Here is a 144,179-nt window from a genome sequence, read left to right as displayed (position 1 = left end):
AATGTGAGGTGATACATTTTGGAAGGTAAAGTACAGGTGGAAATTATACAGTGAATGGCAGAACCCTGAGGAGTATTGATATGCAGAGGGATCTGGGTGTGTAGGTCCACAGATCACTGAAGGTGGCAGCACAGGTAGATAGGTAGTTAAAAAAACCGCGTATGGTATGCTTGCCTTTATTGGAAGGGGCATTGAGAATGAAGATAGGCAAGTTATGCTGCAGCTTTATAGAACTTTAGTTCAGCCACATTTGGAATATTGCATACAGTTCTGGTCACCACACTACCAGAAGGATTGGGATGATTTGGAGACTGTACAACAAAGGTTTACCAGGATGTTGCCTGATATGGGGGATTATAGCTATGAAGAAAGGTTGGATAGACTGGGTTTGTTTCCACTAGAACACAGGAGGAGAGAAGTTTATACGTTTATGAATAGCATGGATAGAGTGGAAAGTATGAGGCTTTTTCCCAGGGTGGAGGGGTCAGTTACTAGGGGACACAGGTTCAAATTGTGAGGAGGGAGAGGTGTGGGGGTGGGGGGGGGGGGGGGGGGGGGGGTGGGGGGGGGGAGTGGAATTAAAGGCATGTTTTTCATAGAAAGGGTGGTTACTGCCTGGAAAGCACTGCCAGTGGAGGTGGTGGAAGCAGACACAATAGCAAATTCAAGAAGCACCTGGACAAATACATGATTAGGAAGGGAGTAGAGGGGTACAGATTGTGCAAGTGAAGACAGTTTTAAAATGGAAGGGCAAATGTGTCAGTGCATGCTCGGAGGGCCGAATGTCTAGACTAGAGTGATGCTGGAAAAGCACAGCAGATCAGGCAGCATCTGGGGAGCAGGAAAACCGACGTTTCGGGCAAAAGCCCTTCATTGGGCCTCTGCAGGCATCCTGCCTGTATTCCTGATGAAGGGCTTTTGCCCAAAACGTCAATTTTCCTGCTCCTCGGATGCTGCCTGACCTGTACTTTTCCAGCACCACTCTAATCTAGACTCTGGCTTCCAGCATCTGCAGTCCTTGTTTTTACCTGGAGGGCCAAATGGCCTGTTCCTGTGCTGGGTTGTTCTAATTTCTATGTCTCTAGGACTCTGTCTCTGTTTATGTCTCTGTGCGAAGAGATTAAATCACTTCATGCTTGCACAGTATTTTCTTTGGCTTTACTTATTTCAATGAATGTCTCTTCACTCTGCTCTCAAATTGCTAACAAAATGTTGTTCTGTTCTCTAAATTAAAACACTTAACAGATCTCATGACTGAAATGATGGACCTGTCCAGTGATCTGGTTGGAACTGGAATTCCTTTTCTGGATTACAAGACCTACGCCGAGCGGATTTTTTTCCCAGGGCACAGGGAGTCACCTCTGCAACGGGATCTGGATGTCCCTGAATCTCGACGCCAGACAGTGGAACAGGGCCTTGTGCAGCTTTCTAATTTATTGAACAGCAAGCTTTTCCTCACCAAGGTAGAGTGAAGGATGTTGCTTCTGTTGTGTTGGTTACAATGGTATCCACGCAGTGACTCTATATATTCTTATAGCAAGGAGGCAGCAACACACTGATCTCACTTGACAAAACCAGTTCTAAATTATTTTAGCCTGACCTAAAGAGACAGCAAGTGACATTTCTAACAAATTTTAATGTGTTCAACTCATTGGCTTTTTGTGGCTCTTGTATACAGAGGAGGGGAAAGGGAGCTTTTGATTCCTGTTGCTGTTAGGGATTTGTTTTGACCAGTCTTCTAGAAAGGGTTTCAAAAGCTGACAAAACCTCCCATCCATCAAATTAGAAAGCTTTTACTGCATTTTTATCGTCCTGTCTGTGAAGATTCGGAGATGTAATTGTGAGAGGTTTATTGAAATGGATTACTGTGCAGGTGTTCGTGCTTTTAAAGAGAAAATATCAAAGGATTTCATCAGAAATGCGACAGGAACAATTAGATATGAGCACCTTCTTAATTTATGTAAAAACGTGAACATATCCTGGACAACTGGGATGGCACAATGGCTCAGTGGTTAGCACTGCTGCCTCACAGCGCCAAGGACCTGGGTTCAATTCCAGCTTCAGGTGACTGTCTGTGTGGAGTTTGCACGTTCTCCCCATGTCTATGTGGGTTTCCTCTGGGTGCTCCGATTTCCTCCCGGATATGCAGGTTAGGTGGATTGGCCATGGAAAATGCAGGGTCACAGGGATAGCATTGGGGGTGGGTCTGGTTGGGATGCTCCTCAGAGTGTCGATGTGGATGTGACAGGCTGAATAACCTGCTTCCGCACTGTAGGGATTCTATGATATATGCTGGAGTTCAACAATCAATAATTGCAGTTCTGCCAGTTCACCCGACTGTGCACTAATTTATATTGGGCCTGTTCTCGGAGCCTTTGCTTGGACTAGCTTCCGAGAGATTGAAGAGGCAACCTCATGAAGGCTAGGAGTATTGACTGCATATCAATATTGTTACCTTGCTGTACTGTTAGTTACCCATTTGCTGAAGCATGAGTCAGTCAGTCTGCCACAACTCCTCTTACTGGGGAAAAAACGGCTGTCTTTAAAATATATTTTCTAATCATTCTGTTCAGAGATGTCATTACACACTTCACGAGCAGGTGGGACTTCAGTGTTAATACTCCTATTTATTCTTTCTCTTGTTCTGTACCCATGGGTTACACCTGTTCCTACACCTGTTGTATCTCAGTATTATACAAGTGACAGGCTTGTCCCTAGTGTTATTACCAGTCTCCATCACAAAATGGTCTTCATGCACAATGGAAGTTTCAATCCATAATCCATAACTTCAACTGTGGTTGGAGCATTCTATTGAGCATTTGACCCCATCAAGAACACTTTGGCGTCTAGTTGCTGTCCCCTTTGATTTTTGTGCTTATTTACTTTAGCAGAACAAAATAGGCCATGATTAGTTACACTAATCTTTTGAAATTGCAGTATCAGTTTGGAGTATTCCTGGCTGTGGAGTGCACCTCAGTCAAGGCAGTTTATATTGGTCTTTCAAAAAAGAGTCTCAACTGAGACCCCAGTTCAGTTCAGCACCTTGAGCATGCAGAGGGTTGGAAGAACCAAGTTTTGGCAATGTGTCTGCAGACTCCTATTGCCTTTCCTCTCACTGCCAAGAGAATTTGGGACAAACCGATGGTGTATTCTATATCATTATACCAAAGATTTTGAAAACATTTACTACTGATGTTGGAGGTTGTCTGTAAGTCCCCAACAGTAGTGGACAACTAGGGGAAGGCATTAAGCTAGAAATCAGTGAAGAAAGTTGCACTGTAATTATGGGTGCCCTTAATTCACATATAGACTGGATAAACCAAACTAGCAATGATAGTGTGAAGGAGGATTCCTTGTGATGGTGTTTTAGGAGTCAATCAGAGTACAGGTTACTCTAGACTGGGTACTGTGGTATAAAAAAGGCATAGTAATCTTGTGCAGGGTCCCTTGGGGGAAGAATAACCTTAATTGGATAGGATTCCTCACTAAGGTGGAGAGTGAAGTAGCTGAATCTCTTCAGCCTCTGATGCTCCAGGGAAAACAGTCCCAGCCTATTCAGCCTCTCCCATTAGTTCAAATCCTCCAACCCTGGCAACATCCCTGTAGATCTTTTCTGAACCCTTTCAAATTTCAAAACATCCTTCTGATCGGAGGAAGACCAGAATTGCACACATTATTCTAAAAGTGGCCTAACCAATGTCCTGTAAAGCCGCAACATGATCAATATGATCATGGCTGATCGTCTCAATGCCATATTCCCACTTTCTCCTGTGAAGGCCTTTAAAATTTAAAAATGCATCTAACTTTCTCGAACATGGTCTAGCCTCCACAGCCTTCTGCAGTAGTGAATTCCACAGTGAAAAGTCCTAAATGGTCTATCCCAAGACAGTGTCCCCTGTTCTCGACTCCCCAAACAAGGGAAACGTCTCCCATGCATTTAGTTTGGCCAGCCCTGTTAAAATTGTATATGTTTCAATTGAATACCCTCTGATGCTCTTAAGCCGGAGTGAATGTAGGTCCAGTCGAATTAATAGAGTCACAGAGATGTACAGCATGGAAACAGACCCTTCGATCCAACCCGTCCATGCTGACCAGATATCCCAACCCAATATAATTCCACCTGCCAGCACCTGACCCATATTCCTCCAAACCCTTCATATTCATATACCCATCCAAATGCTGCTTAAATGTTGCAATTGTATCAGCCTCCACCACTTCCTCTGGCAGTTCATTCCATACACATACCACACTCTGTGTGAAAAAGTTGCTCCTTAGGTCTATCTTTCCTCTCTCACCCTAAACCTATGCCCTCTAGTTCTGGACTCCCCGACCCCAGGGAAAAGACCTTGTCTATTTGACCTATACATGCCCCTCATGATTTTGTAAACCTCTATACGGTCACCCTTCAGCCTCCAACGCTCCAGGGAAAACAGCCCCAGCCTGTTCAGCCTCTCCCTGTAGCTCAAATCCTCCAACCCTGGCAACATCCTTGTAAATCCTTTCTGAACCCTTTCAAGTTTCACAACATCTTTCCGATAGGAAGGAGACCAGAATTGCACACAATATTCCAACAGTGGCCTAACCAATGTCCTGTACAGCCGCAACATGATCTCCCAACTCCTGTACTCACTACTCTGACCAATAAAGGAAAGCATACCAAATGCCACCTTCACTACCCTTAAGTACCTACTTACCATTAAGTAGGTAAAAACAATGACTGCAGGTGTTGTAAAGAGAGGAGGAAAACTTCAAGGCTTACCATTAAGTGTATAAGTCCTACTAAGACTTGTTTTCCCAAAATGCAGTACCTCGCATTTATCTGAATTAAACTCCATCTGCCACATCTCAACCCATTGGCCCATCTGGTCAAGATCCTGTTGTAATCTGAGGTAACCTTCTTCGCTGTCCACTACACCTCCAATTTTGGTGTCATCTACAAACTTACTAACTGTACCTCTTATGCTTGCATCCAAATCATTTATGTAAATGACAAAAAGTAGAGGACCCAGCACCAATTTTTGTGGCACTCTACTGGTCACAGGCCTCCAGACTGAAAAACAACCCTCCACCACTACCCTCTGTCTTCTACCTTTGAGCCAGTTCTGTATTCAAATGGCTAGCTCTCTCTGTATTCTGTGAGTTCTAACCTTGCTAATCAGTCTCCCATGGGGAACTTTTGTCCCCTTGTAGAGCAATCCTACCATCTCCTTACCTCCAACCGCAACCCCTCCCCGCCACCGCAACCTCTGGTAGGTGTGTCTTTAGTCTCTTCTGCACTCCTTCTGTAGCAAGTATACTTTATTAAGTAGGGAGACAACATCTGCACACAGTGGTCCAGGTATGATATCACCTCGGGCCTGGTTAACTACAGTAAAGCATCCCTACTTCTGAACACAAATCCTGTTCCAATGAGGGTCAATATACCATTTGTGTCCTAATTGCTTGCTGCACCTGCCTAATTTTGTTCACTGATGCACAAGGACACCTTATTCATCCACAATTGTAGTGCCTGACAGGAATGACCAATTGTTGTAATTCATGTACATGTCCTTTAAATATGAGTCATCCATCATTAACCCTTTTAGTGAGGTTCCTAATCCATCCTTGCGAATTCATCCTTATAGCCTAATGGTTCTCTTTAGTTAGAATGAGCTGCCAGGAAGTGGTGGTGGCTGGTACAAATAGAACATTTAAAAGGCATCTGGATGGATATATGAATAGGAAGGATTTAGAGGGATATGGGTCAAGTGCTGTCAAATGGGACTAGATTAATTGAGGATATCTGGTCGGTGTGGACAAGTTACACTGAAGGGTCTGTTTCTGTGCTGTATGACTCTGACTCTATGACTTAAACCTGGGTCTCGGCTCAGAGGTAGGGACTCCACTACAATGCAACAAGAGCCTAAAAACTACTCCTTTTCATTTCCATGCACAAATGAATGATTTTTTCTTCCATCATCTGTGGTATTTTCCACCTTTGTCCACCGCCTATTAAGGAGAGTTCAGTGACACCAAAGGTGAGGGAAAGGTTGGGAGAGAAGGCGGGATTCCATCAAAATGGAGTTGGAGGGGACAAAACACCAGTCCTCCTTGTTCCTAAGGTTTGGGCCATAGACTTCCATTGGATCTTTCCACACTAATAATGCCATTGTCTCCTGCAGTAATGGCTGATCAGGAGAATCTCCCATTCTTATCACCTGCTGTCAGGCATATTAGAAGGATTTACAGGCCAACCATGAACCTTCCTTACAAACACACCTTTTGTGGCCAACAAGTCCTAGTGGGGCTTGGACCCAGAGTTTCTGGTGCAGAGGTAGGAACACTATCATTAAGCCACAAGGGCCTCATTGAAAACCAACTCATTTCTTTGTTTTCTCATCTGCACATCTCTGGAGTAGGTGGGACTTGAACCTGGGCCGCCTGGTACAGAAGTAGGGACATGACCATTGCGTCACAAGAACCCTCTGAAACCAGTTCATTTGGTTTTCCCCTGTCACCATATCCCCTATTAGTTTGTTATCCATCCATTAACCACCACCAGTAAATTAACTGTGTTTCCAAACTGAATAATTAATGTGCAAAGCCTGTTAAAGGCCAAGCAATACATTGAAGGTGAGGGAGAGAGGGAGGGGACTAAATCAAAATAGAGTTAGAAAGGGGGAACCCCCAACATTTAGATATGTGTTCCAATAGGAAGGGCTTGGAGGGCAGGGTCCTGGCAGGTGGGACTAGAATGGGTTGGGATATCTGGTCGGCATGGACGAGTTGGACCGAAGGGTCTGTTTCCGTGCTGTACATCTCTATGACTGTATGAGCATCAGCTGTTCTTGCTTGTCTCTGATGTGTGTCCTGGTTCATTCTCCTCATTTGCAACATTGTCAACATTACTGGATTGTTACTGTGCAGGCCAATACAGAGTGTTGAGGGTCAATTTCCATTAAAGGAACTTGCTCCAGCTACTTGTAAGTGAGCTGACTCTATGGAATACAAGGTATTGGCAGCCAACCTAATTTGTAATAGCTGTGTTTGAATTAGTATGTCGTCTTAAGTTCAAAACAGAGTTTGAGTGGGGAGTGTGCTTTTACAAAAAATGCAAATGTGATAGAACACTTATCACAATTACCTCCAGCCTTTTTCAAAAATATTTATCGACCAGTTTCCATTTCCCAAGATTATTGAGTCGCCACTTTTATGTTGGAAGGCTGTCCAACATATCTTGGGTAGATATGTCCAATATATATCTTCTTTCAGGAGAGTTTCCATTTGTTTGTCTGTAGTCTGGAGACCGAGTTTGACGGAACTGCTGTTCCGGTTAAAAGAGAGCACCGGAAGCAAATGGAAGGTGACAAACCATTGGGGAAAACAATCCCAGCCTAACCAGTCTCTCCTCAACTGAGACTTTTCATTCCAGGTAACATCCCGTCATAAAACATTTTTATAAAATCACGACAGTGTAGAAACAGGCCATTCGGCCCAACAAGTCCACACCAACCCTCTGAAGAATATCCCATCCAGACCCATTTGATGTTATCTTTTTAAAAACTTGTTCAAGGTTTTTTTGTCTCTCTGTATCAGTTTATACACACGCTGGAGAGCCAACGGACGTTTTCCCCACGGGATCGTGCGTATGTGGCGTCGCTGTTGACTGTCTCATTGCATGGGAAGCTGGAGTATTATACAGACATCTTGAAAACGCTGCTGAATGATCTGGTGGAGCAGAACGTTGCCAAGAACCCGAAATTGATGCTGCGCAGGTAGAGAATGAGTGAGCCTGGGTTCTGGTGTTTAACAGGGCATTTCACCAAGGGTTAAATGCCGGTATTACTTCTACAATAGCTTAATCATCTTCCTTTGTAAATCCAGGGGCACTGGTGACCCAGTGTACAAACTGACTGTCTCTCACTTGGAATGGTGTAGTGTATCCACATTAGGGAAATAGGACTCTTGGCTTCAGTCGCTTGAGTAAGGGAATTGTGAGTGGGTGTGTCTTCCAGAAAGTACATCCTATTTGAGGGGAAGGATCAGATTCACCTTGTAGTAGTTCTTTCCATTGAGTAATTTTATAAAGTTGAAAGTGAAGAGTCTCAGTTTTTAGGAGAAGAGCCAAGAAATCAGATGGACAATGGAATTGGCGTAAACCTTTCAGCAAGGATCAGTCCTTTTCTTAAAGGAAACCTTCCACAACCTGCAAACAGTGAAATGTATGAAATTGATAAATAATGTTGGAATGTGAGATTATTGAATATATTCAATAATTGCTATAACCATCCAATGTACACAGGAAAAATTGGTTTATGTGTAGAATCTTTTAGTAGTTCATCTACATGTAGGAAATAATCTACTGGTGTACATGGTCATAAATGTGCTGTTTATGAATGAGGAAGGATTTTGGTGTTTGCAATAAAATGGAAACACAGTGGAATTAGGTGAGATAACAGAGTGAGAATAAGGGCTGAATGTGGGGGTAAAAAGCTTATCTCTGTCCTGCTGGATGCATGGGTTCCTTACCTCTGATTCAGCTTCTGAGGGCAGGAGATGAATGCAATTAGAAGTTAGGGAGCAGAGTTTGTGGCAGGGGCCAAAATCTATTGCGTCTGTCATCTCAGTAGTTAGTTTGAAGAAATTGCTACTTATCTGATACTTGATGTCAGACATGTGACAATCTGAGGCAGAACTGGGTTGAGAGAACTGATGGTGAGAAAGAGCTGGCTGTTGTCATCACACCTACAAATATAATTAATAGCGTAAGTCATGACTCCGTAACACTTGAAATGCATTAGGTGTTTGTATTGGACCAATGTAATCTTTTCTTTTTCAATTTATTCCTGCTGTAATTGTTCCCACATTATTGCGAGGCAGAGCAAGTAGGCGGTCAAACAGCAGTAAAGGTATATGACATAAGGGAAAGTTATACAGAGTGACCAAACTAACAAATTAGTCATAGTGCTCAAAAGACCACAGGAATCTTTCTGCATCAGAGAGTTACAATTTATTATGTATAGTGTAAGTGATGGCACTCTGTAAACATGTGGCTCAAGGTGAGGTGGAAGTCCTCCATGGAGACATTACAATATTACACCACTCAATGGTGTAATTTCACATCATACTATGACTGTCTAACCACCTGAGCTTTACTCTCTGAATTTTCTGGGAAAATGTGGGAATTCCATGCTCTAAATATAAAATCATGGCTGTCAAATTGGGTGCCAACTTATTAAGCTGAAGCCATGTTTCTCCTTTCAGTGCAAGCCTAGTGAAGTAACTGCCCAGAGGCCAGTATCCTGCCACCCTTTCTTTACATGTACACAGTACACTGGCTGTGGCCAGCCAGCTCTGAGGCAGTCCCTAAAGTGAGGAGATTCCAGAATCCTCTGTTTATATCAGTCAGCCAGTGCTCCCTGATTGGCCCCGGTTCACGATCTCAGTAACTAAGATCCACGTGGTTCCAATCACTGCACCAAGCAAAATGCTATCTAACAGTCATCCTCTCCCAGTATTCACTACTAAACACATGATATGATATGTTTTGATTTTGTTTTTTTTTGAAAAAGAAGTCAGGATTGAAAATAAATCTGAAATAATTTTACTGTGTTCCAGAACAGAAACAGTGGTGGAGAAGTTGCTGACTAATTGGATGTCGATCTGTCTATACACATTCCTCAGGGTAGGTATACTTTTCAGTGAAGAAGGTAATTCGTATATCTTGTTTGGCATGCAGTACACTATCTATTATACTGGCATTGAATTGTACTCGACTGCTACGTGGTAAACCTCTTGTTTGTTTTCTTCCCTATAGTGTTGCAGTTTAAAAAAAAAATCTGCTAATGACATGTTATTCCAATAACTACGGCCATAACATTTTTTTTGATTGTTTGGCTGGAGAAATTGCGAATGAAAACTTCTGTCCCATTGTATGATGGTGCATTATGTGTACGCAATCCACAAGTTCCAGTATATTATTTAATGCTACAAACAGGTGTAGTTTTAGACTTGTAATGTTAAAATTTGCCAATAAACCAACTTTTAAAGTATTATTAGAATAAAAAGTGTTATTAGTTAGACGGTGTGTTCCGGGTCCAGGTTCCAAACTACTGCTAGCATTTTGAAATAGTGGCCACATGAGAATCTGAACAAGCAGAACAATCGCACTGAATTGTATTAGAGGAGAGAGACCAGCTTTAAATTGGGGTTATCTGGGAAATTGTCAGAACTAGATGGAGAGGAAGAGACAGAATCTGGTTGATGAGGCTCAGCACTGCAGAATCCACACCCAAATCACCAAAAACAATTGACAACCGGGCAAGAGAATGAGGACTGTACTGTCTAATATATCTGCATCTTTGTTGGTCAGGTATTCCAGTTGTGTTGATTTGTGCAGGTTTGTTTAGAATCAGCTTTTTAGATGTAGGTTTGCTCACTGAGCTGGAAGGTTCATTTCCAGACGTTTCATCACCCTACTAGGTAACATCTTCAGTGGGCCCCCAGGTGAAGCACTGTTCATGATTCCTGCTTTCTATTTATATGTTTGGGTTTCTTTGGGTCGGTGAAGTCATTTCCTGTGGTGATGTCATTTCCTGTTCTTTTTCTCAGGGGTGGTAGATGGGGTCTAACTCCATATATTTGTTGATAGAGTTCCTGTTGGAATGCCATGCTTCTAGGAATTCTCGTGCGTGTCTTGTTTGGCTCGTCCTAGGATGGATGTGTTGTCCCAGTCAAAGTGGTGTCCTTCCTCATCTGTATGTAAGGGTACTAGTGAGAGAGGGTTATGTCGTTTTGTGGTTAGTTGATGTTAATGTATCCTGGTGGCTAGTTTTCTCCCTGTTTGTTCAATGTAGTGTTTGTTATAGTTCTTGCACAGTATTTTGTAAATTACATTAGTTTTGCTTCTTGTCTGTATACAGTCTTTGAAGTTCATTAGCTGCTGTTTTAGTGTGTTGGTTGGTTTGTGTGCTAACATGATGCCCAAATGAAGCTGCGTCAGAACATTATTTCAACGAGCTGACACAACACGAGTTGCAGCACAGAGGAACTATGCAGAGCAGAGGAAAGTCACCTATACAGTCTATTCTCAGGAACAAACCCAAACAAGCAGGCAAAACGTGTCAAGAAACCCTAGCCACCCTCCCCTATATCAAAGACATCTCGGAAATGACTGCCAGACTACTCAGACCCCTTGGCATCATGGTAGCCCACAAACCCACCAACACATTAAAACAGCAGGTAATGAACTTCAAAGACCCTATACAGACAAGAAGCAAAACTAATGTCATTTACAAAATACCATGCAAGAACTGTAACAAACACTACATTGGACAAACAGGCAGAAAACTAGCCACCAGGATACATGAACATTAACTAGCCACAAAACGACATGACCTTCTCTTACTATTATCCTTACATACAGATGAAGAAGGACACCACTTCGACTGGGACAACACATCCATCCTAGGACAAGCCAAACAGACATGCATGAGAATTCCTAGAAGCATAGCTTTCCAACAGGAACTCTATCAATAAACATATGGAGTTAGACCCCATCTACCATCCCTGAGAAAAAGAACAGGAAATGAAATCACCACAGGAAATGACATCACCGACCTAAAGAAACCCAAACATATAAATAGAAAGCAGGAATCATGAACAGTGCTTCGCCTGGAGATCCACTGAAGATGTTACCTAGTAGGGTGTCGAAACGTCTGGAAATGAACCTTCCAGCTCAGTGATCAAACCGACATCCAGAACCTCAAACTGAGCTACAAATCTTCTCAAAACTCGCTGTGAGCTTTTTAATTTCCCAAGTCAACATTCAGGATTTACTTGCTATCCTAGTTGGAGGAGCTCTCCTCATGGTTCAAAAACACATACTTGAATGTTCTTTAAGATCCAGTCAGAGCAGTGCTACCAGAAATAACTTTACTACTGGGATGAAACTGCCAAGCTTATAGCTGTTATGTCCTAATTCTTTTCCAAAAGTAGTCAATGTTAGCCCAGAAGGGTCAATGACCCATGACGTTAACCAAAGTTTAAGCAAAATTTATGGATGTGAATACTTTGTATATCTGATAAATGTCAATTAACCTGTCTCTAGGATTCAGCAGGGGAATCGCTCTACATGCTATTCCGAGCAATCAAACACCAAGTGGATAAAGGACCTGTTGATGCTGTGTCAGGAAAGGCCAAGTATACTCTTAATGACAACAGACTACTCCGAGAGGACGTGGAATACCGCACATTGGTAAATCTCCCAAAGCACAATGGTCTTAGCTTCAAGTAAATGAAACCATCAGCAGTTCCAGTCACAGCCCTGAATCCAACTCCCTACTGAGATTCCAGAGTTTGATCATCGTTTTGTCTTGGGAATTCTGACAATTGTCAGCATCAGCCAAGGGAAAGAAGCAAAACATTGGCCAGAAAATTGCATCTCAAATGTGCCCTCTGCTGGATAAGTGAAAATGCCAAACCAGAGTCCAGATTGGAGTGGTGCTGGAAAAATCACAGCAGGTCAAGCAGCATCCGAGGAGCAGGAAAATCGACGTTTCAGGCAGGAGGCAAACATCCATTTTTCCTGCTCCTCGGATGCTGCCTGACGTGCTGTGATTTTCCAGCACCACTCCGATCTTGACTCTAATTTCCAGCATCTGCAGTCCTCAATTTTGCCAAAATGCCAAACCAGCCTATTTCATTTTGTCGGAGCAAATTACAGCAGATACTGAAATCTGTGCTGAAAACATCAAATGCTGGAGATTACAGCGGGTCAGGCAGCATCCATGACAAGAGAGTGAGCTAACATTTCAAGTCTTGGTGACTCTTCATCAGGGCTGAAGTGAAGTGTAGAGAGGGCAGCATTTATGCTATGGATGGTGTGGGGGTAGTAGGTGTAGGGTGTTGATAGACTAAAGATATTGATAGTTCAAATTAAGTGATTAGAATGTGAGACTAGCAGAACAATGGTGTGTCTAACTGCCAGATTAGAAAGAACAGACGGTCCCAATGGAGTGTGGGGAAGGGAGAGAGGATGTGGTAACAGAGAATGTATAAGCTAAAAGGGAAGAAATGGGACAATGTTCCAAAACAGCGCTGCTGACATGGCTTGCTTCTTCCATGACTGTGGTTTCCCACCCACTATGATTGACAGAGCCCTCAACCACATCCAACCTATCACTTGTGATTCTGCCCTTGCCCCTTCCCAACGCTCTCAGCAGCGGGATTGGGTTCCCCTTGTCCTCACTTTTCATCTCACCTGCCTCTGTGTTCAAAGGATCATTCTCTGCCGTTTCAGATAACTCCAGCAGAATGCCACCACCAAACACATCTTCCCCTCACTCCCTCTGTCTGCATTTTGTAGGGAACATTTCCTCCTGGACACCCTAGTCCATTCCACAACCACCAACACCACCCTCACTTTCTCATATAACTGCAGAAGGTGCAATACCTGTCCTTCACCTCCTCCCAGCTCACAATCCAAGGGCCTAAACAGTCCTTCCAGGTGAAGCAACATTTCACCTGTACCACCTCCAATCCTGTGCATTGTATTTCTTGCACCCAATGTGGCCTACTCTACGTTGGCGAAAACAAACATAGACTGGTTTGTGGAACACCTCCAGTTTGTGTGCAAACAAGACCCAGACCTTCCTGTAGCTTGTCATTTTAACCCAGCGTCCTGCTCACATGCCCACATGTGTCTCCTTGTCATGCTGCCGTGTTCCAGTCAATCACAGCGCAAGCTAGAACAGTATCTTATCTTCAAACTAGACGCTTTCCAGCCTTCTGGAATATTGAGTTCAACAGCTTCAAATTGTGAACCAACTCCCATTTTTTTCCCTTTCCTTTAGCTTTACTTGTTACATTCTCTGTCACCATGTCCTCCCTCCCCCACCCCAGTGGGACTGTCTGCTCTTCCCAGTCTGGCAGGTGGCGACACCATTGTTCTGCCATTCTCACATTCCGATCACTTAATCTGAACTGGCAACATCTTTTCTCCATCAGCGCCCTACACCCACAACCCCCACCCCATCTGTAGCATAAATGCTGTCCCCTCCAAGCTTCACTTCAACTCCGATGAAGAATCATCTAGACTTGAAACGCTACTTGCTCTCTCTACAAATGCTGTCTGACCTACCGTGATCTCCAGCATTTGTTCTTTCATTTTGTCCCGTTTTAGAGATTTTATGTAAATGCAACACTGATTGCACACTGTCAAGATTGGGGATGTGTTATTATTGTGCAAGGTTTACTAATTTTATTTGTTTGTCTCGTGAAGCAGTGCTTCGGAGAAAGTGAGGACTGCAGATGCTGGAGAGACAGAGTCAAAAATGTGGCACTGGAAAAACCAGCAGGTCGGGTAGCATCCGAGGAGCAGTAGAATCGATGTTTCAGGCATATGCTCTTCATCAGAAATGACTCTGCTGCTACTTGGATGCTGCCTGAACTGCTGTGTTTTTCCAGCGCCTACTTTCCAAGTCTTGAAGCAGTGCATAGGCTGTGTTGAGTGGAAAGGAGATTCAAACCAGACATCTTAAATCGTCCTCACCGGAATTTTACAGAATGAGCCATTGTCTTATTCCTTATTCTTTACTTGATTTGATGATGTTAATGACAGGCATCAGCTAAACTTGTAACACTATATGAGCGGCTATGTCAAAACTCCTGATGGAGGTGTTTGGATCTGGCATGTATCATCCTGTTTTCTCAAAATAATTTTTGTGATCCCCTCCATCCTCTGCACAGACCCTCAATGTCCTGGTGCAAGGTGAGGATGTACAACCCTCACCTGTGAAAGTTTTGGATTGTGACACTATCACCCAAGTCAAGGAGAAAATCATCGATCAGATCTACAAAGGAGTGACCTACTCACTTCGACCCCATGTGGAAACACTCGACCTGGGTACGTCTTGTGGAATTTCTAAAGAGGTAACACCTGTATATAAGGAGAAAGTGAGGACTGCAGATGCTGGAGATCAGATTCGAGAGGGTAGTGCTGGAAAAGCACAGCAGGCCAGGCAGCATCTGAGGACCAGGAGAATCGACGTTTCGGGCATAAGCCCTTCACCAGGAACGACTGATGAAGGGCTTATGCCCGAAACGTTGAATCTCCTGAGCCTCGGATGCTGCCTGGCCTGCTGTGCTTTTCCAGCACCACACTCTCGCATCTATATATAAGTTTTACAACAATGAGAGGGCAGTTGTGGTGTCCCTACCTCTAAGCCAAGAAGCCTGGGTTCAAGTCCCACCTGTTCCAGAGGTGAGTAATGACATACCTAAACAGGTTGCTTTGAAAATATCTACCAGTAACGGTAATGAGAAGAGCCTTTGTAGAGCTTTTGTGATGTGGGGTGTGTGTGCTCCCTCTGGGATTGAGGGTTCCATTTTCTTTGGTTTCAAGTCTCACCTGCAAGACGGGTTGATATTTTAAATAAGTCTGATGTGGTGTCTGGGACCCCACTTGTGGTTGGGGTCATGTGCTGCCATGAACCCTCCTTGTTATTACAAGTCTTGGGCTGCTCCGTAGTCTACGGTGGGGGAAGAGCCCCATGAATAAATACAGGTCATTCTGCTATAATGCACATTTTGTTAACATGAATTCATGATAAAACGATTGACAATTGGGGACACTGTTTCTAAAGCACCAAGTTTTAAAATGTGTATTGGCTATAACGTGATTCCGGCCCCATTAGTTTAAATGGTGCCGCTATTACACGATTTTCTTATAACACGGGGTTACATGAGAACAGAACTACTGCGTTATAGCAGAACCGACCTTTTAAGTGATAAGCAGATGAGGCTCTTGTTCCAGGTGCAGTTTAGTACATCTTAGTAACTCTATACAATTTGCATAACTCTCGGGCATATTAGCTATTACTAACAAGATGGTAGTAGGTAAGATGTGTATGACCCCATGAGGCAACAATTCCAACAAACTCACAGTCTGATGCTGCACTAGTGGCTGTAATATACTTAAGGCATTGGCAGCATATTAAATTAATAATACATTGCACTTTTGATTGGGTTTCAGATTCTGAAAGTGCACCACTTTTTGCTTTGGAATGTAACCCAGATTGTAAAGGGTCCAAGCTCTTAGGGATGAACCTTCATTCTTGAATAGCGTGCAAATGTCTGAATTAGGAGCAAGAATAAGCAATGTTCTCTCTAAGTCCAGCATGTGTGCAGCTGCTGAGGGGCTCCAGGATCAGTGTGCTGACACCATTCATGGCATTGACTTCTTGTTCCGGAAAACACTGCTGCGGATGGACCCTGGGGTCCACGCAGATGAAAACAAAGTGAACTGGACACTCGGAATTGGCCACTCAGTCCCTCAAATCTGCTCCACCATTCAAAAAGATCGGGAGCTGATGTGATTATTCCCTCAACACCATATTGCCGATTACTCCTACCCACCTGCAGTTGATGCTCAAACGGTTGTTAGTTTTAAATCTGTGATAGATAAATTTTTGTTCAGCAAAGGCATTAAGGGATACGAGCTAAAGGCAAGTACATGGAGCTTGGCCACAGTTCAGCCATGTTCTCAGTGAATTTCGGATCAGGCCTGAGAGGCTGATCATGTGTACTCCCAACAGCCACTGACTCCCTTGTTAGTCACAAATCCGTCTACCTGCCTTAAAAATATTCAGTAGTTGCCTCTGCTGCTCTGTGGGATAGAGAGTTATATATTCTTGACCCTCTGAAAGAAGCATTTCCCCTCACATCTGTCTTTAAATGATGATCTCTTATTTTTAAACTGCCAACGAGTTCTTGTCTGTCCAGAAATGGGATGTTTTTTCAGCATCTATCGTGTCAGTTCTCCTCAGGATGTTACCGAGCTCAAAAGAGAATGCATCTTATTCTTATAAACTCCAATGCGAACAAGCTCAGCCCGTCACACCTTTCCTTATCAGTTAAGTGAATCTTCTCTGAGCTGATTCAAATGTAGTTACATCCTTAATTAACTAAGGAGACCAAAATTGCACGCAGTCTTCCTGATGTGGTCTCATCAGAGCCCTGTACAACTTTAGCAAAACATTGATATCTTTATATTCCATTTCCCTTGCAAGAAATGTCAGCATTCGATTTCACACAACACCAGGTTATAGTTCAGCAAGTTTATTTGGAAGCACTAGCTTTCAGAGTGCTGCACCTTCATTAGGTAGGTAGCTGACAAAGGAGCAGCGCTCTGAAAGCTAGTGCTTCCAAATAAACCTATTGACTATAACCTGGTATAGTGTGATTTTCAACTTTGTCCACCCCAGTCCAACACTCGCACCTCCATATCATAACATCCAATTTGATTTCCTAATCACTTGCTGTAACTGGATACTAATTTTGTGATGAATGTACCAGGATATGTAGATTACTCTATAACTGAGAGCTCTGCAATCTGTCTCCATTGAAGTAACGTATTGCTTTTCTGAACTTCTTGCCGAAGTAGATAAGTTCAGATTTTCCAGTGCCTGCCAAATTTTAGAGGATTCACTGAACCAACATTCCTATTCCAGCAAACACCCCAGATATTGAGTGATATACAGAGTTGAATAAAGAGAAATAGGGGAGGCTTATGACATACCAAGGATCAAAACTGCAGAAGCCCTAGAGGAGCATAGAATGTACAAGGGGAAACTTAGAAGGAAATTAGGAGAACAAAAGGGGTGCATGAAAGGATAATGGCAGGTAAAATAAAGGAAAATCATAAGTTATTTTACATGTACATTGAAGGTATAAGGTTAACTCAGAAAAGCGTAGCACCCATTAGGAACACAGTTGCAATTTGTGTGTGAAGCTGGACGATGTATTTAGGTGTCTAAATTAATACTTTGTGATGGTGTTCACTAGTGAGAGGTTTAATGTGAGTACTGAAATCAGGGAGAAGGGCTGTGATTATAGTGAAAGAAATTAGCAGAAACACAGAGGAGTTTCTGAGGGTCTGGTAAGCTTAAAACTAGATAACTAACCAGCCCAGATGAAATGTAGGAGAATTGATGCTTTGGGCAAGAGTCCTTCATCAGGAAATTGAATGGCTCTTGTGTGAAGTGTTGATTCTCCTGCTTCTGACCTGCTGTGCTTTTCCAGCGTCACACTCTTGACTCTGATCTCCAGCATCTGCAGTCCTCACTTTCTCCCAGATGAAATGTATCCCAGTCTGTTGAGTGAGGTAAGGGAGGAAATAGCAGGGGCATTGGCAATAACTTCCAATTCCTCTTGGGCTGGAGGAGAGATGCCAGAGGACTGGAGGACAGCCAGTGTGGTAAGATTATTCAAGAAGGGAGGAGGGATAAAGTAGGAAACTACAGGGTAGTCAGTCTAATCTCAGTAGTGGGGAAACTTTCGTAAGCAATTCTGAGGGGCAAACATAATCTGCACTGGGAGAAGCAGGGATTAATCAAGGAAAGGCAGCATGGTTTTGTTCAGGGGAGGTCATGTCTGACCAACATGATTGAATTTTTCGAGGAGATGACTGGGTGTGAGGTGAGGGCAATACATTTGATCTAGTCTGCTTGGACTTCAACAAGGCTTTTGATAAAAAGGCTCCACATGGGAAACTGATAGGGAAGATAAGAGCCCACGGGACCTAAGGAAATTTGGCTGAGTGGCAGGAAGCAGAAGGGGATCGTCAAGAGATGTCACAAAAACTTCCTGCCACTCAGCCAAATTTCCTTGGATACCATTAGTGTTGGGGGCCGTTGCTGTTTGTGCATATAAATGACTTGGACTTGTATGTGGGAAGGTTGATAGGGAACTTCATGGATGATATGAAATTGGTGGGGTGGTAAATAGTGAGGAGAGCACCCTTGGATTACAAAGGATCTAGATGGGGATGATCAGTGGCAAATGGAATTCAATCTGGACAAGTGTGAGATGATACACTTGGACAGCACAAACAAGGTAAGGGAAAACACAGTGAATGGGTGGCCCCCAGATGCACCCAGCATCACAGGGACCGAGGCATACATGTCCTTTGGTCCCTTAGGTAGCAGCGCAGGTGGATAAAGTGGTTAAGAAGGCATACAGAATACATGCAGTTATTAGCCGAGATGGAGAGTTTAAGAGTAGGAGGTTATGCTGAAACTGTATAAAATGTTGGTTAGGCCACAGCTAGAGTATTAGGTGCCATTCTGGAATCCATAATGTAGCAGGGATGCGATAGCACTGGAGAGAGAGCAGAGGAGATTTACCAGGATGTTGCCTGAGCTGGAGGGAGTTTTAAGTGTGAAGAGAGATTGAATAGGCAGGGGACTCTGAGTGGGGACTTGTTTGAGACGTATAAAATCCTGAGAGACATAAACAGTGGGGTAGCCAGCAAAGAACGTCTTCCCATGGTGGCGGGATCAGTAACCAGGGGGCATGGACTTGAGGTAGGGGGCTGGAGGTTTAGAGGGAATGTGAAGAATTTGTTTTTCACCCAGAAGGTGGTAGGAGTGTGGAACTCTCTGCCTGTATGGTGGTAGAGGCAAAAACCCTCATAACATTGAAGAAGTTTTTAGATGGGCGCTTGTGATGCCAAAGCATACAAGGCTATGGACAAGTATGAATGGGTCAAAGGGCTTTTTTTTTTGTGCTGACCTCTGTGACCCTATGATGTTGCACTTTGTTGAAATGTCTTCTGGAAATCCCAATGACACCGTAACAACCTGTTTCCCATTATCCATATTGCTTGCAACTTTCTCAAAAATCATCTTCAATCTGTATTGGATGGAGAAGTTAACAGCTTGTTTTTGGACTATTAGAATTTGGAAGCTCCAGCAATTTTGAGGATTGGGAAGCACATGCTTTCTAATGGAGCAGAGTATGATGCGACTCTTTTGAGAATGGATGAAGCCTCCTTGTGTGTGGTTATAATGGGAGTAGGAAGGTTCAACTCAACTTGCTGATGATTAGGATTGGAAAATCATACCTGCTTTGGAAACAAATATTACTCCTGATGTGTTGGGAATGTGAAAGTCATGCTAAATTGTGTTGAGTTTTTTGAAGCTTTCCTTATTTTAATTAAATATGTTGTGCAAAATTAGAATGGAGATCTGGGTTGGCTGGACATCTTATCCTTTCTGATGAAGACTTGACCTCCGTTCTCCAGGGAAACTGGAAGCGTCTGAACACCTTACAGCATTATAAGGTTAGCTTTGAGTTTCTTTGAAAAAGTATTGAAATGATTTGCTCCTCTTTAAAGATGCTAATTGATCTCCTCTGGGATTGGATGCAGGAATCTAGACTAAGCACAATGTTCAAATTGAACAGTGTTAGAAGTCTCAAAGTTAGAGTGCAGATACAACATGCCTCATGACAGACTTGTATAAATGAGAAAAACTGCAGCTCCAAGGGACTTGGAGTTACTTACACACAAAACACAGAAAGCTAGCATATAGTTGCACCAGGTAATCATAGAGTCATAGAGATATACAGCGTGGAAACAGACCCTTCGGTCAGGAAGGCAAATGGAATGTTGTCCCTTACTTCAGGGAGTTAGAGTATAAGAGTAGGGAGTCTTGCTGCAACTGTACAAGGTGCTGGTCAGCACTAGAGCACTGTGAGCACTTTTGGTCCCCTTGTTTAAGAAAACATATCATGTCCTTGGTGGCAATTCACACAAGGTTCATGAGGATGATCCCTGGATTGTTCTATGAGGAAAGGTTGGGACTCTACTCATCAGAATTTAGAAGAATGAGAGGTTGTCTCATTGAAACATATTGAATTCTTGAGAGTTGACAGGTTAGATGCTGAAAGAATTGTTTTCCCTCTTGGGAGTGTCTTGGAATAGAGGGCATGGTCTGAGAACTAAGGGATGCCAATTAAGACTGAGATGAAGAAGAATTTCTTCTCTGGTTGTTGAGTCTTTGGAATTCCTTGCCACAGAGATCCGTGGGTGCAAGATCCTTGTATTATTTAAGGTGGAGGTAGATAGAGAGGGTTGGCGATAGAGAATTAATGAGTAGAGACATCAACTGCTACAGGAAAAGGACAGAGAAGTAGATAGAGTCATAGAGCCAAATGACCTTCTCCTGTTCCTACTTTTTAATGTCGAAGTGGTTCAGAACGCAAATGGAAATTTTTCATTTAGTAAGGGGAATGGAACATAGAAGTAGAGAAGTTTGTTTATTTATATAGGGAGTACAGTGTACAGTTTTGGACCCATGACCTTAAGAAAAGGTTCACTCAACTGATCATTCAGGATATGGTGGTTATGAAGAAAGGCTGGCCATTACAAGAATGAGGGGTGATCTTTTTGAAACAAACAAAATCTTTATGGAGCTTACTAAGGTGGATGGTGAAAGGATATTTCCCATCAAGAAGAAACTAGAACTATTAGCACAGTTTTAGAAATACGTCAGGGAGGTCTCACATTTGAAATGTAAAGAGATTTGTTTTTTCCCTGAGAGTCATTGGTTTGTGGTGTGGAACAGTCTTCCAAGAGCAGTTGTGGAGTCAGGGTCATTGAGTATTTTTAAGGCTGAGTTAAATAGATTCTTGAGTGACAGGAAGATTGGTGGAATGTGGAATTGAGACTGCATCAGATCAGCTTTGATCTTATCAAATAGCAGAGCAGGCTCAAGGGGCTGAATGGACTCCTGCTCCTAATATGTTTGTCCTTGCATGAGAATATAATTGGGCTCAGATGTGGAGGAGAGTCACGGCACAGCTATATGCTTGGCGATAGCAGGAGCAGAAGCCATGCTGCCTAAATCACCACCTTGATGTGGTAAGCCACCCAAAGTGCCCATTGGCATGATCTTGTAGCAAATCCCAGGAAGCCTGTTTTTTATGCAAAGCAACTTTGATATATATTTACAGTCAGTTAAGGGTGGAGTCTTTCCCTGACACAGATGATGAAGTGTGATGAGAATTGACAAATGCCAGATCTCTGAATTATAGAATTTTCCTTTATTAACCTTTTACTGTGGTAACTGATTAATTGATTGATTGTTTTTGATGTGTCCTTCAGTCTTGTGAGAATTTAACTTCCTGTCTGTACAATTAATAACAATTGTTTTGTTGTCCTGTTTGAAACTCCTTTAGGTTACTGATGGGGCCACAGTTGCTCTTGTCCCACGCCTCAGCAAGCACATTCACCATGAGAATCATGATTTTACTGCAGGAGAGAGTGAGTGAAAAGCTGCTGCTTTGTTATCTGTTAACCATTTAAACACTGGTGTTTAGATCTGGGGAGGAGCAAGATGCGTTTGAAGCAAAGTAATTGACTGTTAGAAACTCGACAGTTGGAATCCAATATCTTCCGCAAGAATTGGCGAGCGAATTGGATTTGAAGACCTTTAGTAAACCAGAATTCTTGAATACTGTATGAGGAGCCTCACTATAGTGGCACATTTGAGATCATAAGGCAATCAAATTCAAATTAATAAATAGGAAAGGAGCATGGTGGCCACTGCAGAGGACTTTGAAATGTAAATAATTCTGCTTAAGCATTTGCAAGTTCTGCATTCATCAAACACTTGCCAGTTTGCTTTTCTTGGGTGTGTCTTGTCTGAAATATATTTAGTCTTGGTTTTTTTTTCTATTTTGCACATGTATCTCTTCCTCCTCCTCCTCCTCCCCCCCTTCTCACACCATTGCAGAGACTCCAATGTTGGAAGATGCAGATGAAGGAGGGATCAAAGTCTGGCACCTGGTCAAAGCCAGTGAAGAACCCGAACTCCCCAAACACAGAAGGGGCAGCCTGCGGGAGCGGGAGCGAGCCAAAGCCATTCCTGAGATCTACCTGACACGATTGCTTTCCATGAAGGTAGGAACCAGCTTGTGTCTAAAAACAAAAGGCAGGGAGAAGATAAAAGATGACGTTGATGTGGCCAGATCAGGTTTCTGATTGAAATACCAACATGTGGCTAGGTCATCACTGTCATTCTAATACTGGCTCACCGACTGCAGTAAAGGCAATTGTGGGAAAAACTATACCAATCACAGTTATCATTGTGAGAGAGACCATTTTGACCTCCTTATCTGGCTATACCTTTCAGGGCACACTGCAGAAGTTTGTAGATGACCTCTTCCAGGTGATTCTCAGCACAAGTCGGCCTGTCCCTCTTGCTGTCAAATATTTTTTCGATCTCCTGGATGAACAAGCAGTACACCATGGGATTACCGATACAGAAACTATTCACATCTGGAAAACAAACAGGTAATTGAGACAGCATAACAATTTGATTTGATGTATTTTTGTCACATATATTGCGATACAGTGAAAGTGTTTTGCATGCTCTTAAGGCAGGCTAGATATGTTTGCACTTAATGTCTGTGCAGTTAATTTTACATCTGTTCCGACTTGCCTGCATACAATGTCTTGTAAATATGTAAAGTGTCCCAAGGCATTTCAGAGGCACCAATTGGATAAAAAAATTGACACCAAGCCAAAAGCTTGATCAAAGAGGAAGGTTTGAAGCAGCATCTTAAAGGATGAAAGACAGAGAGATTTGGAGGGAGAATTTGCATGCCTTTCTTGTAGTCTTTATATGTCTATGCCTTTGATGTTTTTTCACTGGGTGAAGTCACTATTTCTGCTGATGTGTTGAATTTTGTTGAATAGGTTATTAATGAGACAGATAAACTCAGAAATGAAAGTCAAGGCTTGATTTTGAAATATAGCTTGATCTCTCTGTCACATTTCTTACAAGTTGAAAGCTACGATAGGGGATTGAATTGTGATATTTACAATGTATCATTGCTGCTCCTAAGGCACATGCAGCCGTGTTTAACTCGGCCTGGTCCTTTTGAGGCCATGAGGCCACTAGAGAAACAGAGAAGCCTATTTCAGAGATTAATTACAGTTAGTGGAGGCAGTTTGAAGGTTCATTGGCACTTATACCATTTCTTTATAAGTTAGGAGACTAAACTGTAACGGCTGCCTTTCTTTCATGTGACAACTGATGATTACAATAACTGCAAGTGGCTTGTATTTTTATTGTCGATGCTCACAGGTGTGGTTACTCGCAGAAATGAGATAATCATTCACTTCAGTATGTTTCATCATAGAATCCCTACAGTGTAGATAGAGGCCATTTGGCCCATCAAGTCTGCACCAACCCTCTGCTGAGCATCCCACACCCTCCACCACATTATTGCTAACCTAGCCTGCACAACCCTGGACACTACCAGATAATTTAGCATGACCAGGCCCCCTAACCTGCGCATATCTTTGGGCTGTGGAAGAAAACCCACAGAAACACAGGGAGAATGTGCAAACTTCACACAGACAGTTGCCCAAGGGTGGAGTTGAACCCAGGTCCCAAGCACTGTGAGGCAGCAGAGCTAACCACTGAGCCACCTTGTCACTCTCTCAGTTTGTGTCCAGTTTCTTTTGCTTACTCTCTCTTGAGATGTCGCTGACTTGGCCAGTGTGTGTTCCTCACTATAATTTACCCTCAACCTGAGTGGCCTACTGGGACATTCCAAGATGCAATGAAAAGTCAAGCATGTTACTGTGGGTCTGGAGTCACTTGTAGCTGAAAATGTGTTGCTGGAAAAGCGCAGCAGGTCAGGCAGCATCCAGGGAACAGGAGAATCGACGTTTCGGACGTAAGCCCTTCTTCAGCCCATTCCTGAAGAAGGGCTTATGCCCGAAACATCGATTCTCCTGTTCCCTGGATGCTGCCTGACCTGCTGCGCTTTTCCAGCAACACATTTTCAGCTCTGATCTCCAGCATCTGCAGTCCTCACTTTCTCCTGGAGTCACATGTAGGCCAGACTAGGTAAGGATAGCAGATTTCCATGCCTAAAAAAACATCAATCACCCAGGTGGAGTTTTACAACAATTCATGCTTCCTGTCACTGAGGATTGTTTTCAATTCCAGCACCATCCTATGGGATTTGAACCTGTGCGTCCAGACCATTGGCTTGGGCTTGTGGATTGCTAGGCTGGTGACATTCCCACAACATCACGATCTCCCATGTGCAACCCTTTACCACCTGCATCTTGAGGAGTAGCTTACCATGGGGATTATTGGTTTTGCAGATTGTTTTGTACAACTGCATGGTCAAAATCCCATTTTACTGCAGTCCTGGTCAAACGGTATCCTCCGCCAGCAATGACCTTCAGATAGGGAACCTACCATGGACCTCTTGCCCAAGTAGATGGGCTAGGAGGAGAAAGTGAGGTCTGCAGATGCTGGAGATCAGAGCTGAAAATGTGTTGCTGGAAAAGCGCAGCCGGTCAGGCAGCATCCAGGGAACAGGAGAATCGACGTTTCGGGCATAAGCCCTTCTTCAGGAATGAGGAAAGTTTGTCCAGCAGGCTAAGATAAAAGGTAGGGAGGAGGGACTTGGGGGAGGGGCGTCGGAGAGGTCGGGAAGAAGATTGCAGGTTAGGAAGGCGGTGCTGAATTCGATGGATTAGACTGAGACAAGGTGGGGGGAGGGGAAATGAGGAAACTGGTGAAATCCGCGTTCATCCCTTGTGGTTGGAGGGTTCCTAGGCGGAAGATGAGGCGCTCTTCCTCCAACCGTCGTTTTGTTGTGGTCTGGCGATGGAGGAGTCCAAAGACCTGCATATCCTTGGTGGAGTGGGAGGGGGAATTGAAATGTTGAGCCACAGGGTGGTTGGGTTGGTTGGTCCGGGTGTCCCAGAGGTATTCTCTGAAACGCTCCGCAAGTAGCCGGCCTGTCTCCCCAATATAGAGGAGGCCACATCGGGTGCAGAGGATGCAATAGATGATGTGTGTGGAGGTGCAGGTGAATCTGTGGCGGATATGGAAGTTTCCTTTGGGGCCTTGGAGGGAGGTGAGGGGGGAGGTGTGGGCGCAAGTCTTGCACCTCCTGCGGTTGCAGGGGAAGGTGCCGGGAGTGGAGGTTGGGTTGGTGGGGTGTGTGGACCTGACGAGGTAGTCACGGAGGGAGTGGTCTTTACGGAATGCTGATAGGGGAGGGAAGGGAAATATATCCTTGGTGGTGGGGTCCGTTTGGAGGTGGCGGAAATGACGGCGGATGATGCGCTGAACATGGAGATTGGTGGGGTGGTAGGTGAGGACCAGTTGGGTTCTGTCCTGGTGGCGGTTGGAGGGGCGGGGCTCAAGGGCGGAGGAGCGGGAAGTGGAAGAGATGCGGTGGAGGGCATCGTCAACCACGTTGGGGGGGAAATTGCGGTCCTTGAAGAAGGAGGCCATCTGGGTTGTGCGTTTTTGGAACTGGTCCTCCTGGGAGCAGATGCGGCGGAGTCGAAGGAATTGGGAGAATGGGATGGCGTTTTTACAGGGGGCAGGATGGGAGGAGGTGTAGTCCAGGTAGATGGGCTAAGCAGCCAGGATTGTCTTTCTACTTTTCCACACTGTTTCTCTTTGGAACAAGCTGTAGCACCATTATCATTTCCAGGTTCTGTCCTGATATTCCTGTTTTTGTCACAATTTACAATTTGCCCACCTCTGTTCAATGTAAGCAAGCACTCCCTCAAGCTATTTAAGGCAGGTTTTACTATGTTCTATCTTCCGTTACAAATTAATAAAACATTGGAATTTCTTCCTTCATTTAATAAGTGGTTTCATAACTTGAGATTTTCATATTTCTTATAAACAATGGGCTAGATATTTGATACTGTGATCAATGATGCACTGAATCGAGTTTGCTGTTGTGTGTCTGGACCCTGATGAAGTACTGACATATTTACTGACTCTGCAGTTTTCCAGGAAGTATAAATCTCCAGCTGGGGACCCTCCACAAATATCTTATATACTGACCTCAGATTAGAGAGTTTAGAATTATTATGCTGTTTAATCTCTGGTGTAATTCTGTGAGTAACAGTATAATTCCATGTTCCAGCCCCCAGATGTACATATATTGGGGGAGGCAACAGCCTCTGTTAATCCAGAGACCCAGGTAATATTCTGGATCCCAGGTACAAATCCCACTATGGCAAATGGGGGAATTTGAATTCAATAAAAATGTGGAATTAGGAGACTAAATGATCATGATGACAATTGCCGATTGTTGGAAAAACCCATCTGATTCACTAATGTCCTTTAAGGAAGGAAACTACCATCCTTCCCTGGTCTGGTCTGCATGTGACTCCAGAACCACAACAATGTGGTTGACTCTGAAACACACTCTGGACGATTAGGGATGTCCAGTAAATATAGGCCTAGCCCGTGATGTCTCCATTCCATGAATTAATTAAAAAAAACCTCCAACCCACAATGCATCCCCCCCCCCCCCCCCCCCCCCCACAAACAACCTCCATGGCCAATTACATCCACAGCACCTGAACCATCCTAATTCCATTAAACGTGACCTCTCACACCCATCCAACCTGACTGATCAATTGCCTCCTATTCACCCACTCACTGAATCACTCCCCAACCCTCTTTATCATTCACCCCATGCAATCAGTCTGTCACTCATTCATCCACTCCACTGAAAACCTTTGGGACCCTAGCTGAGTGTGGCAAATCACATTATCAAAAGGGGATGTGCCATCTGTGTTGCTTCTCTTTGCCATCCTCTTCCTGTACTGCTCCCCATCGCTGGCACTAGCTGTGGATGGCTGCCCTGAAACATCATTAATGCAACTGTGAATGTAAGTTCCAGTTGGAAAAATGGTCGGAGTGCTGGGGTTTGCAGAGTCAGCGATGATGATCCCAGTTCTCTGACTGGAAAATCGAGAGCCAAGGAGTGTGTACAATCACAAGCCGGTCCTCAGTGCACGTAAATCCACAACGTGACAATGTTGCAGTATTTTAACCTTTTATTGTGCTAAATAATCTGTTGCAAATGAGATGACTGTCTCTAACCAGAGATGTTCCATTGGGATTTCTTTCTGCTCTGCACCAAATGTTAATATTTATCTTGGGCCCATAAGCTTTATCTATAACTGTATTTCACTTTGCTACATATTTATTACAGCCGGTTCTGCTATAACATGGTAGTTCCGTTCCCATGCAATCCCGTGTTACATGAAATTTGCAGAATAGCAGTACCACTTAAACTAATGGGACCCAAATTGCTCTATAACCAATACATCCTTTTAAAGTTCACACTTTAGAAACAGTGTCCCCAATTTGTCATTTGCATTATAGAAAATTTGCATTAACAAAATGCACATTATAGCAGAGCAACCTGTACTCAGTTTCCCTTCACTTTTAATTCTGATAAACGGACAATATGTTTTGTATGTATCCATAGATGCACAAAAATGCCAAGTGGTTAGGTGTCCTTATTTACATGTGATGTACATGCATGCTGGGAGGGGCTATGACATAGCCTACAGATCGAGCTGCTCATTCCACTCACTAGTAATGCAGTACAAGTTGCCTAATTCCAAGATATGTTTCTGTGCCTTGCCTGTTTCATGTGCTAAGCTTTGGGTGGAGGAAGGATAATGGGATCAACAGTAAGATCGAGAAAGTATCTCTCAGACCTTTCACAATGTATCGCAACAAGCCAGCCTTCATGGTGCATTGCCCCAGCAACTGAAACATCTATGATGAAGGTGTTTCCCCACAGTTTCACCATCGTGATGCCAGGAATTGAAATCAGTTATGAGGAAAGGTTTGAGAGACTCTGATTATTTCCATTAATGTGGAGAAAAAATGTGGAGGTATATTAGGGAATTGTATTTGTGAGATATGTTTGGGGGAGTAGGTAGAAAGAAAGAATGTACGTTTATCCAGCTCATTATAACAGTAAGGTACCCCAAATGCTTCACAGTCACTGAATTTTTCAAATGTTATTAAGACTTTTGCAACTTTCAAATTGCACATAACCAGGTCCCCAAAATTGCGCGAGAGTGTTTGTAACAGTGTTGATTAAGGTAAACATTGTGGGGAAACCTGATGGTTGTTCTGGAGTCTGTAGTAAGGTTAATATAAAGTAATATTCTTTTGATTTGATTTGGTTTATTGTTGTTACATGTATCTAGGTACAGTGAAAAGTTTTGTTCTGTATGCAGTACAGGCAGATGATTACCATACAAAGATCATAGGCTGATAGAACAGAGCGAGGAATACAAAGTTACAAGAAACAAGATCAAAATTAGATTTGAAGTTTGGAAGGTCCATTCAGAAGTTTAATAACAGCAGGAAGAAGCTGTTCTTGAACCTGTTGGTCAGTGTGTTTAAGCTATTGTATCTTCTGCAGGACAGAAGAGGCTGAAAGAGATTATCACTGGGGTGGGTACAGTCTTTGATAGTGGCTGCCTTTCTGAGGCAGTGGGAAGTGTAGGTGGGGTCATTGGATGGAAAGTTCCCTTGCATGATGGACTGGGCTGTGTTCACAACTCCCTGGAGTTTCTTACGGTCCTGGGAAGAACAGTTGTCGTACCAACTCGTGATGCATCCTGATAGAATGCTTTCTATGGTACATCTATAAAAGTTGGTGAGAGACCTTATGGACATGCTGAATTTCATTAGCTTCCAGAGGAAGGAGAGGTGTTGTTGTACCTTCTTTGGACCATTGCATCCACATGAGTCATTCAGGTCAGATTTGTTGCATGGAGAATGCAATTATTTGGTGGCTGTGGGTCAAGATGGAAAATGACGAAGATTGAGCTGTAACTTTCCAAAGAAAGTCCAGTAAATGCAGTGATTATGAAATCAGGTGACGTTGCAATACTTTAAGATTCTTTAGCGATACATTGTGATCATAAATCATTCTTTTCATGTGTCCCAGTCAGAGACAGTTCTGGAGTATTGTCTGCCAATATAGGCACCTGGCTTGAGAGGGTGAGTGATAGATCAGAGAACATTCCAAAACCGGATCATATTTAGGATGTAAAAGTCCAAGTTAAGAATCAAGGTGATGAAAACTGAGTCAAAGAACAGCAGAATTAAAATCATTAAATTCTGCAAGGAGTGGTATTTAGAGACATGAGTTATCTGAGTTATAAAATTGTGATTTTTCTTTTGTTTTTTATTCCAGTCTGCCTCTTCGTTTCTGGATAAACATTATTAAAAATCCGCACTTCACCTTTGACGTTCAGGTGTCGGATAATGTGGATGCCATGCTCTCAGTCATTGCGCAGACCTTCATGGATTCCTGCACTATAGCAGAACATAAACTAGGCCGGGTAAGTCTGCCCAACGGATATTAAAGAGGAGGAGCTGGGAAGGAAAAGACACCCATTAAAATACCCCGGCAATCACTTTGGCTAACAACAGTAAACAAAATAAAAAGACACCTTTCACAATTCCAGATTTTTCCTCTAGGCATAACTCTTTATATTTTTGACAACCCCTTCAGATGCTTTATTCTCCTTAGAGGGAGATGAAGAGTTCTCATTTTCCCTGGGCTTTGTCTTCTTGCAGTGAAGGATGTTGTAACCAGGTGGCTTATTCTTCACATTCCTCATCGAGACTATTAGTTGACAACAAGCTATCTGAGGGGATTTGAGAACCAGAGGACGTTTCTACATCCAATTAAAGAGTGACCACATGAGAGAGAGGTCCTCATTTCTGTTTGAGCCCTATATTTGAGACAATTTTTCAGAACTAATGCTTGAATGATTGCATGTCCTTTTCAAGTTCAGTGGTTAGCACTGCTCTCTCACAGCGCCAGGGTCCCATGTTTGATTCCAGCCTCAGGTAACTGTCTGTGTGGAGTTTGCACATTCTCCGTGTGTCTGCGTGGGTTTCCTCCAGGTGCTTCAGTTTCCTCCCATAGTCCAAAGATATGCAGGTCCGGTGAATTGGCCATGCTAAATTGCCCATAGTGTTAGGTGCACTAGTCAAAGGGAAATGGGTCTGTGTGGGTTACTCTCCAGAGGATAGGTGTGGACGTGTTGGACCGAAGGGCCTGATTCCACACTGTAGGGAATCTAATCTAAGTGAGTTTCTCTACTAGCTTCTTAGTAGTTTGCAGTAGAGGTTCTTGCATTGGCTTGATGATGTTGCATTCTGGGCTGACACAGTGGCTCAGTGGTTAGCACTGCTCCCTCACAGCGCCAGGGACCCGGGTTTTATTCCAGCCTCGGGCAACTGTCTGTGTGGAATTTGCACATTCTCCCCGTGTCTGCCTGGGTTTCCTCTCACAATCCAAAGATGTGCAGGTCAGGTGGATTGGCCATGCTACATTGTCCATTGTGTGCAGGCTTCGGTGGGTTAGCTATGAGAAATTCAGGGCGACGAGGATTGGGCCTAGAAGAGATGCTCCTCAGAGAGTCGGTGTGGACTCGATGGACCGAATGGCTTGTTTCCACACTTTAGGAACTCTGTATTCTTGTTTTGACTCAACTCATGTAATGCATATAGTGCATATAATGGGCTAGGCAGAAGTGAGGACTGCAGATGCTGGAGGTCAGAGTCTAGAGTGTGGTGCTGGAAAGGCACAGCAGGCCAGGCAGAATCTGAGGAGCAGGAGAATCGACATTTCGGGCAAAAGCCTGATTCCTGATCAAGGAACTTTTGCTCCTCGGATGCTGTCTGACCTGCTGTGCTTTTCCAGCACCACACTCTCCACACATAATGAGCTTTCAAAGCATATGCTGAGATTTGACCAGAACAGAAGTTGTTGGTATGATGCTTCCTGTACCTTCAGGTATAAATGATGTGACCCTACTAATTTCTCAATTCTAGGATTCTCCAATTAACAAACTGCTGTATGCCAGGGACATCCCTCGATACAAACAGATGGTGGAGAGGTAAGGATCCTGACGCATCCGTTTTACCCTCATTGCCCCATAAATAACAAAAAAAAGCCAATTTTTTGGACTAGGATGTTTTGGCAGACATTTTGCTGGTTGAACATTCAGCTTTTGAAGGCATTTCTTTGACACAGTTTCCTTTGACGTTATCCCCTCTAAATACTTTGGCAATGAAGATACCTGAAGAACTTTCAGTGAACAAGAACTAGGCTTCCAAGAACTGGGAGCCCCCTTCATAGAAACAAGGCCTATTTCAGTCACAGTTGAGGAGAATTTCTTTTTTCACAGAAGAACAAGAGTCCATGGATCCCTCTTGCTCAAGAAGTATTAGAAGCAGAGCCTTTGAATATTTTTAAGGCAGATATTCTTGAGAAGCAACGGGGGTGAAAAATGATTGGGGGTAAATTGTGGTGTAACCAGCTCAGCTGGGTCTTATTGAATGATAGCATAGTTTTGAAGGGCTGAGTGGTCTTCTCTTGCTCCTAATTCTGAGGGTTGTTTTCAAGTCTCACCAGTTTGGACTGTAATTAGGGATCAACAGCTTAATAGGAAAGAAATTTCACTCAAAGTTGGTATAGAGTATTCAGAGGGGGCTATTGCACCACAACAGTAAACAACTCTCTAGTTGACTAAATGCACAGCAAGTGCCATGGAAAGGCTGATGGCTTGTATTCTTTCAGAGCAATGGGACCCCTGACAGGAAAGAACATTGAACAAAATCAATAAATAATTTGGTGATACCCCCTGAACTAGTCCCTAAAACTGATCATGGACACTTGGCTGATTGGATGGAGGGTTGGCTGAGTGGCAGAAAGCAAAGGGTGTTTTTTGTCTGGTGGGGTTCCACAGGGATCAGTTTGGGGGCCCTGGTTATCTGTGGGTATATTTAAATAATTTAAACTTCAATGTAGGAGGGTTGGCAATACATTGGATGATATGAAAATTGGTGGGGTGATAAATAGTGAGACAGATACACTTAGATTACAAGAGGGTATTGTTGAAGAAAGTGAGGATTGCAGATGCTGGAGATCAGAATCTAAAAGTGTGATGCTGGAAAAGCACAGCCAGTCAGGTAGCATCTGAGGAGCAGGAGAGTTGGTGTTTCGAGCATAAGCTCTTCCTAATGAAGAGCTTATGTTCGAAATGTCGATTCTCCTGCTCCTCGGATGCTGCCTGACCGCAGGATGTAGATGGACTGACCAGTGGCAGATGGAATTCAATCCTGATGAATGTGGGCTGATGCACTTGGGCCGGACAAATAGTGCAACAGAATACACAGTAAATGGTCAGATCCTGGGAAGCATCAAGAATCAAAGAGAACTTGATGTGCATGTCCACTGGTCGTTTAAGGTAGTGTTGTTAAGGAGGAGTCTGAAAACACTGTGGAGAGTGCGGAGGAGATTTACCAGGATATTGTCAGGGCTGAAGAGTTTGTTATAAAGAGAGTCTAGATAGATTGGGATTGTTTTCCTTGAAGCAGAGGGTATTGAGGGGGGAACGTGATTGCGATGTATAAAATTATGAGAGGCAGAAGTAGATACATGGGAAGGAACTTTTCTCCTTGGTGGAGGGATCAAGAGCCACATGGCATAGATTTAATGTAAGGGGCAGGAGGTTTAGATGGATGTGAGGAAAACCATTTTCACCTGGAGGTTAGTGGGAATCTGGAACTTACTGCCCATAGGGTTTCTGCCTCTACACCCTTCAGAACATTTCAGAAGTTTTTAAAAGGTGAACTTGTGATGCCAAGGCATACAAGGCCCTGGGCCAAGGGCTGGAAAATGGGATCAGATAGTTAAGCACTTGTTTTTGACTGGCACAGCCAAAGGGGCTTTCTCTGTGCCACAGATCTCTCTGATTTGATTGCTTGAAAATATTTTCACTGGATTGGAGGACTTGGAATCGTAACTTTTGTAATTAAAGAAAAATACACTGAAGACTGCTGGAAATCTGAAATTAGAACAGCAAACACTGGCCATACTCAGCATGTCCTGACAGCGGCCTAGGAGGGAGAAGCAATTACGGCCTGAACTTTGATAAAAGATCACAGACCTAAAGCTTTGACACTTTTTTTCTCTGCCTCATAGATGAAGCTAGAACCTGCTGAGTATCTCCAATGTTTTGAGTTTTACCGTATAACCACCAAGGAGTATGCAAATGCCAACATTAGGTTAATGTAATAAGTAAATGCTCTCCTTATACAATGTACAACCGGCTTGGATGTCATTCATCTTGACTTTATTAAAATATAACTGTTTGCTAAATAAAATACCTGCTTTCCTAATTGTTTTCAAACGGTAAGCTTTATAAGGCATAGTCTAGTATCCTGACAAACCTTTTAGGTTTAGACAGTGCTGTCTGAACTTAGATTTCTCATTCAGAAACATTATTCACAAAATTCCGGAGGCTATGGGTCAACTTGGGACAAGTGTTACACAGGGCAGGATGATGTTCTACTTATCTGCCCTTGCTTTCCATGTGACAAGATCCCAATAGCAATGAGAATGCATACTGATTGCAGCTGCACCCTCTCCCTCACCCCCATCCCACAGCAACCTGGGAATTGTCAGGAAGACATTGCCTGCCATTTCCACCTCCTTTGTCCTCTGTGTAAGTGACATCTGAAGAAATGCCAGTTTGAAATGCTGGCTGCAGTAGAACCCATGCTGTTTATTTCATAACAATGATAAATCCCTTCACACTGAATTTAGGAAAGTCAGCTGGTAACTTGTGCACCATTCATTTGGAACCTTATCATTGAGCTACATGATAAGAAGGAATTGCAAGAACTGAAACTTGCCATGACAGCATCGGCTACCCAAGGAAAGAGACCTAGAATTTTTGTAAACTTTCAACGGCATTGTCTGGGATAACTTTCAATACAGAACTCTCAATCCTTCAGGGCTTTGCAGACTAATTATTTCTCCAGCCTGGATTCTATTCTTAAAATACAAGTTTCCACCTTCTGCCACTCCGAATAATGACCCTTTATTCCCAATCTCTGCTGTCTTTCTTGAAACCAGCTAGAAATCCATTCTGCCCTTTGTTGCATGACTTCACACACTCTTTGGCCTTATTCATTAGCATGAGGTGCTGTTCATGCATCATTATTGTTAACTATAGCTTGCAAGAGCTCAGTAGTTACCTTTTTGCATCAAGTATGTGGAAGAGATGGAGGTTTTCTGGAAATTGTGGGCAAAAACATAAATCTGAAATGAAGATACAAATGCTGGAAACCTGCAGCAGGCAAGATGATAAGTATTTGCAAAAAGGATGAAAAAACATTTTGGGTATAGAGTTTTGAAAAATATCCCGTTGGAGTCTATCTGCATGAAACATGAAGTTGCTTTCGTTCAGAAACTTATGTACTCACTGTTGATTTCTACAACTTCGGTATTTGGCATGTTATCAGCTACAATTGACTGGACTCTGCTGTTTCTGACAGGTACTATGCAGACATTCGACAGACAATCTCAGCTAGTGACCAGGAAATGAACTCTGCTTTAGCTGAGCTGTCCAGGGTAAGTGTTTAGAAGTAGAATGGGATGGTTAATGAACCTGGACATTTGGAAAGAGCTGCAATAAGCATTCATCAGTTCACCCAGATTTAAAAACTGACTGATGTGCAGCATCTTTACACACTGATTCGGGAAGTAGCTGATTTTTATTTTTGAGAAACTGGAGCCCCAGATGTCCTCCTTTTATAGCCAGTGTTCTTCTGTCTTACAGAATTACTCCAGCGACATGAACTCCCTTGTGGCTCTTCATGAACTCTATAAATACATCAACAAGTACTATGACCAGGTACGGAGACCAGGCATGTAGGTACAGGCAAGGGACTGTGCCAAGACTCGGATCAGGGATGTTTGCTTTCAACGTTTTCCAAGCATTGAATTTAAGTCACTTTCCTTTGTGATTACATCTAGGGGTTTACAATTCTATTTAAGCAGCACAACCCCCAGCTAGTCTTCCCTGAATTGTGTCTTTCAGTAAATCGGGTCATATCCCATGTCTGAATTGACTAAACTGAGACAGTGTCTTTGCAAATACATGGAATCCCACAATGAAAATTATCTAGTTGGCCAGAGGGCTGAATGAGAGAATCTATTCATTAATTTTTGATACACAATCAATTGGCTTGGAAAAATGATGAGGATGGTTAAGATATAAAAGAGGCTCATGACATCTGTAGTGCTGTTTGACATGCCATATTCTAGAAAGGAAAATAATAGAGTCGTGGCAGCTTGAGGTGGTGTTAAAGTGGACAGTCTGAGAGAGTCTGTGGATGAAAAGCGAGAACTGATTGGACATGGTTAGCATGTTTCTTAATCTGAGCTTGTTGATCTACATGGGCTGTAGATTACTGACTTCTGAAGATTGTGTGTGCAAACTTGGTTTAGTCTGCCAGACTAAATCTGGATGTGTACAGTCAGGGCAGGTCCATGTTTGTCAGCTTGGAAAAACTACCCAGGTGGAGTCTGAATGACATGTGTGTTTACTATCTGAGCAACGATCAGCAAAGGCTCAAATATCTATTGCAAAGTTTGATGCATTTGAATTCCAAAACATGGTGTGCAAATGAACTGTGGTTATCAGGGGCTTGACAGAATAACTGTCCATATGGATTAAGTTGATTTTCCAATGTGTGTATCTATATTGGGAAGGGAAAAGGGACTGAATTTCCTGCATAATCCTGACAACATTGGGCTACCTAAGTTTCTACCTGACACCTGAATATCTGTTTTCACTTCTTGTCTATCTTTAGATCATTACAGCACTAGAAGAGGATCCAACAGCACAGAAGATGCAGCTTGGTTATCGGTTACAGCAGATTGCTGCATCTGTGGAAAACAAGGTCACAGACTTGTGACAGGAGGAACTTCTGAGAATGATCTGAAGGAAGAGTTGAGGCATCTTTGCATTGATGCAAACAGAGGAGCAATGAGACACTATGATCAGTGAACAGAGCTTGTTGAATGCAGGAGTGCCTTACGGAAACATGCTTCCTCTATTACTTCAGCTATGGGAATGAAGGAAAGCAAACTCCTGTGATGCATCAGATTTTGCAAAACAATGAAAAGAGCCTCTTTACCCACTTCTAGGCCATTTCCACTTGCTTCAAGCTCTCTTTTGGGAGTGTTCATATTGTAGACTATTAAACAACTTAGAAAACATCACAGAACATGAAAAGTTTAAAGAGTCAGCATATCAATGGACAAATGATGTTAATATTTTTTCCACAAGAGAGATTTAATTTTTTTTAAACTAATCCTATAAGAGAGGTTTTACTGTCCTACGTTGGAAGCTGCAAAGTGAGATTGGGAAATGGCACAGATATTGAGACGTTGAAGAGTCTATACACTAAATGGATTGAATTAATTAGGTGCTTGGTTTCAATAAATGTAGGATGGACAACAGCAAGCACTATACACAGGAAATTGACTGTTAAAGGTCCAGTCAAGCACTGCGCTCCTGAACAGAAGACCAAGTTCAAACAGGTCCTGTTATTGGTAGGTTTCGAGAGTATGCAGAAGTAAGATTGTCATCTGCCACTCGGTGAGTTTGAAAAGCCCTGGGAGGGAATTAAGCCATTTGGAGGTGAATGTTTGGAACTATGTCACCGCCTCAAAGCACGTTAACATCATTGCATAACTGGTTTAAATGTTCATGTCTGTCAGATATACCAGTATCTTTCAACAGACTATTCCACTTCCTTAAATTCTGGCAGTGACCTGCCCATATATTGCTCAATACCATCTAGTCCTTAGAATACCTTGTGGTGGTGTTCTCTTCACCTTGATAGGAAAGGAGATTCTTATTTTATTTGATATCTCATTTTACATCACTGCTAATTGTCCACTCCAGAATATTAAATGTTTGGCCATTGTTTTGTGTCCAGCCATTGATGAAAAGCTGCAAAAACCCTCTGTGGATAGAGCCAAGTGGTTCCAACAAGTCAGGCCACTCAGCTAAGACTGGTACAAATCAATCCCAGTAGCAAATAGCCTGGGATTATTGAGCAGCCTCATTTCTTTTTGGTTAAAAGTTATTTCCAAAGGACCAATTAATATCAGAAACATTTCTTCAAACTTCTTGACCTGCGAAGGTAGATGGAAGAACAATCGTTCTTAAATTGTCAGTTTATTCATAGTATCCCATTATACTGCTGTTACCCTTTTGATTATGTGCAACTCTTTAATGTCCATTCTGACCCATTGTAGAGGCCCAGGAGCCTGTTTTATTTTTGTTGAAGGAGGGAGTAACTTTAATATCCACCATATGAAGTGACTGATGTCACTTGAACTACGTGACCATCAGAAGTAAGGTCCTGCAGATCCTGGACCACTTGGAATGACTTTTAAAAATATTTTAATTTAAAAGAAGTTGTGATACCTTTTGAGGTTCAAACATCCAACAGACAGAATTGAGTAATGGATAGGAAATACGAAGGATCTACTGGTCTTACTGATGGGTGGCATATGTTTAGTTTGTGGGACTTGGGATGAAATGCTGTTTTAAATATTGACTTACCCCATAACAATAGTAACCTGTTTCGAAGTAAGCTTCATTATCATTTTAATTTATTATAAAGTCTGAAATAGTATGCTTGCACATCCGGTATTGTAACAGCAGTGTTATCCCCCTCGAGGGAAATAAAACCTTCTAGAGTGAGGTCCACTACGTGAAGATGATGGTCTCAAAGCAGAGTATCAGATGTTTTCGAACATCATTCCCTTGAAAAGAAGGATCATGATTGTTCTTCCATATTGGGGTGTGTGCAGTAACATCCTTTTACGGTACAGCCTGAGACAGGATTTCAATTTTGATCTTGGAATTCAGAATTGTATTTAATTCTAATCTTTTTATATCATCTCAATTCACATACATATAGATGATGTTCAGTGCAAATGTCTGATCCACAATAAAACTTTATACAGATTTTTGTCACGACTGCTTAGAAACGTCTCTTATGTCATTGGACCCATGTCATTAAGATGCAGCTGCACACCTCAATATGGCAGCAGTGGTGTTTGTTTGCCTGAAAAATATGTATTCAATGGGAAATCTAGCTGATAATTACAGATTTCTCTGCTGCATTATTTTTTATCAGATAAATGCGGAGGCAGCAAGTTCACTTTGTTAAAACATTTTAAAAAGCGTGAATAGGTCCACTCTTAGAATACCCGGAATAATACATTCCATCCCACGTGTTTGGAATGTAAAAGTAAAGGGCTTTGATGTCAGCCCAAACAACATTTTGTGATTATTACAGGGCAATATGATAATGCACAAGCTGATTACCAATAGTCACTTTTCCCCAGAAAGTCTTTCTTGAACATGAAGCAATGATGACACCAGAGGTGTTTTAAGTGAAATTTCAGCAATCTAATGATTGTATTTGTGACTATGCCACTGAAAGATTTTTTTTTAAAAGAAAAGCTCACTTTCAAAACATTTATATAAGCCCTTTTTATTTTTAAACAATAATGTATTTATTTAATTAGCAGGCAAAGCCTGATTAAATGAGGACACTGATAGTTTTTGTTCTTTTGTTCTGTGAAGTTCTTGATTTCTTTCTGATCATGAACCAGCACTTAGGTGTCTTCCACAGCCCAAGTTATTCACATGTTAAGGGATCCATGACACCAACAATTTGGACTTAAACACAGCAACAAATATTGTGGATCTCCATACATTAACTCAGTCAACAACGTGGGAAATGTTCCCAGAGAGCTAAAATATTCTTTGAAGTTATAACTCAACACTTTATGTGAAAGTGATTTATACCATTTACCTGCGTGGTGGAGAATGCAAATTCCCATGCAACTTTAAAAATTTCAAACAAAATTACAAGTTTGTTTTTTTAAATATTTGGACAATTTGTAAATAGATACCCATCAGGAGATCCAATTTTCACATTTCTGCTGCCAAGTTGATCAATTACTGGGTTTATTTTTCAATTTCGAATCAAGAAATTGACATAGCTCTCAACTTTATGTAGAGATTAGAGGAGCTCATCTTTGTAGTGCACTCTCTTTAAGAGCATTGATGTCACAGTGCAGATCAGAAATATCAGTACAAACATTAGGATATCTTAACACCATAAAGGTGGATACCACATGCATTGATTGGGCCTTAAGCAAACCTATGCCTCCATCAGCACTTTGCCTGCTGTATATCTCTCTTGATTATAGTGGTGAGAAGGATCATCTTATAATGATGAGGTTTGGGTTTGGTTGGAGCGAGAGGAAGGTTATGACTCGCTTGGAAACCAGTAGGAGAACAATTGAAATCAATAAACATGTATAAAAATAAAGTCCATTTGTGATCTAAATTTCCTAGTCACAACATTGCTGTGATGATCTTAATTTATTCAGGGAGGTTCTTAATGTGCGACTGAGCATGCTAGAGTTGTGTTGCCTCAACATTTTTACTCATCAAAGGGCTTGTCTTTGCGAAATGTATGGAAACCTGGCATGTTCATTAGAGTCTGTTGTAATTTAGATGACCAGATCTTTATGTACACCAGTCATTATCAGCGTATTCATTGGAGCAATGCAGCTAAAAATGTATGTCAATGGGAGAAAAAATTACTTTCAAACAAACTTTGGAAAAAAACCGTATTGCCCTAACTTTTCTTTTTCACCAGAGAGCCATAATGACTGTTTTTATTCAATTTTATTTCATTGCTGTTTAAACACACAATTCTCATCTTTCTTAGCACTTCATTCTTGAGACAAGACTTGTTGATAGGAACTCCATTATCTAATCTAGAGATAGGTCAAGGAAATGGAAAAACAGCCTTACTGGATTTCCACTTTACCTTTTTCTCCTTCTCTGCTTCAGCTAGAGTATTGCATTCACTTCTGGGATCCACACTTTAGACAGGGTGTGAAGGTGTTAGGCTGCAGGAAAACTTCACCAGAATGGTTCCAGGGATGAGGAATTTCAGTTGAAGATAAAATAAGTTAGAACCGTTTTCCTTTGTGTTGTTGGGGGAACAGGGAGAGAAAAGAAAGTTTGAGAGGAGATTTGATAGAGGTATTCAAAATCATGAGTCTGGACAGAGTGGGAGAAACTGTTCCCATTCAAGGGGATCAAGAATGAAAGGGCAAAGGATTAAAGTAATTGGTACAAGAGGCAAAAGCAATGAGACAAAATCTATTTTCGTGCAGAGAGGCTTAAGGTCTTGGGTTTAATGGAGGCAGGTTCAATTGAAGCGTTCAGAAGAAAACTGCACTATCTGAAAAGGAAGAATATGCAGGATTACAGGTTTCTGGAAGACAGAGGAAAGGGACTAAGTGAATTCATCCTCGACTAATTCTCATTCAGAGTGCCAGTGCAGGGGCGATGGGGTGAATGGCCTCCTTCTGCGTTGTAACAATTCTGTGATTCTCCTTTATTCTGTTTCCTGGTTGACGAGAAACATGTAAGCAAACTCATTCCACTGTTTCATGTTATAACATTTTAGAGCAGAAATACCTTGCATCATTTTTCTTTCATCGATGTGGCAAGATGATTGTGTTTAATATGCTACCATACATCTGGTAACTCAGAGGCAATTTAATTATCTGCACTGCTGTCTTGTTTACAAAAAAAAACGTTAGTTAACTGCTGTTCTATAATAACTATTGGCATTTTTGTTAAAGTTAAATAGCTGAACAAATGCTTCCCAAACATTTTCCTCACTGTGACCCCATTTTCAGGTTTGAAAGTTGTTCTGACCCTATGATTAGAACTAAGTGTGTAGTTTGGGGGGGGGTGTTGGAAGACTTGTGGCAGTAGGAGCTGGCAGTTCAACTATTACTGCCTCTGCTTGTAACCCAACTCCCTCTTTGAGGACCCCTTGTCTAAATTATTGGTCGTCTTATTAGAATTTGTAAACGTTGTATCTTTTCAACTCCATTTTAAAGCTTTTTTATTAGATTGGATTCCCTGCAGTATGGAAACAGGCCCTTCGGCCCAACAAGTCCACACTGACCCTCCGAAGAGTAACCCACCCAGACCCATTCCCCTACCCTATATCTGCCCCTGACTAATGCATCTAACTCTATGGGCAATTTAGCATGGTCAAGTCACGTGAACTACACATCTTTGGACTGTGGGAGGAAACCGGAGCACGTGGAGGAAACGCACGCAGATATGAGGAAAATATGCAAACTCCACATTGACAGTTGCCTGAGGCAGGAATCGAACCTGGATCCCTGGCGCTGTGAGGCAGCAGTGCTAACCACTGAGCCACCGTGCCACCCCTAATGTTTTTAATTTCTATGGCTCTGTTTTTTAAACAGACCTCGGATTAAGAAACAATAGGATGACACTTGCAGATTAAGCTCAAATTCTTTATAAATTTGCAATAACTGAATACTATGATTGAGATGGAAAAATCTAGAATTTCAATTAACATCCAACGCTCCTATCTTTAAAATTGATCTCCGTTTTCTTCCCTCTCTATGTGCCCAAACTTTTTGCATTACTTCATAATGTTTGATATGACCAAGGACATTTTATTCACTGAGGGGGAGGGTGGGGTGGGTGCAGTTTTCAGAGTTACCTTTTCTGGTGATATGTATGCATAAATTTAACAATGAAATCTTATGGGAAAAACAAAGCCTGCCTATGGAGCAAATACATACTTTGTAGTGCTCCCTCAGCTAATCTAAACCATTACAAATCTCTGAGCCATTCCGTTTGTTCTGTGCATGATTTGATAATGATAAATGGTTCCAACTAAGTTACCAGTGGTAGGAACTGTTAGAACTTCTTAGGAAGAAATGTGAGTAAACTTGGGTTGGCAGTTTCTGCCTTGGTGTTTTGTAACACCTTAACAGAATGGTAAGAACGAGAAATTTTCTTTCTCTTTAATTAGAGTGAAAACAGATCTAAATTTTGAATTTAAGTGCAGAAGTTCAAATATTTTCTGCATGCTTCCCCATATTTGGAGGATAACCAGTTGCAAAGAGCTTGTGAATAAAATTAAAATGTTATTCACCAAAATCTTAGTATTAAAACAAATTGTTTTAACTTGGAGCAAATATACTCCATGACATGTGGGATCAGTTGGCTGCGGAGGCAAGCACTGAGGAAGCAGGTATGGCTGTTCATTCCTGATGAAGGGCTTTTTCCCAAAACATCAATTTTCCTGCTCCTCGGATGCTGCCTGACCTGCTGTGCTTTTCCAACACCACTCCAATCTTGACTCTGATCTCCAGCATCTGCAGTCCTCACTTTTGCATACTCCATTATATAGTGACTTTAGTTGGTTTGGAACTTATAATACTTTCTAACCCTGTTGGCTCAATGATTTTGATCAGTGAACTTTTCTCCAGCATTCCTTTTGATTGAATTGCTGTACTGTAACAGATGGGATACTGTTCTAAACACCAATGCAGGATAACCATTTTTGTGGAATATCCCTGAATATCACATTTATATTGGCACTTTTTTTTAAAAGAGAATGAAGACATGTCTAGTTGTATTCTCAAGCTATTCAGTGAACCTAAATGTTTCTTCTGTACCTATTTGTACTCTCTGCAATATGCCAGTGGAATGGCATGAAACCTCCTGAACCCCTCTCATGAGTAAGTTTATTAATGGATGACTGACTTTTCAGGGTAGTATTTCTGAAGAGGCCAAATAACCAAACAATACATGAAATATATGCCAAGAAAGTATTTGCATTTGTGTAGTGTTTTTCATGTCAAAAGACCATCCCAACCAATCAAGAGTCAATGAAGTACCTTTGACATGCTGCGACTGTTGTAGTGTTGTCTAACATATGTTTTGTGACCAGTATTCATCAGTTTGGAACGTAGTAAACTGTATGATTGTTACATTTTGATGCTTGGGAAATGGGGTGGAATATGGGGTCTTCACATCAGGGTTGGTAGGAGTCTTTTCTAAAAAAAACTTTTCCGTAAAACAGCATGGTGGAAAGGAGCGCCTTGTTCAGGCTATGGAAGATCAACAGTAGGATCTGTATCTGTGATCATTGTATGCAGGAGTTAAGGCTCGTTGGTCAGAGTTCTGGTAGACTTGGAGTAAGATCTGTTCCCGTGATTATAGTATGGGATTTGGAACCTGCAGATTACAACCAGGTACCTTAGTAAGATCTGTGTTTATGAACATCACGTGGACATTAGATCCTTTGGGACAGAGTAGTGTGATCTCATTTTGATCATTCTCCCCACCCTGAAAATAAATCTCTGCACATTTTGTTTGACTTCCTCACTAGTGCAGTATCTGCACTAATAATTTTCTGGTATTTGCATCTGTCTATTACCACTTGATCTCTACTGGAAATCTTGGTTCGCACTGACATGCAGTTGTATATAGTAACAATTATGTATTTATATACTGAAGGAAATTAAAATGAAATGTTTTACCATCTAGTGTAAAATAATGTGTAGAGCTGGCTCTGCAGTGAGCACAGAAAGACTGTTAATTTTTAGTAAATCACCAATGTAATTTCTGTAAATAACCAGATTGACTAGCTTCTTACCTTAATCTGTTTATTAAAGAAAGCATACAAATTGCAGGTAATAAAATATTTTAAAACTGCACATGCGTCATATTTTCATTTTGTCCATTTTTGTGAGCATTATTTATTTCCACCCCACAGTCAGCAACATTCCCAGATAAAGCTCCTCACATCTTAGAGCAAATGATTTTCTAAAATGTATATTTTGTACATAATGAGAATGGGCTGTTTCAAATATGGGTAATGTTTTAATGCCGGTGACTGCTTTGAGCAGAACTCACCAGCATGTTCTGTCTTCCATATTAAAACTAGAACACAAATTTAGGAAGTTGGGTATCTATTTTTTTCCTGGTATTGTCTAAACACACAGTTCTAAAATTATTTGCAGTATTGTTATCTGTGGTTAACGTTATGACTCATTGAGAGTAATAGGAAGAGACAAATAGGTCTGACCACGTAAGGGACTAAAAAGAGAAGTGCAAGTTTATTCTAAAAACATAAGATTGCAGATGCTCAAAATCTTCAAAAGAAAACAGTGCTAGAAATACTCAGTACTTCAGGCAGTCTTTGTGGACAGAAGCAGAGTTAAAGATTCAAGTCAAATATAACATGGCAAATGGAAATCCTGTTGAAAAGATCAGCAGAACTAATTTTTCCTTATTTTGTTGGATGTGGGCTTCACCAGCAAACAAACATTTGTTCCCCAAATCTAATTGCTGTTGATCTGAATTGCTTGTTCAGCCAGTTGAGTTGTATACATTGCTGTGAGTCGAGACTCCTACCAGGTAAGGAAAGCAGGTTTTCCTCCTGAAAGGATGTTAATGAGTCTGATGGATTTTAATGTCAATTGACAATGTTTACATTGGAAGCATTACTGATTTTAATTACAAATTTAGGAATTGAATTTAAACTTTTTAATGCAAACTTTCCAATGGAGTATTTGGGGTACTAAACAGATATGTAGGATCTTCGGCTGAATTTTGTTTTGTTGTTTAAAATCAACCTGTCCAGACTTATGATGCTTGAACCCAGGCTTTCTGCCTCAGAGGTAGGAACACTACCACTGTGCCACAAAATCCCTTGATGCTTTGTTGCCTCTTTTTTTACATTAGGGCAATTGCAATTTGGAACAACCATAAGGTGATTAAGAAAACAAAGATTGAGATACATTGAAGATAAATGGTTTCTATATAAATGAAGAAACGAATTACAGAGTATCGTTGTGGAACAAGGTTTTGCAATCTGAAGAGGGATGGGACTGAGTTTGTGGCTCTCGAGAACGCGCATACACACAGGGTGCTGGGCCGGAGCGCGCACGTTTTTGCTGGGTGCGAGGGGGTGCCAGTAGAAAGAGATGCCAGCATTCAGCACCACGGACAGCGCTCAGGTTAACAGGCCCGAGAATCGATAGCCGGGGCTACAGAGGATTTTAACCGAGAGCTTGGAGCTCTGAGGCTGAGATAACCTATTGGAAGACCTGTTCGCTCCCACTGGAAGCGGCGGAGGAACTAACCGGGCCCGGGGTTTGAATGCAGTAATTCGTGGGTATGTGCAATGCAGGATGGTTCATGCGAAATCTTGCAGCCCCTCTTGCTGGTACGAATCTGGCCTCTTCCTCTCCATCACTGTGGTGGGGGGAAATTGCTCCACAAAATGCCGAGGCTTTTTTAAACCCATTATTAATGTAGTCTAACGTAGGCATTAGCAAAATCAACAGAGAGTCAATGTGGTTTTGCAAAAGGGAGATTACATTTGTCAAATTTTACTTAGAGTTTTTTGTTTGAAGCTGTTACCATCAGGTAAATAGAGGGAAATCATGAAATAGTGTACACTTGGATTTCCAAAAGAGTAGAGTACCACAAAAATACGTTGATCCACACGGTAAGGGCTTAATGAATCAGAGTAATATGTTGCATGAATGGACGATGGGTTAAAGTACAGATAAATAAGGCTTTTTATTGAAATTGGAATGCTTTAACTTGCAGAATACTATAAAGATCAGGCCTGGGGCCTCAGGTATCTACAGTCTTAGACAAAGAGATAGAGTGACATATCTAAGTTTACTCTGCTGATGGAAAGCTGGGTGGGATGCAAGCTGTGAAGAGGACAAAAAGAAGCTGCAAAGCAATATAGACAGATTGAGTGGTTAGGCACCAAAGTGGCAGATATAGTAATAATGTGGGACAGTATGAGATTTGGATGACAAAGAATCTTGGGTACATTGTACAAGGAGCTCAAAGTTAGTTAGCAGGTACTGGAGACAATTAGGAGGGTGACTAGCATGTTGACCTTCAATACAAGAAGAATGTGAACTGAGAATAAAGAAGCTTTCATGCAATTGGCTTTGGTGAGAGCACACACAGAACACAGTGTTGAATTGTGGTCTCCATTTTTAAGTAATGATATACTTGTGTTTGTTGTGCTACAGTGAAAATTCATTGAATTAATTCCTGAGCGGACAGGGCGGTCCTGTGATGTGGGAGTGAGTAAATCAGGCCTATATTTTTCAGAATTAGATGAAGGAGAAATTATCTCAATTAAATCATACAGTCATAGAGATGTACAGCATGGAAACAGACCCTTCAATCCAACACATCCATGCCGACAAGATATCCCAACCCAATCTAGTCCCACCTGCCAGCACCTGGCCCATATGCCTCCAAACCCTTCCTATTCATATACCCATCCAAATTCCTCTTAAATGTTGCAATTGTACCAGCCTCCACCACTTCCTTTGGCAGCTCATTCCATACACATACCACGCTCTGTGTGAAAAAGTTGCTCCTTAGGTCTCTTTTATATCTTTCCCCTCTCACCCTAAACCTATGCCCTCTAGTTCTGGACTCCCCAACCTCAGGGAAAAGACTTTGCCTAGTTACCCTATCCACGCCTCTCATAATTTTGTAAACCTCTATAAGGTCACCCCTCAGCCTCCGATGCTCCAGGGAAAACAGCCCCAGCCTGTTCAGCCTCTCCCTATAGCTCAAATCCTCCAACCCTGGCAACATCCTTGTAAATCTTTTCTGAATCCTTTCAAGTTTCACAACATCTTTCCGATAGTTAGGAGACCAGAATTGCACATAATATTCCAACAGTGGTCTAACCAACGTCCAGTACAGCTGCAACATGACCTCCCAACTCCTGTACTCAATACTCTGACTAATAAAAGAAAGCATACCAAACACCTTCTTCACTATCCTGTCTACCTGCGACTCCACTTTCAAGGAGCTATGAACCTGCACTCCAAGGTCTCTTTGTTCAGCAACACTCCCTAGGACCTTACCACTAAGTGTATAAGTCCTGCTCAGATTTGCTTTTCCAAAATGCAGCACCTCACATTTATCTGAATTAAACTCCATCTTCCACTTCTTCAGCCCATTGGCTCATCTGGTCAAGATCCCGTTGTAATCTGAGGTAACTGCAGCGTCTTCACAGGGCAAGCATCGAGACATTGTTTCCCCTGACTGGGGAATCTAGACCACAAGGTCTCAATCTCAGCAAAAGAAGTTGATCATTTAAGATTAAAATTAGAAAATTCTTCACTCAGAGATTGAGAATCTTTGAAGTTTTGTACTCCAGAGGTTTGGGAATACTCCATTGTTAAATATATTTAAGGTTGAAATGGACAGATGTTTGATCTCTCAGGGAAACAAAGGGTAAAGGGATTGGGCAAGGAATTGGAATTGAGGCAAAAATCAGTCTGTGATATGTTAGACGATGGAAAATGCTCAGTGGGCCACATGACGATTCCTGCTCTATTTCTTGTATTTATTGACTGAATGTGCAAATGCACCAAATAAAATAGCAAATAATATTAGTGATGTGGGTCCTGAGCTTTTGTATGGCAGGATTGAAGGTGTAGATGTCTCCCCACTTTCTGACCCTCTCCCTCCTTTTCAGATACGTCACTGGAAGCTCAGACAATGCATACTAGTTTCCAAACTCCTTACAAGTTACAGGAGATGTAAACTCATAGGTTAACCTATTGTTTCAACTGAGATAAATTATCTATTAGAATTAAATTACTTGTACAAAACAAAATAGACAACCTGCAAAAGAGCTGTCAATGGCTAAAGCATGGCTTCAGTCATTTTGGTTACTGCTGGGGGGATGACCTACCAGAGGAAAGCCATGGTGGTCAGTTCTCTGGCACTGAGCCTGACACTGTGGCCCAGAAGGGAAGGGGGCAGAATAGAAAAGCGCTAGTGGTAGGAGACTCGATTGTTAGGAGAATTGACAGGAGATTTTGTGGTCAGGATCAGGATTCCCGGAAGGTATGTTGCCTCCCTGGTGCCAGGGTCCGGGACGTCTCTGATCGGGTGTGTAAGATTCTGAAAGGGGAGGGCAAATAGCCAGAAATCATGTTACATATTGGCACCAATGATATAGCCAGGAAAAGGATTGAGGATATAAAAAGTGATTTCAGGGAGTTAGGGTGGAAGCTGCAGAGCAGGACGAACAGAGTAGTGTTCTCGGGTTTACTACTGGTACCACGAGATAGCGAGGCGAGGAACAGGGAGCTGGTGCAGCTTAACATGTGGCTGCGCAGCTGGTGTAGGAGGGAGGGCTTCAGATACGTAGATAATTGGATGCCTTCTGGGGAAGGTGGGACCTGTACATGAAGAACAGTTTGCACCTGAACTGGAAGAGGACCAATGTCCTGCGTGGAAGGTTTGCCCGAGTGGTTCAGGAGGGTTTAAACTAGTATGGCAGGGGGGTGGGAACCTGAGCTATATACCGGTGGTGAGAGTTGATGCAGATGAGGCAATAGCAAGAGGTAGCGCAGCCAGTGGGAAGGAATTTCCTGGGAAAGAACCAAGGGATCGGTTAAAGTGTGTTTGCTTTAATGCAAGGAGTATCAGGAATAAAAGTGATGAGCTTAGAGCATGGATCAGTACCTGGTGCTGTGATGTTGTGGCCATAACAGAGATGTGGGTTTCTCAGGGGCAGGAATGGTTGCTGGATGTTCCAGGGTTTAGAACATTTAAAAAGAATAGGAAGGGGGGAGAAAAGAGGAGGGGGTGTAGCACTGCTAATCAGAGAGGGTATCACAGCTACAGAAGCTTCCATTGTCGAGGAGGGTCTGCCTACTGAGTCAGTATGGGTGGAAATTAGGAGCAGTAAGGGAGCAGTCACCTCATTAGGGGTTTACTACCGGCCCCCCAATAGCAGCAGGGAGATTGAAGAAAGAAGGCAGCTTACGTACGGTGGAGGAAGCAAGGGTCTTGCTCAGCTCTAGAGGAATACAGGCAGGTGAGGAAGGAGCTCAAAAATGGTCTGAGGACAGCCAGGAGGGGGCACGAAAAATGCTTGGCAGGAAGGATTAGGGAGAATCCAAAGGCGTTTTACACTTATGTGAGGAATAAGAGAATGATCAAAGAAAGAGTAGGGCTGATCAGGGATAGCATAGGGAACTTGTGTATAGAGTCTGAGGAGGTAGGGGAAGCCCTAAATGAGTTTTTTGCATCTGTCTTTACTAAAGAAAAGGACCTTGTAGTGAATGAAACCATTGAGGAGCGGTAAGCATGCTGGAACGGATAGAGATTGAGGAAGCTGATGTGCTGAAAATTTTGACAAACATTAAGATTGACAAGTCGCCAGGGCCAGACCAGATTTGTCCTCGGCTGCTTTGGGAAGTGAGAAATGTGATTGCTTCACCACTTGCAAAGGTCTTTGCATCCTTGCTCTCCACCGGAGTCGTACCTGAGGACTGGAGGGAGGCCCAAATGTAATTCCTCTCTTCAAGAAAGGAAATAGGGAAATCCCCGGCAATTATAGACCAGTCAGTCTCACGTCTGTTGTCTGCAAGGTGTTAGAAAGGATTCTGAGGGATAGAATTTATGACCATCTGGAAGAGCATGGCTTGATTAAATGCAGTCAGCATGGCTTTGTGAGGGGCAGGTCATGCCTCACAAATCTTATTGAGTTCTTTGAGGATGTTACTAGACAAGTTGATGAGGGTCGAGCAGTGGATGTGGTGTATATGGACTTCAGCAAGGCATTTGATAAGGTTCCCCATGGTAGGCTCGTTCAGAAGGTCAGGAGGAATGGGATACAGGGAAATTTAGCTGTCTGGATATAGAATTGGTTGGTCGACAGAAGACAGTGAGTGGTGGTGGAAGGAAAGTATTCTGCCTGGAAGTCAGTGGTGAGTGGTGTTCCACAGGGCTCTGTTCTTGGGCCTCAACTCTTTGTAATTTTTATTAATGCCTTTGATGAGGAGATTGAAGGATGGATTAGCAAGTTTGTAGATGACACAAAGGTTGGAGGTGTCATTGACAGTATAGAGGACTGTTGTAGGCTGCAGCATGACATTGACAGGATGCAGAGATGGGCTGAGAGGTGGCAGATGGCGTTCAACCTGGATAAATGCGAAGTGATGCATTTTGGAAGGTCGAACTTGAAAGTTGAGTACAGGATTAAGGATAGGATTCTTGGCAATGTGGAGGAACAGAGGGATCTTGGTGTGCAGGTACATGGATCCCTAAAATTGCCACCCAAGTGGACAGGGTTGTTAAGAAAGCATATGGTGTTTTGGCTTTCATTAACATGGGGATTGAGTTTAAGAGTCGTGAGATCTTGTTGCAGCTCTATAAAACTTTGGTTAGACCGCACTTGGAATACTGTGTCCAGTTCTGGTCGCCCTATTATAGGATGCTTTGGAGAGGGTTCAGAGGACGTTTACCAGGATGCTGCCTGGAATGGAGGGCTTATCTTATGAAGAGCTCGGACTTTTTTCATTGGAAGAAAGAAGGAAGAGAGGGGACCTAACTGAGGTGTACAAGATAATGAGAGGCATAGATAGAGTTGATAGCCAGAGACTTTTTTCCCAGGGCAGAAATTGTTAAGCTGTTTGGCGGAAAGTATAGAGGGGATGTCAGAGGCGGGTTCTCTACACAGAGAGTTGTGAGAACATGGAATGCGTTGCCAGTAGCAGTTGTGGAAGTGAGGTCATTGGGGATATTTAAGAGACTGCTGGACATGCATATGGTCACAGAAATTTGAGGGTTCATACTTTAGGTTTACCTTACGTGAGGATCAATGGTCAGCACAACATCGTGGGCTGAAGGGCCTGTTCTGTGCTGTACTGTTCTATGTTCTATGTATGTTCTATTCCCAATCTGTGCACATAATAATCTCTGAAACTTTGCAACAATCATAATTGAGAAGTGTTTACGTTTATGTACCATAACCTAATGACACTTAGACATTGTTTGTAATATGAATAATGGCTGCTGGCATAGGACGTTTCATATTTCTCAACATACATGAAGAATCAGCATCTACAAAAGAGAAAGCATAGCAGCAAAAATGGGGAGGAAAACATATTTAAACTTTTTAAAAGAAATCTTTCTGTTCTAATTCCAATTTATGAATGAAAACATTGCAATATTCACATCTTCAATATTCATAGATTTGGTGTTCCAAATTTGTATTCTTTCTTTTGGTTGTATAGATGCTTCATGACTGGTCAGTCATCTGATTTGATTAGATTACTTACAGTGTGGAAACAGGCCCTTCGGCCCAACAAGTCCACACCGACCCGCCGAAGCGCAACCCACCCAGACCCATTCCCCTACATTTACTCCTTCACCTAACACTACAGGCAATTTAGCATGGCCAATTCACCTAACCTGCACATTTTTGGACTGTGGGAGGAAACCGGAGCACCTGGAGGAAACCCACGCAGACAATGTGCAAACTCCACACAGTCAGTCGCCTGAGGCGGGAATTGAACCCGGGTCACTGGTGCTATGAGGCAGCAGTGCTAACCACTGTGCCACCGTGGATGTTTTTAACAGTATTTGCTTCATGCTTTTTAACTAAATTTACTATATTATCAATTTATAATTTTTTACAGAGGACTGTGGGCAATTTTAAAATCTTCACTTGCCCAGGAAGTCCAATCTTCCATGGCAGGACAAAAGTCTTTTTGAATCTTCATGAACAATGGCATCAACGTGAAAGCCACTGCTCTGATGGCAGAAAAGAAGGATTGCTGGTAGGTCATTTTCAATCCACTGTATGTCTGAAGGTTACTGTTCAATGCCTATTACCTGACAGTGCAGGAATTCAGATAAAGGTCCATATCTTACTGTAGTTGCATTACAGATCCAAGACAGTTGCAAAGTGATCAGTCCTTCTCAAGAAAGATAGCCTTTCAACGGAACCACTGAGATTTGCTTGTATGATACAGAAGCTTAATGTATGACATTATTCAGTAACGCGACTTTTGTCTGACCAAATCAAAACCTTCTTGAAACTTCCTGATTGATGCCATTATGCAAGTGTACTTTCTCATATTTTTATGTACCTGCCCCAGCGAGTGGCTGCAGATATTCACAGAAGTCAAGGAGTCAGTCACTTATCCACTTTGTCACTGAGAATATTCCATTTTCCATGTAAGAAAACCTAAAAGGGGAATGTAAGCATCTTCAAAATTGAGAAGTTACTCTTTGGGTCTGGAAATGCATGAACTTTCCAGGGCACTCTACCAAGAGCTGGAATGAGAGAATGTGGGAGAAGCATACAAATTAGTTTTGAGCTCTGATATCTTGATTCTAGCCATTGCTTCAAATTTACATGGGCTCTTCCCTTAAATGAAACGTCTCTTTTCTTAAAAATATGGTTTCTCATGTGAAAGAGGAGATAAGCTGGAGAAAAAGTGTCCCCTAGGCCAGGGATTCACTTGGTCCAACTCTAACTCTTCACTTGCATTCTTGACTTCTCAGTTTGCACTTCTGGGTGTAGACTGTCCACCAATCTCCATTACAAGCCCACTGTCTCCCACAGTTATCTTGATTACATCTCCTTACACCGTGCTTCATGCAAGGATTCTGTTACATTCGCCCAGTTTCTCCATTCCTGTCATAATGATGCCACTTTCCACTGGGGTGCCTCTGACATGACGTCAACTGAAGATTACGTCCCACCCCCCCATTATGATTGACAGGGCCCTCAGCTCTGTCTAACCCATTTCCCACACTTCTGTCCTCATCCCTTTGCTCCTTCCCAAAACAATTGAGTTCCCCTAGTCCCTATTTTCTAACTCACTACTCTCCACATTCAAAGGATCATCCTCTGTCTTTTCACCTTATCCAGCAAGATGCCATCACCAAACACATCTTACCCATGCCTCCACGGTCAGCATTCTGCAGGGACCATTCCCTCCATGACACTCTGTCCTACTCTTCCCTTGCATCTCACTTCCTCATTTTCCCATGGCACCTACCAATACCATCACAGAGATGCAATGCCTGCCCATTCACCTCCTCTCTCCCTGCCAATTACCAATGCATCTTCCAGGTGAAGCAACATTTTACATGTAGTTCTTTCATTCTAATATTACTATACTTGATGCACACAATGTGGTGCCTTTTACATTAGCAAAACTAAACAAAGACTGGGAGAACTCTTTGTGAAACACATCTACCTTTTCCATAGGGAATGACCTTGTCCTCCATTTGTCTGCCCTTCCAATAAATTCCCTTGCTCCCATGCTAACGTTTTCACCTTGAACCTGTTGCAATGTTCCAATGAAGCATAATGCAGGCTCAAAGAACAACATCTCATTTTGTGTTTAGGGCCTTTACAACCTCAATATTGAATTCCATAACTTCAGGACCCGACCTAATATGGTCTGTCTTCCATTTCCTTTAAATTCTCCTTCCCTTCCCTCAACTGGCTTGTCTTGTTTGTGTCTTGTTTACTTTGCGTTCAGTTAAAAGAACACATTTTCACTCTTCTACATTTTAATTTCCACTCACTTTACATCCCTGTATCTTTCATCCCAATTAGAAACCTCTTTGTCTTTCACACTGGGCCTCCACATCATCTGTTCTCTTTTCTCTTCTTCCATCTCTGTCCAAAGAGTAAAGTCCATCATTTTCCAACCCTTTTAGTTCCTCAGAAGGTTCACATCCGACTTGAAACATTGACAGCCATTAACGAGGCGAAACTGCCGCAAAGTGATAGCTAACCCACCAGAGATTTAGACCCTTTTTTGTTAGGACATGGAATACGCTACCAGAAACCAACTTGGAAATAGCAGCCATAGTTACTATTAAATTGATAACATGAAAAACACATTTCAAAATATCAGGGAAATGTACAGAACAAGCTTTGAGAAGATTTGTAGCTCAGGTTTTGGATGTAGGTTTGCTCACTGAGCTGAAAGGTTCATTTCCAGACGTTTTGTTACCTTACTAGGTAACATCTTCAGTGGACCTCAGGCGAAACAATGCTGAAAATTCCTGCTTTCTATTTATATGTTTGGGTTTCTTTGGGTTGGTGATGTCATTTTCTGTGGTGATGTTATTTCCTATGGTGAAATCATTTCCTGTTCCTTTTCTCAGGGGATGGTAGATGGGGTCTAACTCGATGTGTTTGTTGATAGAGTTCCGGTTGGAATGCCATGCTTCTAGGAATCCTCGTGCGTGTCTTTGTTTGGCTTGTCCTAGGATGGATGTATTGTCCCAGTCGAAGTGGTGTCCTTCCTCATCCATATGTGAGGATACTAGTGAGAGAGTGTCATGTCTTTTTGTGGCTAGTTGGTGTTCATGTATCCTGGTGGCTAGTTTTCTGCCTGTTTATCCAATGTACTGTTTATTACAGTCTTAGCACAGTATTTTGTAAATGACGTTATTTTTGCTTGTCTGTATAGGTCTTTGAAGTTCATTAGCTGCTGTTTTAGTGTGTTGGTGGGTTTGCGGGCTACCATAATGCCAAGGGGTCTGAGTAGTCTGGCAGTCATTTCCGAGATGTACAGAATGTACAGAAATTAGATTGAGTAGATATGTCTTGCAGAAGCATAACCCAGATATGATTGGTAAAATGATCTCTCCCTCATTTGAAACCTTCTTGATCCCAGCTTCTAAAGCTTATTACAGCATTATATTTACTCCCAGCATCTGTAAGGAGCGAAAAGAGCTGACGTTTCAAGTCTAACTGACCCTTTGTCAAAGCTGACAAAGGGTCAGTTAAGACTCGAAACGTCAGCTCTTTTCTCTGCTTACAGATGCTGCCAGACTTGCTGAGATTTTCCAGCATTTTCTCTTTGGTTTCAGATTCCAGCATCCGCAGTAATTTGCTTTTACTATATTTACTCGCTGGTGGAATTTTAAGTATTATTCTTTTCATTTATGAAAATTGTTCATTTGTATCTTGTCGGAATACTGGATAGTAATGCAGAGTGCCTTTATGAAGTTCATATTATGGAATGGTTAGTTTCTTTCTCCCATATAGACACAACATAATGGGATTTTATATCAGTTCCATGTCCGGTACTGAACTGAAAAACACCAGATTCCAGCCAGGGACACTGCAGGAGCGGCAGTATCAAACAGCACCCAACTACAACTACAAATGGACTGATCTACACTGTGAAGCAAGCCGAGGGAACATTGAGAGACTGCAGGCATTACTTCGCATAGCAGGTACAGTAGGTCTTATGTATCAAGTATCAAATTATTCATGGCAGTGATGTTGCAATACTATCCTTTCACCTTTGGAGACAATTTTGGATCTTATACAGGTCCTAGCATTTAAGTACCAATTTTTGTTAAATTAACAACCCAAGGGGCATCACAAGGAAGAATTGAAAAACCGTGGAAGAAAAGCTAACTGAGTAACTAAGGTTAAACTGATGAAGCTTTTACAGATGAGGAGAGGTGACAAAGTTATACAGAGAGAATTCCAGAGTATAGGCATGTGCTCCCTGCTGATGATCAGTCAAGGTGGAGCAGGAAGGAAGGTACACAGAAGAGTAGAGCATATGGCTGAAACCTGGGGGTGAGGAATGTTGCCAAGTGAGCTAAAGCTAGGGAGGAATTTGTGCATGGTTTGAATTCATTTGATTATTGTATTCATGTGTGCCTAAGGACAGCAGAAAGCCTTGCTTGCAAGCAGTGCAGGCAGATCATTGTAAGCAAGGATGTACAGATCATAGGGTGGAAATAAATTTGGACAGAGTGAGGCATACACGTAACACTGCACAGGACATGCATGAGGCAAGATCAACATTAACTAGATGAACATTATTTGAAGTTGTTCTTGAACCTATTGGAGTGTATGTTCAAGCTTCTGTATCTTCTGCCTGATGGAAGAGTTTGTAGGAGACCATTACTGGGGTGAGATGAGTCTTTGATGATGTTAGTAGCCTTTCTATGGCAATGAGAAGTGTAAATGGAGTCCATGGATGGGATGTTGGTCTCCATGATGGTCTGGGCTGTGCGCACAACTTTCTGTAGTTTCTCATGGTCCTGGGCAGAGCGGTTGCCATACCAGGTCATTATGTACCCAGATAGAATGCTTTCTATGGTTCATCTGTAACAGTTGCTGAGGGTCCTTCGGGACATGTTGAATTTCCTGAGCATCCTGAGGAAGAAGAGGCATTGTTGTGCCTTCTTGACTATCACATCTATGAGTGAAGTCCAGGACACGATGTCGGTTATTGTCACTCCTAGCAACTTGACGCTGTCAACCCTCTCAACCTCTGTTCCGTTGATGTAAATGGGGGCATGTTCTCCTCCTTTCTTTCTGAAGTCAATGATCGGATCTTTAGTTTTGTTGACACTGAGAGAGAGGTTGTTATCACTGCACCACATTATCAAGCACTGTCATGCTATCCTGTATTCTGACTCATCGTTGTTTGAAATCTGTCCTACCACAGTGGTGTCTTTGGCAAACTTGCAGATGGTGTTCATTCAGAATTTGGCAACACAGTCGTGGGTGTACAGGGAGTACAGTAGGAGGATCAGAACAGATTCTTGGTGGGGTGGGGCATGTGTTGAGTGTTATCATGGAGGAGATGCAGTTATCTATCTTCATTGACTGCGGTCTGTGGGTCAGTTACAGAGGGTGGTACAGTTTGGAGATCAGTCTGGAGGGGATAATGGTGTTGAAGGCGGAGTTTAGTCAATGACCAGGAGTCTGACGTCGGCGTCATTATTGTCCAGATGTTCCAAGGCTGAGTGCAGGGGTAGGGAAATGGCATCCGCTGAGGGCCTGTTACATCAATAGGCAAGTTGTAGAGGATCTAGGGCAGGCTGGGAGACTAGAGTTAATGTGGGTCATTACCAGCCTCTCGAAGCAATTCATGGTTATGGAGGTCAGCCCCCGGGACAGTCGTCATTCAGGCACATTGCATGTGCTCTCTTAGATACTGGGATGGTGGTGATCTTCTTGAAACAGGTGGATTCATAGGAGGGAGAGGTTGAAGATGTTGGTGAATACCTCCACCTGCTGCTCTGCACAGGATCTTAGTGCTCAGCCAGGAACACCTTCTGGGCCTGCCACTTTCCTTGAGTTGACTCCCAGGAAAATTGATCTGATGTCTGCAGCGGTGACAGAGGGAACAGTTATGTCCAGGTCTGTCGGGGCAGGTGTCACCGTGCCACTGGCATTCTGCTCAAACGGAGCATAGAAAACATTGAGCATGTCAGGGAGGGATGTGTCTTTGGCTGTTATCTTGCTTTGCTTTATTTTGTATCCCGTTATGTTGTTTAGACCTTGCTACAGATGGGGAGAGTCCGTATGGTTGGTTTGGTTGGGTACTGCCTTTTGGCATCTCTGATGGCTTTGTGGAGTCATATTGCCTTTCTAATTCAAAATGGACCAGTGGAAATCAGTCTCAGTAAGGAAAATCAAACTCTGTGTGGCACAGATATTGGAGATGCAGAGTTTAGGAGTTTGGCAAGGTCTCAAGGAACTCATGTTCTGAGACCAGAAGAGGATTGTAAGCTGTAGAGCAGGGATGGATTGTCGAATCTATGAAATAAGGAGGATTGGTCTTTGATACAAACTTGGATAGAACATTGAAGTTGAACACCTTTGCCTCTAACCAAAGTGGGATCTTGGGAAAAGGGATGACGTTATCATAAGATGTAGGAGCTGACGTAGACCATTCAGCTCAGCAATGCAATTCAGGCAGCATCCGAGGACAGGCAAACTCCGAGGACAGGCAAAATTGACGTTTTGGGCAAAAGCCCTTCATCAGGAATAAAAGCAGAGAGCCTGAAGCGTGGAGAGATAAGCTAGAAGAGGGTGGGGGTGGGGAGAGAGTAGCATAGAGTACAATAGGTCAGTGGGGGAGGAGATGAAGGTGATAAGTCAGGGAGGAGAGGGTGGAGTGGATAGGTGGAAAAGGAGCTGGGCAGGTCGGACAAGTCCGGACAAGACAAGGGGACAGTGTTGAGCTGGAGGTTAGAAACTAGGATGAGGTGGGGGAAGGGGAAATGAGGAAGCTATTGAAGTCCACATTGATGCCCTGGGGTTGAAGTGTTCCGAGGCGGAAGATGAGGCGTTCTTCTTCCGTGCGTCTGGTGGTGAGGGAGCGGCGGTGGAGGAGGCCCAGCACCTCCATATCCTCGGCAGAGTGGGAGGGGGAGTTGAAATGTGGAGCCTTCCACATCCATCAAAGTTTTACCTGCACATCCACTAATATCATTTATTGTATCCGTTGCTCCCGATGCGGTCTCCTCTACATCGGGGAGACTGGGCGCCTCCTAGCAGAGCGCTTTAGGGAACATCTCCGAGACACCCGCACCAATCAACCAAACCGCCCCGTGGCCCAACATTTCAACTCCCCCTCCCACTCTGCCGAGGATATGGAGATGCTGGGCCTCCTCCACCGCCGCTCCCTCACAATCCAGACGCAAGGAAGAAGAAAGCCTCATCTTCCGCCTCGGAACACTTCAACCCCAGGGCATCAATGTGGATTTCAACAGCTTCCTCATTTCCCCTTCCCCCACCTCATCCTAGTTTCTAACCTCCAGCTCAACACTGTCCCCTTGTCTTGTCCGGACTTGTCCTACCTGTCTATCTCCTTTTCCACCTATCCACTCCACCCTCTCCTCCCTGACCTATCACCTTCATCTCCTCCCCCACTGACCTATTGTACTCTATGCTACTCTCTCCCCACCCCCACCCTCCTCTAGCTTATCTCTCCACGCTTCAGGCTCTCTGCCTTTATTCCTGATGAAGGGCTTTTGCCCAAAACGTCGATTTTGCCTGTCCTCGGATTATGCCTGTCCTCAGATGCTGCCTGAATTGCTGTGCTCTTCGAGCACCACTAATCCAGAATCTGGTTTCCAGCATCTGCAGTCATTGTTTTTACCTCATTCAGCTCAGCAAGTCTGCTCTGCCATTCAATAAGATCATAGCTGATCTGATAATCCTCAACTCCACTTTTCTGCCTTTTCCCTTTAACACGTGATTCCCTTCGTGATTGAAAATCTGTCTTAACTCAGACTTGAACTGGGGAAAAGCTGCAGAAGTTTATCAGAAGCTGAATCTCATAATGCTGTATTACCAGTGTACCTGTATTGGAAACAAGCTGGATTTGTCCAAAATATTTAGTTCAGCAAGAAAGAGAGATGTTTTCCTTTGTGTGGTGAACTCTCTTAAGACAGAGCACAACAGAAATTTGTTCTTACAGTTTTGGTCATTTGACCCTGATTCTTTGAAGCACCATCTCCACTGGGGAGAAAATGAAATACTGTACAAGAGCAAACTCAGATGTAATGCTAAAAAGGACATTAGAGCTTGTTCAAACTTATAAAAAGGAAAAGAGAAGCAAAAGTGACTGTAGGCGCATTAGAAACTGAGGCTGGCGAAATAATAATGGGGAACCAGATAATGGCAGAGGCATTGATTAAACACTTGGAACCAGCCTTTATGGTCAAGGGTATCAATAGCATTCCAGACAAACTAAATAGTCAAGGCTGCATTTGCTGATGCCAATGCATACCTGCAATGTGCCACTTTAAATCATGTGCGTGCAGATTTCAGGGGATATGGATTGTCTGGTAAAGATACTGGGATGGGGTAGGGAAATCAGGACTGTTTGGAGTATTAGGTCTGGTGGAGGCAGAGGGGATCCAATCAGGACTGGCAGGTAGATCAGAACCTGGTAAGGGTGTGTGGTGATGGTGGAGGGTTCAGGACTTTGGGAGGGCTAGATTGGGATTAGTGGGAGACAGGTTAAATGAGTGGGGAAGAAAATTGGTAGCTGAAATGCAATGTAGGAAAATGTGTGGTGATGCACCTTGGCAGGAAAAATAGAGCTGAAATTCATTTAAATGGAGAAAGATTGCAGAACCCTCCATCCCAGGGATTTTGAGGATCCTTGTGCATTTGTCACAGAAAGCTAGCATTAACATGCAGTGGGTAATAGGGAAGGCAAACAGACAGACAGACATTATTTCAAAAGGAATGGAGTATAAACATAGGGAAGTCTTGCTAAAAGTATACAAGGCACAAGTCAGGCCACATCTGGAATACAATGAACACTTCAGTCCTCTTCTCAACGGAAGATGTACTGATATTAGAGGCAGTCCAGAGAAGTTCACTCAGTTGATTCCTAGTGGCAGAGGGTGGCATGGTAGCTCAATGGTTAGCGCTGCTGCCTCACAGCACCAAGAAACTGGGTTCGATTCCAGCCTCGGGTGACTGTGTGGAGTTTTTACATTCTCCCTGTGTCTGCCTGGGTTTCCCTTGAGTGCTCTGGTTTCCTCCCATAATCCACAGATGTACAGGTTAGGTGAGTTAGCCATGCTAAATTGTCTGATGGTATTGAGGGATGTGTAGGTTAGGGGCATTAGTCAGGGGTAAATGTAAGGGAATGGGTCTGGGTGGGTTAGTCTTCAGAGGGTTGGTGTGGATTTGTTGGGCTGAAGGGCCTGTTTCCACGTGTAGGGATTCTATGATTCCAGGAAGGGTGTGATGAAGAGAAGTTGTGTAGGCTGTTCTTGTAGTCATTACAGATTATCAGAATGAGAGATGGCTTTATTGAAACATACAAGATTCTTAGGGGGCTTGACAGGATAGATTTGGAAGAAGTTGTTTCCCTTTGTGGGAGAGCCTGGGACCAGAGGGCACAATTTCAGAATAAGGGGTCACACATTGAAGGCAGAAATGAAGAATTGCTATGCAAAGGGACCTGGGTGTCCTTGTGCATGAATCACAGAAGGTTGGTCTGCAGGTGCAACAGGTAATTAAGAAGGCAAATTGAATTTTGTCCTTTATTGCTGAAGGGATTGAGTTTAAAAGCAGGGAAATTATGTTGCAGCTGAATAGGGTGCTGGTGAGGCCACGCCTGCAGTATTGCATGCAGTTTTGGTCTCCTTACTCGATAAAGGACATAGTGGCACTGGAGGGGGTGCAAAAGAAGTCAATAGGTTGATTCTGGAGTTGAGAGGGTTGGCTTATGAGGGGAGACTGAGTAGACTGGGATTATATTCACTGGAATTCAGTAGAATGGAGGGGGGGTGAAGCTTATAGAAACATAAAAAATTATGAAGGGAATAGATAAGATAGAAGTAGAGAGGATGTTTCCACTGGTGGGTAAAACTAGGACAAGAGGGCATAGCCTCAAGATTAAGGGGAGCAGATTTGGGACTGAATTGAGAAGGAACTTCTTCACCCAGAGAGTTATGAATCTCTGGAATTCCCTGCCCAGTGAAGTGGTTGAGGCTTCCTCTGTAAATGTTCCTAAAGCTAAGTTAGATAATTTTTTGAACAGTAAAGGAATTAAAGATTACGGTGAGAGGGCGGGTAAGTGGAGCTGAGTCCACAAAAAGATCAGCCTGCTCTTATTGAATGGCGTAGCAGGCTCGAAGGGCCAGAAGGCCAACTCCTGCTCCTCGTTCTTATGGTTTCCTCAGCAGGTTATGCATCTGTGGAATTCTTTGTCACAGAGGGGTGTTGAAATTGGTTCATTAAGTATATTCAAGGCTGAGATACACATATTTTTAATCAGTAATGGAATCAAGGTTTTTTGGGATAAGTCAGGAGAGTAGAGTTGAGAATTATCAGATCAACAATGAGCTCATTGAATGGCTGAGCAGACTCAATGGGCTGAATGGCCTAGGTTTGCTCCTCTATCTTGGGGTCTTACGATCTTATGTGGTAAGAGTTGTGTTTAAGTTTTAGTAAACAATGTAGCGCTGAAAGAATGAAAAGAACTCACAAATGTTGTAGTTTGACAACAAAACAATAATACACACATGCAGTTCTCAGTGTCGTGGAACAGAACAGAGGGAAGGGTATGCTGCTCTTGTCGTACTGACCCTGTGCATTGGTACAGAATAACAACTTTCTAATAAAGTGATACACGTGGGATATGAGGGTTGAGTGTGAAACATAGTTATACACATCTGAGGATTTGTAACGTCACTTCTCAACTAGTAATTATGTTTGATCGTTTGGTGTCATTTCAGGTGAAGATCAGATCAATCAGAAGGATTACTATGGCAAGAGCCCCCTCTACTGGGCTGCATACAAAGGACAGCGAGCCTGCATTGAGTTACTGCTGGAACATGGTGCTGATGCCAACAGCCAGTGTAAACATGGAGCCACTCCTCTGCATGCTGTTATCGGTCTGTTTCCTGATTGTGCTCTGCTTCTCATACAGGTTAGCGCTCTGGCATGGCACTGAGCGTGGAATACGAATAATCGGCAAAATAAGGCTGGAACTTCCAGGAATCAGGAATTAGTCTGAGAAAACAGTACTGTTTGGTTCAGGACTTGAAAAAATTCCACAATCACAAATTTAACTTGAATGTTTCATGGTATGAAAACACAGTGGTAAGGTATGAGTTGGTGCTGTGATGCTCCAAGTCTGTGGTTTCCCATTGCCATTATGCAAATAACGAGACTGAAAGAATGCAGTTCCCTCTGACAAAGTAAGTCAGATTGGAAATAAACAGAATAACGCTTTAGTGAAGAGATGTTGTGGCATAGTGGATAGTGTCCCTGCCTCTGAGCCAGAAGCTCTAGGATCTTGTCCCACTCCAGGACTTCATGGCCATGGAGTGTGTTCGTAATTTGGCCAAAACGGGTTGAGCATTAAATTGTAAATTTTTCCAAAATTGGCAGTGGTGGATGGTAACAGCAGGGGAAATTCCAATCAGCTGCATACTGGAAAGGAATTGGAGCCTCTACCACCATCCATCATAGCTCCAGGCAAAAACATGCATGTAAACTTGTTTGTGTCCACAGCAACTCTGACTCCTTGCACGTCTGGCCAGCTCTGTTCGCCATTGTGGATCAAATTGGTTTCTCGGTTTTATTGTTGTCTCTGGCTGCATTGGACCTGCCTCCTTGGACCTATATGAGGTGGAGTTTGGAGCATTGAGTTCAATTAAGAAAAGGAGGATTCCCCTGTGTCATTTAATAACTGATGTGCTTGGGAATATTACTAGGATTTTCAGCTGGGGTCAGAGTGTCATCCAGGGACATCAAAGGATAAAAGTCCACTATGGAAGAAATTCCAAAGGACATAAACATGTAATCTTTCAACATATTACTATCTGCAAGAATTTTTTAAAAGATTCAATGAATCTTATAGATTTAGCATCAAGTTTTTCCTTGCTACTCCTTTTCTATTACAGAATGGAGCAGATGTAGATCTCCCTGACAACTGGGGTGTAACCCCTATGTACTTGGCTGCCTGCAGTGGACAACTTGACTGTTTACGATTGCTTGTCCTGTCTGGAGCAAAAATCACTTACAGAAATAAGGTATGGAAAAAAATTCGGAGCATTGGTACGACAGCAGCATCAAGCAACATAAGGAGTTCTGAGGAAGGGTCACTGGATCCAAACTACTGAGTCTGATTTCTCTCCACAGATGCTGCCAAACCTGCTGAGCTTTTCCAGAAATTGCTGTTTTCACTTGTGACTATGAGATAGATCTTGAATGTGTGAAATAGTGTAAAATTGGTGACAAGCCAGTCATCTATTTTGCATCTCTCCTGATTTTTGTTTTCAGTAACTTCAAAGTTTAATCCACGTCATATAAAATTTCACAAATATGGAATATGGTGGTACTGCTGAGAAATGAAACCTTTTTTCTTGTACCCATCAGGACACTTTTCAAGAATGCCAGAGTAAATAGGAACAAGATGTTTACACTGTTTGAAAAATGTCCACTGATTGATTGGCAAGTGAACTCTGAATGACAGTGGCATTGCCAACCAATCACTCACCAGAGTCCCACTGGAAATGAATCAACATTCTCTTCTTACACAGTATAACAACATTGTTCCCCTTTACATAGATATTCTTGCAAAATGTCCTGATGTATACAAGATGAAAAGCTTCAATATAATGTGTCTTCTCTCAGCAATACTCATGTCCTGTCCTGTCCTGCCAATATCTATTTACAGATGGAATAATAATTATATGGAATTAATTACAGTCAAATGGGTTGTTTAATAAGTAACAACTTCTCAGGCCTAAAATAATAATTGATTCTAATTTTTCTATATTTAGTTTGAAAGATGGAGTGCCTTTCCTTCCTCTGCCAATCTTTGCCAAAGATTTTGTGATTAAAAAAGACACCTTCAATCTGAAGGTGAGCTGTGGCAATCTGTTTCTGTGCAAGATGAAGGGGGGTGGGTCCAGATGAAATTTCCTTCCCAGCCTTTTCCCACTTCTATGTTTTGTTTATCATGATTCTACTGTAATGCTGTTCCTAAATGATGATGATGCTAAATTTAAAAAAACTTGCATTTATATCGAACCTTTCAAGAAGGAAAGAGCCACACAGCACAGGAACAGGCCATTCGGCCCTCCAAGCCTGCACTGACACATTTTGCCCTTCCATATTAAAACTGTCTTCACTTACAGGATCTGTATTCCTCTATTCCCTTCCTATTTATGTATTCGTCCAGGTGCTTCTATTGTGTCTGCTTCCACCACCTCCTCTGGCAGCGTGTTCCAGGCACTTACCACCCTTTGTGTGAAAAACCTGCCTCACACATCTCTTTTAAACATCCCCCTTGCACCTTGAACCTGTGTTTCTCTAGTAATTGACTCCTCCACCCTTGGAAAGCCTCATACTTTCCACTCTATTCATGCCATTCACAATCTTATAAACTTCTATTAGGTTGTCCTTCAACCTTCTGCATTCCAGTGAAAACAAACTCAGTCTATTCAACCTTTATTCATAGCTAAAATCCCCCATTCCTGGCAACATCCTGGTAAAACCTTTTTGTATCACCTCCAAATCATCCACATCTTCCTGGTAGTGCAGTGACCAGAACTGAAGGCAATTTCCAAGAATGGCCTAACTAAAGTTCTATGAAGCTGCAGCATAACTTGTCTATCCTGATATGCAATGCCCCTTCCAATGAAGGCAAGCATGCCATAAGCCTTTTTTACTAGTTTATCTATCTGTGCTGCCACCTTCAGTGATCTGTGGACCGACACACCCAGATCCCTCTGACTGTCAATACTCTGCCATTCACTGTATAATTTCCACCTATACTTAACCTTCCAAAATGCATCACCTCACATTTGCCCGGATTAAGCTCCATCTGCCCTTTTTCTGCCCATTCCTTCAAGTGATGGGTATCCTGCTGTATCCTCTGACAATTTTCCTCACTTTATGCAACTCCACCAATCTTTGTATTGTCCGCAAACTTACTAATTAAACCTGTTACATTTTCCTCCAAATCACTTATGTAGACCACAAACAGCAGAGGTCCCAGCACTGATCCCTGTTGAACACCCACTAGTCACAACTCTCCATTCCGAAAAGCATTTTTCCTTTCCATCTGTCTCCTATGACTGAGCCAGTTCTGTATCCATCTTGCCAGCTCACCCCTGATACGATATGACTTCACCTTTTGCACCAGTCTGCCTTGAGGGACCTTGTCAAAGGCATTACTGAAGACCATGTAGACAACATCAACCACTTCTCCCTAATCCATTATCTTTGTCACCTCTTCAAAGATTTCGATCAAGTTAGTGAAGCACAGCTTCCCCTGCACAAACCAGGCTGTTTATCACTAATAGGTCTATTTGTTTCTAAATGATCTTGTTCCTGAGAATCTTTTCAAATAACTTCCCTACCACTGACATGAGACTCACAGACCGGTACTTTCCAGGATTATTCCTGCTACCCTTCCTAAATAATGGGACAACATTGGCTATTCTCCAGTCCTCTGGGACCTCACCTGTGACCAAAGAGGAATCAAAGAGGAATCAGTGCTCCAGCAATTTGTTCTCTTGCCTCCATCAATATTCTAGGGTAGATCTCATCAGGACCTGGGGACCTCTCTACCTTAATACTTTTAAGATGCAGGGCGCCTCTTCCTTTTTAATATCAACTTGGCTTACAAAATTTGACATTTCATTCCCTGAGATCATCTAAATGAAGACTGACATGGTCAGGAACTGCTTATTTTGCTAAAACCCAGGGACCTTTAGATTTTCAGTCTCCCAACTCAGCTATTTCAACTGGCAACCTCAGGATGGCTCAAAGGGCCTCACAGCTGATTAAATACATCTGCTATGTAGTGACTGCTGTAAAGTAAGAGACACAGCAGCCAACTTTACTGATAATGAAGTTCCACAAATAGAAATGAGATAATGAAAAGCTGGCTTGTTTTGATAACATTGGTTATCATTTGGAAAGCCCAAGTATAAGTATTTTCCAGAATTATTTTGAATCAAAAATCCCTACAGTGTGGAAGTGGGCCGTTTGGCCCATCCAGTCCATACAGACCCTCTGAAGAACATCCCACCCAGACCCACCCTCATATTATCCCTGTAACTGCATTTACCACGGCTAATCCACCTAGCCTGCGTATCCCTGCACACTACCAGACAATTTAGCCTGGCCAATCACCTAACCTGCACGTCCTTGGACTGTGGGAGGAAACTGGAGCACCCGGAGGAAACCCACGCAGACACGGGGAGAATGTGCAAACTCTACACAGACAGCCGCCCAGGTCCCTGATGCTGTGAGGCATCAGTGCTAACCAGTGAGCCACCAATGCCACCCCTTTTGAATGATGTTGACTAATGATATGAAAATATATTGTAAAATTGCTCAGAATTGAAGCTCAGAAATGTGAGCAAAGTTCCAGGACCTATCGTATTGAGTTTCTGAACTCAATCATGGTGTATATAGAGGGACCAGAAAACCCTACTTGGAAGCCAAATGTGCCAAGGGCAATAGCTTAAGAATTGGTAACATTATCCATTTTACAGAGGGACTTGGTACCTGTTAATAAACTTTATATTTTGTCAGATCATAATATGCCTTCAAAGTCTATTTCAAACTTTTATATAACAAAATTTCTCAGCTATTCCAAATACCAAATGCTTGTTCACCCCCCACAATTTGGTTTTTCTTTGTCACATTGCTCACTCAATCAACTTGCAACAGAAGGAAACTCTTGTGTTTATTCATTTACGGGATGAGGGTGTTGCTGGCTAGGCCAGCATTTATTGCCCATCCTTAACTACCCAGAAGGCAGTTAAGAGTCAACCACATTGTTGTGGGTCTGGAGTCACATGTAGGTTAGACCAAGTAAGGATGGCAGATTCTTTCCCGAAAGTACATTAATGAACCAGATGGGTTTTTCTGAAAATTGACACTTCGGAATAGACTCTTAATTCCAGATATTTAAAAACTGAATTCAAATTCCACTGTGTGCTGTGGTGGGATTCGAACCTGAGTCCCCAGGATATTACCTGGATCATCAATAAATTGATAGTTGTGCCAGAAAACAGAAGTTATTCTTTAAACAAGTGAAAAGGTATTTATTCGAAGGTAGTCCAATTGAAATTGTGCATGCCTCTTCACATATACTGTCAGTTTCTCCAGAACTTTCTGTCTTCAAATCTATACTATAAGAACAATTTGTTTTCACTTGTTTAAAGTTAAGGTATATCCATTTTTAAAATATTAGCAAATCATTTTCCAGTGATATTTTGTTCTAGATTGCAGAGTCACTAGCACCCAGTTTATATTTTAAGTTGTGATCCACTGAACTCCGGCTTGAGAGCAGTGACACTTTGAAGTGTGTTATTATTTCAGAACACTGGAGAGGCCCCTAAGCAGCTGGCTTCCAAGACCACCTTCCTGTCCTGGATCGATGGATATCAGAAGAACCCACTATCATTGAAGCAAACCTGCCGGCTGAAAATCCGTGAGTTGATTGGCTATCGGAAGCTCCACGCCATCAGGACTCTTGACGTCCCTCAGTCACTGAAAAGTTACCTTATGTTTGAGGACCTGACATTGTGCATTTCTGCATCAGAAGTTATTTCAGTGTAACCCTGTAGACCTCCCTTTTCAACATCCAACATTGTTTTGCACTTACATCAGTGCCAGGTTCCATGACCTTTTCAAGTGCCTGTTATTCTTTTTCAATGGTTTATAGGCCATGAGCTGAATCCTGTTCAAATGCTGCTGAGTATGTTTCAATTTCTTTCCTTTTGTTTGTTTGAAGGGTTAGTACATTATAAACAATTTCTAAATTGTTTCAAGCTGAAAAATGCACACAAAACACAATTAAGTCTTTTTTTCCTGATTTAATAATAATTTTGGGAAGCCCATGATAAAAATAAATCCTGGAACAGAATAACCACAGAATTTCAGTAAATGGAAATGAGGCAAGGAATATATTTAAAGGCTGTTTAGTGAATAATTCACTTCCATTGTAGCACCATGCAGATTCAGTGAGGACTGTCAGTCTTTTCCAAATAAGCTAATAGAGTGTCACCAGTTCGCTCATGAATACACTTTGACAGATAGGATTACAAAATTGAATAAATAAGTTTTTATTTAAAGTTGGAATAAATGTGTTTGGTTGGTTGACATTCTCCCACTAACAACAGCTGATGGGAATACATCCTCAGAAGCCATGGTGAGGTCACATTGCATCACTTCATTTGATGGCCGAATAAGCCAATTCTGTAAAATTAAATTTTATCACTGTTGCCATACCTGAAGGTATCCCTTACCAGTAGTGAAGGATGCTTTCTGCCCATGTCTTGTTTACACAGGACTAGTGTCCCATCGGAGCTTCTGAAATCACATGTTGCAGGGTGGCAAATCCCTGTCCATAGCTGGTGTCTACATTGACAGTCGAACGTCAGCTAGAGTTTTCCACTTGTGATCAAGTAAATGTGACAGCATCATTGAGTTCTTTGTGTTCCCTACTGGCCTCTTGGCATGAGCTACCTCCTTGTGTAACATCACTGTTGTGTAGTTCACAGTCACGCAATCCAACCACAGATAGAGAGGTGGTTGCATGGTTAGCATTGCTGCCTCACAGCACCAGGGACCCAGGTTCAATCCCAGCCTTGGGTTACTGAATGTGTGGAGTTTGCACATTCTTCCTGTGTCTGTGTGGGTTTCCTCCCACAGTCCAAAGATGTGCAGGTCAGGTGAGTTGGCCATTCCAAGTTTCCCATAGTGTTAGGTGCTTTAGTCAGAGGGAAATGGGTCTGGGTGGGTATCTCTTTGGAGGGTTGGTGTGGACTTGTTGGACTGAAGGGCCTGTTTCCACACTGTAGAGAATCTAATCTAAGGTGAATTGAATTATTCTTACTTTTCTCCTCGCCTGTCCATAACTGAAGTGACTTTTAATTGCCATTTCTATTTTTCCTTTCCCTTTTAGAAATAGGCAGTAATGTGTTTGCCCAAATCCCTTGTTTGTGAAGACTAGTTTAAAAATAACGTGCAGCAAATTCTTTAGGTTTGAATACAAAGTAGAGTTTAATATAGTATTCAAAACCCATGGGAAATGGTTCACAACACATTCACATGTGAAGTAGGAAATAAGCTACAAATTACAGACATTGGAATTGGTTCACATGAATGAGAGTGTTCAATAAGTCAATATCCAGTGGAGGTTATTTCAGTGGCTGCGCACAGATGCTCTATTCACAGCAGCACCAACCAGCAACATAACTAGTGAAGGTATAGTCATTGTAAGCTGGAAATTGCTTCATTTCACATGTGAAATAAAGGATTCTTTCTAGAGATTAGATTCAGTCATTAGTTAAGCTTAGAGCTGCTTACTGTTCTAGTGTTACAAGCAGACTGCAGAAAGAATGAAGAACTGTATATTAAAGATGATTCAAACAAACTAGCAGTTTAAGATCTCTTAGACTTGGATCTCTATCTTAGTTATTCAGCTAATAAGTTGGGTTTTTATGTCCACGCCAAAACCTCTTCTGTTAGGAACAAATAACAGTGATCATCCAGTTGAGAAATAAAGCATTTCAGTGGTCTCCTTGACCAATGATGTCAGCTTTTGACCACTGATTTCTGCTGATCAGAACTTTCCATAAATTGTGGTCAACTGTCATCATGCAATTAACGATAGCTATGTTGTCACCCCAAAGTGTCCATTTCAAAATAAATGATTTTAAGTCAAATGAAAACATAAGAACTCTCTCCTGCTGCAAGTACTCGTGCAGGTCAGGGCATATTGTTCTGAAGTTGCAGCTTCCAAGCAGCAATTGATTCTTGAGTACCGAGCAACCACCTGCTTGATGGGATAGGATCCCTAATCCCCATATAATCAGACAGGAAGTCAGTCCTTGCTGAGCCAGTACCTTACATAGGTGACATTTCAGAGCTTGAAGCTGGCATGTTATGCTCAGACGGGGTTCCTCAATTTGATACTGTTCTGAGTAGGATATCCCAAATTTCCAAGATCCCAGTTCAGGAAGGATGAACTTGCTCCCTGTCTTTATTCACCCATTGTCTTATTGATCACAACAAGATTCAAAAACAGATCACTTCCCTTTCTCTCAGATTCAAATGAACTTATGTTTTTAAAAAGAGTTAATTTAGCCAGTCATTTGTGAGTTTAACTACAGTGAGTTTATTAATTATTCAATGTCAGAAGAATTAGAAATGCAACATATATATACAGAGACATCAAGCAAGAGGTAAGTCCAAAAAGATAGTTTAAAGAATGAGAATAGTTGGAAGTCACAGCCATTGCAGTTGAGGATACTGATTGCATTGATGTTGGGAGTTGAACAGTTAATTTCAATAATCTTAGTTTTGCAGACTGATTGAGATTCTATTATTCCGGTTCCCTTTAACTGTGACTGAATTCAGCATTCGGGTTGAGACAGGGTCATTTTGTTGTCCTGAATCATTTTATCTGGTTTGCTAGCTAGCTGATTTCTAGCATTCAGAGTAATAGAATCCCTTTACCTGCAACTATAGGATAGCAATTTGACTGCGACCTTCACAGCATACTGACACACAAACTCAATCTAACTCAAAAAAATTTTTAACCCATTCGCACACAGAGAACCTCAATCCCATTAGCACAGTGCAGTAGTATTGAAACTGGCTCTTTAACCCTATCCTTGTGGGTGGTTTAAAGGGAAAAACACAAAATGTGTTTGCGGTTCAGTACATAGTCCACAGGAAGTGACTTGTTGTTGAAGATTACACAACACCAGGTTATAGTCCAACAGGTTTAATTGGAAGCACACTAGCTTTCGGAGTGACGCTCCTTCATCAAGTGATTGTGGAGGGCTCGATCATAACACAGAATTTATAGCAAAAATTTGCAGTGTGATGTAACTGAAATTATACATTGAAAAATTGATTGTCTGTTAAGCCTTTCATCTGTTAGAATACAGTGATGGTTTCACTTCTTTCATGTGTAAATCACAAAACCCTTTTTTTAAAGTTGCATTCTCGGGTTAGCTGTTAACAATGGTGATAGCTAGACAATATGTTGAAGGTGTTAGCCCTCTGTGTTCTCTGTCTATGACCTGATGTTTAGATTGATTCTAATCTAAAAAGTGAGATAACAGAGTTTTACATAAGCGTAAAACTCTGTTCTCTCACTTTTTAGATTAGAATCAATCGAAACATCAGGTCATAGACAGAGAACACAGAGGGCTAACACCTTCAACATATTGTCTAGCTATCACCATTGTTAACAGCTAACCCGAGAATGCAACTTTAAAAAAAGGGTTTTGTGATTTACACATGAAAGAAGTGAAACCATCACTGTATTCTAACAGATGAAAGGCTTAACAGACAATCAATTTTTCAATGCATAATTTCAGTTACATCACACTGCAAATTTTTGCTATAAATTCTGTGTTATGATCGAGCCCTTCACAATCACCTGATGAAGGAGCGTCACTCCGAAAGCTAGTGTGCTTCCAATTAAACTTATTGGACTATAACCTGGTGTTGTGTGATTTTTAACTTTGTACACCCCAGTCCAACACCGGCATCTCCAAATCATGTTGTTGAAGAGGTGGTATTAGTCACTCGTTATCTTTTTAGTCATAAAAAAATCACAATTTCGTTTTTTGACTTGCGTCTTCCTCCTTTGAAGAGTTGTTTGATGTTCCCTTTGATCCTGAAGGTATGACATTCTATCTCTCTCTCTCTCTCTCTCTCTCTCTCTCTCTCTCTCTGTCTTTCTCTCTCTCTCCCCCCTCACCAGACACTTAATTTATATCCATAACAAGTTTTCACTATATCAACCTCTTTTAAAAAACAGGTTTTGGAATTACAAGTCAAGAATGTCCACAGTATGTTAGGAGTCTGACCCGTGGTCATGACACTGAGCAATAAAATGCAATGGTCATTCCTACCACTGGATCCAATCCATGCACCTTCTCCTTTTGCCAAGAGAGTTGGATTGTTCATTTAATGTTTGGCTACATAGTCTGAGCAGAATTAGGAGACACAGACTTAGAACATAGAAAATAGAACAATACAGTGCAGAACAGGCCCTTCAGCCCTCAATGTTGCACCAACCTGTGAACTATTCTCAGCTTGTCCCCCTACACTATCCCATCATCATCCATGTGCTTATCCAAGAATTGTTTAAATCTCCTGAATGTGGCTGAGTTAACTACATTGGGCAGGTAGGGCATTCCATGCCCTTATCACTCTCTGAGCAAAGAACCTGCCTCTTAACTCTGTCTTAAATCTATCACCCCTCAATTTGTAGTTATGTCCCCTCATCCAAGCTGACGTCACCATCCTAGGAAAAAGACTTTCACTGTCTACCCTATCTAATCCTCTGATCATCTTGTATGTCTCTATCAAATCCCCTCTTAGCCTTCTTCTTTGCAATGAGAACAGACCCAAGTCTCTCAGCCTTTCCCTATAAGACCTTCCCTCCAGACCAGGCAACATCCTGGTAAATCTCCTCTGCACCTTTTCCAATGCTTCCACATCTTTCCCGAAATATGGCAACCAGAACTGTACACAATATTCCACGTGCGGCTGCACTAGCATTTTGCATAGTTGCAGCATGATATTGCGGCTCCGGAACTCAATCCCTCTACCAATGAAATCTAACAAACCATATGCCTTCTTAACAGCACTATCAACCTGGGTGGCAACTTTCAGGGATCTGTGGACATGGACTCCAAGATCCTTCTGCACATCCACACTACCAAGAATCTTTGCATCGACCCAGTACTCTGCCTTCCTGTTATTCTTCCCAAAGTGCATCACCTCATATTTAGCTGCATTGAACTCCATTTGCCACCTCGCAGCCCAATTCTGCAGTTTATCCAAGTCCCCCTGCAACCTGTAACATTCTTCTAAACTGTCCACTACTCCACCGACTTTAGTGTCATCTGCAAATTTACTCATTCATCCACCTAAGTCATTTATAAAAATGGCAAACAGCAGTGGTCCCAAAACAGGTCCTTGTGGCACACCACTAGTAATCGGACTCCAGACTGAATATTTTCCATCAACCACCACTCGCTGCCTTCTTTCAGAAAGCCAGTTTCTAATCCAAACTGCTAAATCACCCTCAACCCCATGCCTCTGCATTTTCTCCAACAGCCTACCATGTGGAACCTTATCAAAGACTTCACTGAAGTCCATGTATACCACGTCAACTGCCCTACCCTCATCTACATGCTTGGTCACCTTCTCAAGAAACTCAATGAAGTTTGTGAGACACGACCTGCCCTTGACAAAACTATGTTGACTATCTGAAATCAAATTGTTGCTTGCTAGATGATTATAAATCCTATCTCTTATAATCCTTTCCAAAACCTTTCCTACAACAGAAGTAAGGCTCACTGGTCTATAATTACCTCGGTCATCTCTGCTGCCCTTCTTGAACAAGGGCACAACATTTGCAATCCTTCAGTCCTCGGGTACCAAACCTGTAAACAATGACGACTCAAATATCAAAGCCAAAACCGCTGCTATCTCCTCCCTAGCTTCCCAGAGAATCCTCGGATAAATCCCATCCAGCCGAGTGGACTTGTCTACTTTCACTCCTTCTAGAATTGTTAACACACTTCATAACTAACCTCGATCCTTTCCAGTCTAATATCTGGTACCTCATTCTTCTCCTCAACAATATTCTCCTTTTCCTGAGTGAACACCGATGAGAAATGTTCACTTAGCACCTCTCCGACCTCCACAGGGTCCACACTCAACTTCTCACTTCTGTCTTTGACTGGCCCTATTCCTACCCTATTCCATTTCCTGAAGAAGGGCTCATGCCCGAAATGTCGATTCTCCTGCTCCTTGGATGCTGCCTGACCTGCTGCGCTTTTCCAGCAATATATTTTCAGCTCTGATCTCCAGCATCTGCAGTCCTCACTTTCTCCTCCTATTCCTACTCTAGTCATCCTTTTATTCCTCACATACCTATAGAAAGCTTTAGGGTTCTCCTTTATTTGCTAAAGACTGCTCGTGTTCTCTCTTTACTCTTCTTAACTCTCTCTTTAATTCCTTCCTAGCTGATCTGTAACTCTCCATCATCTCATCTGAACCATCTTGTCTCATCAACACATAAGCCTCCTTCTTCCACTTAACAAGAGATGCAATTTCTGTCATCACGGTTCCCTTACCTTATCCCTTCCTCCCTGCCTGACAGGGACATACCTATCAAGCATACACAATATCTGTTCCTTAAACCAGCTCCACATTTCCATTGTCTGCATCCCTTGCATTTTGCTACCCCATTCTATACTTCCTAATTCTTGCCTAATCGCATTATAATTGTCCTTTCCCCAAGAATAAGTCTTGACCTGTAGCAAGTACCTATCCCTTCCATCACTAAACTAAACGTAACTGAATTATGGTCACTCTCTCCAAACTACTCACCTACGACTTGCCCAGCATCTGCATCTCCCTCTCAACCTTATGAACTGGAAAAGGAGGAAGCCATAATGGCAGGACACCAGGACGCTCAGAGGGACAGAGGGATCTTGGAATGCTTGTTCACAGATCCCTGAACGCAGCAGAACAAGTTTATAGGGTAGTTTATCAGTCATGGCAGGGAGTTCATGTTTGGGCTGAACAAAAATTTGTTTAAGCCCCAGCTGGAGTACAGGGTGCAGTTCTGGTGTCTACACTATGTGAAGGATATGATTGCATGGGACAGGGTACAGAGGAGGTTCACTGGGACGTTGCCTGGATTAGAGAAATTTAACTATGACGGGAGGCTAGAAAAGCTAATATTGTTTTCTTTAGAACAGAGAAGGCTGAGGGGGTCCCAACTGAGGCAGGAAACCTCACCACCTTTAAAAGGGCCAGTGTATTATTAAGCTGAAAGTACCTAATGGGCAAAAACACTGTCCCCAACATGGTTTGGGTAAACATGTGTCTTATTGGTACAGGTCTGACTTTATCCAGTGCTGGTGCCAGTGCCCCACGAACTGGAACCTATCTTTCCTAATCAATGTTTGAGCCATAAATTTTTCTCTCTAATCTGATTTGCCCAGTTTGTCTGTGGCTCAGGTAATAATGTAGACATTATGACCCTTGAGGTTCCACTTCCAATTATGTAGAACTGCTTCTTTGTCCTGCCTATGTCACTGATAGCCTATAATGATTGGATCCTTCCCCTCCCCCTGTAAGTTCCTCCCTACTCCTGAGCTGATATCCTCAATCCTGGCACTGGGCAGGCCACACAGCCACCTGGACTCATGCTCTTTGCTACAGGGAACAGTGTCATTTCCCCCTCATTATACTGATACTTGCATAATGAGGGGGAAATTCTACCTGTTAACCAATGCATTCTTTCTTACTTCACCCTTTCGAATGGCTTTTTGTACCATGATACCAAGCTCAGTTAGTACAGCCTTGTCATCCTTGCAAGCTGAAAGCATCTCAAACCAATAGCAAAAGCTAAGGTTCCTGCACTCTTGCTAGATCCCCTTTCCTGCCTCACTCACAATCATATTCTCCAGTCACTGAACACTGAACAAATTCTAGGCAGCACGGTGTTTCAGTGGTTAGCATAGCTGCCCCGTAGTGCCAGGGATTCGGGTTAGATTCCACACTTAGGTGACAGTGTGGAATTTGCACATTCTCACTGTCACAATGTGAGTTTCCTCCTGGTGTTCCAGTTTCCTCTTACAGACAAAAATGTGCAGGTTAGGTAAATTGTCCGTAGTGTCCAGGGATATACAGGCTAGGTGGGTGAGCCATGATAAATGCAGGGTTGCAGTTATGGGGTGGCGTTCTAGGTCTGCATTTGCATGGGATGTTCTTTGGAGGGTCAGTATGGACTCATTGGACCAAATGGCCTCTTTCCATACTCTGGGGGATTCTATGATTCTATGAAATCAGATAAGCCAACTCTAGAAGATGTGACTGTCTCCTAGTACAAAAAATCCAGGCCTTGATGCATTACAATGTTCCATCTCATAACGTTTGAGCCAAAGTTACTTGATTAACAAATACCGCAGCACTGTTTGCTCTCAACCAAACTATCATCGAGGAACTCGCACATGCTGCAATTGTGACACATTATCTATTCCATCATCCTTAATGTGTTTTAAGGAACTAGTTATTATTTTATTCAATTTTATATTTAGTTGTGTTTTAATATATTTCATAATCTTACCATGAGTTGCTATGCTATATTTAAGCTTAGGAATGGAATAGATCTCCATCACTTACCATATAGTCAACAAATACAGCTTCTTTTCCTCTAGCAGACCAAAAACCAATTTCTGATACTGAAATGTTTAGAAATTAAAAGCATGAAAACACTTTTTCTCCCACCCCCAACTCCTTTAATCGCATAACATCAGTATTTTATTATTAGTTGCACACAAGTGCCACGTCACCTATGTTGGCTAGTTTTTCTTTTTGCCAAATGGGAAACTCTTAGATTAGATTAGATTACTTACAGTGTGGAAACAGGCCCTTCGGCCCAACAAGTCCACACCGCCCCGCCGAAGCGCAACCCACCCAGACCCCTACATTTACCCCTTACCTAATACTACGGGCAATTTAGCATGGCCAATTCACCTGACCTGCACATCTTTGGACTGTGGGAGAAAACCGGAGCACCCGGAGGAAACCCACTGTTGGCTAGTTTTATGTGCTCCTAAGACAAAAGGCCTATCAGATTCAATTAATGAGGATCCCATTTCAGCTGCTTCTTAATTAAGCTGCTGTTTTACTGGAAGCCTGTTTAAAACCTTGTTTTAGGCTGGCAACTACAGAATTTAAACTGCAGATTACAGTTTAATCCCAACTACATTCAAATTAAATTTGTATAAGATTAAAATGTAGACTTTCTTATCCATCAATGTATATCCTCAGTCCTGGTATCCTAGTCGCAATGACTAATAGATGTAATACAAAATGACCTGAGGAAAGAAACTCAGAGCAGTGCAAAATAAAAGAAACATAAAAGAAATTTAAACAATGAACAGCGATACGTTATGTCTGCTGCATGCATTTTAAAATAATTCTACAATCCATAAATTATTACACAAATATCCTGCATGGCAGCCCAGAAATGTCACCTGCTACATCTAAATTGGTAAATGATTTGTAGCCTGCAGTAAATTGGGCTGTAGTTAGAATTCAGTGACAGGTAAATTATCAACTTTTAACAGTTATCAATCCCCAATGCATGGCATTTGTTGTCTATTTCTGTAGCTATAATTTATGACAAGCTTCAGTGACCACCTTCTCATTAACTGGTTTAAGAACCTCACTGATGGAGCAATCAGCAAAGATCAGTGTTTGAGTAATATGAAGCACAGAGGACCCTAAAGAGGCAAGAAGAATTATTGGTCAGTGGTACAAATGAGGGATGTTCCTTTCTGTGTAAGTTCCATGCCAGTGCAGTTAATATTTTTGATTGTTTTAAATCCTTCTGTCTTGTCCTTGGGGTTGCCCTGGTCTTTCTCAGAAAACCACTGTCTGCAGTTGGGTGTTGACAGCTCCCAAGCCTCTGTCAATGTCAATATTTGTGTGCAAGAACAGTTTTGGAATAACTGTCCCTCCAATCTTCTCTGCTTCTATATTGGAAACCACTTGGCTTTCATTCAGGGTTTCATTCCGGGGTAACTGCGATCAATATCTACAGAGTGTGACTATAAATACACACCAGTATTTTCTAGATCCCGAGTTTCCCAGCCAATATCCCAAGCTTCTCTGTCTGATGAGAACACTTATTTAAAAGAAGATTTGAGACACATCTGTCAAATCTCAAATCTCACATATTATTTACAACATAAAGCCATAACAAATGGTCCTTTTATTTCATTAAACGTATGGAAAGTGAAAGAGACACATGCTGGAGTCAAGCTCCTCTCTTTCAGGAGAGAAGCCAAGCAGCTGGTGAATTTGAAACATTTCCTGGAGCAACATGAGTTGATATCTATTTGATTTCAGGATGTGTTGGACTGCTTCCCTTATAGGGAGTGAGTGAGCAATAGCTTAGACAGGACTGGTCATGTTCGTAACTAAATATTACAGGCATGATCTGATTTCATATTGCATATAAGCAATGCCATAGCAGATCAGCTGTAGATGAAAGGTAAAGGTCAAGAATACATCAATATTAATTAGTGGAACATCATATTTAGCCAGTCCCTTTTTCACTGTATCTGATGCCAGGCCATTAGACCTTTTATACAATTTATGTGAAATATCATAAGATTTATTCCTTGTGGTCTCCACGTTCAAAGTGACACAGGGGAAGTTAAAAAACAGGACTACAAAACTGATAATGATTCTTGATTACTCTATTTGTTATACACTAGTGAGGCTAAATTAAGAAGATATGGAAACTCCATATGTAGCTGGGAACATTGAGCAGTGCTGGTCTTCAAATTCCTCAGAAATTGGAATCAGCTCTGTAGCAGGAGGGACATGTTCAAAATGGATGGGTTGCGCTTGAACAGAACTCAGACATTTAGCCCGTGGGCTGGTCAACCAGTGCTGTGGAAGATGGTTTAAATGACTTCAGTAGGAATATGGACATCAAGATATAGTTTTAAAAAGCAGAAATATAGTGCATAGAGGACATTGGTTCGGCCACTTTTGGAATGCTGTGTTCACTTCTGGTCTCCCTGCTATAGGAAAGAGATTGTAAAACTTGAAAGGGTTCAGAAAGGATTTACAAGACTATTGCCAGAGTTGGAGGGTTTGAGCTAAAGGAAGAGGCTGAATAGGCTGGGGCTATTTTCCCTGGATTGTTGGAGGCTGAGGAGTGACCTTATAGTGGTTTATAAAATCATGAGGGCCATGGATACGGTGAATAGTCAAGAACTCTTCCCCAGGGTGGGGGAGTCCAAAACTAAAGGGGATAGGTTTAAGGTGAGAGGGGAAAGATTTAAAAGAGACCTAAGGGCAACAGCAGATGGTGTATATATGGAATGAACTACCAGAGGAAGTGGTGGAAGTTGGTACAATTAGAACATTTAAGAGACATCTGGATGGGTATATGAATAGGTCCTTCTGCAGCTGTACAGGGCCCTGGTGAGACTGCACCTGGAGTATTGTGTGCAGTCTTGGTCTCCAAATTTGAGGAAGAAAATTCTGGCTATTGATGTAGTGCAGCGTAGGCTTATGAGGTCAATTCCCGGAATGGCGGGGCTATCATATGTTGAAAGATTGGAGCGTCTGGGCTTGTATACACTTGAGGAGAAAGTGAGGTCTGCAGATGCTGGAGATCAGAGCTGAAAATGTGTTGCTGGAAAAGCGCAGCAGGTCAGGCAGCATCCAGGGAACAGGAGAACCGACGTTTCGGGCATAAGCCTGAAGAAGGGCTTATGCCCGAAACGTCGATTCTCCTGTTCCCTGGATGCTGCCTGACCTGCTGTGCTTTTCCAGCAACACATTTTCAGCTTGTATACACTTGAGCTTAGAAGGATGAGAGAGGATCTGATTGAGACGTATAAGATTATTAAAGGATTGGACACTCTGCCAGGAAACATGTTTCCGCTGATGAGTGAGTCCAGAACCAGAGGACACGGTTTAAAAATAAGGGGTAGGCCATTTAGAACAGAGTTGATGACAAGCTTCTTCACCCAGAGAGTGGTGGGTTTATGGAATGCTCTGCCCCAGAAGGCAGTGGAGGCCAAGTCTCTGGATACTTTCAAGAAAGAGATGGATAGAGCTCTTAAAGATAGTGGAATCAAGGGTTATGGGGATAAGGCAGGAACAGGATACTGATTGTGGATGATCAGCCATGATCTTAATGAATGGCCTACTCCTGAACCTATTGTATATTGTCTATTCTCTAAATAGGACTAGATTAAGTAGGGATATCTGGTCGGCATGGACAAGTTCGACTGAAAGGTCTGTTTCTGTGCTGTACATCTCCGTGACTTAGAGAGCTGGTTTGAAGTAATTGGGAATGAAGTGGGATCACAGAAAACAAGAGAACTTAGTTTGGTTTGGAGAGCATGTTTGTACATTTATGATGTGGTATTAACAGGGTTGGTCAAGATTTGAGCACAGATAACCACATGGGACTCTGATGTAACAGGGACAACTGAACTGGCTCAAGAAAGGGGAGGATGAGATGCTTATTGTTTCAAATTCATACAGGAAAGTAGGGAAGGGATAAAAAGGATGATAGTTGTTTTGTTTAAGAAAAATATTACAGTGCTACAAAGAGAGAATATCTTTGACAGGTCAAAGACAGATGGGCTGGTGCTCATTGGGTTTAGATCAATTATGCAGAAGATCAAGGATTGGTGATCATACAATTCATTGGGAGACAGTGAGGTCTGTAGATGCTAGAGATCAGAGTTGAGAGTGTATTGCTGGAGTGTATTTCCTGATGAAGGGCTCCGGCCCGAAACATTGACTTTCCAGCTCCTCGGATGCTGTCTGACCTACTGTGCTTTTCCAGCAACACACTCTCAATACAATCCATTAGATTTATTTATGCGGTGGGTCAGAAAACACTCAACAATAAAAACACTTCAGTAGAGAAAAGTTAATTTGAGTGAATTGAGGAGGGATCTGGCCCAGATAAATTGAAATCAAAAGCGGGCAGGCAGAAATATAATGAAGTAATGGTCAGCCTTTAAAAAAGGAAATTGTTCAAGTAAAACTTAAGTACATTCTAGTTGGGCTGAAAGGGCCTGTTTCCACACTGTAGGGAATCTAATCTAGTCTAAAAAAAAGGGGGAAAGGGAGGACAATTAAAGCAAGAGCTCATTAGAGCAACAGTTTCAGAAGGCACTCCATTTGGAAATGAGTAAGTACTGAGGATGATTTAGACTTGGCAGCTGAAATTCAAACTCCCAGAAGTATGTCAGGTGATCCACTTTGGTTGGAAGAATGAGGAGACAAACTAAAATGGTGTACTTTTAAAGAGGACACAGGAAGAGAGACTTAACCAGCCAGGGGTGGTTGTGCACAAATATTCCTGAAATTAGTAAGGCAATGTCCTCCTGAGATTAATATTCAGATGAAGTGTTCTAAAACTAGGAAATTGTACTAATCCCATCAGAAACATTGATTCATTCCCAGTAGAACACTGTGTCCAATTACGGGCAAGATATGTTAGGAAAAACACAAAGGCTTTGGAGATGATACAGAATAAATTGCCGAGAAAGGTTCCAGAGATGGGAGTCACTGTCCCAAGGAGAGACTGGCGAAGCTGGGTTTTCCCTCATTCAGCGGAAAAGGTTAAGAAGACTTTTGAACATCCTATTTAAAATCGTGATGTGTTTAGGTACAGATGATTGGCAAAAGAACCACAAATGACATAGAAGAGTTTATTTCTGCAACCCGTGGTTAGGATTTGGAAAGCAGTGTCTGAGACGTTGATAGGCACAGATTCATTAATAGTTTTCAAAAGAAAATTGCAAAATACTTCAAGGAAAATGTTACAGGGTTCTGGGGCAAGAAAAGGGAGTGGGTTTAACTGATTGATTGCTGTTCTCGCACAGTTTTGGTGGACCAAATGTACAGTTCAATTCTCTGATGGTATGATTTCAAACCTTATGCAGTCTCACTATGGTCAAGCCCGTGATATACCTTTCATGACCAAGTAACTTTTTTATTGAAAGCCATCAAATATAAAAAAAACAAACATTTCTGATAGGTTTCTGAACCTTTATTGACCTTCCTGTGGAATTACTTGATGTTAATCTTACATTAATTGTATCGTGAAGGTTAAGAATAAGCAGTGAGGTGGTATTTTTAGATTAAGTACTTTTAGTACACATAAGAGATTACAGGGCAATGCTCTTGGTGTAAGAGGCAGAGAAATTGTAAAGATGCATTCTGGAAATAAACTTAAAATGAAGAAAAAGATTTGTGAATCGATTCATAGTTCACCATCTGCCTTGGCATCCATTTAACACGTGATAGTCTCGTGTAAGAAAATGTCCAAGAAAATCTAGTATTCTACATTGCTAGTTTGCATATTAGTGTTCATGGCCAAGTCTAAAGTTGGTGGTATGAACACAGTTTCCTCTTCAACTTATTTCATTGAAGGAGCACTGTTGCTACCAAACAGTTGGCATTTTATTTGTAAGGTTGGACAGGTCACAATTAGATTCTCGCATTTACTCATAAAATAATCAATTCCTCAAACAATGGAGGATTGGTCTCTCAAATTATTCAAGAGACTAATGGAGACATGCTGTTCTGGGTGAGACTGGCAGACTAATTTTTTTCGAGTCAAAAAGTGTGGTGCTGGGAAAGCACAGCAGGTCAGGCAGCATCCGAGGAGCAGAAGGGTCGGTGTTTGGAGGGATATGGGCCAGGTGCTGGCAGGTGGGACTAGATTGAGTTGGGATATCTGGTTGGCATGGATGAGTTGGACCGAAGGGTCTGTTTCCATGCTGTACATCTCTATGACTCTAAGTCCACACCCTTCCTATTTGTATACCCATTCAGATGCCTTTTAAATGTTGCAATTGTACTAGCCACCACTTCCTCTGGCAGCTCATTCCATACACATACCACCCTCTGAGTGAAAAAAGTTGCCTCTTAGATCTCTTTTATATCTTTCCCCTCTCACCTGAAACCTATGCCCTCTAGTTCTGGACTCCTCTACCCCAGGGAAAAGACTTTACCTATTTATCCTATCCATGTCTCTCACGATTTTATAAACTTCTATAAGATCACCCCTCAGCCTCCGACACTCCAGGAGAAACAGCCCCTCCCTTTCCTATTCACTGTAATGAAATGCACGGGGCAGGAAGTTCAGCCTAAAGCAATGCATGCATTAAAACATGCATTGTTAGAGTTAGACCTGCCTGCTCCTGCTCCGGCATCCTCACTGTCCATCTGAAAGCTAAGCCTGGCAGACAGGTAGACAACCAAATGGAAACAGTCAAGAATAAAAAGTGCACCTTGTGGAGTTTTCTGAAATACAACACTTCTATTCTCCACCTGTATAACCTGCCCCTGTCATCAACTTGACGCTGTTTCCAACTTTTCCTTTATGTTATAAAATGTGGATAACATAAGATATTGAGAGATGGATGGAAGAAATACATTTGATTTAACATGAATGTAGATTACAAATCATAATCCAGTTATTATCTTCAAATGCACTGTTATACACTAGAGCATTCAAGTTATATTCTGGTTCACATTACTAACATTATGGTTAAGGTGCAATGAATCTTTTTGAACATGTGATCTTATTTTTTTATGAGGATTGGATTGGGGGAGGGTACTTAATGGGTCACTGAATGTTATAGACAATCCTGACGACAATTAATTTATTTCTCTCGCTTTACAATTCTAATGGTCAAACTACATGCTCTTCAAATTTTAGCCAACCTCTCATTAAAATGTATTAATTCTTATTCTTGTCCTTTCAAGGTGATAAAGTTTCCCCTATTACAGTTTGTTGTTGTCCTGTCTCTAAAAGACAGCAGTTGTTCAACCTCCCCATCAGATAAAAATACCGTGGTGAAGCGTTTTTATTGCTGATTCTATTTGCCTTATTACAGGACTGTTTGAGGTCGCCAATGCCCTCCTTGCAGTGAACTGGCAGCTGTCCAAGGTATGGTCTATTAGTGTACCAGTTCACAAAGAATGTGGAAGGAATGTATCAATCCAACCAACTGCTTGCTATCAATGGATTGGTCTCTTAGTGTTACAGTTGCAGGGGTAATGTTGAAAGAACCCTATAACCTGGCTTGTATAATGCATTCCTGTTTCTAAAACTACTACATTACGGAAATAAACTTACATTAAAATGCTTTCCATATTAAAACTGATAAATAGTTTAACTATTAGTACATGCACAATAGCTTTATGTTTCGTAGGACTTCAGAAAGTCACAATAAGAGTGTGTCACACTGCAACAGTATTTCACACTGCAACAGCTGAGGTACAGGTCACTTCAACAAAAATGAATACACCAACTTTTAAAAAAAATGTTATTTATACTTCATACAAAGAGAATGGAGGCAGGCACGCGGTTTGTTGTGAATCACCTCTATAACTGCATTAATATGGAGAGGTTTAGGTTTAGGTGATTAGAGTCATAGAATCATAGAGATGTACAGCCTGAAAACAGACCCTTGGGTCCAACCTATCCATGCCGACCAGATATCCCAACCCAATCTAGTCCCACTTGCCAGCACCCGGCCCATATCCCTCCAAATCCCTCCTATTCAGATACCCATCCAAATGCCTCTTAAATGTTGAAATTGTACCAGCCTCCACTACATCCTCTGGCAACTCATTCCATACACTTAACACCCTCTGTGTGAAAACGTTGCGCCGTAGGTCTCTTTTATATCTTTCCCCTCTCACCCTAAACCTATGCCCTCTAGTTCTGGACTCCCTGACCCCAGGGAAAAGACTTTGCCTATTTACCCTATCCATGCCCCTCATAATTTTGTAAACCTCTATAAGGTCACCCCTCAGCCTCCGACGCTTCAATGAAAACAGCCCCAGCCTGTTCAGCCTTTCCCTATAGCTCAAATCCTCCAACCCTGGCAACATACTTGTAATTCTTTTCTGAACCCTTTCAAGTCTCACAACATCTTTCCGATAGGATGGAGACCAGAATTGCACGCAATATTCCAACAGTGGTCTGACCAATGTACAGCCGCAACATTACCTACCAACTCCTGTACTCAATACTCTGACCAATAAAGGAAAGCATACCAAACGCCTTCTTCACTATGCTATCTACCTGCGACTCCACTTTCAAGGAGCTATGAACCTGCACTCCAAGGTCTCTTTGTTCAGCAACACTTCCTAGGACCTTACCATTAAGTGTATAAGTCCTGCTAGGATTTGCTTTCCCAAAATGCAGCACCTCGCATTTATCTGAATTAAACTCCATCTGCCACTTCTCAGCCAATTGGCCCAACTGGTCCAGATTCTGTTGTAATCTGAGGTAACCCTCTTCGCTGTCCACTACACCTCCAATTTTGGTGTCATTTGCAAACTTACTAAGTGTACCTCTTATGCTCACATCCAAATCATTTATATAATTGACAAAAAGTAGAGGACCCAGCACTGATCCTTGTGCCACTCCACTGGTCATAGGCCTCCAGATTAGGGGTGAAAATGTGTTGCTGGAAAAGAGCTTCTTCAGGAAGCTCTTCCTGAAGAAGGGCTTATGCCCGAAACGTTGATTCTCCTGTTCCCTGGATGCTGCCTAACCTGCTGCGCTTTTCCAGCAACACATTTTCAGCTCTGATCTCCAGCATCTGCAGTCCTCACTTTCTCCTCCAGATTAGGGGAGCATGCACACTGTCTCACTGCAATAAGCACTGAAACATTTTGTAAATTCAGTCTCTCATTGTTTAATTTGAAGAGTAACGTGATAAAGAAATAAGATTTGCATTAATAAAGCATATTTCGCAATGTCAAGACTTTTAGTTTCAGAGCACCAATGAAGTACATTTCATTTTAGTCACTATTAGGGAAATGCAATTGCAAATTTGCACAAAGCAAGTTCCCACAAACAATGATGAGGTGAACTACTCTTTCCCCAATCTTTCTTCCTCTCCTTCAGTTGGGTACTCAACTCACTCGAGTGTGCCGATAAACCCATAACCTTCTGATGGAAGAGAAAGGTATTTACCATTGAGCCAAGGCTAGCCCTACAAGTCAGAGGGTGCAACCTAAAGGGGGACACCTGATAAAAATAAAATACTGCAGATGCTGGAAATCTGAAATAAATATAGAAAGTGCTGGAGAATCTTCACCAGGTTTGGAAACATCTGTAGAGAGAAAGATGTAATTACCTTTTCAAGTCTCACATGACTCTTCTTCAGCACCTAGAACGTCAGGCAGTCTGAGTCTGATCGTAAACAGAAATTTTAACTTTAAAAATCAGATTAAGTTCAACTCTTCTTTTCTCTCCTTGTCTATTATAGTCATGGAGTCACACAGCACAGAAACAGACCCTTCAGTCCAACCAGTCCATGCCGAACATCATCCCAAACTAAACTAGTCCCACCTGCATGTTCCTGGCCTATATCCCTCCAAACCTTTCCTATTCATGTATTTTTCCAAATGTCTTTTTAACATTGTAATTGTATCTGCATCCACCACTTCCTTAGGAAGTTCATTCCACACACGAACCACCGTCTGTGTAAACAAAGTTGCCTCCCATGTCTTTTTTTAAATCTTTGTCCTATCACCTTACCTTATGCTCATTCTCTACAACTCCAGCTTCCTGTATTAAGTGGTAAACCCACCAGAAAGATGCATATCATTGCAACAAACAGGTCGTATAATCTTCAGTGCGTGTGGTGCTGGTGTGATTTAAATTAGCTGGTACAGATGTATATGAAGAGGAATCCACAGGAAGCCCTTTTCCTGTTGAATCAGATTTTGCTGTGATATACCTTGCTGGACTAACTGCCAAGATGTTTTATTTACTTAATCAACGCAGAATCTGAATTTGGTAACAAAACGGGAATTAAAACTGGAGACCCTGACGATCACTATTGCACCACCATTCTGCTTTGCTCTCCATGTGTATTACTTTACATTATGTCTGGTTACTGTGACATGTTTCTACTGCAACTAACATTTTCTATAGTGGTAACCAGTATTTATTTGTCTGGTAATTATAACATACCCTGCTGATCTGTGGCTTAAGTTGAGATTTTAAACCCATGTTGAGCTATTCTGTAATAATTTTCTGGTATTATTTTGAGACATTTTATGTAGATAAATATTTTGATTCTTGTGTAGTATCACATCTGCAATTGGCTCAAAATATAAGATTGTGTTGTTGATGTGAGATTCAGCCCTCTGTGTTTTACAGGACTATCCTTTTGTACTATCTCAAACCCGTACAAAGGGTGTAGATACTGTAACTTCCCCTCCTACATTGCTTTAGAGACCCTTTCTGAGTAGTATCTTGACCTATGATGTTATAGTGTCTCAAATTCCCCGAGTAAGCTGTATGTCCATGACCTCAGAAGAGCTACTGTCTGAGAGAAAGATGAACTGCAGTGATGATAGAGGAGTTACAATAAGTCATCTGAGGTGAGCACTGCTACCATATTAATGAGACTTGCCAGCTGTACAGCTCATATTTCTGGCAAAATCCAGTTTTTCTAAAGGTGCCAGTTACTCTCTGTTGATATTTAGTTCATTACTTTTTCTTCCTTCAAAGCAGCAATTCACCTCAAACCTCCTGAACAAAGCCTCTGCAGCTTAAAGCTATCCTGATGCTGTGCTGTGTTTTGAATTTGTCCTTGAAACCTAATGGCCAATCAGAAAATCTGCCTTCCCTCTTCCCACTTGCACAATCCAGTCAGTTGTCATGTACCATATCTATAGAAGGGTCTTGGTGCTATAAGTGTTGCCACCCTGAGTTAGTGACAGGCTCCTCCCCCACTGTGAACTATTTATCCTCGCTGGTCTCCTTTCTCTGCAGCTGTTTCCACAAGTGAGTAACTTACGGAATTTAAAAAACAATAAATATAGACTTGCTCTAAAATGAGGTCCTTTGATGAGGTTTGTTTTTTCTTTGTAGTGTGATCTGTAAAACTAATGTATGGGGTTATTTGAGGATATTGCTGTAGCTGGTCATATTGTGGTTTGAATTCTGAGGTTATGGTAGTGGAGTTCTTTGAATCCCAGGACTAAATTGCAACACTGTCAACAGCTATCCAGATGGGATATTACCTACCGGAGCTGAACAGCAAATAAATGGACCTGGAAACTTGTGAGTATAACGGGAACATGTTGAAAATCTGATTCCACTAAGTTGTATTTGGTGCTGCAGTGCCATCTTATGTGCTTGGTTTGGCAGACAAGCTCGACAAAGCACATCTTCTTTTATTAGGCACTGCTGTGCATCCTCTTTGTCATTGATTTCCCCTTGTCTGGTGCCTCTTGGCAGCTGGGATGACAAGAAGGTGACTTTGTCCTAAACCTAGTTTCCTGAAGAACGGCTTATGCCCGAAACGTCGATTCTCCTGTTCCTTTGATGCTGCCTGACCTGCTGTGCTTTTCCAGCAACACATTTTTAAGCTCTGATCTCCAGCATCTGCTGTCCTCACTTTCTCCTAAACCTAGGTCACCCCATTACTGCCTACTGAGAATGGGCAAGTTGATTTGGGGCATTTTCTTGCCAAAACTCTTCTCTATGAACAAGTGTGTGCTGTTTATACCCAAGCTTCTCATAGAAAATTGGCAAGAAGGAGGCCATTCATTCCACTGTGTTCGCACTGATCAATCAAAATTTGACAATACTAATCACATTTTTTAGCTCTTGATCCATAGCCTTGGAGACCATGGCAATACAAGGGAATATCTAAATGCTGCTTCAATGTTGAACACGTTTCTGACCCAATCACCCTTTCAGGCAGTGAGTTCCTGACTCCGACCATCCTCTGGGTGAAATAAAATTCTCCTCAACTTTCCTCTTAACCTTCTATCTCTGATCACGCAACTATTTGAAAAAGTGCCTTCCTGTCCACCATACCGATGGCCCACACCTCTATCGGGTCCCCTTTGATGCTTCAAGGAAAACGACCCAGCCTATCCAAGCTTCTCTCTAAGCTCAGACCCTCCAGCCCAGGTATCACCTCTTTACCCTCTCTAGTGCTCACATCCTTCCTGTAATGTGGTGACAAGATCTGCAAGCAGTTGTGGCCTAACCAGCATTTTAAACAGTTCCAGCTTAACATTATTCTATGCCTTAGCTAATAAAAGCAAGGATCCCATCTTCCTTCTCAACCAAATTATCTACCTGCCCTGCTACCTTCAGGGATCTGTGGATATGCACATCAGGGTCAGTCTGATCTTCAGTGTAATCCCTTGCCTTGTGAGCACTCCCTATTACCTCACACTTTCGCAGGTTGAATTCAAGCACTTCCTCCTTGTGGCAAATTTCTGCTAATTATTCCTAACAAATAATCCGTGTTTCTTCAAGTCTAAATATATTCTATCCCTCAGATTTCTTTCTATTACGTTCACACCACTGAAGTTAGACTGACTGGCTGATAATTTCCTGGTCTATCTCTTCCTCCTTTGTTTTAACAAAGGAACATCAACAGTCATAGAGATGTACAGCTTGGAAACAGACCCTTCAGTCCAACCCGTCCATGCCGACCAGATATCCCAACCCAATCTAGTCCCACCTACCAGCACCCGGCCCATATCCCTCCAAACCCTTCCTATTCATATACCCATCCAAATGCCCCTTAAGTGTTGCAATTGTACCAGCCTCCACCACATCATCTGGCAGATCATTCCATACATGTACCACCCTCTGTGTGAAAATGTCGCCCCTTAGGTCTCTTTTATATCTTTCCCCTCTCACCCTAAACCTATGCCCTCTAGTTCTGGACTCCCCGATCCCAGGGAAAAGACTTTGTCTATTTGTCCTATCCATGCCCCTCATAATTTTGTAAACCTCTATAAAGTCACCCTTCAGCCTCCGACGCTCCAGGGAAAACAGCCCCAGCCTGTTCAGCCTCTCCCTGTAGCTCAGGTCCTCCAACCCTGGCAACATCCTTGTAAATCTCTTCTGAACCCTTTCAAGTTTCACAACATCTTTCTGATAGGAAGGAGACCAGAATTGCACGCAATATTCCAACAGTGGCCTAACCAATGTACTGTACAGCCGCAACATGACCTCCCAACTCCGATACTCAATACTCTGACCAATAAAGGAAAGCATACCAAACGCCTTCTTCACTATGCTATCTACCTGCGACTCCACTTTCAAGGAGCTATGAACCTGCACTCCAAGGTCTCTTTGTTCAGCAACCTTACCATTAAGTGCATAAGGCCTGCTAAGATTTGCTTTTCCAAAATGCAGCACCTCGCATTTATCTGAATTAAACTCCATCTGCCACTTCTCAGCCCATTGGCCCATCTGGTCCAGATCCTGATGTAATCTGAGGTTCGCTTCCACTACACCTCTAATTTTGGTGTCATCTACAAACTTACTAACTGTACCTCTTATGCTCGCATCCAAATCATTTTTGTAAATGACAAAAAGTAGAGGGCCCAGCACCGATCCTTGTGGCACTCCACTGGTCACAGGCCTTAAGTCTGAAAAACAACCCTCCACCACCACTCTCTGTCTTCTACCTTTCAGCCAGTTCTGTATCCAAATGTCTAGTTCTCCCTGTATTCCATGCGATCTAACCTTGCTCATCAGTCTCCCATGGGGAACCTTGTCGAACGCCTTACTGAAGTCCATATAGATCACATCTACTGCTCTGCTCTCATCAATTTTCTTTGTTACTTCTTCAAAAAACTCAATCAAGTTTGTGAGACATGATTTCCCATGCACAAAGCCATGTTGACTATCCCGAATCAGTCCTTGCCTTTCCAAATACATGTACATCCTGTCCCTCAGGATTCCCTCCAACAACTTGCCCACCACCGCGGTAAGGCTCACCAGTCTATAGTTCCCTGGCTTGTCTTTACCGCCCTTCTTAAACAGTGGCACAGTCCTGCAGTCCTCTGGCAGCACGGCCCCCAATATCATTTCCCTTGCTTCTCTTGACAACCTGGGATACATCTCATCTGAGTGGATTCATCCAATTTTAAAGTTAATAAATCCTTTAGTAACTTCACTTTCTATACGTTAATTTATTCTAACATTTCACAGTCCTCCACCTTGATGTCTCCACCTGTATCCTCATTTTCCATTGAGCAAACTGAAGCAAAGTATTCTTAGAGGGCAGTGCCCTTGTCTTCTGGGTCTACACACACATTACCACCACAGTCTCAAATTGGCTCTACACTTTCCTTAGTTGTTTGTTTGCTCTTTATGTAAATGGATGAGGGGATAGTGAGCTAAGTGGGTGATATCACTAAGCGCAGGTGATTAAGGGGATAGAATGGCGGATGGGTGAGCTAGATGGTGGGGTGAGGGTGTCTTGCAGGTAAGGTGACACATGGTGAGGGTGTAGGGTGACAGATACTTGGGTGGAGATAGAATAGCAGTCAGAAGGGCATAGGATGCCAAGCTGGTGAGGGATTACTGGTTGCAGGTAAGTAGGTAAATGGACAGAGTGTGTCAAGCATCAGGGTCAGAGTTCAGGCCAAGGGTTGAGGGGACTCGTTTGACTGCCCAGAAGCGTTGACTGTCTGATAGAGGGCCAGGGGATGTGGGGGTGAGTGGGGATGCCACTGTGGGGTTTCCAGTGTCAGGGGATTGAGTATCAAGGGGGTTGAGTGTTGGGAGGTCTAGGTGTTGTGGGTGAAATGTGGGGGGAGGTGTAGATGGGGGGGGAATGTTGAGTGTTTGTAGGTAAGTAGAAAATCACATGTCATGGAAGTCAAGTCTTAGGAAGGACATCAGGTTTCAAAAGGTATCTCGGGGGTGATTGCAATCGATTGTGGGGGGGGGGGCGGGGGGGAGGTGAGAGGTCAGTGTTATTGTTAGCTGGGAGCTAGAGCAGATTTAAAACCCTCTACCCTTTCCTGGGTGTATATTATGGTGGCAGTCAGAACCTTCCAAAGTTTCTGACTCCAAGTTGCGACATTGGATAAATGGTGGGGGGGCAACAGGAATGAGTGTGCTGACTTTTTCCTGTCTAGTTTCCAGGCGTATAAAAAGCAGAAGCCATTAAAAGGAAAGAAGATTTGCAGAGCAAGCTGTTTCATGATCCCTTGTTGATCCCAGAGTGTTCAGGCAGAGCACAACATACAGAAACCTGATGCCAAATGTATCTGTCATTGGCCTTCAATCTGTTTCCATCTTTGTCATTGAGATGCTCAATGAGATCACTAAAATGTGTAATATGAGCCTGCTTGATCCAGGATCCAACTTTTCTGTGCCTCTGGGGTTATGGTATAGTTACCGGACTGGTAATCCAGAGGAGTTCAAGTCATATCATGGCAGCTGGGAATTTAAATCAGTTAATTAATTAAATCTGAAATATATACATTAATGGTGTCCATGAAATTACCAGATTGTTTGTAAAATCCATTTGGTTCACTCGTGTTCTTTGGTGAAGCAAATCTGCCATCCCTCCCAGTCATGCTTCACATATTTATATGGTTTACTGTTAAAATGCCTTTTACAAGCCACTCACCTGTCTCGGATGAGCAATAAATGCTGCCCTTCCTCACATGCCATGAATGAATATGAACAAAACAATCTCTCAAGTGTTTGATTATCAGTGACTGAGAGATGGAGCAGTTATATTCACAACATTTGGCTCAACCTCCTTGACTATTTTTGCCCAGTTTAGAGCCAGTCAGAGCAGATTGTTGGGGAGTGGGGTTATAGTTTGTCAATGTGTCGCACTCTATTCCCATCTATTCAATGGCTCCATTGCAACTTTTCTGAGTCTGTGATGTAATCACCTTGCAGCACCCACTGTGGGACTGTCACCTATGAATCAAGCATGCATCTGTCTCACTGCCTGCCTTTTGAAATGGTTTCCACTATAATATTCAGAGTTGCTGCAGACTGTGGCCACAGGCAGAAGGAACATTAAAGACTACCTTCAAACTTTATTGAATATCTCACATTTCTACATCTGTCTCCTGCTTTAAGGCCTACCTGTTTTGACAAGCTTTTGGTCATCAATCCTATTATTTGTTTATGTGCTGTTTTTGCCATTTCCCCTCTGCTGATTGTTTCAGTTTTTTCTCTTCTTGTTGTTTTTCATTTGTGATATGTGTACCTTAAGACATTATACTATTTCCTTTGAACGACCTGCTTTTCCACTTCAGTGAAGAGGGTGAGGAGAAACAATGCAGACAGATCAAACTGTTTATATACCTACCAGAGGCATCATTCATCTCCCACCCCTAAATACATATACTGTTGTGCAACGGAGGCTGTCCAACCACAATCATCAAAATTTGTAAAAGCTTCTATTTTTCCTTCTCTTTTATTTGTTTATGGGATAGGAGGGTGAGACAATGCTGTTCCTTTAACAAGATTATGCTGTCCTTGGCTTTTTCTTCAGAGATATCGTAAAAGCAGTGATTCTGAAAAGTCTAGGTGTCAAAGCTTTTAGGGTCAGTTTGATTATATACAGTTTGATTGAGGTGGCACGGTGGCACAGTGGTTAGCACTGCTGCCTGACAGCGCCAGAGACCTGGGTTCAATTCCCGTCTCAGGCGACTCTCTGTGTGGAGTTTGCACATTGTCTCCGTGGGTTTCCTCCGGGTGCTCCAGTTTCCTCTCACAATCCAAAGGTGTGCAGGTTAGGTGAATTCGCCGTGCTAAATTGCCTGTAGTGTTAGGTGAAGGGGTAAATGTAAGGGGGTGGGTCGGTGTGGACTTGTTGGGCCAAAGGGCCTGTTTCCATTCTGTAAGTAATCTAATCTAACAGATACTGCCTCAGAAAAAAGGCTTTCAAATTAAAAAAAACACTAATACAATGAAAAGGGAGTGGCCAGTTCTCCCAGCTCAGCTTTTCTCTGGTTTGGTTTGGTTTGAGCAGTCTGGCTGTTCACTCAAAGCAGTTGTAAAGCTGCTGATCCAAGAAACAGCTACACGGAAGAAGGTGTTTCATGCAGAATCCCTCAGCCATCTCTCTCTCTCTCTCTTTCTCTCTCTCCTGTAAGACCCTGTGTTTGATTTTACCTTTGGTGCCAAGGGGTGTTTATGGGGATTGTGGCAGAAATTTGGAACAGGATTGTTAAGTTCGGATAATCTGGTGGGTTTTTGGATAGGTTATATTATTCTGTATTCTGTTCTCTTTCATTTGTGTTTCGTTCGGTAATCTTGCAAATAAATCCTGCTTTGTTTAAAATTAAGTGTTTGGCCCAGCTCTTGGAATATTCACTGTACACTTGCTTAAAGCAACAATAAGAGTTAGGGTCTGGGCTACTTTCTTGAAATGTTTTGAGGGTGTCTGACCTGGTCCATACCAAGGGAAACTCTCGGGTCCAGTATTAATTGTCCACCTCTAATTGATTTTTAAAAGGTGATGAGCAGCCTTCCTGAACCTCTGCAGTCGATGTTGTGTAGGCACAGTCTCAGTCCTGGTAAGAAAGATAGTTCCAGGATTTTGACCAGCAATGGCGAAGGAATGGCATTATAGTTCCAAGTCAGGATGGTGTTGAGTTGAAAGGGAAGTTGCATGGATGGTCCCATGCATCTACTGTGCTTCTCCTACTAGCTGGGTTGGTAGGTTCCATTGAAGGAGGTTTGACAAATTCCTACAGTGCATCTTGCAAATGCCACCCATTGTTGCCACTGTATATTGGTGGTGGAGGAAATGACTGTTTATGATAGTGGATGGCTGCTGGTCAAATGGGTGCCTTTGTCATCTCAACAAGTTAATGATGTCACCCTTTTGCCATGAAGTTGGAGCTCATACCTCTGACACACTGGACCTCACCTATACAATCGGTTAGACCTCACCCCAACACGAGTCTGGACCTTACCTCAATGACACTAGAGCCCAGCTGGATTAAGAGGCAGAATGATTACAAACGTTACTGTGTCACTGAATTTTTAAACCATTGCTCTGGCAACATCTGGAGCTATTTGCGATTATAACGAGGCTGCCCTCCCTGGATAAAGCACACCAATCTGAATCACTCTGGGTAGTTACTTGAGCAGTATTTCACCTGCCAGGCCTCTGAGAAATCGATGGATAATTCCACAGGAAGAATGTTAATGCAACAATTAAATGTACAATACATTCATATTTAAAACTTGTGCACTGAGTTTGAAGAAGTCATTGGGACTCTAATTAAAAAAAAGCAAAATACTGGAATCTGAAACCAAAAGAGAAAATGCTGGAAAATCTCAGCAGGTTGGGCAGCATCTGCAAGGAGAGAAAAGAGCTGACGTTTTGAGTCTAACTGACCCTTTGTCAAAGCTTCTAATTAAAAAAATGATGGTCACCTTTCTTTCCACTGGATGTGAAAAACCTGTATTGAATTGATTAGACCTGGTTTAAAGACAATTTTGACCTTATTTCTCAAAACTGCATGATTCTCCACAAGATGGCAATCTCGTTCAGAGGTCTTTGGGATTTATTTCTTTACACCCAGAAAAATGAATGAATTAAGCGACTATTCATTTTTCTATTCTTTTCAGAAAGGGACTGATAAAAATTATTTGAGCTATCAAACTACAATCTTATTTGTGACCAAAGCCCTTGATTTTGTCACTGCCTTGTGAGAATTTAGTGTATTTTTGTATTGCAGTCATTACAATGACAGAAACTAAAGCAGTACAAGGAAGCTCTCTGCTGCCAAGTAATGGTAGCTGTTCCTCAAAGGATTCATTGAGAAACTCCTGGCTTTGGCATCACTTCAGAAGGCAAGGTTACCATAGAGACGGACTCATGTTGGCCTGGCCAGCCACCAAGAGTTGAATAGTTTCCGTAGCAACAAATTACTCTTGGGAGAAAATAATATTGGTATATTTATCAAGGCTGAAATATATCTTTTGTGGGTGCAGTATTGCTTCAAACTTTGCCAAATGTCCACGTTTATGCTTTCTTTTACATTTTGTTTTCTTCCTGAAAAACTTCTTTCCTCTGTGCATTCTCTCTCTCCATAAAGAACTAGACAAGCATCAGGGCATATTCTTCATTGCTCATGCAGTCATGGACAGCTAGGACACTTACCAGTTCAGAACAAGGGTTATACCCAAAACATCTCCGCCTCCTGTTGCTGCCTGGCTTGCTGTGTTCTTCCAGCCTCCTCTTTGTCTATCTCCGCCATACAGCATTCTCCAGGAAAGGTAGAAGTTGAGGCCAGGATACTCACCATCACACACCTTCTGCAGGCCAAGTGAGTGAAGCTTTCTATATTGTACAATCCCCCGAGAAGAAGGAAGGATGGGCCTGGTGATGCATGGCAATGATGAAAGCCCAGAGAAACAGAAACCTTCCAAAACTGAAATAAATCAACAAAGAGGGGATGGCGCAGAACTATGTACTGAAGAAGAGTCAAACTGGACTTGAAAAGTTATGTCTGACTCTGTCTGCACACATGCTGTCAGACCTGCTGAGTTTCTCCAGCATTCTCATTGTTTCAGATTTCCAGTATCCACAGTATTTGGTTTTGTGTAAGATATTAAACAGCATATGAAATGGAATCTAGCACCATTGAACATCAGCACAAGGGCCACAGGTACAATATAGCTGGAAGCAATATTTAAGATTGTTGTTTAAAAATTCATTACAGAAGGAATGAACAGTCTGTGAAATTGCTGCTGAATGTAGTAAAATTGCATATGGTTGTGATTGGAGGTGGGTTGGAAAAGGGAAATGCTGTGGGTTTGATTTAATACATGAGCTGAGATTGATTGATTGCTTTTAGCATCTGCATCATTGTGTTCTGGCAATAGTTGCCAATAAACTTCAAGAGCTGAAAATGTGTTGCTGGAAAAGCGCAGCAGGTCAGGCAGCATCCAAGGAGCAGGAGAATCGACCTTTCAGGCATGAGCCCTTCTTCAGGAATGAGGAAAGTGTGCCAAGCAGGCTAAGATAAAAGGTAGGGAGGAGGGACTTGGGGGAGGGGCGTTGGAAATGCAATAGGTGGAAGGAGGTTAAGGTGAGGATGATAGGCCGGAGTGGGGGTGGGGACGGAGAGGTCAGGAAGAAGATTGCAGGTTAGGAAGGTGGTGCTGAGTTCAGGGGTTGGGACTGAGACAAGGTGGGGGGAGGGGAAATGAGGAAACTGGAGAAATCTGAGTTCATCCCTTGTGGTTGAAGGTTTCCGAGGCGGAAGATGAGGCGCTCTTCCTCCAGCCGTCGTGTTGCTATGGCCTGGCGATGGAGGAGTCCAAGGATCTGCATGTCCTTGGTGGAGTGGGAGGGTGAGTTGAAGTGTTGAGCTACGGGGTGGTTGGGTTGGTTGGTCCGGGTGTCCCAGAGGTGTTCTCTGAAACGTTCCGCAAGTAGGCGGCCTGTCTCCCCAATATAGAGGAGTCCACATCGGGTGCAGCGGATGCAGTAAATGATGTGTGTGGAGGTGCATGTGAATTTGTGGCGGATATGGAAGGATCCCTTGGCGCCTTGGAGGAAAGTAAGGGGGGAGGTGTGGGCGCAAGTTTTGCATTTCTTGCGGTTGCAGTGGAAGGTGCCAGAAGTGGAGATTGGGTTGGTGAGGGGTGTGGGCCTGACGAGGGAGTCACGGTGGGAGTGGTCTTTTCGGAACGCTGATAGGGGAGGGGAGGGAAATATATCCCTGGTGGTGGGGTCCGTTTGGAGGTGGCGGAAATGACGACGGATGATACGATGCATATGGAGGTTGGTGGGGTGGTAGGTGAGGAACAGTGGGGTTCTGTCCTGGTGGCGATTGGAGGGGCGGGGCTCATGGGGGGAGGAGCGGGAAGTGGAGGAAATGCGGTGGAGAGCATCGTCGATCATGTCTGGGGGGAAATTGCGGTCTTTGAAGAAGGAGGCCATCTGGGTTGTACGGTTTTGGAACTGGTCCTCCTGGGAGCAGATGCAGCGGAGACGAAGGAATTGGGAATATGGGATGGCGTTTTTACAGGGGGGCAGGGTGGGAGGAGGTGTAGTCTAGGTAGCTGTGGGAGTTGGTCAGTTTATAGTAAATGTCCGTGTTGATTCGGTCATCCGAGATAGAAATGGAGAGGTCTAGGAAGGGGAGGGAGGATTCTGAGATGGTCCAGGTAAATTTGAGGTCGGGGTGGAAGGTGTTGGTAAAGTGGATGAACTGTTCAACCTCCTCGTGGGAGCACGAGGCAGCGCCGATACAGTCATCGATGTAGCAGAGGAAAAGGTGGGGGGTGGTGCCAGTGTAGCTGCGGAAGATGGACTGTTCCACATATCCTATGAAGAGGCAGGCATAGCTAGGGCCCGTGCGGGTGACCATGGCTACTCCTTTGGTTTGGAGGAAGTGGGAGGATTGGAAAGAGAAGTTGTTCGGGGTGAGGACCAGTTCAGTCAGTCAAAGGAGGGTGTCAGTGGAAGAGGAGAAAGTGAGGTCTGCAGATGCTGGAGATCAGAGATGGAAATGTGTTGCTGGAAAAGCGCAGCAGGTCAGGCAGCATCTAGGGAACAGGAGAATCGACGTTTCAGGCATTAGCCCTTCTTCAGGAATTAGCCCTTCTGTCAGTGGAAGAGTACTGGTTGGTACGGCGGGAAAGGAAGAAGCGGAGGGCTTTGAGTCCTTCGTGATGAGGGATGGAGGTGTACAGGGACTGGATGTCCATGGTGAAGATAAGGCGTTAGGGGCCAGGGAAGCGAAAATCATGGAGGAGGTGGAGGGCGTGGGTGGTGTCCGGAACGTAGGTGGGGAGTTCTTGGACTAAGGGGGACAGGACCGTGTCAAGGTATGCAGAGATGAGTTCGGTGGGGCAGGAGCAGGCGGAGACAATGGGTCGGCCGGGGCAGTCGGGTTTGTGGATTTTGGGCAGGAGGTAGAAATGGGCGGTGCGGGGTTGTGAGACTATGAGGTTGGAGGCGGTGGATGGGAGATCCCCCGAGGTGATGAGGTTATGGATGGTCTGGGAGATGATGGTTTGGTGGTGGGAGGTGGGGCCATGGTCAAGGGGGCAGTAGGAGGAGGTGTCCGCGAGCTGGCGTTCAGCCTCAGCGGTGTCAAGGTCGGTGCGCCAAACTACCACCGCACCTCCCTTGTCTGCCGGTTTGATAGTGAGGTTGGGGTTGGAACGGAGGGAGTGGAGGGCTGCACGTTCCGAGGGTGAGAGGTTGGAGTGGGTGAGAAGGGTGGAGTGGGTGAGAAGGGTGGAGGTTGAGGCGGTTAATGTCGCAGCAGCAGCCCATCTTTATATTATTTCAATTTAAACATTTTCATGATTAATACTACTGTCTCAGAGCATCAGGTCTGGCTTAGCCAATGCTATCCAGAGACATTGGTGGAATATGGATATTAGTCTGTGATGCTGACACAACGAGAGCAGGAGCAGTAGTCAAGACATCAAATTACAATGGGACATTGTGCAATATCTTCAGACAAGAGAGTGAAATTGCCTGGAATGTCCAGTTTTGTGAACCTTTCTGTAAGGTGACCGAAGTGAAACATGAGAAAATGCAAAATGTACTTTTTTTGTGCATTACCCTAATGCGTTATTTTATAGCATCACCAGTTTGATGATCTATGGCAAAGGTACTACATTATAAATGAATCCTGCTGAGCATATTCTATATTAGTGAGATATTGTAAGACTTTAATTCCCTGCTGTGCTTCCAGACTCCTCTAGTCTGGAATAAAAAACATAAAATGTTGGAACCACTCAGCAGTTACAGATCGCTGCTGAATGGGCAAGGAAGCCTCTGTACAAGGTGACCAAGGGCCAATCCTGCATCCTGACAGATTTGGGGTCTCTATCATGAACTCTGGACCTTTGGGCTTGACGCCTACATTCGAGCTCCTGTTACCTGCTAATTTCAGTCAGTGTCATTTAACTGGCCAAAGTTAGCCTTGGATTCTGCCTGAACTGCTGTGCACCATTTTAATCTAAGCTCTCAATGAGTCCAGGTGTTGGCAAAAAGGAAAAATACTTCCGTTACCTGCAGCACATAGTGGGGTTGTCGCTCTGATGTGCCCCTGACTCCAAAATAGATGCCAAAAGGATCAGCTCAATATTTCAAGGCAACCTATCAGAATAGCTCTGGGCACTGCCCGCTTACCTGTTAATTATTTCCATCATTTTTTTCTTTTTATTTCAGAGTTTCGGTGTCTGCAATATTTTGCTTTTTCTGCCATCACCTGGAATGCTATATTCAAGTCATTATAAGAATCCTGCACCAAGCTCTTCCCAGAGAGTATCTTTGTACTTCCTGATGTGATCATCAAAGCGTTATCTTTTACTATTATTTCAGGTTTCGCAGTAAGAAGCAAGCAATTATTGGAAAATATCATACCAGCCGAGTTCTCAATATGTCAAGGCAGTTGTTAGATGAAGGGCACGAGGATCCAGCAGAATATCACACAGGTCAGTCTCCATGGGTTTCCAACTTAGAGTCTTAGATCATTCCCATATAGGCCATAAAATGCAATTCTGTTAGGCCCATTTCTTTGTCACAGTGAATGTTATTTTTCTTTAAAATGACATCCATATGACACAGGCATACTTCTGATGCTGTTCTGGCTGGCTGTGGCATTGTGGTCATGTCAATAGACTAGCAGTAGTCCTGAACACCAGGCTGATGTTCTCAAGTTATGGGTTCAAATCTCACCGTGGCAGGGGAATTCAATTCAGAAGTCAAGCTTGGAATTAAAACTTAGTCTAATGTTTACTGTGGGCAGAATCTTACGGAGCAATGGTAATATTTGTGGCACTATCAGATAAGAGGTCAAAAGAGATTTACCAGAATGTTGGTGGGAATGAAGGGGTTGACATATAAGGAGAGGCTGGATAGGTTGGGACTTTTTTCACTGAAGCATAGGAGGTTGAGGGATGGCCTTATAGAGGTTTATAAAATCATGGGATATATAGATAAGGTGAATGGAAGGTGTTTTCTTTTCCCTAGGGTGGGGAATTTCAAGACTAGGGCAAATATTTTTAAGGTGAGAGGAGAAAGCTTTAAAAGAGGCATGAGGGACAACTTTTTTTAAACAGAGATTGATTTGTATTGTAGAATGAACTTCCAGAGGAATTGGTGGATGCGGGTACAGTTATAACGTTTAAAAGGTACCAGTTAAGTACATGAGTAGGCAGTGTAAGCGCAGGCAGGTGGGACTAGTTTACTTTGCGAACCTGGTTGGCATGGACCAAGCTCCTCCCAGAGAGTATGTCTAAAGGCTCTGTTTCTGTGCTATATGACTCTATCAGAACAGAATAGTAATTTATTGCTACTTGTATTTTTACAAAAACAACAGTGAAACGTTTTTAAGTTGCATACTCAAGAAGAATTTTAATAACAGAAATTATATACATCAAAACCCTGAGCGGCAAGATAGTTCCTTGATAGACAATTAAGGGGAATTTTAACTTGTTAAATATTTTATTCATGGTCCAACTGACCTCATTGATATGCAGCTTAGATGCAGGGTGGACGTTTCTATTCCCAGTAGTCCTGGGCTCAGTGGTATAAAGAGTAGATAATCAGGGGGGTTTTGGTGGGCCTTCCACTGTCAGTTTGGTGGGAGATGGGAGAGAATATCTCCAACATACACATTGTTGTAGGACCAAGGGACATGACCTAGGGCACAGAGAGAGGCCAGCACCCTGCCCTCACTTCCTGATTTCCCTGTCCCTCTTTCCCCAGTATCAGGATCCCTCCCTTCCCACTGAGCCCCCCACCCCCCACCCCTTAAAACACTTACCCTTTTCACATGTGATGGGATCTGGGCAGTGCTGTCTCAGCTACTCCAGGTAAGTGAGCCATTCTGGAACTAAACACAGAGAATGTTGGAGTAACTCAGCAGGTCTGGAAGCATGTGTGGACAGAAACACAGAGAGAGCCCAGTATCACTAGTCTTCAGAACCTGGACATACCGGGCTGGAAACATTAACCTTGTTTCTCTTTGCACAGATACTGTCAGACTTGCTGAGTTTCTCTGGCATTCCCTGTGTTTGTTTCAGAGTTACAGCGTCTAAAGTAATTTCCTTTAGTTAAGGAACACCCTGACTTCATAAATCCAGTAGAAAACCTATTGGTTGCCAGTCGTCTACTTGAATGATAATTGATCCTGGGTACTTTCTGAACAAGGTTTCTCTCTGTTACATCTTCATGCTTTTGGATGTATTCCAAAAATGGGAAAATCTCAACCACTGTGTCAGTCACATTTAATCTGCTTATGGCTGCACCATTTGCAATGAGACAGACGTCTCACATTCATTAGTTTTAAGTGAATTTAAACTAGATATTAGGGACGAAGTTAAAACAGAAACACATCAGGTTTGACTGTTCCCCAAAGTGTACTGTTATATTGTTAATCATCATTATTACAATTCCATCAGAAACACATTGGGGTTTTGCAGTTGCAAGGAGAGATTGAAGAGATTGGTGGTGTTTTCCTTGGAAGAGAGAAGGCTGAGGGGTGACATGTTTGAGGTACACAAAATTGTGAGGGATAGAGATTGATTAGACGGGAGGAATCTCTTTGGCAGAGAGTTCAAAAACCAGGGGTTATAGATTCAAGCTAAATAACAGAAGGATTAGAATGGCCATGAGGAAAAACCTTTTTTTACGCAGAGGATGGTGGGTGTCTGGAATTCACTGCTTGAGTTGGTACTGGAGTAGACAGGCAAGAGGCTGGAAGAACACAGCAAGCCAGGCAGCATCAGAAGGTACAGAAGTCAACGTTTTGAATGTAACCCTTCTTCAGGACTGGGGGTGGGTGTAGGTGGAACTGCAGATAAAGGGGCTGGCGGGGGCAGGGTGGTGAAGAGGAGACAGGTAGAGGGTATTGGTTGGCAATTGGGAGGAATTAATCTAGTAGGTGGCAGGGGGGAGTGGAAGAGAGGGTGAGGGGCTGGGAAGGGAGTCAGGGGATGGAGAGGGAGGTTATTTAAAATTGGGGAACTCAATGTTGAGTCCTCCGGGCGTTAGGCTGCCCAGGCAGAGGATGAGGTGTTGTTCTTCCAATTTGTGGTTTGGTTCATTGTGGCAATGGAGGAGGCCAAGGATGTTCAAATCAGAAAGGGAGTGGGAAGGGGAATTAAAATGGGCAGTGACTGGGAGGTCAGGTCAGCCCTGTGGGCCTGGATGAGATGAACCATTCCCTATGTTTACATTTGGTCTCCCCGATATAGAGAAAACCACATCGGGAGCACCTGATGCAGTAAACTTAGTTGGAAGGGAGGCAGGTGAACGTCTGTCAGCTCAGGTTGGAAGAGAGGCAGGTCAGCTCTGTCTACTTCTGAGATGGTAGCGGAGGCAGAGACACGAAACTCTTTTAAAAAGTCCCTGGATCTGCATCTTAAGAGCTGTAAGCTGCAGAGTTATGGCCTGTGTGGAGGAAGAAGAGATTAGAAAGGACCTCTGGATGTGTTTGGGTTGGCATGGACAAGGTGGGCTGTTTGCCCCCTTTCTGCCCTGTATCATTTCAATGGTTTTATTTATTTCATAGAACTGCTTGCAGATAATACTAAAAGCAGACTAAGAAGAGTTGACATTTATGGCCTTACTCTACCTTCCATTACTTATTAACTCCAACTTCATTCCAGAACTGAATTTATACTTTGGTAAACACATAATAAATGAACAATATTCAATCTTACAAAGTATTTTCTGAAAGCCAGGAGTGTTTGTTTGGAACTTTGCTAATCATTAAAGGACCGAGGAAATCTGAGCTCTAAGTTGTTTGAGTGATTCAGCAAAAAAGCCACACACATCACAGAAAAGGAACAGAAAGAGATGCAGTTAAGTCAATTGATAGATTGAATATAGAAAGAACATTTCTCTGGACTTTGATTAACGATAAAATGATGGTGTTGTTGAGTAGATGGGATTTTGTTTTGCTGGGTTTGAAATCTGTTAAACTGTATGAAATTTAGATAGCTCGTTTTATTTTATTTAGTTTTTCTTTTCTTGTGTATTTTACCTTCAAGATCAAATATGTAGCCTGGTATGTTTACATTTCAGTGAAAGTTTTCTTAAAACTATCTATCAAGCCAGATTTCATTCTGCGATCAATAGTAACATCAGCTGGGATCATCACAATGTTGTCTCCGAAGTATGCACACAATGTGTGTCTGCATCAAAAAGGGCCTGTCACCAGCACTGAGTCATTGAGGCATTTGCATGGAAACAGACTGTACTGATTGGAATGAAAGCCAAGTGGATCTCATTGACTATGAGATCTTTGATTGGGGTTGTTAACCTAGACCAATCAGGGAGCCCTGGCTGACTGATATGAACACAAAATTCATACAGTCTTCACATTCTAGGGTCTAGCTCTGAGCTGGCTGGTCAGAGCCCATCTACTGTACACATGTGAATAAAGGATGACTTGGTGACAGGATACCAGCCTCTGTGCAGTTCTTTCACATTGGTCCAACTTCTCCATGCTGACCAAGTTTCTCAAGCTAAACTAGTCCCTACTGCCTGTATTTGGTCCATATCTCTCTAAACCTTTCATATTCATGTACCTGTCTATATGTAATTTCAATATTGCAACTGTATATGCATTTACCATTTCCTCTGGTAGTGCATTCCACATATGAACCACTCTCTATGCGAAAACGGTGCTCCTCAGGTCCCTTTTAAATCTTTGTCCTCTTACCTTAAACCTATGCCCTCTAGCTTTGAACTCCTACTCTACGCTAGGGAAAAGACCTTTGCTATTCACCTTATCCATGCCCCATGATTTTATAAACCTCTATGAGGTCACCCCTCAACGTCCTACACTCCAGTGAACTAATTTCTAGCCCCTCCTTATAATTCAAACCCTTTAGTCCTGACAACACCTTTGTAAATCTTTCCTGCACCTTCTCCAATTTAATTATATACTTCTTATGGCAGCCCTCCACCATCTATACTCAGTAGCATTAGTGTATACTATTTATAGGATATACTTCAGAAATTCACCAATAATCCTCAGATAGCACCTTTCAAACCCATGACCACTTTCATCTAGAAAGACAAGGGCAGCATATACATGGGAACACCATCACTTTCAAGTTCCCCTCCAAGCCATTCACTATTCTGGCTTGGAAATATAATCATGTTCCTTCATTGTCACTGGGTGAAAATCCTGAAATTCTCTCCCTCAGGGCATTGCGGGTCAATCCACAGCAGGTAGACTGTAGCTGTTCAAGAAGGCAGCTCACTATCACCTTCTCAATGGCAACTCGGGATAGGTAATAAATGCTGGCCCAGCCAGCGACACCCACATCCCACAAATGAGTTTTAAAAGTCCATTAGATTTAAGTTGAAAGTGCAGTTGGGTTTATCAAACCATAAATAAAGCTTGCTAATAAAGCTTGATCGTACTGGAAGCAATAGAGGAAGACACAAGTCAGAGATGAATATCTGACAGGGAAAAGAAAAATTCATGTATTAGTGGTTGCTTTCAAAATCGCACATTTTCCCACCATTTTTATTGAAGTTGACCAAGTTTGATCCTCACTAATCTGATTCTCTAGCAGACAGTTTCCTGGTTTCTCATCCTGTCTCCACTTTTCACTCTGGTGATCTTTAATTTTCTCATGCTTAAAGGGATCATTAATTATTTGAAAGTTTGTTTTCACTGCTGCCATTGCTAAAGTCTTCCGTGCTTTCCAGAGTTATTTAAGAATTGCTAAGGTCTACAGGGTATGTTGTGGCAAATAGTGAAGAATGGTCTTGATTTCAAGGATACTGTACCAATCACTTGTTCCCAAAGAGGTACACAGCAACATGCATCCCCCTTGGTCTACAGTACAACAGAGAGAATGGGCAGAGGCAACACAAAGACAGACCCATTTCCGTAAGCGCCAGGAGGAGGAAAAGAGAGTTCTCAGTTGTGATTCCTTCTGTGATGACCAGCCAGGCTGTTCAAAGAACATTTCTTCAATCTCAACAATCAATGAATGTGTCAGGAATCTCCACTTCATTAATGTTACTGAAATCTGCCACTGGTTGCAGTCACATCCAGTAGATCCTGCCAGTGCACACTGACCATGGAGTGAGTGTACTTTTGCTGATCAAGCTGGCCATATTTTCCAGATGGCATTGGCTCCTTGAGTGTTGTTGAATTCATCCACTCTTGACTTACAGCACTTAGTGAAGGTTATCGCTATCATAAATTAATAGCTCTTTGCAAGTTTGCTACACACTGTCTGATAATTTATATACATATTCAGTTTGATTTGCGGCTTTGTTTATGAAAACGAATTTTCAACCATATACATTTCAATTTGGAAACAAATGCATAACTGCTACTGAAGTATTTCCTAGAAGGTCTGATGGACTAGACATTCCATAAATAAATCATTTTGAAATGTATATAACTGTTTAAATTAACACAACTGTATGGGAAACCACATTTAACTCCATTGTAATATCCTGCTCCCTTCCCTGCAGTACATGATTAAACCTTAACAACAAATGAGATGAAACAATCTCGATTTCAGTGCATGGACTATCAATTGAAGCAAATGCATTTGTGCGAGGGAGAGATCCACAACTGCTGGTTACTGTCATATTATTCCTTGACAAGTACTGAGCTAAAGCTGAGATTTATCTTTACAGGAGGTTACCATCCAGTGAAATTAGGGGATATCTTTAATGGAAGGTATCAAGTGGTGAGAAAGCTAGGCTGGGGCTATTATTCAACAGTGTGGCTTTGCCAGGATCTGCTGTAAGTAATCAATCTTGTTCACATTGACTTTATTAAAGAATTGTTAAGGCCTGAAATTTATTGTTAAATTATGAAACCAAGATTAATGATTGTAGATGGACAGTATGGTCCTGCTTTTCACAGGAGATGAATTCCTGGGAAATACCACTGAATGATCTGCAGTATCTATAGTGCACATGTTTTCTCCCAGAAAGCCATGGGTGGTGTGAATGTTGGAATTGCAGTGGGAAAAATAATACACAATAAATAGCAAGTGGATCAACAAATTCACAAAATGTTCACAATTCTCTTCTCGCAAATAGAGGGAGTTTACTGTGTCACAAAGGTTAAAACAACAGAGATGAAATAAATTAGAAAATTGTGATTTGATTTCGTCAAATGTTGAGGTTTTAAAATCTCTGGGCGCCAAATGAAAGGGATGACAGTGAAATGAGTGATAGCAAATTGGTAACACATTTTATGTCTTTCGCAATTTTTGTTTCCATTGATGTCAATATGGTTGTCGCCAATGAGGCCAACTTTATTGCCTACCCTGACATGCCCTTGAGAAAGTTGATTTAGGCCATCATTTTAAATCACTGCCATCCATTTCATAAAGGCACTCCAGCAATGTTCTTCCAGCATTTTGTCCTAGCAGTGAGGTAGAACTTACAGTACACATCAAATTCAGGATAGTGTGAGATTTGAAAATTCTATGAAATTTGGAGGGCAATTATAGGTGGTAGTTTTCTCATGTATCTGTTGCCCTTGGCCTTTTATGTAGTGGTAGTTCTGGGTTTGGTGGAGCTACCACACTAGTTATGATGAGTTGTTGTAGTGAATTCTTTTCATGAATTATACATACTGAGGTCACACTGTGCTACTGGATGATTGCTTAAACCGGAGGGAAAGAACAGTAACACCTCAAAATTAATATACTGCTCATTGTGAAGCTCCAACTTGAATGGATTTGACAATTAGCTCCCGTTTTACAGTATTGCCTCAAGCAAAAATCTATTCCTACACTTCTTTCAGTCATTCCTTTATGGGAGGTGATGGCATAGTGGTAATGTCAATGGATTAGAAACCCAGGTTAATGTTCTGGGGACATAGATTTGAATCCCACCCCAGCTGATGGTGAAATTTGAATCCAATAAAATCTGCAACAGAGAGATGACTTAATAGTGATCATATAGCCACTGTCCATTGACATACAAACCAATTTCGTTCACTAAATTCCTTTACGGAAAAAGATCTGCCATCCTTACCTGGTCTGGCCTTTATGTAACACCAGAAACACAGAAATGTGGTTAACACTTATCTATACTCTGGTTAATTAAGGATGGGCATTTAATACTGGCCTCGTCAGTAGATGAGTTGGGGATCTTGTACACAGAAGTAGGGTCCCTGCCTCTAGGCCAGAAGATCCTGGCACTGGTCCCATCTGCTTCAGACATGTTATAGCATGTCTGAACATGTTGATTATAAAGATACAGTTACCCTACTAGGGACCTACCTCTGGGTTAGAATTAGAATTAGGTTTATTGTCACATATACTCAAGTACAAAGAACAGGAATACAGTGAAATGTGTACAATGTCACCATACAAGGTGCCATCTTAGATACAAATCTGAGGTACTAAAGTAGATTAGGTACAAAAATAAAGACATAAAGAGGAAAGCGAAAAGTTCTACATTACAGTTCCTCATAGTATAAATTAGGAAGATAAAGAAATAAAGTTAAAAGATAAACATTACAGCCCTTCTATAGCCTGCAGTCTTCCCACACGTGGTCTCACTCTCCCCACACTGCTGGGCTTGACGTCTGTGACAGGCTGACCAGTCCAAGCCTGATGTTGTCCAGTCCATGTAGCGTAAAGGCACAAACTGCTTCATCACACGATGAATAGCTTAAACATTTGCAAAGGACGATTTTTGCATTGATGCTACATGTATGCAAGATGCATTGTCAAAAAATACTAATGCAATTTTGTTTCATTTAACAGAAAAAATAAATTTGTGGCAGTAAAAGTGGCGAAGAGTGCGAGGGGGTTTTCAGAGGCAGCTCAGGATGAGATCAGGCTTCTGAAATGTGTGAGTAACCTCTCACAGAAGTGTTAAGCAAACAGAAAGATGGATGTGGCATCAAACCCTCATCCAAAGACTGGAGCCACATTATTGGAATGCTGCCTTATGGATATTAAACAGAGACACACTTGCCCCTCTCAGATATTCACACAAGATCCCACAGCAGTATTTGAAGAAATGGGGAATTTTTCCCCAGTGTCTTGATAAAAACTTATTCCTCAATCAATATTACTAAAATAGAATGCCTGGCCATTATCTCATTGCTGCTTCTGAGATTCTTACAGTGTGAAAATTGGCAGTTGTATATCTTTCATTAAAACAGTAACTACACTTTAAATGCCCATCATTAAAAATGATTTGAGATATTTCTAGGTCATGACAAACACTGTCTAAATACGAGAGCTTTTTCTCATTAAATGAAGGAACTAGGTGCCCCAATGCAGCTCACTGGCTGGAAAACCTGTTAACATTCATCCTCAGCCATATCGTAGGTTGGAGTCTGGGCTCTGGGAAATAACACAAGAGGAGAGGCCTTGCAGAATCAGTGAGACCCAGATGTCTCCTCTTCCCAATTTCACAAAATTAAAAATTAAGAATTTGCTGTGCCATGATTTTGAATAACTTTGAGCATAACAACATATGAAATAGGAGCAGGAGTAGGCCATTTGTTATTTCAAAACTCTATTCATCTTGTTTTAACAATTTTCAGTGATCTAGTCTCTCCAAATCGCTCAAGTAAAGAAGAAATTCCTTGCATTTCAGTTTTAAATGAGTGCCCTTTACTCTATAACTATGTCCCCTAGTTCGAGACTCATGGAAACATTGACCCTATCAAGTCCCTTCAAAATGTTTACTGAAAACAACACATGCTGGAGATCACAGCTGGACAGTTAGCATACATGGAGAGAGCAAGCTAATGTTTTGAATCTTGATGATTCTTCACAGAACTGAAGTGAAGTGTGGAGAGGATAGCATTTCCGCTATAGTTTGGGGGGGTTGTAGGGTTTTAGGGGCAGTGGGTGTAGGGTGCTAGTGGAGAAAAGATGTTGCTAGTTCAGATTAAGAATGTGAAAATGGCAGAACAATGGTGTGTCTAACTGCCAGATTTGAAAGAGCTGACAGTCCCATTGGGTGGTGGAAGGGGAAAGAGGGCAAGGTGACAGAGAATGTAACAAGCTAAACAAAAAGGGAAAAAATGATTCAAAACTTGAAGATGTTGAAAACAGTATAGGGACATAATATAAGGCCGGGAGGCAGTAATTGTTTTAATAATTTCAGTAATGTTACAAAAAATACCACAAAATCATGTAAACGTTCATCATAAATTCTTGCAGGAACGACTAAAGCTGGACATTGATGTGTCAAATTTAAACTTTCCTACATATTCCAGTTTACTTCTCAAAGGATGTCTTGTGTCTTTCCATTCTCCCACTCACATCAAGGCATTTACAGGAACACCCTCCCAACATGAAGTGCCAATATTGCAAACAATCAAATGATCGTAAGAATAACATAAAAACAGAAAGTGCTGGAGAAACTCAACCATTCTAGCAGCATCTGAGGAAAGAAATATGGAGTGAAGCAATATATTCTTACTTTAATGATGAATGATTTTACTAATTTAGCATTCTATCAAGTTCGTCTTAAAAAGTTATTTCTTTTCTCAGGTAAGATGGAAATGCTCAAAGGACCCAGGCAAAGAGCGAATTGTCCAGCTACTGGATGATTTTATAATAGTTGGTTCGAATGGTGTTCGTATCCTTTCAGTCTACTTGTTTTAAATATAACATACAACAAGCAGCTTATAGTTAATGCGCTGCAAAGGGTTTTCTTCTTCTGCCAGAATAAGGAGTACCTGTATTTAGTAACACAATGCAGTGAGTTCCTAATTCCTCGTTTTGTCAACCATAGCCCAGATATTCAAAGAAAGAAAGGGGAATATTAACAGGAAATTCTTGTGACTTTCTTTGCAAACATTTATTGAATAACAGTCCGGAATTCCAGAAACAGATTACCTTTGGTTGAAAGGGGTCCATGATTATCAGATAGATTCATATAGTTATAGAGTTGGGAGTGTGGTGCTGGAAAAGCACAACAGGTCAGGCAGCAGGAAAGGCTCATGCCCAAAACGTCAATTCTCCTGCTCCTCGGATGCTGCCTGACCTGCTGTGCTTTTCCAGCACCATGCTCTCGACACTAATCTCCAACATCTGCAGTCCGCACTTTCACCTCATAGAGTTATAGGGTCATGCAGCATGGAAACAGACATCAGTCCAAATAGTCCATGCTGAACATAATCCCAAACTAACTAGACCTACCTGTTTGCTCCTGGCCTATACCCCTCCACGTACCTATCCAAATATCTTTTAAATGTTGTAATTGTACCCACATCCACCACTTCTTCAGGCATGTCATTCTACACAAGTACCACACGCTGTATTAAAAAATTGCCCCACATGTTTTTTTAACCTCTTTCCTCTCATGTTAAAATGTGTCCCCTAGTCTTGAAATCCCCCACCTTAGGGAAAAGACAACTACCATTAACTCTATCTATATCTCTTATTATCTTGCAAACTTCTAACAGATTGTCTCTCAACCTCCCACACTCCAATGAAATAGATGTTTGTGAATGAGCTGAGGAGAGTACTATTAGCATGTTTACATTAATAAGTGAATAAAGGAAGATATTATTTGAGATCACAAGATCTTTATGAATTAACTCAGTGTAAAAGACAATTATGAAAGTAGATTTCTTCAGTGAATGGACTTTGGGTGAGGAATTTTGAGGATGAGGATATTTATGTATGTAGTAGTAAGTATAAATTTGAAAGTGTCGGAATTAGATCTATTTCAATAATTCAGTAATCTCTGGTTTTGGCACTGTTTTACAGATTCAGCTCTTAACCTACTAGTTTTTAAAAATTATATATTCTTGTCCCATATTGGGAATTTAAATTCAGAAACTAAATTGATGCTTCCACAAGAGTACTGAAGGGCATGTTCAACAGAGGCCTTAACTGTTCAGATGGATATTAGTGAAGAGCACTATTTGGAGAGGAACATGGAGTGTTCTGTTGTTTGTTCCTGCCTCAAAAATGTTAGCAGATTAATTGACTATCCATCTCACTATAGTCTGTAGAATCATCCTGGGTTCAAAATATCCACTGGGATTGGTTGGCCAATAACAATCACTGCACTTGGAAGCAGTTCTTTCTATTTTTAATGAAGTCTGGCATTTATTGCCTATCCCACAATTGGCCCTTGAACACATTGGCTTTGTAGACCATTTTGAAGGGTATTAAGAGCCACCGTGGGCGGCACGGTGGCACAGTGGTTAGCACTGCTGCCTCACAGCGCCAGAGACCCGAGTTCAATTCCCGCCTCAGGTGACTGACTGTGTGGAGTTTGCACATTCTCCCCGTGTCTGCGTGGGTTTCCTCCGGGTGCTCCGGTTTCCTCCCACAGTCCAAAAAAGTGCAGGTCAGGTGAATTGGCCATGCTAAATTGCCCGTAGTGTTAGGTGCAGGGGTAAATGTAGGGGAATGGGTCTGGGTGGGTTGCGCTTCGGCGGGTCGGTGTGGACTTGTTGGGCCGCAGGGCCTGTTTCCACACTGTAAGTAATCTAATCTAATCACATTGCTGTAGCTCTGGAGTCACAAGTAGGCCAAACCAAGTAAGGATGGCAGATTTCCATCCCAGAAGGTCATTAATGAGTTTTACAACAATTGACAATGGTTATAGGGTTACTATGAGATTAACTTTGAATGTGAATGAGATTAGCTTTCTATATGAAATGTTTAGAGAAATTTGGAAACTGAGGCATTACAGAAGTATAAACCTTTGTTATTTCTTCACACCATCACTCCCAACTGAACAGGAGTGACTTAAGCATTTCATGACAATCCTTCACTCTGCCCTCAGATGTGTGCCTGGTTCTTGAACTGCTCGGAGATCACCTTCATCGATGGATTCTCGAGTCAAAGCTGCAGGGGCTGCCCATGACTTGTGTCAAAAAGATTATCCAGCAGGTCAGGCTGCTCCAGGGAGAGAGAGAGAGAGAGAGAGAGACTTGCTTTATGCCTGATTTTGGTCCTGAAAATGCAAATTTAGTACTTGTCCCAACTGATGCCTGAATTTGGACCTTAGATGTTGTGAACGTTTTGGGGATGCTCTGCCTGTGCCAGGTGTGTCTCCATTTTGAGACGTTGAATGTCAGACCACTTGCCTCGCCAGTAGCTGGAAGGGGGTGGGTGGAGAATGGAGCAGCTAAGGAGTAGGAGCAGGAAGGATGTATCGGTGGTTGGGAATCTTGCGCAACCAGGAAGCATTCATGCATCTGTTGATGCTATTTTTTGAACAATCTAGCATCTTTCTTGATTTTTTTTGCTTGTTCTGAAATTATGAGTTAAATTGCCCTTGATGACGTGTGAGCTGAACGTATGACCTTTAGATTGCCACTGACCAGCAATCAGTTTTGACCAATGATATTATTTCAAGCAAGAGAAACCATTTTTTCCAGTATCTTGACCAACTTTCCTCCCTCAGAAAGAGGATGGAATCCTATAAGGAACCATGTGATGTGGGCTATGGTGGGATTTGTGACAGAATTAGATGGACGATCTAGCCATCTTGAGATCAGGAGTGTCTTGCTCCGTAATTTATATTTTTCACAGGTAGCAGGGAACTGCCAGCTATGAGGGATTATTGACTGTTTAACACCTTATTAACAATCCAACTCATCTCATTCACAAGCTCTCCATCTTAACAAACCTACCAAATGAGTTCGACATTGAGAAAACCCAACATGGAAACTAGAGCGGGTATCTGTTGAACCTAGCTCACCACTTGCTCCAACTGACCTCCATGTTGGACACTGGATGCCAACACCTCAGGGAATACTGTATGGAAATTAGTCACAAGCACTCCACATCCGTGGACCCTGGCATTACAGGAAGATTTTGCTCTTCAATGCTGCACTTCAGGTTGCATCAGTAACTACCATTGTAATGCTGCAGTGGAGACACTGTGTGAGAGTGTCAGAACTGACCTGGGAAAGGCACGTGGTAAAATGAGACTGGGATAGGATGGAAGGGGACAGGATAGGTAGTTAATAAAGTGGAGAAAGTGAGGTCTGCAGATGCTGGAGATCAGAGATGGAAATGTGTTGCTGGAAAAGCGCAGCAGATCAGGCAGCATCTAGGGAAGAGGAGAATCGACGTTTCGGGCATTAGCCCGAAGAAGGGCTAATGCCCGAAACGTCGATTCTCCTGTTCCCTAGTTAATAAAGTGGGTCTGGCAAGCTGAGGCAAGAAAATTCCTCCCCACAGTCCAAAGATGTGCAGGTCAGGTGAATTGGTCATGCTAAATTGCCCATAGTGTTAGGTACATTAGTCAGAGGGAAGTGGTTCTGTGTGGGTTACTCTTCGGAGGGTCGGTGTGGACTGGTTGGGCCAAAGGGCCTGTTTCCATACTGTAGGGAATCTAAAAACTTACTAGGTCTCACAGAAATCCCACCAAAAAGCCCGATGTAATCCAGATTTAGCCAAAATGGGTAAGATTCAACCCAGATTAGCTAGTCATTTACCATTTGTTCTGTGCAATTATTTTGATACATTTTCTCATCAAACAACAAAACCACATTTCAAAAGTAATTTATTAGCGGTGAATTGCATTGGGACAATCTGAGGAGTTGGTAATCAGTAAGGAAATCAGAAAAGGAAGGAAAGTGGACTTGAGGATTATCAGATAAAAACCAAAAGAGATGCAGATGGTGGAAATCAGAAACAAAAATAGAAATTGCTGGAAAAGCTTAGCAGATCTGGCAGCATCTGTGGAAAAAAAAATCAGAGTTAACGTTTCAGGTTCAGTGACTCTTTCTCAGAACTTTGGTAGCTAGGAAAAAGTTGCTTTTTATGCAGAAGGGGTGGGGAAAGGGGTAAAGAGTAAATGATAGTGGAGATAGAGCCCAAAGTGAGAGAAGAACGTGTTAGACAAAGGAGTGGGTAATGATCAGCCTGGGAGAATGAATAGCTATTAGTGGACAATTAGTGGCTAACAATGGGTAGTGTATAATTGTAGACCATGTAATAACAAGGCCTGGTGTGTAGAGTCTGTAGTAAGAACATGGGAGAAGGTGGCTTCACCCCAAAGATTATTGAACTCGATATTGAGTCCAGCAGGTTGTAGAGTTCCTAAGAGGAAAACGAGGTGCTGTTCTTACAGCTTGCGCTGAGCTTCGTTGAAACACTGCAGCAAGTCTGTGACAGAGACGTTGGCCAGGGAACATGGTGGTGTGTTGAAGTGGCAGGCAACAGGAAGCTCAGGGTCTTTTATGCAGACAGATCTTGTTGTTGTTGAGGATTATCCGATCAGCCATGATCTCAGTGAATGGCCCACTTCTGTCCCTATATCTTATGATGTTCTGCTCTTATAAAACACTGTATGTATGTATGTCCTTCCATTTTCTGAAGAAAGTTAGCAAACTGTGAACACAGGCAGATTCCTTCTCTTAGCCAGAGCACAATATGTGAGAGAAGATGCTAAAGCAATTGTGGTTAGGGGGGATAAAAGTTAACTCTCAATGAGTGACTACTCTGCTCTTTCAGAAGTGTGAATTATAACTGATAATAAAATATTTAATTAGTTGATCACCCAGTTATGATTATTGATGTGCATCAAGCGTTTAAAGTTAAAAATCACACAACACCAGGTTTAATTGGATGCACACTAGCTTTTAGAGCGCCGCTCCTTCATCAGGTGATAGTGGAGGACACAATTCTAAGGCACAGAATTTATAGCAAATATTTACAATGTGATGTAACTGAAATTATACATTGAAAAATACCTTGATTGTCTGTTGAGTCTTTCATCTGTTTGAATACCATGATAGTTACACTTCTTTCATGTGTAAATCACAAAACCTTTTTTTAAAAGTTGCATTCTCAGGTTAGCTGTAACAATTGGTGTTGGCTAGACAATATGTTGGAGGTGTTAGTCCTCTGTGTTCTCTGTCTATGCCATAATGTTTAGATTGATTCTAATCTAAAAAGTGAGATAACAGAGTCTTACATGAATTCATGCAGTTTTTGAGCAAAGTACAATGTAATTCTGCAAGTACAAATTCACCCCACAAAATATATGTGTGCGTCTTTGTCTGTCTGTCTGTGTCTGTCTGTCTGGGTTGGGGGTTGTGAGTGTGAGAGAGAGTGTATATGTGTGTGTAGTGAGTGTAGAGTGTCATAAGTCTGTGAGGGGGTGCATGTGTGAGTGTGGGAGCGTGTGTGCGTGTCTGGGATGGGGGGTTGTGAGTGTCTGTGAGAGAGAGTGTATATGTCTGCATGAGTGTAGAGTGATCAAAGTCTCTGAGAAGATGCCTGTGGGAGTGTGGGAGTGTGTGTGTCTGTAAGGGTATGTGTGAGTGTCTGTGTGCGTGTCTGTGTATACATGTGTCCGTGTGTATGTGTGTATAGGAGTGCCTGTGTGTGTGTGTGAGAGTGTGTGTGTGTAGGAGTGTCTGTGTGTGTGTACAGTGCAATGGTGGTCACCTGTAATGTGACATGAACCCAAGGTCCCGGTTGAGGCCCTCCCTATGGGTACCGAACTTAGCTATCAGTCTCTGTTCAGTCCCGAAGTCCATTCATCCATTGCCATAGCCTTTGCTCGGTTTCCCCAATGTACCATGCTTCAGGGCATCCTTACCTGCAACGTACAAGATAGACAATGTTGGCTGAGTCACATGAGTACCTGCCATGTACAAGGTGGGAGGTGGCCCCACGTGTAATGGTGGTATCTATGCCCACACTCTGACATGTCATGCAGCGCCTACCGTGACAGGGTTGTATGGTGTTGTCCTGAGAGCCGGGCAGCTTGCTACGAATAATGATTTGTTTAAGGTTTGGCGGTTGTTTAAAGGCAAGCAGTGGAGATGTGGGGAAGGTCTTGGCGAGGTGCTCATCCTCATTGATAATGTGTTGCAGGTCACGAAGAACATGGTGTAGTTTTTCAGCTCCTGGGAAGTACTGGACAACGAAGGGTACCCTGTCGGTTGTAGCATGTGCCTGTCTCCTGTGGAGGTCATTACGGTTCCTTGCTGTGGCACGTCGGAACTGGCGGTCGATGGGTTGGGCATCATACCCCGTTCTTGTGAGGGCATCCCTGAGTACTTTCAGGTGCCCGTCATGTGACTCAGCCAACGTTGTCTATCTTATACATTGCAGGCAAGGATGCCCTGAGGCATGGTACATTGGGGAAACTGAGCAAAGGCTACGACAACGAATGAATGGGCACCGCACAACAATCAACAGACAGGAGTGCTCCCTCCCAGTTGGGAAACACTTCAGTGGTCCAGGACATTCGACCTCAGTCCAAGGCGGACTTCGGGACAGGCCACAGCGAAAAGTGGCCGAGCAGAGGCTGATAGCTAAGTTCGGTACCCATACAGAGGGCCTCAACCGGGACCTTGGGTTCATGTCACATTGCATTACACACAAACACACACACAGGCACTCCTATACACACATACACACGTATACACAGACATGCACACAGACACTCACACATACCCTTACAGACACCCACACTCCCACAGGCATCTTCTCAGAGACTTAGATCACTCTACACTCATGCAGACACATATACACTCTCTCTCACAGACACTCACAACCCCCCCCACCCCAGACACGCACACACACTCCCACACTCACACATGCACCCCTCACAGACTTAAGACACTCTACACTCACTACACACACATATATACTCTCTCTCACACTCACAACCCCCAACCCAGACAGACAGACATACACAGACAGACAAAGACCCACATGCACACATATATTTTGTGGGGTGAATTTGTACTTGCAGAGTTACATTGTACTTTGCTCAAAAACTGCATGAACTCTGTTATCTCACTTTTTAGATTAGAATCAATCTAAACATTATGGCATAGACAGAGAACACAGGGGGCTAACACCTCCAACATATTGTCTAGCTAACACCCATTGTTATAGCTAACCTGAGCATGCAACTTTTTTAAAAAAAGGTTTTGTGATTTACACATGAAAGAAGTGAAACTATCATGGTATTCAAACAGATGAAAGACTCAACAGATAATCAAGGTATTTTTCAATGTATAATTTCAGTTACATCACACTGTAAGTTTTTGCTATAAATTCTGTGCCTTAGAATTGTGTCCTCCACTATCACCTGATGAAGGAGCGGCGCTCCGAAAGCTAGTGTGCTTCCAAATAAACCTGTTGGACTATAACCTGGTGTTGTGTGATTTTTAACTTTGTACACCCCAGTCCAACACCAGCATCTCCAAATCAAGTGTTTCGGCTGATTAGCTGCTCTTTCTTTGCTTGTGGCAGGTACTTCAAGGTCTCGATTATCTGCACACAAAATGCAAAATCCTGCACACAGATATCAAACCAGAGAATATCCTTTTGTGTGTCAATGAACAATACCTCAGTCGATTGGCAGCTTCTGTACCAAAGGAAGTGGGGGAAGCAACTCTGAGATTATCAGGTAATGACATCGAGGATTCCTTCTCAAGTGCATCTCAGGACTGGCAATAAATGCTGACCAGCCAGTGACACCCCTGTCCTATAAGCGAACAAAACAAAAGATAACACTCCAGGGAAGGAGTCTTGTCTGGCTTTCCCAAAAACACAACTCATTCCATGTACTCAAGAATACACAATATCTGATTTAGTTTAATTCTTTGTTATATAAAGGGCAGTTTTTCATCAAACAAAACTACACTATACAGCTAGATGTTCCACAGGTAAATTTGCTTTTAACCTCATTACTGGTGCACATTGCTCAAAATACAGCTATTTATGGACCAATGTTTTCCAAATGCTTCACACTTGCCAGGGACACAACAAAAATGTTAAGAAATGTGCCCAATCTGAGCAAAGATTTAAAATCTCCTTGAGTTGACTTGGAGTTTTCTTGTTCTCAGAGGTAACGCAAGCAAAACAATCACTTGTAAACCCTTTGAATCCTACGCATGCTGAGGAAATAGGCGTGAAAATTGTGGACCTGGGCAGTGGCTGCTGGATGGTGAGTTCTGCAGGGATGTAGCATCACTGCAATAGTTTTGTAGTCCAAATACTCGGTTGCTTGGCTGGAGAATACAAATCCTCTCTTGGAAGTGTGCTTGAGCAAACTTTCATCCCTCTGCCTCCATCCTGCCCTCCAAGTGAGGTACACTAATCACTTCTTCTATCCCCTAAAACAAAGCACATTCTCCAATGCCTTGGAAAAGGACTGAAGCCCATGCTAGAACAGTACAGTTCTGCAATACTTTGATTGTGACAGAAGATCCAAAGTTACTTTGCATCCCTTGAATAGCTACATGTGCTCAAACATTTCTTATGGTACATTTAATGCAATGGTTTAGTAGCTTTACTTAATATTATTCGTGCAATAGATTTCATGGAATTGCTTCAAGGAACATTACACAGAGAGCTTCACGACACATCTTATTGAAACTCTACTTGACCTATAAGTAGATGATAATAAAGTTTAATCAGATTTGGATGTCTATTATTCTATAAATGATCTGAACTCTTCACAAAATTCTAATATCTCTCCATGGTGCGGCATCCATCATTTTCTACACTGAATATTAGGAGTGATTTACAGTGTTATAGAAAATCCTATTTAATGCCTAATAAACAAGGTTTTTTTTGTAAGGTTGTGAATCATTCCTCTCTTGTCATTGTTCTAGTTTAAGCATGTTTCAGAGGAGATCCAGACCAGACAGTATCGAGCACTGGAGACCATCCTTGGAACTGGCTATGGGTCTCCTGCTGACATATGGAGCACAGCCTGTATGGTAAGAAATGTGGTAATGCTTACAACTTTCAAATATCTGTGACATGCTCTTTGATGATACTCAATTTTGTGCAACAGAAGTGAGCTTACTGCCAAATAAATCAAATGGAGTAGTAAGCAGTCACACCTGCCTTAGGCCTATTCTGAACCTAATACTCTCAGTAAATCTGATTTGATCTTGGTTTATTTATTGTCATGTGTATCTTGTTACAAAATATAGAGAAAAGTGTTGTATACTGTCACTACTCTCTGGTGCCATCTTAAAACACAGAAATTAAAACAAAACATAGAAAACTAAGGTAGAAAAATGGAGGTCATAAGGAGGCAATCACCATTACAGTCTTAGAGATGTGCAACATGGAAACAGACCCTTCCAAATCGTCCATGCTGACCAGATATCCTAAACTAATCTAGTCTCATTTGCCAGCACTTGGCCCATATCCCTCTAAACCTGGTGGGCAGCACGGTGGCACAGTGGTTAGCACTGCTGCCTCACAGCGCCTGAGACCCGGGTTCAGTTCCCGCCTCAGGCGACTGACTGTGTGGAGTTTGCACGTTCTCCCCGTGTCCGTGTGGGTTTCCTCCGGGTGCTCCGGTTTCCTCCTACTGTCCAAAGATGTGCAGGTCAGGTGAATTGGCCATGCTAAATTGCCCGTAGTGTTGGGTAAGGGGTAAATGTAGGGGCATGGGTGGGTTGCGCTTCGGCGGGTCGATGTGGACTTGTTGGGCCGAAGGGCCTGTTTCCACACTGTAATGTAATCAAAAATCAAATCTAAACCCATTCCTATTCACATACCTATCCAGATGCCTTTTAAATTTTGTAATTATCAAAAGTTTATGAAACAGTAATTACTGCTCCTGGAATTTGAGGAAATTAGCTCCAACACTTAAAATACCTCAAATAAGGAGCAGCTCTTACAGCTACCACTTTTTCCCATCCTCCATCTTGGATTACCCAAAATCCAGTTAGGATAAGGCAGCATTGCTCTGGGGGAGGGGGGGGGGGGAAGGGAGAATGGTGTTGGAAGCAAGGATAGGGTGGGATATCACTTAGCAGGCATCATGTGGCAGGCGCCTTGCTCAGGGACAATTTCTCACCCCCTTCCCGATATGCTGCTGGCAAATCCGGAGTGTGGCATAAAGCCTTTTATGTGGTTACTTAGGTGCCTCAATTAACTTGCAGATGGGAATGGCATTTTTCCCAACAGAGGCTGGTTAGGAGAGTCAGAAAAGTGTTGAGCTCCCCAAACGACACATCCTGCTCAATTGAATGGCATCTCTTTCTCCCATCCCTGGGGCAGTGGGCGAGAGTAAATTAGATTGAGTCAGCACAACTCACAAGGAGGACAAAAATGGAAATTGCTTAAGAAACTCAGCAGGTCTGGCAGCATCTGTGGAGAGGAATCAGTGTTAACATTTCAGATGCAGTGACCCTTCCTCAGAAAGAGGACATTTGGCCCATCAAGTTCATGCCAAGTCTTGTGAGCTAAACATTAAACAAAAAAAAGGAATGAACTGTGGATGCTGGAAATCAGAAAAGTAAACAGAAATTGCTGGAAAATCTCAGCAGATCTAGCAGCATCTGTGGAGAGAGAAAAACAGGGTTAAGATTGCAGGTACAATGACCCTTCTTCAGAACAGAACAGACCCTTCTTCTGCTTTCTCTTCATGTGAGGTAAACTTCTGTGCAGATACTTCTTTAGATTTTGGACAAGATGAATAGAAAGCAGCTGTTCCCTTAATTGAAGGGTCAATAACATGGGGGAACACTTTTAGATTACATTACATTACAGTGTGGAAACAGACCCTTCAGCCCAACAAGTCCACACCGACCTGCCGAAGCGCAACCCACCCATACCCCTACATTTACCCCTTACCTAACACTATGGGCAATTTAGCATGGCCAATTCACCTGACCTGCACATCTTTGGACTGTGGGAGGAAACCGGAGCACCCGGAGGAAACCCATGCAGACACGGGGAGAACGTGCAAACTCCACACAGTCAGTCGCCTGCGGCGGGAATTGAAGCCGGGTCTCTGGCGCTGTGAGGCAGCAGTGCTAACCACTGGGCCACCGTGCCGCCCACAAAAGGTGAAAAGTTTAGAGTGGAATTGGGGAAAATATTTTTCAGCCAGAGGGTGGTGTGAATCCGGAATCCACTGCCTGGAAGGATAACAGTGATGGGTAACTGTTCAGTTTTTGAAAAGTACTTGGTGGAACACTTGAAATGTCATTATGTTAAAGGCTATGGGCTAAATGCTGGAAAGTGGAACTAGAGTTATGAAGTCATAGAGATGTACAGCATGGAAACAGACCCTTTGATCCAACGCGTCCATGCTGACCAGATATCCTGAATTAATCTAGCTCCATTCGCCAGCATTTGGCCTATATTCATTCACACCCTTCTTATTCATATATCCATCCAGATACCTTGTAATTGTACCAATCTCCACCACTTCCTCTGGTAGCTCATTCCATACATGCACCACCCTCTGTGAAAAACTTACCCTTTAGGTCCCATTTAAATCTTGCCCCTCTCACCTTAAAACTATGCCCCCTAGTTTTGGATTCCCTGACCCTGGGGAAAAGACCTTGACTATTTACCCTATCCATGTCCCTCATGATTTTATAAGCTTCTATAAAATCGCCCCTCAGCCTCCAACATTCCAGGGAAAATAGCCCCAGCCTAATCAGCCTCTCCCTCTCGCTCAAACCCTCCAACTCTGGCAACATTCTTGTGAACCTTTTCTGAACCCTTTCAAGTTTCCCAATATCTTTTCTATAGCAAGGAGACCAAAATTGAACGCAGTATTCCAAAAGTGGCCTAACTAATGTCCTGTACAGCCACAGCATGACCTCCCAATTCCTATTGTCAATGCACTATCCAAGAAAGGCAAGTGTACCAAACGTCTTCTTCATGACCCTGTCTACCTGCAACTCCACTTTCAAGGAGAATTAATGTAGCTTTGGCAGTACAGATTTGTCAGGTTTGTTCTGCAATGTTTGATTCTATGATTCTCTAGACAAGCCCAGTTTCGGTTAAAAAATTACAGCGAGAATCACTCACTGGAGCAAATCTGTGAAGCAGCATTCATTAATTTTTATGAAATAACATATTCCCACAATTACTTTTGCTGATGCTTCAGGCACTGTCACTAATATTTGTTCAATTCACCCCTCAGGGATCATCTTTATTGTTTTACAATTCAAAACTAACTGAATGTGAAATTGTCAGATTTTATTCCATTAGTAATGCAGACTGGGGTGGCACAGTGGCTCAGTGGTTAGCACTGCTGCCTTACAGCACCAGCTACCCAGGTTTGATTCCAACCTTGGGTGACTGTCTGTGTGAAGTTTGCACATTCTCCCTGTGTCTGTGTGGGTTTCTTCCCACAGTCTGAAGATGTGCAGGTCAGGTGAATTGGCCATGCCAAATTGTCCATAGTGTTAGGTGCATTAGTCAGTGGGAACTAGGTCTGGGTGGGTTACTCTTCGGAGGGTCGGTGTGGACTTTTTGGGCTGAAGAGCCTGTTTCCACACAGTAGGGAATCTAATCTAATCAAACAGGAAATGACAGAGGTCTCTTTTTACTTGCGCAGGCATTTGAACTGGCAACAGGCGAGTACCTATTTGACCCTCGACCTGGAAAGACCTTCACTCAAGATGAGGGTAAGGGAACATCTTCTAATTCATAATTTGCAAATGAAGAACTGGAATCTCACTCATGTGACATTAGGAAATGATGATCACTCACAAGTACAAAGTATAGAATACCTCTCTGTCATTGACACTATTTCACGATTAATGTGTTAAAATTGGCGTTTTACCAGCCTCCTTCAGTATTATTTGTTCCTCAGTGCTGGTAAGGGTTGAAATGCAGTACTGTCTGTTTTGGAGGGTTGGGGGTGGGGCAAGTGGGGTGGTGGGGGAATGGAGTGGGGTCTCTCTCTCTCTCTCTCTCTCTACATACCTGTATCTTCTATGATCTTTCATGAAAGTCATTTCTCCCCATCAACTGTAATGGACCAACATGTAACATACACTGTTCCTGCGTAATGGAAGTGGTATAGAGTACTACTTGACCATTCCATTCCAACACTGACCATTGAACGTGAGTAATACTGACATCCTAGTCAACATTTCTACTAAAACACTCATTATGTTTTAGTAAAAATGTTTAGTAAAACTATTTACTTATTTGCCTGAAAGCATGGATTTGGAATAGCTGCTACATTTGTATGAATAACAGGCAGTGAGTTTGAAATGAATTCATTCCAAGAAGCATCTTGGCACATTTGGCATGATGCTCATACTTACACATAAACCAACCACTTATAAGACCTTTTCTTAATTATTTCATGGGACATGAGCATCACTGGTAAAGGTAACATTTGTTGCCCATCCCTAATGGCCCTTGAATGGAGTAGCTTGCTCGTCATTGCAAACAGCAGTTAAGAGGCAACCATATTGCTCTAGTCCTGGACTTGCATGCAGGTCAGATCAAGCAAGATTGGCAGACTTGCTTCTGTAAAACACATTTGTGATCCAGTTCGATTTTTATGGCAATTGCGGTCACCATTACAAAGAACAGTTTTCAATTCCCTATTTCATTATTTCAGGTTCCACCAGCTACTGCTGATTTGAACCCATGTTCCCAGAGATTTAGTCGAGACTTCTGGATTACTAATCCAGTGCTATCCCACAATACCACTGTCTACTACTGACCTGATATAAATCAAATGGGAATGTACAGAACATCCTGGCCATCTCTATATTTGCACATTAGGTTTGAAATGTAACTTGGAAAGCAAATCAGGCTGACTAGCATGGCAATTTAAAGTATCAATAATATTTAGGACTCTCCTTCTTAAACTGTGCATATCATGAACATGGGAAAAAAATGACTAACCTTCTTCCTGAGTTTTTAAATGATTTTTGGATGAAAGACATGGCAAATGTTAAATTTCCAACACTTACGTGACTTGCTTTGTTTTAAGGAAGATTTCACAAAATTGAAATACCTATCATTAACCCACATTGAATTGAATTTACAATCATAGATAGAAACATTGACCCAGTTACATACAATTGATCATTTATGCAGTTCCTTTGGGTCCAGCAGCCTAAATTTTGCCTGATTCTGCCAGTGAGATGCCTATTTTGTTAATGATAGATTTATTCAGTATAAATAATAGTCCACAAGTGAACCAATCTTCTGAGTTATCATAGAATCCCTACAGTGTGGAAACAGGCCATTTGGCCCAAGTCCACACTGAAATTCTGAAGAGTAACCCACCCATACCCATTCCCCTACCCTAATACTCTACATTTACCCCTAACTAAGGCACCTAACCTACACATCCCTGAACACTATGGGCAATTTAGTGTGGCCAATTCATCTAACCTGCACATTTTTGGATTGAAGGAGGAAACCAGAGAACCCAGAAGAAACCCATGCAGACATGGTGAGAGAATGCAAACTCAACACAGACAATCACCTGAAACTGGAATCAAACCCAGGTCCCTGGCGCTGTGAGGCAGCAGGGCTAACCATTGAGCCACCGTGCCACCCGTTATGTAGGGATAAAATGCAGACTAACTCCCAAGATTTCTGGGGTAATTTTCCTGCCTCAGCAATGCTTTCACATGGAGATAATTCCCAATAGTAAGAGAGAAAAAAGTCAAACAGAGAATCTATTTGGCCCACTTTTTGAGGAATCTTTCAGTAGTTAGTTGCACAGCCACACTAGCTGAGATTGGGTGGCATCCTTTGCTTGAAGGATTGTACTGTATTGAGAGAAAGAGAGAAGAAAAAGAAAAGACAGTTGATGCACAAAAATAGTTTGTGATACAAATAGAATAAATTAACATTAAGGGAGGAATTATGAATGTTCTTCTCCTAGGATCTTTGAGTAGCAGTGACGGTTGTAACGGTAACTGGACCTAAAACATATATTCCAATTTTTACCAATTGTTTGCCATTATGATCCTCTTCAGGAATTGGGACTCAGAATGAAATTCCAGTTATGTACTTCTAATAATAAACAATATATCCCTTGGCTTGCTTGTCAATCTTTGGTGAGCCACAAGTGCATGAATGTTGTGTGTAATGAGTGACTTAACTGTACAAAATAATAACCAGGTTGAGTTGATTGCACTCAAAGTTGCTTTCATTATCTTGCTATGCTCTATATCATCTATTTGTTCTGCTTTGTCATACCTCGAGGAGAAAGTGAGGACTGCAGATGCTGGAGATCAGAGCTGAAAATGTGTTGCTGGAAAAGCGCAGCAGGTCAGGCAGCATCCAAGGAACAGGAGAATCGACGTTTCGGGCATAAGCCCTTCTTCAGGAATGAGGAAAGTGTGCCCAGCAGGTTAAGATAAAAGGTAGGGAGGAGGGACTTGGGGGAGGGGCGTTGGAAATGCGATAGGTGGAAGGAAATCAAGGTGAGGGTGATAGGCTGGAGTGGGGTGGGGGCGGAGAGGTCAGGAAGAAGATTGCAGGTTAGGAAGGCGATGCTGAGTTCAAGAGATTTGACTGAGACAAGGTGGGGGGAGGGGAAATGAGGAAACTGGAGAAATCTGAGTTCATCCCTTGTGGTTGGAGGGTTCCTAGGCGGAAGATGAGGCGCTCTTCCTCCAACTGTCGTGTTGCTATGGTCTGGCGATGGAGGAGTCCAAGGACCTGCATGTCCTTGGTGGAGTGGAGGGGGAGTTGAAGTGTTGAGCCACGGGGTGGTTGGGTTGGTTGGTCCGGGTGTCCCAGAGGTGTTCTCTGAACCATTCCTGAAGAAGGGCTTATGCCCGAAACGTCGATTCTCCTGTTCCTTGGATGCTGCCCGACCTGCTGCGCTTTTCCAGCAACACATTTTCAGCTTTGTCACACCTCAGGCTGACAACACTCAAATCTATCTCCTAGTGTCAGATTACTCATGCTGGGTAACTTGCCACCATGTGGCATCTGACCTTCTATGTCCAGGTCAATGGATCCCATATGTTCACACACTCACACTCTCTCTCTTCCTCTCTCTCATTCACCCACACAAACTCTCTCTCTGTTTCTCTGTCTGTCTGTCTGTCTGTCTCTCTCTCTCTCACTCACTCACTCACGATACCCCTCCCTTATTAGACCAAAGACCTGTCCTGTCCATTGGTTTTTCTGCTTGATATATGCAGCTTAGATTGCACCCCATGCCAAATATGCATCAATAAATTGATCAAATAAGCTGATCAAATCATTGTTTTCTCAACTCACTGTTTAATTGCATTTCTTCAATTACAAATTTCAGGTATGTTCAGTGCATCTCAGCCCAGTATAGTTTTCATCTTTTGCTCAGCACTTCACTTTCTGGAAATGCTATTTCTAATTTCATGTTCTGTCACTAAATGATTATAAATTGTCTTAAAGTCATATCATTTTGGCATGATCTGCCTGTTGCCTTAGGAGCTAACAATGATATTTCCTAATCGTGACCAGTGTTTATCCCTTTGGACTGATGCTGACTGCTTGCTCTTGGCATTGCTGGTATAGACTTTTTGATTGCTGAATGTCAGCATTGCTTCAGTTCTTACAGCTGGTTCATCTGCTGCTTTATCTTGGTCACACTGATATCTACTGACACATTAAGAATTGTTGTTATGTAGTACTCTTCTGGGTGACGGCACTGTTACCCTAATTCCCTCCTTGGCAATGTACAGCTTGGGGTAAAATACTGTATCTATCTTCCTCAAACAATATTTCATCACCTCTCATCTTCTTTCCTGTAGTCTCTATAAAACTTTGAAGCACTGTTTTTCTCAGAATCTCCATCGTAAGCTTCCTTATCAACATTGATGTTCCTCAGGTCTGGTATCTAGGAGTGTATTTTGAGTCTAAATAACAATTTAGTTGGGCTTTTTCCCATCATTATGTGTGGGGTTACTCTATACATGGCCATATATGACAGTAATGCCTTGTTATGAAGGGTGTAAGCGGTACTGCACCTTTAAGAGAGTTGAAAGCTAGCAAGAACTTAGAGAGGCGCAGATAGTCCAGAACAAGGTAACAATACAATGCTTGGTCAGAACAGCTAGCACTGGTTAGATTGCTAGGAGACAAAAACAAATTCAAATTCAGCCAATCACTTTAAATTATGTCCCAAGATACTAAACTCCAATCAAATTTGAATTTGGTATTTTGACAATATTATAACCAATGAAATGATCTGATGTTTTGGGGTATTAAACAGGAAAAAATTGAACAGTTGAAGGAGAACTGCCAATTGCCCAACAGATGTAGGCTGCTAGTGAGAACTCTCTGAGAGGTAACTGTCAAGAGAAGGAGTTTGCACAGAAAAAACATTGACACCAACATTGTATCTTCCTCTGTGGATTTGCTTTCAAAGAAAAGATTCGACTGCTGGCTGTTTTTGAAATTTGAATTTTTCAATAACTCCTAATCGGGGGGGGGTTTATCAGACCAGTATTGTAGAGGGGAGGGTAATAGATAGGTTTAGGTAAATGAGTTATAAATAGTAGTTAGTTCATATTCTTTGCTAGACTAAAAAAAAGTTGTTAATTTTTACTTTAAATAGTGACTTTTGGGATAGTTCTTTGCCTCTCAAATTTTCACAGGTTGCTGCACGGGATAAATCTTTTCTGTGTTGCTGGTTTAAATTAGCAAGGGGTTTTTACCCCATGTCGTAACATGCTTCCTTACAGTCTTTGTCTTCAACCTGAACAATCCTCATCCATTTCCATAGGACTGGTTTGGTGGTTCCACTTCCCCTTATGCCTATGGCTCTTTAGGGGTTGCTTTATGATACTGAATGCTTGTCACTTGCATGTAGTCTTCAAGTGGTCTATGAAATGTATCACGGCATATTGTGTGATTAGAATGACTGATAGTCACTCTGTTGCAATAATTTGAATTTGGTTTATTGCCACATGTACTCAAATGAAAACATGCCTTTACCATAAACTCTGCCGACTGCAATCTAGCTAATACAGGCACTAACCCGAATCTCTCAAAGTGTTCCTCGCATTAGCGTCATGAATAATGATGCCATCTGAGATATTAGTTGTTCCTGGGATCCCAAGGTTTTGTGTTGGGAAATCTCTGCTTCCATGCTGATGCCAGATCTGAATCTCCTGTGTTAGTAAAGTCCACAATGAATGATAAAAAGTTGTCATCATCCAAGAAACAGGATGAAACAGCTGATGGAATTCTGATTTTAAGTTTAATTTGGAAAATACTTGTTGACATTTCCTGAAATCATTTTTCCTTAGTGCAAATTGGGTGACTTTCTTCCACTGTTACTCCATTCACTTGTCGCATAAGAACACAACTGCAACAGGGCTCATCCACGTCAACAGGCTTCAAGATGCCTTCATTAATCAGTTCTTTGATCTATCCCTCAATTTTGCCTCTCAGATCAAAAGGTGTAACTACAGGCATCATATTCTCAGCAATGGTTAATGCCACTTAGTAGCTGTGCAACCTCCAATCTGATCCAGACTTCTTTCTTAACTTTGCATGGGTCTTCACAGAATTCACATTTAATGTGATGTACAGCACTCCAAGGCTTGGGCAGTTTCTCTACTTAGAAGAGATTCATTATTGTCCTCAATTACTCCAAGTTCTGTCTCTACACTCTGATCTCCAGTTGTCACATCCTCAGGGAAACAGCTAACGGTTTGAAGCATTATTTCTGATGTGTGAGGATACATCTTTGAAATTTTCAAGATCTCCTTTGATTTTCCTTGTCTTCACTTCCTCCCACAGTGCCCTGCAAATGATGTCACTGTTGCTGCCAGAATCTACAATAATACTCAAATCCACCTCACCAATAATACTGGAACATTCTCAGGATTGACCAAAATCATGTATCCACAATTGCTATTCATGTCCTCACTCTGTATCTGCTTCAATGCATCTCACAATTCTCACCTCCTTTTCCTTTACATTGTTTGCTGGGCTTTCCTCTCTCTATAGTTTTGCTTCTGCACTTCTTAGCAAAGTTGTCTTTCCCCCTGAAATTTATGCTTTTTTCCCCCTTGGTAGAGCAACTGCATCTTTTCCATCATGTTCCAAATTGCCACACCTGAAACACTCTCTACCAGTGTTTTGCTGTTTATATTTATGTATACCTGGATTCCATTGGGTTACTCAGTTCACCTCAGCATTTGCTGTGCCACTGGTGGTGGTGAGGACAAGTTTCTTGCTATGAAATTGTCCATCCACTGCTTCCAATGCAGCTACTATTTTCAAAGTGTCATCCAACGTTAATTCACCTCCTCGTTCCAGTGGCCTGCACCTCAGCTTGTCCAACATGCATTGTTGGACCACCCGATCCATTATCTGATTATTCAGAGCCATCAAAATGTAATCATATCCATGAGTTACGTGCCTCAAACAAGTTGCAAATTCATCTACCAATGCTCTCTTTGTGTTTCATCCGAAAGAAAATGTGCCTTTCAAATGACCCGTCTTGCCTTTCACTACACATTCATAAACTGCCTTTGCTCCCCTGTCAGTCAATGCCTTGAAACATTCCTTCATCGACGCCCCTGCACTGAAGGCCAGTTTATTGGACTTTCTGCACCATTGTTGATCCTCACAGACTGTAACTGTCAGCACATGCTTTGAACTTTCTGTTTCATGCTAACACTACTGAATCACCCATGGGATCAAATAGCTGAATTCCTCATATTGCAGACATATCAGCTTCAGCAAATGCTGACATGATCTTAAATATTTTCATATTTATAGAATCCCTATGGTGTGGAAACAGTCCATTCGGCCCATTGAGTCCACATTGACTCTCTAAAGAGCATCCCACCTAGACCTATCCCCCTACCCTATCCCTGCATTTCCCATGGCTAACCCACTTCACTTGCACATTTCTGAACACTGTGAGCAATTTAGCATGACCAATCCATCTAACCCACACATCTTTGGACTGTGGGAGGAAACCAAAGCACCCGGAGGAAACACATGCAGGCATGGGGAGAATGCACAAACTCCACACAGACAGTCACCCAAAGGTCGAATCAAATCTGGGTCCCTGGTGCTGCCAGGCAGCAGTGCTAACCACTGAGCTACTGTGCCACCCTGTTGCTTATGTCACATCCCAAGCTAAAAATAAACACACACAAAGTCATAAATCCAACTGCAGATGTCACAATATTCAGACTGCCATGCTGGCTAAATGCTCAACATGTGTTACCTGACCTTCCACCTCATGTCAGTATCCAATAGCTAAACAAATATGAACAAACACACACACACATATATACATACACACTGTCTGTCTGTCTTTCTCTCACACACACACTCTCTCTCTCTCTCTAACACAATTGTGCGCACGCGCACACACCTATCATCATGATATATCTGAGTTTCATTTTTCTGTCTCAAATTCTGCCCACGCTTTATCTGGCACAAAATGAGAACAGACAATGCTGGAAAACTCAGTTGGTCCGGTAGCATCAGTGAAGAGAAAAAGACTTCATGTTTCAGATTGATGATCTTTCATCAGAGTGGGCCATTGGCCTTTGTTCCCCTCTCTAGAGGTGCTGCCTGGCCTGCTGAGTGTTTCCAGTGTTTTCTGTTTTTATTTCAGGCTTCCAGTATCCGCAGTATGTTGCTTTCATCTTCATCTGACTGCTTAGGTCAGTCTTTTCTATTACTCTCTTTGCTACATTTTGTGTATTTTTTGCTGGACCAATGTGAGCGTCCTCCAGGAAGCTGCATCTACCAGTATCGAAGCCCTGCTCCTGAAGAACCTGGACTGTTCTGTTCAGATACCCAAAAATTACCTCCCTCAGCAGCTTCTCTTTTCTCTGCTCTCCATTGGCCAACCCTCAAAGGGGGTGGAGGGGTTTGCAAAAGGAAAAGGTGCAAGGTTATGATGAAGCTCATCTTTAAGCGCGGAAGTATTAATGGCAGTGACTGGGAGGACAAAGCAGTCAACATCTTAACATGGTTCCTCTTGATCCATCAAGATGCAAGCCAATTGAGGCTGCAAAGTGGAATGACAACAGCAAAGAAAAAGGAAGGAAGACAATCCTGGGATCATGAGTTCCATTTCTCCACACAACAATGTACCACTCCCACCCCCACCCCCATCAACCCCACCACTGGGGACAAACTTATGAATCCAAAATTCAGCTTCTCTGCCATCTGAGGACTCGCTTAGCCTGACCATCAATCTTGATTCCAAGGCACTGCGATAACGTGTCAATTAAGATGTTTGTTGCTTTCTCATCTATTTCTCACTCGGAACATTTTTTTTCTGTCAGTCAGTTTCCATGGCAGTTAAATATTTCTCTGTCACATATTAATCTCTATGGAGCTAAAACTTCCAGGATTTTGGGAGGGTAGATTTGTTGTGGAGCGTCTGAGGGGTCTCATGCATGGAAGCGGATGTTAAATTTGGATTGGTTCTTGGACCAAATAGGATTCCACTGTTTCTAATATATTGGAATTCCTGGCATGGGGTGTTACAGGCAGGGTCAAAATATATCCAGTCACATATTTCCTTAATATGCATTAGACACAGGTGTTACCTGGAGCAGTGTGCCAAAACCAACCGAAGAAGGCAATGTGGAATACATAAAATGTCGACGCATTATTGACAGAATTAATTTAGGATATTTGGGTTGGCATGGACAAGCTGAACTGAAGGGTCTGTTTCCATGCTGAACAACTCTATTACTCTAATGCAGTACGGCTGTGGAGGCTTGCTGTTAGAATGGAATGGAATGGTAAAAAGAACCCAAACTCAGTGTGATATCAAAGCACAAGACATAGCAGATCCACAAACCAATTCCAAGGCCCATGCAGGAATTTTGTCCTTTTGTCCTTGGCTGTTTATAACTTATTTTCTGACCTTTTTGGTATCTGTTTTATTGCTATGCACTGTCTCACTCTACAAGCACACCATTTCTCTTCTACATGCACTGGCACAGACTGATACTTTGACTTGGGCAATGCATACCCTCGTTATGGTTATTTCACAAGTGGATTTTAGTGAACCCACCTACTCAGGCATAGAGAGATTAATAGTTAAATAGGTTTTAAGATTTGCTATAAAGCATCTTACTCAATCATGTAAGTAGATGTTGCTTTCCTTTATTTTTCTTTGCTCATCTTCCATTCCTTCTCCCCTGTTCTTTTCCAAAACAGATCATGTTGCACATATTATTGAACTGCTGGGGAGAATCCCATTGAATTGTGCATTATCTGGAAAGTACTCCAAAGAATTTTTCAACCTGAAAGGTATGGTAACAGATAATATCAATCACAACCAGTTGATGAAGGAACAGTGCTCCGAAAGCTAGTGCTTCCAAATCAACCTGTTGGACTATAACCTGATTTTGTGATTTTAACTTTGTCCACCCCAGTCCAACACTGGCACCTCCAAATCATATAAATCCCGAACTGTGTTAAGTACAAATTATTATCTGTAAAGTCTATAATTCTCCAATATTGTATTTTAAAGGCCACCTGATAAATCAGTGCATTGGTCTTAGTTTGACTATGGCTAGGCCCAAGTATCTCTTTCCCCAATTCATGCATGCAATTTCACAGCTTCTTTCCTCAGTAACATTGAGGTGAAGTCGAATATCTGCTACATTAGGTGTAACTGGTTATCTAAAAAAAAAATGATTAAGCTGTGTCACTCAATACTACACCATACCATATAGTGTGATTGCTTTTTACATTGAACTGTATATGTCTATGCATCAATTGGCTAGCACACAAGTGACTAACTCCTGCTAGGAGTTTCGAAACTCTCCATGTGCCAAAGACTCAGGTGGGTAACATATCTCACTTCCAATTCCAGGAATACCCATCATAGTTTCTTCGAGTCTAATGTTTTTTTTCAGTTATATCTCTGGGTCACTTGCCTCTGAGACTCATTTGACATTGTAAGCTATCTTTTACTTTTTTAATAAAATCACATTATGACAGACTTTAGTGGCCACTGCATCCTGAGCTTGGACTTCAACTCAGACCTTCAGGTCTAGAGGTAGCGCAAGGACCGTGTGATTTTTATTTTTGTATCTTTGAAAACTGTTAACAGCAATGAGAAAGAAGTGTTTTTTTAAAAACAGGATTTACTAGGATGGCTACATAATTTCAGAGCAAGGAACTCAATGCCTATTTTGAACTCTGTTATGGCTGCAGGTTCCTGCAATAGGATGCGCAGATAATCAAGAATGAAGGGTTAGTAACAAGTTAAACTAATAGGTTCGAAGTTCACTGAGCGGGTTAGAAACTGAAATGAGTCACAGAGACACAGGCACATCTAGAGAGAGAGAGAGAGAGACAAACAAACATACAGAAAGATTAGAGTTAAGGTGAGGATTAGATTAGGGTTACACTAGAAGACTAGAGAGTGACTAATATTATTCCATTGTTCAAGGAAGGTAGCAAAGGCAAGCCAGGGAACTATAGACCAGTCAACCTGACATCAGTGGTAGGCAAGTTATTGGAGAGGATACTGAGGGACAGGATCAACCAACATTTGGATAGTGTGGTGCTGGAAAAGCACAGTGGGTCAGGCAGCATCTGAGGAGCAGGAGAATCAACGTTTTGGCATACGCCCTTCATCAGGAATGTGATGGTTGGGGTGGGAGGTGCGGGGGGGAAGGGGGCTGGGAGATAAATAGAAGGGTGGGAATGGGGGAGTGAGGTAGCTGGGAAGGCGATAGGTAGATGCAGGTTGGGGGGGGGGGGGTGATGGTGATAGGTCAGAGGGAAAGATGGAGCATATAGGGGGGAACGAAAATCGACAGATAGGACAGTTCAAGACTACAATCAGACCATCACAATTTGGACCTGACCAGACCTGTTCATCTTCTTTCCAACTTATCCGCTCCACCCTCCCCTTCAACCTTACACCATCAGCCCCCATCTGGCATCTAACTATCACCTTCCCAGCTACCTCACTCCCACTCTTCTATTTATCTCTTTGTCCCCTTTCCCTCCCTCACATTCCTGATGAAGAGCTTCTGCCCAAAACGTTGATGCTCCTGCTCCTCGGATGCTGCCTGACCTGCTGTATTTTTCCAGCAACACACTTTTCGACTCTGATCTCCAGCATCTGCAGTCCTTACTTCTTCCAACATTTGGATAGTCAAGGTCTGATTAGGGATAGTCAAGGTCTGATTAGGGATAGTCAGCATGGATTTGTCCTCAGGAAATTATGTCTTACAAATCTTTTGGAATTTTTGAAGAGGTAACCAAAAGGATAGGTGAGGGTAGGGCAGTGGATGTTGTCTGTATGGACTTTAGTAAGGCCTTTGACAAGGTCCTGCACGGCAGGCTAGTCATGAAGTTTAGGTTGCATGGGCTCTAGGGAGCTAATTGGATTCAAAATTGGATCGTTGGTAGGAAGCAGAGGGTGATGGTTGAAGGTTGTTTCTCAGACTGGAGGCCTGTGACCAGAGGTGTGCCACAGGGGTCAGTGCTGGGCCCTTTGTTATTTACTATTTACATAAATGATCTGGATGTGAATGTACAAGGCATCATTAGTAAATTTCCGGATGATACAAAATTAGGAGTTATCATTGATAGTGAGGAAAGTTATCAAACATTACAGAGGGATCTTGGTGAGATGGGGAAGTGGGCTGAGTATTGGGAAGTGGAATTCAGTACAGAGAAATGTTACACTTTGGAAAGTCAAACCAAGGTAGGACTTATACAGTAAAAGGTATGGTCCTATTAGTAAATGGAGTATTGTGGAACAGAATGCCTAGGAGTATAAGTACACAGTTCATTGAAAGTGGCATCGCAGGTAGACGGGGATGGTGAAAAAGGCATTTAGCATGCTGGCCTTAATCAGTTGAGGCATTGAATACAAGTTGGGTCATAATGTTACAGTTGTATAAGTCATTGGTGATGCCGCACATGGGGTATTGTGTACAGTTTTGGTCACCCTGTTATAGGAATGACATAGTTAAACTGGAAAGAGTACAAACAAGATTTACGAGGATGTTGCCAGGACTAGTAGGCCTGAGTTACAGGGAGAGGTTGGCCAGCATAGGACTATATTCCTTAGAATGCAGGAGAATGAGGGTTGACCATATTGAGGTGTATAAAATCATGAGAGGCATAGATAGGATGAATGCAGATATTCTTTCTCCCTGAGATGGGGAATTGAAAACTAAAGGGCATAAGTTTAAGGTGAGAGGGGAAAGATTTAAGAAGGACCTGAGGGGCAACTTCTTCACGCAGAGTATGTTGCGTATTTGGAGTGGGCTGCCAGAGAACAGGCAGTTACAACATTTGGATAGGCACGTGGATGGGAAGGGTTTAGAGGGATATGGAGCAAATGCGGGTAATTGGAATAAACTGAGTGGGCACCATGCTCAACATGGACCAGTTTGGGCCAAAGGGCCTGTTTCCTTACTGTATTACTCTATGGCTTTATGAGTGGGTTCAATTCTTATATCCAACTCTTTCTTATCCTCTCCACTTGCCGAAGGTATGGAGACCCGCAGATTAAACCACCACCAGTTGTCTATTTCAGAGCAGCCCTTCGGTCCAGTCAGACTATTGCAACTGCACCTTTAAGGCACTGCACTGGAAACAGCAAAAGACTTCCTTAGGCGGCAGAATTATCACTAGCAATCTTAAATAACATTTCAAAACCAAAGTCAATTGACTTTATCTGGTAAATTGGAGGTAGCATTGCCTAAAAAGGCAGAGATAATGTCTTTAAGACCATAGCACTTGGATTCAAATGAAAGACAAAATAGATTCATGGAGTCATGCATAGCATAGAACATACAGCACTGAAACAGACCCTTCATTCCAATTCATCCATGCTGACCAAGTTTCTCAAACTAAACTACTCCCATTTACCTGCATTTGGCCCATATCCCTCTAAATCTTTCCTATTCACGTATCTGTCCAAATGTCTTTTATATGCATCTACCACTTCCTCTGGCAGTTCATTCCATATATGAACCACCCATTGCATGAAAAAGTTGCCTCTCAGGTCCCTTTTAAACCTTTTCCTCTCACTTTAAAAACATGCTCTCTAGTTTTGAACTCCCCCACCCTGAGGTAAAGACCCTTGCTATTCACCTTATTTCTGCCTGTCGTGGTTTTATAAGTCTGTATGAGAACTACTTCAGATAGGGAAATACTGGAATCAGGTGACATTCAATTACACTTCAAGCAGCTTGAGTATGTGGAGAGAAATAATAAAAAAAACTGAAGACAAGAGAGAAAGAAAAGCAATCAGGGAAAGGGCAGAGAAGGAGAAGGAAAGACAAGAAGAGAAGGAAAAGAAAATGGAATTTAAGAGAATGGACATGAGAAAATTAGAATGAGGATTGCAAAATGAGAAAGTGAGAGAATTTAAATATAAGATTAAAATAGTGCAGTTGAGACAGGAGACATCAGATGCTGATGCAGACTATGGTGGGGAGAATTTGAGTCATAATTTGAACTCCAGTAAGAAAATATTTAAGGCAATTCTGTAATGAGGAAAAGGATGTGGAGTCATTCTTTACATCTTTTGAAAAAAATGTCTGGACAAGTGAATTGAACAGAAAAGGACTGGCCATTGTTTATGAAGAGTAAGTTGACAGGAAAAGCACAGGAAATCTATCCCTCACTGGCAGATAAGGTTCCTCAGGACTATAATCAGTGATCAAAGCCGAACTGGCTGCATATGAATTAGTGCCTGAAGCATTTAAGCAAAGGTTTTGGAATTTAAGGAAGCAACGGGACAAACTATATTGAATTCAAAAGGGTTGAGAAACGTAGTTTTGATAAGTTGATAAGGCATTATAATTTAAACTACATCTGAAGCTCTCAGAGAGGTTATTAGACAATAGATAATAGACAATAGGTGCAGGAGTAGGCCATTCAGCCCTTCGAGCCTGCACCGCCATTCAATATAATCATGGCTGATCATTCCTAATCAGTATCCTGTTCCTGCCTTATCTCCATAACCCTTGATTCCACTATCTTTGAGAGCTCTATCCAACTCTTTCTTAAATGAATCCAGAGAGTGGGCCTCCACTGCCCTCTGGGGCAGAGCATTCCACACAGCCACCACTCTCTGGAGGAAGAAGTTTCTCCTGACCTCTGTCCTAAATGGTCTACCCCGTATTTTTAAGCTGTGTCCTCTGGTTCGGCACTCACCCATCAGTGGAAATATGTTTCCTACTGCCAGAGTGTCCAATACTTTAATAATCTTATAAGTCTCAATCAGATCCCCTCTCAGTCTTCGAAACTCAAGGGCAGGAAGCAAGGATTTAAGTTCTTGGACCACTGGGGTATATTTTGTGGTAAGCATAAATTCTACAAGACAGACGGCTTGCACCTTAATAGGTTAGGGACCAGCATTCTGGCAGGCAGGTTTTCTACTGCAACACCGCTACATTTAAACTAAGTAGCGGGGGGGAGGGGACAAGCTGGATGTTTAAAAAGGAAATTGAAGGGAAAGTTAGAACAAGAGAAGTCAAGAAAGACAACTGTATCAATGAGGCAGAAAACTCGGAAAGGCATCATGCTGTAAGGTTGAGTGAAATAAGGGTTGATGGGATGGGTGAGACCAGTAACAAATTAAAAATACTATACATGAATGCACGAAGCATTAGACATAAGATGGATGAGCTTGAGGCTCTTTTGGAAATTGGCAGATACGATATTGTGGGGATAACTGAGACGTGGCTTCAAGTGGACAGGGCCTGGGAAATGAATATTCAAGGCTACACATGCTATCGTAAGGACAGACTGACGGGCAGAGGGGGTGGGGTGGCCTTATTGGTAAGGGACGATATTCAGTCCCTTGCGCGGGAGGACCTAGAGTCAGGGGATGTAGAGTCAGTGTGGATAGAGCTTCGAAATACTAAGGGTAAAAAGACCCTCTTGGGAGTCATCTACAGGCCCCCAAACAGTAGTCTGGATGTCGGATGTAAGTTAAATCAGGAGCTGAAATTGGCCTGTCGCAAAGATGTCACTACAGTTGTTATGGGAGGATTTTAACATGCAGGTAGACTGGGAGAATCAGGATGGTATTGGGCCTCAAGAAAGAGACTTTGTGGAGTGCCTCAGAGATGAATTCTTAGAGCAGCTGGTGCTGGAGCCGACCAGGGAGAAGGCAATTCTGGATCTGGTATTGTGTAACGAACCAGAATTGGTCAGAGACCTCGAAGTGAAGAAGCCATTGGGAAGTAGTGACCATAATACAATAAGCTTCAATCTGCAATTTGAGAGGGAGAGAATACAGTCGGAAGTGACAGTACTTCTGTTGAATAAAGGGAACTATGGAGCTATGAAGGAGGAGCGGGCCAAAGTTCAATGGTGCAAGAAGAATTTAAAACTTTTAAAATTTAGTAACCTTCTATAATAAAAACTCCTGTTGAAGACCAACCAATTTCAACTGTTAGATAGGCAGCAATAATTGATGCTGATTATGAACAGATCCCAAAAAAAAACCTTTTCTTCTGTCATCCTCACAAATTCAAAGGAATAGAAACTGGAAAAGTTAAAGGGAGGCAAATAACCAGGGTTAAGAATGGAAATACCCAACGGTCTCATCTTCAGGTCAGAAAGGGAAGTATTGAGACAGGAAAGAAAATCAGAAGCCAAGATGTTTCTATTGTAATGAGGTAGGAAACATTTGTTTGGAATACTGGAAGCTGAAAAGGAAAAAAGTGGGACTTATTCAAGTTTGTAAGAATACAATGGATCTTGATCAGACGGGCCAATAGACCAAGTATTGGTAGATGGAGTTTAATTTAAATAAATGTGAGGTGCTTATACACTTAATGTTAAGGTCTGGGGAGTGTTGCTAAACAAAGAGACCATGGAGTGCAGATTCATAGTTCCTTGAAAGTGGAGTTGCAGGTAGATAGGATAGTGAAGAAGGCATTTAGTACGCTTTCCTTTATTCATCAGAGCATTGGGTACAGGAGATGGGCGATCATGTTGCGGCTGTACAGGACATTGGTTAGGCCATGTTTGGAATATTGAGTGAAGTTCTGGGCTTCCTCCTATCAGAAGGATGTTGTGAAGCTTGAAAGAGTTCAGAAAAGATTTACAAGGATGTTGCCAAGGTTAGAGGATTTGAGTATAGGGAGATGCTGAATAAGCTGGGGCTGTTTTCCCTGGACCATCAGAGGTGAGGTGTGATCTTATACAGGTTTATAAAATCATGAGGAGCACGGATAGAGTAAATAGACAAGGTCTTTTCCTGGGTGGGGGAGTCCAGACTAGAGGACATAGGTTTAAAGTGAGAGGGGAAAGATTTAAAAGGGACCTAAGGGGCAACATTTTCACGCAGAGGGTGGTACGTGTATGGAATGAGATGCCATCGGAAGTGGTGGAGGCTGGTACAATTACAACATTTAAAAGGCATCTGAATGTGTATATGAATATGAAGGGTTTAGAGGGATGTGGATCAAATGCTGGCAACTGGCACTAGATTAATTTTAGGATATCTGGTCGGCTTGGGCATGTTGGATTAAAGGGTCTGTGTCCGTGCTGTACACCTCTATGATTCTATGACTTGAATTAGTTTGGGAAGCATACTGGGAAGGAAAAGGCCATGGAGCAGATTTGTAGCTATAACTGGAACAGTAGAGACATTACTATTGTTCCAGAAGACCCAAAGATCTTTTGCTGAATGATAGCTCTAAACAATCCAAAATCAGCAGTCTCCATCATATCTTTTGTGTTTGCATGAATTGAAAAGTGTGACCTTGTGTTAATATTTCTGTAAAGGTTGACATCTCTGGTAATATGGCATTTTCTCATGGAGCTTCTATAGTGGACTTTGGATTACAACCCTTTTGACTCAGAGAAACACACTGAACCAATTTGTAGGTGGAAAATGTGCAAGACATTTTCACCAGCAGCATCTCTCAGATTATATCTTTACAAACATATTCCCTCATAAATGGTATCTTAAGTCTGGAATGTATTGATTTTGTCCAATAATGCTTTATAAATTAACCTGACAGGAGATATCTTCTGATTTTTCTGTTGGATTTACATCCAGTTATCCCTTCCCACCTCCCTTTAGTTAGTCATCTCATTGATTGAAATTATGGAGCTATTGGGGATTAGGAACTTACCATGAAATAAAAATTAACATAATCTGCAAGATTTCTCAAAATAATAAACATAAAGTAGTGTTGAATAGGTATAATGTCCAATTGAATGTCCAATTGCAACTGCATAAAATTGAAACAATACTACACCAACATGTTACTTTTGGTTCTGTTTCTGTTCTCAGGTGAGCTACGTCATATCAAGACATTAAGGCACTGGGGATTGTACGATGTACTTGTAGAGAAATATGAGTTTCCCTTGGCAGATGCAGCTATATTTTCAGATTTTCTCCATCAAATGCTCAGGTTTATACCAGAAGAACGGGCAACTGCAGCAGAATGCCTTCAACATCCATGGCTGACCATTTAGTTCCCTGAAAACTTTCTTCCTATTACTTGCTGAAACGGAGGTATAACTTTCTACTGGGTAATGGAAGTTGCTGGATAATTGAGGATCTGCAGCATTTAGTGCACTGTGTTTTGCACAAAAATATATTAGAGACTTTGGAATGAAATCAAATTAATACATTCTCAAAATAAAATATAAATAACGAAATAATCTTTTGCAGTGAGGTGATGGCTCACTCAAGGCTTTGTCGTGTGAATATTCTCCTTGATAATTACATTATGGAAGCTATGATTCTGATTGATGATAATACTGGTCAAATCAAATTCTAGTGATTTACCATAAGTTTATAACACACAAAGAAAACTACATGCATTTTATGCTATATAATAAGTATGTGCCACAATTATATTACAATTTTAAAAAATAAAGCTTCAACATTTTTACCCTCACAATAACCTTACAGGTAGTCAAACCTCAGTGAAAAGTCATCCTATTTACACTTTAAAGTTGCTTGTTCAGTTGTACTTAGGTTATTTTTGGCTGCTATTGAACTCTTTCCATGCTATTATCTTAAGGAGACCCTCAAAAAAACTGCTAGCACAATTAACTTACTCTTAACCTATTTCATAAATTCTTGCAATCAACACTCTTTAGGATGTCTTCCTGTCTGGCACCTTAAAACCTTCCATAGCTGGAGCTTTTCTCTTTCTAATTTCTAAGCCACTCAGGTATTCTTTTCTTCTGGATGACTGTTTTGGAGACTGCTAAATTGCATTACCGATGTTACAGGCTTCATTTTCATTCATTCAGGGATGTAGCCCGCATTTATTCCTCATTCCTAATTGCCTTTAAGAGGGTGGTGGTGAGCTGCTTTCTTAACCCACTGCAGTCCGTTTGCTGGAGGGAGATCCATAATGCTGATGGGGAGGGTGTTCCAGAATTTTGACCCAGTTACAGTGAAGGAACAGTGATATATTTCTAAGTAAGGGTAGTGAATGACTTGGGGGGGAAACATTGCAAGTGGTTCCAAGTTTCTGATGCCTTTGTCTCTCTAGATGATAGTGGGCATGGACTTGGAAGGTGTTGTCTAGGAAGCCTTGGGGAATTTCTGCAGTGCAACTTATAGATGGTACTTACTGCAACAACTGCGTGTATGTGGTGAAGGGAGTGAGTGTTGTGGATGTAGTGCCAATCAACGAGGCTATTTTGTCCTGATGGTGTCAAGCTTTTTGATTATTGTTGCATCTGCAATTATCCAGGCAAGTTGGGAGTATTCCATCACAATCATGACTTGTGCCTTATGGATGGTTGTCAGGCTTTAGAGAATCAGGAGGGGAGTTGTTCACCACAGGATGCCTAGCATCTGATCCATTCTTGCAGCCACTGTATTTATATGATTAGTCCAGTTCAGTTTCTGGTCAATGGTAACCGGTAAGATATTTCTTTGTGAATGGCTTGCTTCATGCTCTGAAAGAAATCTGCACATTCACTGATGTTCCAGATTGTTCTGTTTCTTTCTGACAGACAACTTTTTTAGATTAGATTAGATTACTTACAGTGTGGAAACAGGCCCTTTGGCCCAACAAGTCCACACCGACCCGCTGAAGCGTAACCCACCCAGACCCATTCTCCTACATTTACCCCTTCACCTAACACTACAGGCAATTTAGCATGGCCAATTCACCTAACCTGCACATTTTTGGATTGTGGGAGGAAACCGGAGCACCCGGAGGAAACCCACGCAGACACAGGGAGAATGTGCAAACTCCACACAGGGAGTCGCCTGAGGTGGGAATTGAACCCGGGTCTCTGGCGCTGTGAGGCAGCAGTGCTAGCCACTGTGCCACTGTGCCGCCCACAAAATCCACAAAAACTTATTTCTGTCTCCATCTTATTGTGTTATAGGATACTTCTGGGCAACAGCCCAATATTTTTCTCTCTTTTACCCTTGTTTTTTTTAAAGCACTGAATTATTCACATCAAGCATTTTAAAAGCCTTATTTAAATGCACGTAAACAAATTTCCAGAGTATCTGCATTAATCACAGAGCTTAAAAACTAAGTTAAAATGAAGTCTCCCCTTAACCTACACGACATAGACATAAACATCAAACATAAAGCTATACATGGTTCCATTTACTGTAGAACCTAAGTTTCCAAATAATAAGTAAAGCAGCTATCACACAAATAAGAAAGGGGTTTTTTTCAGTAATTTTAGCACCGTTCAGCTGTGAATAGACATGAGACACAAATTTGGTGGTGGTGCTCAGCATCTGCACAGTGAAAGGAACCTGTGGAGAAGCTTGGATGTAGATATGGTTCCAAAGAAGAGTTATTATAGAATTGTGGAAGCACTTTATCATAAAATTCCTACAGTATAGAAAGAGGCCATTCGGCCCATCGAGTCTCACTGACCCTCTGAAGAGCATCTCACCCAAGCCCAGCTCCCTACCCTACCCACTTAATCTTGCAATTACCATAGTTAATCTAACTAGCCTACACATCCCTGGATTCTCCAAACAAGGTGGCATGACCAATCTATCTAACCTGCACACCTTTGGACATGTCAGACTCAAAATTTTAACTTTGCTTCTCTCTCTCCACAGATCCTGTTGTGTTTCTCAAGCACTTTCTGATTTTGGCTTACAGTATTTGGAAAGTCTAACTTTGCTTTTATGACCTCTTTGAAGTCTATTACAGTGTGAGTTGTTGATAAATTCTGACTAACTGGATGTGATCCCTTTGATTCCAAGCACTGTAGGCTGCTACTGAGTTTAATTTCTTTCTGATCTGATGTTTTTCATGTTGACATGCAACTTAGTCAGGACTGGTTAGGACCGATTCTGTCTCTACATGTTCAAAGATCTAAGTCCTTGAAAATGTGTAAAAAATTTGTAAAGACTTTCAGAAAATAAATTGGATTTTTATTTCTTAAGGACGGACATATGCTGCATCTTCCTCCCACGCATTGTTTAATTATTCATTCAAGAAGAAAAACACTAAATAGATATGAAAATCTTTGAAAAATAACTAGGATTCTGCCCTAGAAAGTAAGTGCTGGTATGTGCAATTGAGAATGGAAAGGAATGACTTTGGCAAGGCAGAGAATTGAATAGAATTACATAGAAATACAGGAAAGAAACAGGGATACAGTCCAACATTGATGTCTAGTTTTCCACATTGAAAATTTAGTTAAGATGATGCAGGAGGTGAATAAAA

General features: G+C 42.3%; 3 protein-coding genes across 13 annotated transcripts in view; all 3 read left to right on the top strand.

Moving 5' to 3' along the window:
• plxnb1b (plexin b1b) overlaps window positions 1–44,118 on the top strand; it is a 261,451-nt gene extending 217,333 nt beyond the window's left edge. For all 7 annotated transcript variants that reach the window (XM_043707786.2, XM_087994156.1, XM_087994155.1 and 4 more), the window contains 14 exons: window positions 1,246–1,463; window positions 7,576–7,754; window positions 9,598–9,664; window positions 12,089–12,235; window positions 14,728–14,884; window positions 19,998–20,101; window positions 22,000–22,084; window positions 22,557–22,723; window positions 22,956–23,116; window positions 29,836–29,983; window positions 31,488–31,552; window positions 35,001–35,076; window positions 35,285–35,359; window positions 36,321–44,118. In XM_043707786.2, the coding sequence (XP_043563721.2) occupies window positions 1,246–1,463; window positions 7,576–7,754; window positions 9,598–9,664; window positions 12,089–12,235; window positions 14,728–14,884; window positions 19,998–20,101; window positions 22,000–22,084; window positions 22,557–22,723; window positions 22,956–23,116; window positions 29,836–29,983; window positions 31,488–31,552; window positions 35,001–35,076; window positions 35,285–35,359; window positions 36,321–36,425 (1,754 nt within the window). In that variant the 3' untranslated portion in view covers window positions 36,426–44,118. The remainder of the gene's footprint in view (window positions 1–1,245; window positions 1,464–7,575; window positions 7,755–9,597; window positions 9,665–12,088; window positions 12,236–14,727; window positions 14,885–19,997; window positions 20,102–21,999; window positions 22,085–22,556; window positions 22,724–22,955; window positions 23,117–29,835; window positions 29,984–31,487; window positions 31,553–35,000; window positions 35,077–35,284; window positions 35,360–36,320) is intronic.
• Window positions 44,119–45,419: 1,301 nt separating this feature from the next.
• On the top strand, window positions 45,420–71,285 carry LOC122559194 (ankyrin repeat and SOCS box protein 11-like). Of its 2 annotated transcripts, none has more exons than XM_043708576.2 (6): window positions 45,420–45,581; window positions 51,898–52,038; window positions 55,281–55,471; window positions 62,255–62,448; window positions 63,428–63,556; window positions 67,869–71,285. In XM_043708576.2, exons 3-6 carry the CDS (start codon window positions 55,291–55,293, stop codon window positions 68,106–68,108), a joined length of 744 nt encoding a protein of 247 aa, XP_043564511.1. In that variant the 5' UTR covers window positions 45,420–45,581; window positions 51,898–52,038; window positions 55,281–55,290; the 3' UTR covers window positions 68,109–71,285. The 2 variants fall into 2 exon arrangements, with proteins under 2 accessions (XP_043564511.1, XP_043564512.1); XM_043708577.2 differs by having other exon boundaries at window positions 45,420–45,632.
• A 16,609-nt stretch (window positions 71,286–87,894) lies between these two features.
• On the top strand, window positions 87,895–143,880 carry LOC122558878 (SRSF protein kinase 3-like). 4 transcript variants are annotated; one of them, XM_043707779.2, is made up of 13 exons: window positions 87,895–87,915; window positions 88,135–88,194; window positions 100,232–100,344; window positions 106,532–106,640; window positions 108,625–108,712; window positions 110,374–110,461; window positions 112,628–112,734; window positions 118,075–118,231; window positions 118,671–118,771; window positions 119,442–119,549; window positions 123,149–123,218; window positions 132,718–132,810; window positions 140,798–143,880. In XM_043707779.2, the coding sequence occupies exons 3-13, from the start codon at window positions 100,290–100,292 to the stop codon at window positions 140,980–140,982; spliced, it is 1,161 nt and encodes a 386-aa protein (XP_043563714.2). In that variant the 5' UTR covers window positions 87,895–87,915; window positions 88,135–88,194; window positions 100,232–100,289; the 3' UTR covers window positions 140,983–143,880. The 4 variants fall into 4 exon arrangements, with proteins under 4 accessions (XP_043563714.2, XP_087850275.1, XP_087850276.1 ...); XM_043707783.2 differs by lacking the exons at window positions 87,895–87,915; window positions 88,135–88,194 and adding an exon at window positions 96,025–96,206; XM_087994149.1 differs by lacking the exons at window positions 87,895–87,915; window positions 132,718–132,810 and having other exon boundaries at window positions 87,967–88,194.
• The last annotated feature ends 299 nt before the right edge of the window (window positions 143,881–144,179 follow it).

Source organism: Chiloscyllium plagiosum, unplaced genomic scaffold (genome assembly GCF_037043375.1).
Source record: "Chiloscyllium plagiosum isolate Xiang-an unplaced genomic scaffold, Cpla_swu_hap1 HiC_scaffold_14, whole genome shotgun sequence".
Lineage (NCBI taxonomy): Eukaryota > Metazoa > Chordata > Chondrichthyes > Orectolobiformes > Hemiscylliidae > Chiloscyllium > Chiloscyllium plagiosum.
This window is presented reverse-complemented; position numbering and strand designations above follow the sequence as displayed.

Coding starts and splice junctions, on each gene's coding strand:
- LOC122559194 (XM_043708576.2), top strand. CDS start 55,291: ATGGGATTTTATATCAGTTCCATGTCCGGTACTGAACTGAAAAACACC. Junction 55,472..62,254: donor GGCATTACTTCGCATAGCAG/GTACAGTAGGTC, acceptor GTGTCATTTCAG/GTGAAGATCAGATCAATCAG. Junction 63,557..67,868: donor AAATCACTTACAGAAATAAG/GTATGGAAAAAA, acceptor TTATTATTTCAG/AACACTGGAGAGGCCCCTAA.
- LOC122558878 (XM_043707779.2), top strand. CDS start 100,290: ATGTCAAGGCAGTTGTTAGATGAAGGGCACGAGGATCCAGCAGAATAT. Junction 112,735..118,074: donor TCAAAAAGATTATCCAGCAG/GTCAGGCTGCTC, acceptor TGCTTGTGGCAG/GTACTTCAAGGTCTCGATTA. Junction 119,550..123,148: donor TATGGAGCACAGCCTGTATG/GTAAGAAATGTG, acceptor TTACTTGCGCAG/GCATTTGAACTGGCAACAGG.